Consider the following 144,179-nt stretch of genomic DNA (forward strand, 5'->3'; position numbering starts at 1 on the left):
TACCAGGGGATGATTGGAAGCTACAACTTTTATCATATTTCTGTAATGGTGAGAGATGTATCTGTGTTGAAGCATTCATCTGAAGTTTAACTGGGGGTTAAAGCAAAACAGTTTCTACAGCTAGGCCTTGTAAGGAAGCCAGTTTAGAAATGTTACTGCAGATATCATGAAGAGACAGCAAATTATCAACAATTTTATACAGTGCTTTTTTTGTAGAAAAAATGGTGCCGGAATTCACGCACGTCATACAACCCACCTTGTCTACCCTACAAGATTTACCTTTGTAGTTGAAAAAAAAAACCCTTCCGTTTTTAATATATCTAAAAGACTAGGATTTTGTTCAAGGTAAGTTAATACTATTAATGCTACCATGCACAAATCCACTGAAAAAAGGTGCCAGAACTCCATTCCAGTGCATTCTATGACAAAAAAAGCCCTGATTTTATATGGTTTTACAGATAAAGAGGGAAAGAAGAATTAATAGAAATTTGCCCTGTTACAAATTAACTTGATCCAGTCCTGGTTTATTATTCACCTTGGTTTAGGAGGAAGAGTCATTTGGACCCATTTGCACACCAATTCATATTTTTTCTTTATTTTTTAATCACAGGTTCCTCACACATACCTACTGTATAATATATTTTGTGTACATATTTGTAAAGAAAGTCTCATTCTGTCTGAAAAAAAATGTGAGCAATCTTTCTTTTTTCAGAGGAATAAGATATACTATCTTTGTTTTTGAAGAATTACTTAGATCCTTTGGATCAGAAATTTTATTCTTGAAATTGGAAACATGGACCTGTTAACTGACTTATGATACTACTAAGGACAAGAACAATATTAGTGTCATTGTTTACATGTTTCCTTTACTGATTAGATTAGGAGGAAGACTCTACTTCTTCCATTATTAAGATTAAAGGAAATTTTCTACTGATGATGCATATCAAGTTCCCATGAGCTTAATGAGGAAAACTCTGTCTGTCTGTCTGTCTGTCTGTCTGTCTGTCTATCTGTCTCTATGTAATGTAATATACTGTATAACAAATGGTTTTTCATGCTCTATATCTTTTCAATACAAATTCAGGAATGAAGTGTTCTGATAAATGTATTTTAATTTATAATACTCTTGACAAAAGACACTATCTGAAATGTGTTAGCCACAGGAAATATATTTTAGATATTTAGAGCTAGACTCCTGCTTTGTCTAAATAAGATGCACCTATTTTCCTCTTTCCTCTAAAACACATTATTAGCTGAGTAATGTCCCAGAAGAATGAGATGGAATTTACAATTGCCATTGTTTTCTGGCACTAGGTATATTTTCAGGTTACTTGTTCTTTTCCTTTTGTAGATATTCTGCATTAGATTAGACACATGATTGGCCTAGAATCAGCAACACACTTCATTGTGATTCTTTCATGGAACCATCTGCATTTTTCAAGAGAAAGAACAATATAAAAATAAAGTAAGAATGATTATTGATCCTTGATTTCTAATCCCTGGATTAACACATTTATTTTCCTTATCATGCCTTATCACCTTGTTTACTTAATTGCAGGTATTCATTAAAACTGTGCATGAAGTGTTCACATTAAAAATAAATGCATACAGAAGCAAATATATTAGTGAATACAATATACAAAATTATGTGTTCATTCATTAATATGTTAAATATAAGGGTTCTCTTGCATGTTTTTGTGTAAATCTCCTATCATATATCAACAATTTCCCCCCCCAAAAAATCATATTTTCATGCATTCAGCTTTATATGGTTTCATGCATTCAATTATAATTTTAAGAATATTAAAAATCATTTCAAGATCTATTGAAAGTAATTTTAACTTTACGATAATTAATTGTAAAATGTAAATATATTTCAATCAGAAAAAATAGTAACATGGTAAGTTAACCATTTCTGGATTTACATAACACACTAAACAATAAATTAGGGCTAGTAATCCTTATTACTAGTACAAAAATATATAGAATACTATAGTTATGACTAGGAACAAAAATGTATAGAATACTAGTTTCGTTGGCCTCTAATAGTCAAATGGAGTTTTGCATCCCATATCTAGTAGCCATACATTATGCTCATTGAACAGTATTAGTCCATTTACCAAGCAAAACTAGAAAAATACTAACAAAGCTGAATGGGTTATCCAGGGGTAGGCAACCTTGGCTCTTTTATGACTCGTGGACTTCGACTCCCAGAATTCCTGAGCTGGCTGGCTCAGGAATTCTGGGAGTTAAAGTCCACGAGTCATAAAAGAGCCAAGGTTGCCTATCCCTGGGTTATACCATGCACATACTATTTCTTTATCTCATGTCTCCATAGCCAAAAATCATAAAATTGAATTGATTATTGCTCTGCTCTCCTCTCTGTCACATATCATTAACCCTGTGAGGTAGTCCAGAGAAGTACAAGCAGGAGTACTAGTTCTATCTTTATCATAAGGTTACATTAAGAGAATCTTGCAAAGTATTTCTCCTTGCCTTTCTTTTTACTTTCCAGAGAAGTAGAAAGGGTCCCTCCTGAAATTCTTCTCATGCCCCCTGTCTCCTGTGGACTGTGATGCATTTTACAGGCTGGTTATCCAGTCTTCAGCTCTCCCTCCTGCTCCCAAGGTCATTTCCACACAACACTACAGACACATAAATTTGGGGGAATGAATCACAACCCAAGCAGAGTTCCACTGTTTGCTAATTCCTACAAAGCAAACTGCTACTGACATTTCTATGATACTGTTTTTGCTTTGTAATTTGTATCTGCTATGCTTTTGATGCTCTAATGATACTTTTATAACTATTTAGAGCCTTAAGATGAATAAATTTTCTGAATAAATGCTTATTACACATAGTTTGCTAAAAAAAAACCTGTGAATTTAACGACTTAGTGCCTCAGATGACCAGCAGAGGGAGATAAAACAGCAGTTGTAGAAACTGAGTTTGTTTCTTAATACATCTGGAGATGTATTGAGTTAAAATATTTCTTTTTTCTTGCCTCTTTGGGTTTTGAAAAGAAAGTTATGCTTTGGTTGCCATATATAGTAAAAAGATCTCTCCTTCTGACTGAAGGTTCTCACCACCCAGAGGCAGTGAGGAAATATAACTGAAAACATAAAGTCAAGAATCTGACAAATTAGAAATGAAATGGCTGGGATTTGGTTTTGAGAAAAGAAATTAAGAATGTTACTGCAACCCTGATTCTCCTTTCAAATCTGCTCAAGTAAATCTAAAACAAACACTACTGTTAATAGAGACATTCCAGATTTAATCCTGTATTTTGCCTAACCACAAAGTATGACTTTGTATAAATATTATCTATAACTACACTATGTAATGTCTTTGAATGATGCTGATAGATAGATAGATAGATAGATAGATAGATAGACAGACAGACAGACAGACAGACAGACAGACAGACAGACAGACAGATAGATAGATAGACAGACAGACAGACAGACAGACAGACAGACAGACAGACAGGCAGGCAGGCAGGCAGGCAGGCAGGCAGGATGACAGACAGACAGACAAATATAGATACACACACACACATATATAAAAATATCTAGATTTTATATATATATATATATATATATATATATATATATATATATATATATATATATATATATATATATATATATATATATATATATATATATATATATATATTATAATACATATATATGTATTATATAATACATATACATGTATTATATAATACATATACATGTATTATATAATACATATACATGTATTATATAATACATATACATGTATTATATAATACATATACATGTATTATATAATACATATACATGTATTATATAATACATATACATGTATTATATAATACATATACATGTATTATATAATACATATACATGTATTATATAATACATATACATGTATTATTGGTTGACTGGATTTGTTAAGGCCACCCAACTGCAAAAAGACTGTAGATAGTATGCAGTAAGTTCAATATATAGATAAAAAAAGTTTGCGTTTTATAACTGGGAGTTGCAGGCAAAAAGATCACAAAAAGTTGCTTACCTCTCTCAGTAAGAGTGCTTCATTTTTATAATCACAATATTTTCCTACAGATTTTTATGTTATGAAAAGAAAAGAAAAACCCAACTTTCCTAGGTTGTTCCACTGATTAATTGTTCTAACTGTCAGGAAATTTCTCCTTAGTTCTAGGTTGCTTCTCTCTTTAGTTAGATTCCATCCATTGCTTCTTGTCTTGCCTTCAGGTGTTTTGGAGAATAGCTTGATTCTTTTTTTCTTTGTGGCAACCCCTGAGATATTAAAACACTGCTATCATGTCACCCCTCATCCTTCTCTTCATTAAACTAGACACACCCAATTCCAGCAACCGTTTCTTATATGTTTTAGCCTCCAGTCCCCTAATCATCTTTGTTGCTCTTCTCTGTACTCTTTCTAGAGTCTTTTTTACATTGTGGTGACCAAAACTGGACACAGTATTCCAAGTGTGGCCTTACCGGCATTGTAAAGTGGTATTAACACTTCATGTGATCGTGATTCTATCCTTCTGTTAATGCAGCCTAACACTGTGTTGGCTTTTTTGGCAGCTGCAGCACACTCTGGCTCATATTTAAGTGATTGTTCACTAGGACCCTGAGATCCTTCTCACAGTTACTACTATTGAGCAAGGTACCACCTATACTATACCTGTGCATTTGGTTTTTCTTGCCTAAATGTAGAACCTTACTTTTTTCACCACTGAATTTCATTACATTAAGGTAAAGGTAAATGTTCGCCCACACATGCGTGCTAGTCATTTCCGACTCTAGGGGCCAGTGCTCATCTCCGTTTCAAAGGCGAAGAGCCAGCGCTTGTCCGAGGACATCTCTGTGGTCATGTGGCCGGCATGACTAGACGCCAAAGGCGCACGGAATGCTGTTACCTTCCCACCGTAGTGGTCCCTATTTTTCTACTTGCATTTTTATGTGCTTTCGAACTGCTAGGTTGGCAGAAGCTGGGACAAGTAACAGGCGCCCACTCTGTTACGCGGCACTCGGGATTCGACCTGCCAAACTGCCGACCTTCTGATCAACAAGCTCAGCGTCCTAACCCACTGAGCCACTGTGTCCCTACTTCATTACATTAGATAGCACTTAATCCTTCTGTATCTTAAGCCTATCTTCTGGAGTGTTGGCTATTCCTGCCAGCTTGGTGTCATCTGCAAATTTGATGAGTTCCCCTTATCTGAATCATTGACGAAGATGTTGAAGAGCACTGGGCCCAGAACACAGCCCTGGGGAACCCCACTACACATTTCTCTCCATGTAGATGAAGTTCCATTGAGCACCACACACTAAGTATGGACGGTCAGCCAGCTATGAATCCATCTGGTGGTAATGCTGTCTAACCCACATTTTTCTGTCTTATCAAGTAGTAGGTTGTGGTCTACTTTATCAAATGCCTTACTGAAGTCCAAGTAAGTTATATCCACAGCATTCCTCTGGTCCACTAATTTTGTCACTTCATCAAAGAATGTAATAAGATTTGTCTGGCATGATTTGTTTTTGACAAACCCATGTTGGCTTTTGTTAAAGACTTTGTTTGCCTCTTGGTGTTCACTGATTTGTTGTTTGATTATCTTTTCCAGAATCTTCCCAAGTATGGAGGTCAGGCTGATAGGTCTGTAGTTTCCTTGATCCATTTTTTCTCTCCTTTTTTGAAGATGGGAACTACATCAGCTCTTTTCCAGTCCTCTGGTAGTTTCCCAGTGCTCCAGGATCTTTGAAAAATATAGTTCAGTGGTTCTGAGATTACATCTACCAGTTCCTTGGGGTGTAATCCATCTGGTCCTGGTGATTTGAACTCGTCTAGGCTGGACAGGTCCTCACTTACCATTTTCTTGCTTAACTTAACTTGTGTTTCTAATCTGTTTTTTTTTACGGTACTGTTTTTGATAGGTTGGACTGGTTTTTTTTTCCCTTTGTGTAAAGACAGATGCAAAAAACAACTTAAATAGTTCTGCTTTCTCTCTGTTGCTTGTCACCTTCTTGCCACTTTCTCTCACTAATGGATCAATCATTTCCTTAACTTTTTTCTTGTTTTTTACATGTTAAAAGAAGCTCTTTTTTATTTTTGACTTTGTTGCAAGCCTTAGTTCATTTTGAGCCTTAGCTTTCCTCACTTCGTCTTTGCAGGCTCAGACTATTTGCTGATATTCTGCCTTAGTTATGTGCTCCTCTTTCCACTTTTTATACTTGTCCTTTTTGACTTTCAATTTATCAGAGAGTTCTTTATACTGCCATGTTGGTTTCTTTTGAGAGCTGTTATTTTTCTTCTTTGTTGGTATTGTGCTAGACTGGGATTTTATAATCTCACTTTTCAAAATTTCCCAAGCTTCTTGAGTTGTTTTTCCCTTGAGGATTCTCATCCATGGAATCCTTCCCAGCTCTCTCTAAGTTTATTGAAATTAGCTTTGTTAAAGTCCTAGACTCTAGTTTTAATTGTGTTCTATTGCTTGTGCTTGCATAATGTTGAATTCCAACATTGCATGATCCCTCCAAGGTTCCTGTGGCTTCATTACCTTCTATCATTTCATCTCTGTTACTGAGAATTAGTTCCAATATGGCTGATTCCCTAGTTCCCTTCTCTACTTTTTGGCAGACAAAGTTGTCTTCTAGGTTTGTCAGGAATCTGTTTGATCTTCCACTTCGTGCAGAATTTGTCTCCCAATTGATATCAGGGTAATTAAAGTCCCCCATTACTATTGTGAAGGGCTTCCTACATACTTTAGTTAGCTGATTAGCAAAAAGTTCATCTACTTCCTCTGTTTGGTTGGATGGCCTATAGTATATACCTATGGCAGTGTCATTTTCCCCCCTTTTATATTGACCCAAATGCACCCAAGACAGTTTTTATCAGTTTTTGTAGAGATGTAGTTATTTCTTAAATAGAGAGCAACTCCACCTCCTCTTTTATTTGGTCTGTTTCTTTTAAATAATTTAAATTTCCACTTGAGTGGAGAACAAACTCACAAATCACAGTTACTTCTTTTCATTTGGATTATTAATGGTGATTAGTTGGAAACCAGTAGAAATTTTAAGACATCATCATAAATGTTATTTTTTAGGGACAAACTGGGCCAGCAGCTTGTCTTGCTGAAACATGTATCTTGGAATACATTTTCAATAATAATGAATATTATTTAGAACACAAAACAGTTGCTGTTATGCTCAGTTTTTCCACAGGCACCTAAGTATACATCATATTAAGATCACCTGCATTCCGAAATAATATGAAAAGTCATACATACTAAACGTACCATCAATACAGCATTCACAGATGTTGCTTCAACAGAGCAGCTTTTTCCAATGGAGGAATTAGTTGCCTGGCCATGAAAAATTTCCATGCAACAGATGTGGCTGTAAAGGACATTTTGCAGCTACACAAAGCATTTCTGAGCTACAAATAAACATACATTTGTTCAAAACTCCACCTGCAAAGAAAACATAAGAGGTAGAGTAGTTTGAAAAGCAAAAACTGAAGTAACTGTATTTAGCAGATTCCTCTTTAAGGCATGTCCCCATAGAAGCTTTCTTGCAATAATAATTCAAAATACTCGATATGCTTATTAACTGAAATGTGACACCTCACATAGATCAGGAGAATTTCAGCTAGAACAGTGGCAAAGTTTACTAAGAGAATAAATAGTTTCATAGTTACATTATAATCTTGTATATATTCTGTCATCATGCTTTTTTCATGTACTTACTAAATGTTCACAGCCAGATGTATACAATGATATAAATCAAACAAACAGAGAGAGGATGTAATACTCTTGTGTTTAAAGCAACTTTCAGAGGTGGTGTTTTTTTTTAAAAAAAAACACCCACTCTGGTCAAACACTTTTTGCATAAGACCACTATGTAAAATGTTCATATTTCAATATTTCAGGAAGAAAGCATTTATTTGTGGGGTAGTCAAAATAACTTATATCAGTACGTCTCTTTTGAAAGATAAATGTCATTGTAGAATAGGATTACATATGGTGGACTCTTCCAGTATCTGTCTGAAATGCCCTCATGATACAAGTCCCATTCCTTTTGGGGGTGTCTGTCACTGCATACACACATCAAAGTGGGAGATTGTACTATGTTGCTTTCATTATTCTGATCAAAGTAATATGATCCTGTTTCCAATACGAACCCACAAAGAATAGGATTAATTATTTGGCTGCAAACCTAAATATGGTTTCTTCTATTATTATTTTGTACATAATAGAATTTACTATTAACCTATCTATAATTGTCTAAAAATAGGTAAGCAGATTTGTTACATAGGTATATGTTATATATGTTTTCAGATTGTTGGTTTTATGATCCTAGCATTCTTATCTCTCAAAAACATATGGGAAATGATGAGAGGTGGCACAGTGGTTAGAATACAATATTGCAGGCTAATTCTGCTGACCACTAAGAGTTTGATCCTGACCAACTCAAGGTTGACTCAGCCTTCCATCCTTCTGAGGTTGGTAAAATGAGGACCCAGATTGTTGGGGGCAATATGCTGACTCTGTAAATAACTTAGATAATGCTTTATGAAGTGGTATATAAGTCTAAGTGCTATTGCTATGTATATGGCATTTAATTTTGTTGTGTCTCTGAAAACAGAATTTTCAGTGTTTTGTCATACTTTGACCCCCATCTGGAAATTGCCACGTGATTATTTGTAGACTTTGTGGAGATTCTGAAACATACAAATAATTTCTTTCAATGGTGTTAAATCACCAGCATACACCTCTTGGTTTTATTTATCTCTCTAGCCATTTTTAAAATACATATTTAAATGTAAGATATCAGGTTTTGAGATTTTTTTACCTGGTTAAAATTGCCAAATTCTATTTGAATTTAGGTTATTGGATAAATAGTATAAATTATAATATGTTGCATGCTAGGATAGCATTTTACTTGAAAAATTTATTTACCTAAATGCAATAAAATTATGTTTTTGAAATAATTTACTAAAAGTAAATTGTACCATGTTGTTCCTGAAAATTGCACTTGGCAACCATATCAATAACCACAAATTCACAATGACCATAGCTATTTTTCTGCTTTCAGCAGGCTTGCCAGATCTTCGAAGTACAGTAGGTTAAGTGATTTCTTAACCTTCTATTTAATACAATAAACTTTGTCAGATGTTATTATCCTTTTTTCTGTGAGCACTACACAAAGTGTAAAAATTTGCATAAAATACATCTTGACATAGTGAACACCTTACTAGGAGAGAAATAGAAATTTAAGGAGGCAGTTGCCAAGATACCTTTTATTTGATTTAGATAAAGCATTATTGAAATAAAATAAAATAAAATTATTGAAATAAAATAAAATAAAATAAAATAAAATAAAATAAACCGCTCCGAGTCCCTCGGGAGAAGGGCGGTTTATAAAAACAAATAAATAAATAAATAAAATAAATAAATAAAATGTCACTAAATTTCAGCGCAAAATTGTTATTTGCACAAACAATATAAAATGAAGGCAATGGTGGTCAATTTTTCCTTGCAGCTGGATGTCTATTGCTGTACCTTTTAAATATAAAGCTCAACTGGCTTAATTCCAGTTTAGTAAGCTTGATACTCAGAAATATAAGTTTAACATTCAACAAGGTTAAAGAAATAACCAGCCAAGGTAGCCACAGCTTGTCACAGTTAAACTGTAGTAAACTGATATAAATATTTAGTAGACCTATGGAGATAAATAACATAATCCACTCATGCTGCTTCTGAAATCAGAGAGATAGCAAAACAAAAAAGCACTCTGGAAACATAAACCCCATTAAGTACTTTGGAAACAAACACATCTTTGAAAAGTGATTACAATGTTATTGCTCCTAACAACTTCATAGGGTTCATGGTTCATTTACACATGTCTTTTGTTTGTTTGATCCAAGTTGTGGTTTTGTAACACAATCCATCAGAAATAATGAATTGGTGACTGTTTGTATCCAGATGACCAGGCTGAGCCTGGAGGGAGGGGTCAAATGCATCATCAGTTATGATACCTGCACATCCACAAAAGATCTAAGTCCAGCCCACCTTGAATTCTTTTCTTTTCTATTCTTAACTCTGCTAATTTTCCTTGACCATTAGTAGTTCAGATTCTTGTAGAGAGCTTAAGCTTGCAAGAGGCTCGCGGCTCACCCAGCACTGGTGAGAGGCTTGCAGCTCGGCTAGCACCAGCGTAAGAACACACAGGGAGTGAGCATGTGCACATGCCAGCCACTCACAAGCTAACCACTGGCCAACCACTCACATGGCCTAGTGGCCAAGAGGCCACGGCCCGGTAGTGGGCCACAGCCCATAGGTTGGGGACCTCTATATGGAGGTTATTCAGCTTGGTAATGATACTTGTAAAAAAATGTTTTAGATGGTTCCAGAGCAGTCTGGACAGTCTTGTTTTGCTAAAAAAAATAGGCTTAAAAATATCTAGAAGCCAGGGCATTTAGGGATTTTAAAATGAAAACCAACACTTTGAAGATTACTGGCAATCACTGCCAGCTGAATATAGATTCATCTCTGCTGTAATTTTTAAAGATATTCTTATGTAAATGGCCCCTTCAAATGTTATGATTCTATATTTAAATTAACACTTTATTTATTATTGTTTATATGAAATGTTTTTTTTTCATTACTTACGTACATGAACTTGCATATATTCACTTGCACAGCTAGTCATCAAAAGAAATCTCTTCATAAAAGTGTTGACACATATAGAGCTGAATTGGTGCACTGATGGTTCACTAATTTGAAGAATAATTGCTCCTATTTCCTATTAATTAGCTCAAATTCTCACTCGAATCAAAAAAATATCACAAATTATAGAGGATTTTATTTATTTTATTAATCTGATTTATATGGTCATCCATCTCAGAAAATGAGACTCTGGATGCATGCAAAAATCAGTAAAGCAAATATATAAAAACAATCTTTATAAAAATATAAAAAGTTAAAATAAAATGTACAAATTACCCAGAGAGAATAAAAAAAAATCAACTACAATGGAGCTATCGAAGAACCTCTTCAGTTCCCTGAGATTATCAGATCTGGTGACATAATCAGGTCTTAAAGGATTACCAGAATGATAACAACAATAGAGCTAACCTGATTTTAGTATAGGAGACCATCCCTTAGGGAGGGCACCATAGCAGAGAAGGCCTGCCTCCTGGGGCCCACCAAATGTAGGTCCATGATAGATGGTATCCACAATCTATCTTCTCTTCAGATCTAATGGGATGGCCTGGTGTAATCATTAGAAAGGGTTACCATTCAGAATCAATATGCAAAGATTATCTCTGACATACACTGGAGTTCAGAATAACAGAGAAGCAAGAATTCATTCATGAAAGAGATATATGGCTTTCCCAGCATAAATCTAAATCATAGGTAGGCAACTCAACAGATCATAAGCAAATCTCATAAGACTTATTTCTGATGTCCTCAAAGTATTCTGGATCACATTACAAAAATTTAATTGCAGAACCATTGATTTCAGCGATACAATTTTTGTTATAAATAAAAGACAAAATAGTACTCAATTTACTTATTTTATCCTTAAAGTACTCAACTTTCTAAAATTAAAAGGTTACTTATTTCAGTGATACATTTACCTACTAAGCTCCCCAAACCCCTTAATACTTCCCAAAGTCTTTTGGAGAAGGTTCTAAAAAGATACAAACACGTTGCCCATCTATACTACATGTATTTGTATACTAATACTATTCTTTCTAACTTAAAAATAGAAAAGTCAGAGTTAGGGGGAATAGGCATTGGTAATTCGTTGACTGGAAATAGAATTGAAAGAAATAGGAATTCAGCAGTATATAACTGCTAAGAAAGCATAATAATTAGTAAAACCTGGGAGTTTCCAGAGCTTGGGACTAAAAAGAAACAGAACAAAGGTTGAAGCTAGAAAGAGAGTCTTGAGGAACCCATAAATTTTACTATATCTCAACTGTGTCTTCTAAAGAATCAGCTGACTTGAAAATCCATAAGACTTCTTGAATATAATACATTCTATGCTTTTCTGAACATGCACTTAAAATGTAATCCAAGTGCTTGGTTCAGACACAACTCATTTCATATCTGGACCTCTAAACACAGCAGTTAAACTGGTGGAAACTAGTTATTATTAAACCCTTATTATTTAATTAGTTCCTTAGAACAGTGTTTCTCAACCTTGGCAACTTTATGATGGGTGGACTTCAACTCCCCAAATTCTGGGAGTTGAAGTCCACCTATCTTGCAGTTGCTAAGGTTGAAAAACACTGCCTTAGATAATTGACATCAGAAAGGAATTCATTTCACTATTTTTATTTTTGAAGAATGCCTGTTGGGAATCTGGAATAAAGTCTATGATCAGTTTTCAACATGTCAATTTACCAGGTCTAGTGGGATAGGAGAGTTTGGTATGTAGTCATAGGAGATATCAGTGGGCACATTAATAGCCATAAAGATATGAATAACATAGTACAAAAATGTGTAAACATCAAGTTGCTTATCCTGATCTAATCCATGTCACTGTGCAGTTACGAGAGTAATATAGAGGAAAAGGACATTCCTAAAACCATGGAGACAATGAAATATAAAAAAGTTATTTTCTACATAAAGTAACATGTTAATCAGAGCACTTATTCAACTATTGTAGCATGAGTTTCCATTTATATCAGAGCAGCCAATATGACAATCTAAGATTGAATGGCCTGAAAGTGAGCAAGCAACAGGTTTTCCATTACACAGGTCAATGGATAAGACTCCAACTCACAATGAAGATTTTCATTACTGCAACTGAATGAAAAGGAAGAACCATGATACCATCCATGAAGTCAAGAATTGTATGTGATGTATTAAATCTTATCCAAGGTTATCCAAAGAGACAAGGAAAGCTGGAAGGAACATAACAGTAATGAAAGAGAGCACTTAAGAATGCACTTAGCTAACTTTGAAAAGGGTCTGGTTTATGCTGTCCACATTAAGAGGAGAAAGCAAATGAATGGGGTCATGTAGCTACCTTGAAAAATGAGAAAACCCAGTTTGGATTTTTGTTTGTACTTTTTCTATTAGTCATTTACAAATACTGACAAGGACATCATGTCACAAGAACAAAAGTTGGCAAAAAGAACAATCTCCTAACACTAGAATGGGAGAAAAGTTCCCATTATAATATTGAAAAATATGCTCACTGTCTTCCTTGGACTGATAGCTCTATCCAAGAACAGCTGTTTTTGAGTTTATGTACAGTGCACAATGGTTGAAATGTTGCCTGAAGCCTTCAGCTGTTACACACAAATAATGAATAAACCACAATTGCCCCTGAAATAAAAGTGCTTTGCAAGAATATACTGTATTGTATCTGCTTTACTCTTAGGCATTAAAAATAGATTTGCAACATGCTAAGTGTTGGATGAGGAGTAGAAAAACACTACTTTACAGGTCCAAATCATTATTGAACCAATAGATTAATAAATTTTGGTGAGTAGCCTAAAGCAACTCATTTGCTCTCAGCCTGATTTGCTTGCCTGATTTGCTTGGATGGAGGAACAGGAGGAGGATGTGTATATTTATGATCCAAAACATATCATATATGGGAGAAAATATAAATATATGTAGCCTTATTATACTTAATATTACTTAATAATATTACTGTTCATTATTAGTTGACATACACTAGTTCCTCTCTCAATTTTTAGTTCCATCTACTCTAACAGTGATCATAAATAGGAAGAATTGTTTATATTATTATTTTTTCAAAGTGGAGATTCAAGGAACTAAATCCACAACCTTTTTCATTCAAAGCATTTCTATCTCGATAAAACTGCACAGATCTACTTTTTAAATTTTTTAAAGTATTTATCTGTGATTTATCCATCAAATTCAAGAAAAAGGAATTTGAATATTTGAATGCACATTTTCAAAAGTATAATTAAATTAAAATACATCCCATATTGGGAAAGCCTAAGATAACTGACCTGCATACATATTTAGGCAGTTCATGTAACATTAGCTGCTAATTGGTAACTTAAGGATGCCTAATCAATCTTTGTATGGCTAATTGGATTGGATTGAATTGGGTTGGATTAATTACAAAGATTGTCCACTAATAGCAGAGGGGGGTCTTCAAACTTGGCCCTTTTATGACTTGTAAACTTCAACTCCTAGAATTCTTCAGCCAGGCATGCTGGCTGAGGAATTCTGGGAGTTGAAGTCCACAAATCATAAAAGGGCCAAGTTTGAAGACCCATGATTAATAGTCTTCAAAGGACTTCTCTCTGTCTCTGTCTCTGTCTCTGTCTCTGTCTCTGTCTCTGTCTCTCTCTCTGTCTCTGTCTCTCTCTCTCTCTCTCTCTCTCTCTCTGTGTGTGTGTGTGTGTGTGTGTGTGTGTGTGTCCCTCCCACTCTGTCTCTTTTTTTTAAAGGAGAAAATAATCCAGATACTACTTATTGCCATTTTTTACTCTATTTTTCATAAAGCAGTGCCACGGGGTATACAATGAAACAAACTAATAATCAGAAATTATGAAAGTTAAAATCATATAGAAAAATGATTTTTTTTCAACAAATACCACTGACAAACTTTAATTAACTAGTATGATTCACTGTCAAATTTTGGCAAGTTACTATGTCTACAGTAGATGATAATGAAAATTTTAAACGATGCTATTTTATACCTTTTATATTATTGTTGCTTTTTAAAATAAGCATAAACCAGAAGAGAACCATACATTTTGTTTTCAAGAGCATGGCTGTAAACATCCATTTGTTTTATTAGTTTCTATAAGAATCATAATTATCCCTCAGTAGGCTGACAGCTGGCAACTAAAAGTTTCAGCTTGATTTGAAATGGCTGAAAGATAAATTTTGAACTAAAATAATCCCAGCTGTGTAATGGACATGCTGACAAAACCTTTAACTGTAATGTTGTTCTTCACCACAGCAAACAGTCTTTGCAATTATAGGTCAGGGAGAAGAGCTATATTTCATGTGATTAAAGCTTGTTTACCTTGCTTTCCATTAAAAACAAATAAGGAACAAATAAGGGTGCCATTAAAAAAAACAACCATACATATAAATAGTTTCACTTGGGGATTTCTCAATTTGTTGTTAAATCAATGCTGTGACAATGGCATTACAGCATGGACAGATACTGTATGTATAGAGAAAAATGATAATCACTGGAAAGTATAGCAGGGTTACAAAAGTTATCAAGAGCTATAAGAGCCATTCTGTTCCCAAAAGACAATATCCTCTAGGCCAGTGCTGGCTGCTGGCTGGGGAATTCTGGGAGTAGCTCATCTTAATGTCATCAAGGTTGGGAAACATGGCTTTGGCAGTGAATTATATTATCTTTTTCTTGCCATAAAAATATGGTCTCTTACTTAACCAATTTCTGTAGCTCTCTACCATTCTCTGCCATAAGCTGAGTGGAATTCTTTCTCCTTGTGGAAAGCTGAAATAATTAGTACAAAGGCAGAACACCAAATGCCAACATATATGAACAGTAACTTACCAGAAATAGTACTAAAAGCTAGTGAATTTTTTCTGTTATTTAAACAGAAAAAAGCTCCACCACAATTTTACTTTCTCACACAAAGGACAATGACAATAGATTAAATAACTTTTTTCCCAGAAAACCCAAATTGTGTTGCCTCAGATATCTGCCTCATTCAATCTAATAATAGGATCACTCCAAGAAATTTCACATTTTTTCAACTAGTTTGATAAAAAAACAACTGGCTTTAGAAATGCTTTCAAAGCAGAAAATAAATTATGATGGATGAAGAGTGGTATTATTTATTTATGAGGTGGCAAAGTGGTGTGCATGTGTATGCCCTTTTTTCATTGTGCAATCATCTGCCTTGTAGGTAATTGAAGCACCTTAGTTTCAGGTGCTAAAATTAAATCACAGAGAACCACATTGTAAGGATATTCCTTCTATTGTGCTTTTTCATTAGAAGTGCTGCTGACACTGCTAAATGGGAGTCCTTCCTTTGAAAAATTGTTGAACGTATTCCTCTTCCCATAGAGAAACTTGGGGAAATATCCTTGGCCACAAATTTTAGGAGACAATTTAGGAAAACAACAAACAAACCTATATTACATAAAGAATATGAAACCATATTTTGACAGTGATTCAAACATTTCCATAATTCTAAGCACACCCATAAAATAACCCTAGTTTTGTTATTTTTTGTTTTGTAATCTGAAACCATTTTTTTTTAAAAAAATACAACAATTTATCAAACAGAAATAACAGTAACCATGTAAGGAAAACCTGAAACAATTAATAGTGTAAAGCAGGGGTGTCAAACTGCCAGCCCGCAGGCCGGACGTGTCATCTGGAAGCTGCACCCACCCCATTGCCAGCAATGGCAAAACAGTCCCACTATGTCTTGCAACATCATGTGATGTCACTAGTTTGACATGTCTGGTGTAAAGGAAGGACCAAGTGACTTCCATGCATGACTGTTAGTAGAAATATGGCAACATTTTTTTGAAATACTGAGGTTTGATCTCATAGGAGGAAAATGATCCAATGCTTCAAAATAGTCCTCTGCAAAAATGCAGGTCCATCATAAAGGGACCATTAGTTATATTTAGTTATTATATTTATATTTATATACCGCCCTATTCCCTGAGGACTCAGGGCAGTTTACAGGGAATTAAAAATCCAAAATACAAAAATTAAGAACCAAATTAAAAAATATTAAATTAACCCTGTAGTCAGTTAAAAAGAACCCCAAATTAAAAATTCCTCCTCAGTCTGGGCCCGAGAGCTCGAAGAGCCAGGTCTTCAGGCCCCGGAGGAATGATCGAAGGTCGGGGGCAGTTCTCAGCTCCACCGGCAGCTGGTTCCAGAGGGCAGGCGCTCCCACCGAGAAGGCCCTATCCCTGGGTGTCACCCGCCGGCAGTCTCTTACCGGCGGGACCCTGAGCAGACCCTCCCTGTGGGAGCGCACTGGGCGAAGGGCATTTGATGCCGGCAGCAGGTGTTCCCTCAGATATCCCGGACCCAGGCCATGTAGGGCTTTATAGGTGATAACCAGCACCTTGAATTTCACCCGGAGGGCAACCGGAAGCCAATGCAGCTCACGGAGTAGAGGTGTTACATGGGAGTATCGGGAAACCCCCATTACAACTCGCGCGGCTGCATTCTGCACCAGTTGAAGCCTCCGAGTGGTCTTCAGGGGCAGCCCCATGTAGAGAGCGTTACAGTAGTCCAAACGGGAGGTCACAAGCGCATGAGTAACTGTGCGTAGGGCGTCTCGGTCCAGATAGGGACACAACTGGCGCACCAGGCGAACCTGGGCAAAAGCCCCCCTGGTCACGGCTCCTATATGGTCTTCGAAATTGAGCCGTGAATCCAGGAGGACGCCCAAGTTGCGAGCCCTATCGACGGGGGGTAACACCTCACCCCCCCATCATTAAGGATGGAATAACTTGGTTAACCCGAGATGCCGATATGCACAGCCACTCAGTCTTGGCGGGATTGAGACGAAGCCTGTTTCTCCCCATCCAGACCTGAACCGCCTCCAGGCACCGGGACATCACGGAGAGGGCATCACTGGGTTGGTTCGGGGTGGAAAGAAAAAGTTGGGTATCATCAGCGTACTGATGATACCCCACCCCAAAACCACGAATGATCTCGCCCAGCGGCTTCATATAGATGTTGAACAGGAGAGGCGAGAGAACCGACCCCTGAGGGACTCCACAAATGAGAGACCTCGGGGCGGATCTCTGCCCTCCTGTCAACACCGACTGCGAGCGGCCCTGGAGGTAGGAGGAGAACCACCGTAAAACGGTGCCTCCCACTCCCAGCCCCCTGAGACGCCGCAGTAAGATACCATGGTCGATGGTATCGAACGCCGCTGAGAGATCTAATAGGACCAGGACAGAGGAGCAACCCCTGTCCCTAGCCCTCCAGAGATCATTCACCAGCGCGACCAATGCCGTCTCCGTGCTGTGTCCGGGCCTGAAGCCCGATTGGTACGGGTCCAGATAATCAGTTTCCTCCAGGAACATAGGGAGCTGATGCGCCACCACACTCTCAACAACCTTCACCAGAAAGCGAAGGTTGGAGACTGGACGGTAGTTGTTTAAAACAGCCGGGTCCAAAGCAGGCTTCTTGAGAAGGGATCTCACCACCGCCTCCTTCAAGGCGGCAGGAAAGACACCCTCCTTCAAGGAAGCAGTTATTACTGCATGGAACCAGCCTCGTGTTCCTTCCCGAGCCGCATAAGCTAGCCAGGAGGGGCACGGATCCAACAAACAGGTGGTGGTGCTCAGTCTCCCCATGATCCTGTCCACATCATCAGGGGAAACAGGGTCGAACTCATTCCAGATAACGTGCTCAAGACCGCCTGATTCCTCCACATTAGACTCTGCCCAGTCAGAGTCCAAGCCGGTCCGGATCCGAGCGATTTTGTCCGCCAGATGATGACTAAACTCCTCGGCTCGTCCCTGCAAGGGATCCTCTCTCACCTCCTGATTAAGGAGGGAGCGAGTCACCCTAAACAGGGCGGCCGGGCGATTATCTGCGGACGCGACAAGGGCGGCAAAGTAGTTAGACCTCGCCGTCCTTATCGCCGCAAGATAAGACCTTATAAAGGTTCTTAACTGCAATCGGTCGGATTCGGATCGGCTGGATCTCCAACCGCTCTCTAGACCTCGTCTCCGCCGCTTCATCTCCCGGAGCTCCACAGAGAACCATGGGGCCCAACGGGATCTGCGTCGGGTCAGAGGTCGCATGGGTACAACGCAGTCGAGTGCCCTGGTGGCTGCCGTTTCCCAGGCCTCCACCAGGGCATCGACTGGGCTATGGGTAAGGGTGATAGGTATAGGTCCAAGCGCCCTCTGGAACCGATCTGGGTCCATTAGGCGCCTGGGGCAGAACCACCTGGTCGGCTCCGCCGCCCAGCGGCGGGGGATGGCATGACAGAAAACTAGCCTCAGGAGGTAATGGTCTGACCATGACAGAGGGGTGATGGACGGAGAACTCCCTCCCAGATCATCCAACCACTGTCCAGACAGAAACACCAGGTCAAGAGTGTGACCCCCCTCATGAGTCGGGCCCTCAATAACCTGGGTCAGGCCCATGGCTGTCATGGAAGCCATGAACTCCCGAGCTAACTCCGACGACCCTCCCAGTGATGGCAGGTTGAAGTCACCCAGGACTACGAGCCTGGGGAACTCCACCGCCAACCCTGAGAGGGTGTCGAGCAGCTCGGGCAGGGCTGTTGCCACACAGCTGGGCGCCAGGTATGTAAGCAACAAGCCCAACTGAACCCGAGGACCACACCTCAAGAGGAGGGTCTCACTCCCGGCCATCTGGACAATGGTGGCCTCCCGGGGACACAATGTCTCCCGAATAACCACTGCCACCCCACCACCCCTGCCCTGAGCCCGTGGCTGGTGCAGCACCCGGAAACCCGGCGGGCATAACTCGGTGAGAGGCACCCCTCCCTCCGAGCCCAGCCAAGTTTCCGTGATGCATGCTAGATCCGCACATTCCTCCTCAATCCGATCACGGATGAGGGGAGCTTTATTAACTACGGATCTAGCGTTAAAATAGACCAACCTGAGCTCAGGGGCCTGATCACCCTCATCCCCGGGTAAGAGGGTGCTAACCGGAGGGTCGGAGCGCGCCACCGCTCGAAGATAGCGGGGGCGCGATCCCAGATGTTGATATGACCCTCCTCGCAAACACCTGCTGCCATACCCTATCGCCGTGGGGATTAGACCAAATGGGCAATAATAGGAATGTGTTCCACCTTCAGAGTGTCTCTAGTTTAGGAAGAAAAAAACAGACAGGTAAAGATAAACAGTCAAATGATACAAATTCTTATGAATAAAAAGAAGAGGAAAAACCTATGGCATCCAACAACTTCTGACTTGTATTTGGTTCAAGTTGGACATTTATTATTTGAATTAATAATGTGGATTGTGACAAACCCACCTTTTGTCCAACTGAAATAATCACACGTTGGCCTTATCTAGCCCAACATAAATCCATATCCAGCAAACATACCCTTCTCCATTAAAAAAGAAAAAAATAATAATCTATGTTGATGTCTGCAGCTACTTATTAAATAGGAGGAGGAGGAGGAGAGAAGGAGAAAGAAGAGAATATAGTTCTTAAATCAATATAAGGGAAGCCATGAAGACCACATAATTAGCTTGTTCTAGCTAGCATGTCAAAGGCCCACTGGTCATTTCTAGATAGGCAAAACTACATGCATCAAGTCAACCTCTGCCCATCCTTTTCTGTCTCTCATCAAAGATAATGTTTTCTTTCTGGTATGAATTCAGGCAATGGTTTCCGGTTCACTTGCTGCATTTTATTTGATTATAGGTAAAAGTCTGACAAAATTATCAGAAAAAAATGTTTAGTTTAAAAGACATGCATTGTATTAAATTATATAAGTACTATTTGGAACTTAACATGTTCTGAACAAAGTCAGGGAGGGTGCTTTAGGAATAGCAAAAGTAATACGGTAATCCTTAGGAAATATTATAACTCCAGTTATAAAGGACTGGATTTTAGAGATGTGTGATCTAGCAATGTTTGAAAAAAATTTCTGTCAATCAGAAAATGTCACATCTTCCTCTTTGGAAAAATTATTGGACACGTTTAGTGAATATTGAAAGCTTAATTTCCTCCTCTGAATATTTGTAAAATCAAGTGAAGTTGGAATATGTTTGTAATTTCAAACATTTGTATTTTTCTATGCGTTTATTGTGTTGCTACTTTCTTTTTTTTTTGAGTGGTAAAAAAACTACTGTTTTATGTATATTTGTTTGAAAATGACATGTCTTTTCTAGTAATTCTCTCCTAAAATGACCACCAAGCACTATAGCAATCACGAATATTCCTAATGGGTTGGTCCTGAAGTCCATTCATTGGATATGGAACAAGGAAACAAGGATAGGAGAACAGCATGGATAAAAAAAATCTTCCCCATTTCAGCGAATATACCAAGTAGCTATATGTGTCTTTATATTTTTAATTCAAATATTAGCTTGCTCTTCTTCCATTGAAGCTGATTTATTTGAAATGTTATTACTTGAAACACCCTAATCTTTTTTGTAATAATTCAAATACTAGAGATTACAGTTTTGGAAAGCAGCCCAGCTGCAATCCTATTTATGGATTAAAGGATTTGAACAGCCTTGCAAGCTAGATCTCCAATAGCAAGGATAATATAAATCCAGTTCCATAAAAATGCTTTAGTCTGGAATAATAACCCCACTAAAGGGCAATTGTTGGAGAATACTGGACAAGAGTGTTTTTGTTATTATTATTATTATGTGGGATAGGGAAATCATAAATCCCCAAAATGCCCATTCAGAGCTCTTGTTGGGGTCCTTTTCAGCTTCCTTTGACTGTTTTATCATTTATCTGGAAGGCTGTCAAGGCAACTAATTATAGAATCCTTTAGAGAAAATCTAAACATTCCCTTATATGCCTTTTCTTTTAAAATAATTCTTCTATCTACAGGAATCTGAGTTATCACGAGGGGAAAACCCCCCACATCCCATTAAACAGCATATATTTCTGAACTTTTGCCACAACAATGCAATAAAACATTATCAACAGGAACATCCACTCTTCCAATTTCCCCATATTGCAATTAAGCTTTTTAAAATTCTTTGTTGGTCTTAGAGAAAGTGCTTGAAAACAGCATTAAAAAAAGTTTTCTCTGCCCCAACATCATGAGTTAAGCTCAGGGCTTTTTTCCTCATAGAACGCCCAGAATGGAGTTCCGGCACCTTTTTTGGATGGGACCTTGTAGAGTAGGCAAGGCAGGTTTTATGACATGTATGAGTTCCGGCACCTTTTTCTTTTACAAAAAAAGCACTGGTTAAGCCTAAAGTAAAATTCTTATCATGATGATCATAACTTTCCCTGACAGGGAGAACATATGTATTGTAGCCTTAAATTCTTATTTTAATTGACTTACCCACCAAATCATTTTGCCTTCTTGGTTTATTGCTAAATGCTGGTTTTATTATCTATAACCATCAGTCCTTGGGCTTTGCTTCTGTTAGCCACTCCTCTCTTCTCTAAAATAATAGTCCAAAATAATAGTTCTTACAATTATTTAATCTTTCTGCTTTGCTTGAATAATATTACATAGAATTTGAAAAATAGGTTGATTTTAAAAAATGAAATGTGAAACTTTTTTCTAGTTCAAAACAGATTCTCTTTTATTATTCAAACCATTCCAGAAATGTCTCAGGTTTCATGCAGGTGTTTCCAACCTTTAAGGGGATTTGGTGGGGTGAAGGAAGATGGTAAGAATGCTCAGAATACCTGTTTTAACATTTCAAGCTTGAAATATTTCAAAACCAAAACCACTCCAAAACAGTATTTTTCAAATACAATATACCTCTTTGGGGGAGTATATTTGCATTTCAGACATGGACCTTTATTTGGTAGCCAATTTTGCAGCCAAGGAATTACTCTAAATTGGCATAATTGCAATGTAGTATTACTATATATCTTCCTGTTTAAAGTATGAATGTGGGTTTTAGTGGATCTTTCCCTCCACTAATATTGTGCATTTGTTTTCTGTTATTGTGGCTGCCCCCAGACTTTTCTTGTGAGTCCAAATAGGCTGTTATTATCACAATAAAATGCTTTGGATAGACTTCTGTGCCATTTGTGTAATTATATGTTATGATATCAAAATTTAATTTTAACATACCCACATAATGTGATGTGCGATCCTGATCTATCAGGTATTATAGTTTTGACCCACTCTGAAATATGAACTCAGTAGTTATAATTTAGCATAGCGGGTAAACCAGGTAATCGTCATTCAGTCAATCATGGCTTTAAAAAATCCTGGCATGTGTGACCCACAGTCAAATGCAAGTAATCTAAATTAACCTAATTATGTCATTTGCAATGTACACTTTTACAAATAATCCTGCCCATGGAAGAATTTTGAAAACTATTTATGTTTGGCGCCTGTGCTCCCATTGCTTCATTCTGTACATTTTGCCTCACTCTTTTGCTTTGAATTTTGAATTCAAGAAAGTCTACTCTGAAATTCATACAACACTGTGACTTATAGCTGGAATGCTCTTTGTTCCTTTTCTCTTTAGTATTTTAAATGCACCCAAACACACTGCAGACAAAATGATTCATTCAATGCTTCCTAAATGTTTCTGTAATAATTCATGCAGTCTTTTGATGCAGCCATGTTCTGGCTGACAGCCCAAATGTTCAATGAAATCTCAGATGGAGCTTTGATGGAGATTTGTATGACTTGGGATGCTTTTGCAAATAAACAGAACCAGCATGGCATCCCTGCCTACATACATATACAACATTTTAACCCATGGACAGAGAGAAAGAGAAAAAAAAATCCCTAATTTTATCTCTGCTTTCAGAATGTAGAAGAATCTTCCAGTTTAGCAAAACTGGATTTTTAGTGTAGGGTATTTTCTGCCTGTCTAGCTAGGGCAAATGGTGAAAGGATGGGTAGAGTCAATCTTTCTAAAGATTCAGACAGCACTTACAAAAAACAAAATAGGGGACTCTCTAATCACACTGCCATGCAATACTACAAAAGGCAATATATTTTTTTTTCCAAATGTCTCCTTTCCACATTGGAAGAATGATGGATAGAAGATCAAACACTATTCCTATGCAAAAGGAAAATGTATTCCACTCAGTCCCTCAGTTGATTCTCCAAGGTTTCATTCCAGACGTTTCCTTTTGCTGGAGGTCAAACTACATAGGTTTCATCCTCACATATTACAAGAACACAGAGTGCATCTGAGGCATTTTGTACAAGGTCCCTGTATGACTGATGTGCATTAAGTATTTTTTTTTAAAAAACAAACTCTATAGATCTAAACGAGGGATGCGGTGGCTCAGTGGGTTAGGACACTGAGCTTGTTGATCAGAAGGTTGGCAGTTTGGTGGGTCGAATCCCGAGTGCCGCGTAACAGAGTGAGTGTCTGTTACTTGTCCCAGCTTCTGCCAACCTAGCAGTTCGAAAGCACGTAAAATGCAAGTAGAAAAATAGGGACCACTATGGTGGGAAGGTAACAGCGTTCCGTGCGCCTTTGACATCTAGTCATGCTGGCCACATGACCATGGAGACATCCTTGGACAAGCACTGGCTCTTCGGCTTTGAAATGGAGATGAGCATCAGCCCCTAGAAATGGAAACGACTAGCACACATGTGCAGGGCAACCTTTACCTTTACCTTTATAGATCTAAACACATAATTTTACTACCTTTATGCTGACTTTATATTCTATACTTCTAGAGAAAATCTTAAAGTGACTACAAATCAAATATATTCCATATACAACATATAACATGCCAACCAAGCCAGCTTACTTTTTATGTGCATGTTCATGTCATGAGATCTGAATGCAGAGGAATTCTTTGTGTTTGGAGGATCATTTCTTCTCATGGGGGAAATAATGAATTTAGGCAGAGGTTTTTTTGTTTGATTTTTTTACTATCATATGCTTATATTCACACTTTTTATTCTTCAGATGACAGGAAATTGGGCTGTCAGCATTCAGCAACAATGTTCAAGAACTGCAAGAGCAACAAAAGAGCCACATGGGAATCACAAACTCCCCACTCTGCCTTAGATCATCAAGAAAGCCCTTCACAACATTTGATTATTACATCTCTGTCCTTTTTTTTAAAGTGTTTTTATTCTAAACCACCGAGAGTCACTTAGGTGAAATGGGCAGTGTAGAAAAGTTATAAATAAATACATAAATCTTTTCACCAAGTACTCAAAGTGGTATCATTTCCTTCTTTCAATTCTCTTTGCAATAACTGTGAATAAGTCTGGGTTAAAAGATTCTGAATGGCCAAAATTCATCCAGCAATTTTTATGATTGTCAAAAAAAAACCCAACCCTTGAGTCTCAGTATATCTGATGCTAATTCAGCATCTTAACAACTTCACTATGTTAGTATGCCTTTGACTCTGAAGTATGTATACGAAGCAGGATAGTGAGATTCTTTCTAGACTCGTTTAGTTGGTGCTTATCTTAATTACTTCTCAGAACCTTTCTTTTCCTAAGGCAGGGGTTCTCCATCTTTTCTTCACAATGGACCCCCTGTCAATGCTGCTAACATCGAATGTTATTGCTTGACAAGAGATTTAGTTTAAGGTTGGGAGGGGGGACAAGTAGGATTGCACCTTTCAAGGCCATCTCTAACTAGAGAAGATAAGACCTTGGTGGGTTTTCTAACAGAAGGGAAACTGATTCTTTAAATTAATTGGAGGATATGATTAATGACAAAATTAGAAAGGTGGAAAATTGTGTTTTAATATATTGTGCAAGGGGCGGAGATTTCAGATTCCAGCTTCCTTCGAGCAAACATTTGCTGGTGTATTAGGGTAATAAAGGACTTTTAAGGTAAACAATGCCTCAGAGTCACTTGAAAAGCACATACGTCGGAAACTTGACACCCCCTTTAAATATCTTTTGTGGCCATGGACCATGGCCACAGACCCCCCAAGACTTAACTCAAGATTTAAATCATAACATTTTTCTTAAGCCTTAGCAGTCCCCCTGTGATGACATTGCAGCCCCCAGGGGTTCATCGACCACAGATGAGAACCACTGTCCTAAGATATTAGTAAGAAGTTAATATGAAACTTACCTGCTATTGTGGCTGATTCAGTATCAGGCTCTTTGAGAAATCCAGGACTGGGCTATATTCTTGCCAGCAAGGTAGAGATGAAGAAGAGGCAGTGAATGGTTTCCTTTTCCTGGCCATTATTTACAAATGTCTTGAAGGGCAATAAAACAATTCTCTAAACTGCAACAAATTTATCCTTTTTCAGTTGGACATAGAAAATCAGTAGAGCATGTCCTCCTTTTTTGCTCTTGGTATAAAATTATGAGGAAATGCTTTATCCATTACTTGTTTAAAGACTTTTCTGGAAGGACATGCAGTTTTTGTACAATATTTTACTTCAAATATTATCACTTGTGTTTCTCTTAATATGGTTAAGTGTTTGAAATCAGTTTTACAACTTAAACTTAAGGTAATATGACAAAATTTTACATTAATGATAACACACTCCAAAATATTGACCTAGTTACTATACATATAAACTTTAATTGTACTTTTATAAGTTCTTTTTGAACACAGTATGACTATCTTAGTTTCCTATTTTTTTTCCTGATAAAAATAAATAGGAAAAACTGCTTTAAAAAGTCAAATTTTCAACAACTTTATGAATTACCAAGATTTGGTACAATACACATTTCTGGTGATGAGACATTTCATAAAAGTGGAGTTCCCACAACTCCCCTCCCACTTTATCTAAAGGGAAGTTGAAACCCCAGAATACCTTTTGCAGTTGCACCTTGCAGGAAGAAAATATATTTCAAATAATGGATCTTGCAGATAATCAGACCCCAAGCCATGCAGGATCAAGGATTATTAGCAACACTTGAAGTTCTACCTGAAAATCAACTGGCAAGTAGTATTACTATCATAATGCTAGTACCAATATATTACAAATTTGGACTAATCTCATTTGTTCAGTATAATTAAAAAGCTATAAAGGACCCCTCCCTTTCAGCTCTTTTCTTTCCTTCAACCCTAATGCCCTTTCCTATTTTGCATCTTCCTTCAGCAGCTAATCCCAAACAACAGGTTGATACAAGCTAACTGCAACAAGCAACATACTTATATGGGCAGAGAGATTTGGTAGAAAATGATATTAGAAATATGGAGAAACAAGGTGAAGAATCAGTGAGAGGAATTAGTCATAATCCCATCCAGGTCCACATACTCTCCAGGCACTGTGAAAGAACATCCACAGTATCCCTCACTTCACCTGGGACAAAGATGTATAATTGAATGTCATCAGCCTAATGATGATACCTCATTGCATAATGATGGATGATCTCACCCAGTGGTATCACGAACATGTTGAAGTGGAGAAAACACTGAGCCCTGGGTCACCTCACAAAGTAGGACTCTGACAGTAGGGCTATAAACTGGATCTCTCATTTCCAATCAACACTCATTGGTATCAGATTGGCAGGAAGAAAGTGAGCCAGCACAGAACTGTGCAACCCACCCGTGACTCCCCAAGTCACCCCCAAAAGGATACCATGGTCAATGGTCTATAGTACTAAAAACCACTGAGAGGGGAAGAAGAGCAACAAAGGTCATTCGTGGGTGACTTCCAAAGGTCATTCATGAATGACTTCTTGAATATATAGGAAAGACATCAAATTATCTGGACCTGTTTCATTTCTTGGCAAACTGGGATTAAAAAAGAAAGATGGTAGACCCTTGATGACATTAACCTTAGTATGACTTTCACTACAACAGATTTTTTAAACATGACTGTATGATAGCAAAAATGAAAAATGGATAAAACAGCAACATCCAAATTGTCCGGCAAAGAACATTAAAATATACTGGTAGTGTATAAAATGTTTTCTTCTAACTTAAAACTTTCAAAATAACTTATTACTTTTCCATTTGCTTTTTTGGAATAATAGACATGGCAGAATGACCAATGAACTTGGAGGGTAGTATAAATTTGGTCAGTCAGATTTCTGATTTACTAGTTGACAAATGTGGTTCTTCTTAGAAACTGTCCCCTCGTTACTGGATGTTTAATCTCTTCTGGGGCAAGAATTGATTGTATGAGAATTACACAACTGTCTATTAAAAAAAACAGTAAACATTATGGCCAATACTTGTGTTGAGTAGTGCTTATTCACTCCACTATCTAGAGACTTAAATATGTCCCATTAGTATTAAACTGAAAAGCATGTAAATAGGAATGTTCAGCCTTCAGCCTATATTCAGAGTATGAGAGCTGACTTGCAGTTGTGTTAGCAGGTTCAATGCAGAAGTGTATCTTTCCACTGAGAAAAGAACAAAGGTAAGACTTGTAATTGACCATATTAAAAAAGAGCTGGGAAAATAGATGTAGGCCAATGCAATATTAGACTTATCACCCTTAAATGGCTGGGATGAAATTTGTTAGTTAGCAATTCATGTCAGTGTCAGAAAATTCATGATGGTACTCAACTGTCCTCCAAGTTCTTCAAATAGGCAAGTAAACTTGCATATTGTATATTGCCTGTAATGATCTGAGTGACAACAGAAACGCTATCAAATCTGCAAAGTGCTTTGTGAAGATATGAATTGCACAACCTTCTTCAATTTTCTGGACTGAAATAAATTTGCATTGATGGAATGATTAGAACAAAGTTTTGTCAAACTGAAGTACCACTTTGAAACTTTGCATAGTTCTAATAGTTTAAAATCTGCATTAGACCTTTTTAATGTTTTCCACTTTCTTTGCTTTCTGTGGCATCTTGACTAATAGAATGAGTTCTGGAGAACTCAAACGCTTGCATACTAATTCATATGAGCTTATAAAAAGCACACCAACAGAATTATATGCAATGCCTCATTTTGACCCTAACATGCAAACTGATATTAAAACCAATTTTATTACCTTAAACGTATTGCTACAATTTTGTCATCAATATGCCAAAAAGCGGTCAGCAATAGCATCAGATCTGGCTTTACTATTAATAGTCTTTGTTTCTGTTTTCCCAAATAATTATTTATCCATTATTTCCCTGTGTTGTCACTGCTATATATGTGGCTAGATCAGGTCTGAGTCATAAACACCTCAATATGTTTGTTTTTGAATTTACTTGCTATGGGCTTGAAATAATAACTTCAGATTAAAGCAAAGCATCCAGAGGGATAAATTTAATTTTGAGATTGAGATGGTGATGGTGGGAGGAGATAACATTTAACTGAATACCTGAATATACTTACCAGCTTCCTATTCAATAGTGATCCAAACAATAAGAAATTATAGTACACAATGATAGGCATTTTTAATAGTTCTTAGAATATAAATGTTCAGCACATCTGTAAATTTAAGAAAGCCATGCACGTGGAACTTTGGAGAATGCAATTTACATGTAAACTCCCTCATCCTAGGCAGTCTTAGAACTGTTGCATGCAGAAAACTACCTGTAAGTCTGTGAGCAACCTTTTATAACCCACTGTCAACTCTACAACAAACCTGAATGAAGCCATTTGGCTCATTTTTGGTTGTCACCAGAATGGGGGGAGGGTGTTGGAATTTTGGGGCTAGCCTAAACAATTTTCTGTCCCATGGGAATCAAGGTCATTTCTATTTGTTAGATTGGGGGGCTGAGCCTAAGGTTAGAAAGCCCCTCAAATTATTCTATTGGGAAACATAGTTAATAGCATAATACTGGGCTGGGAAGTTTAACTTTGTAATACTGTAATTTTTTGGAGGGAATTTTAGACTTGGTTTCACTTTTGAATGTACCAATACTTTGTAGCCAATAAACATGTTCTTAAAGGAAAACTCAAGCCTTGGAGTTCTGTTTTAGTTGGTCTCATCTATTGGAACCATGACACCCTAATTGTCTTTCTACATGAATTACTTCTCTCTAAATACAGTTATAGGCACCATTGGGTTTTAAGAAAGTCCTATGCAAAGTGCCTTGAGTGCCTTCTGCCCCTACCTGTCTGCTTCTTTCCTTTTTCTTCTTTTTCTTTCAGAATTACTCTCCATTACTTCCTCCTTTTCCTTATCATTACACTCATGTTCTTCCTGGTGTATGTTATGTGGATCCTCTCCCATACCTTGCCAATATCACTTTCTTCTCCTCCTTGGTTTTTCAAAATAAAGTACTGTAAGCTTGATAGTTCTTGTATGTCATTTGAAATTTGCTTAATGTAACAATGAACCTTTGAAACAAATAGTGTCTTTGGAGCACAAAGCCAACAAAAACTCTAGTATAGCAAACATATCTATACTTAAGGTGCATCTCTGCCCTCATTTTCTCAACTTTAGAGGGTAAGAAAATACACATGATCGGATCTGAACAGATGTCCATTATAGCACTTCCTAGAGGTGCAAGCAACAGAAACAGTTAACTGCATCTGTAGCATGTTGTTTCTGTTAACAAGTGTGTGTCCATGTCTGCATGCGTATCTGAATACATGTGTGCAGTGGGTGGGTGGGTGTATAGATGGGTTCCTATACAGGGAATATAGATATGGTGGAAACTCACCTTGAACACAGTTACAAATGACCAGATAAAATATTTAAAGACCAGTACTGAGGTCATCACAGATTAGATCTAAGGCAGTGATTTACCGGTCTGAAAATTTGAACCAATCTTCTTAGAAATTTAAATGAAAGGAATATTTTTTAAGTCTCAGCTGTTTAGCAAGTTCAGACTAGCCATCAGAAAAAGATAAATGTTGACTGCTTATTTGTATGTCTGAGCAAAATAAAAAGTTGGCATGTCCTGTCACTTGAATATTTGAAGTGAGTGGTGTTCCAGAGAGACTCTGCCTTGGCAGATTGGAAATCAAAAAGTCATTCTTTGCAGTGCCTACTAAAGAATTGGAGGTGGATCTTGATAATTACAATGTGACATACATAACAAACAAAACAAAAAAGGAAGGGAAGATAAAGGATAAGAGCTTTAATGTCCTTGCTATAAAAAAACCAGTGATAAATAAAGCATATTATAATTCAGAGTCACAGAGTTGTTTGTCTGACGGTAAAATAATGGCCAGTGGATGAGTTGTTCAGGCGCATATCAGAAAATCTGTGTTAGAAGACAGTGTTCAAAGGCTCCCTGTACCATGCAGTATGGTCTGTGTAAATTAAAAAGAACTGAGTGTTGCCTGAAGAGATGGGAAGAAGCGATAAATACCCTGTTTAACTTTTTCAGAATAAGATGTTGGTTCTACATGAAAATGTGCTATTTTCTAAGATAGTCAAAACTAAATTATGCAAGTTTAGTGTAGAATTAATTATGAATTGTTATACTTCTGCATCAAATAGTTACCTCTTTTTTAAAAAGAGAGCATCATGTAGATTGTGCATACATGTTAGTTTCATATACTACTTTTCAAATGTACCCTGCAAGGGGGGGGGGAATAATGTAACTGCTCAGAATTAGGATTTCCTTGAGTCCATGAATGTCACCAGCCACAACCAATAGCTGTCTCATCTGTGAGGATTTGCTAATCTTGGTTTCTCTTTTAAGAAGATGGTTTAGATTTCTGTACAATTTAGTCCAAGAAATTCTTCCTAAGAAATATTTTTTCCTGACACATTTGAAGAAACCTTATTTGTGAGGGAGGGTATACTGCAGGTCCCTTCCCTTGAATGTGGCCATCAGATGAGATGTGCCTTTTCTATAACTTCCCCATCCTTTGGAACAGCTTCTCCTCTGAGATTCAAACGACCTTCCAGAGGGCTGAGACAGCCTGGCTTTTCACCCAGCTTTGGGCTAAGATAGAGGTGATCCCAACAAATTTTAACAGTTTATGTACTGTGTGGCACTGTGGGTCAGATACATGGTGTCATCATAGGGTTCAGTCTGTTTTAATTATTCGGCTTTCATTGAATATTATTGTGAGTCATCCAAGATTATCTTCTATAAGATAAGCAGTCATGTAAATTTCTAAACCATGGCTGTACTTATATCTTCTTTCAGCTTCCCTTTATTTTACAGACCTGCAAAGGTTGTAAATGCAAGGATTGGTCATAAAATTATTTTTTTCATTAACATTGTAACTGCCAATAGTTGCTAAATGAAGCAGTCACTAAAAGAGGACAACCTATAAACTAGAGTTTGGTGGATGGCAAAAGCTTCTTTTCCAGTCTTATTCTTAAAATACTGTACATATTCTGTATTCATGATGGATTCTTTTCACACAGACTTTCAACATGGCAGTAGTTTCTGAATTGGCCAGTGGCTATAGTTGGAATATTCAAAAAGAACTAGGCAAATATGTCCTAGTTATTTTAGAAGGAGGAGGAGACTCCTTGGCCATTGACAAAAGAAGATACTGTAAGCATAAACATGTTTCATGTGATTTCCCCACCACCACACACAGTTTTTTTTGTTGCCCTTGAATTGTAAAGATAGAAGAGAAACCTATGCACAACAGCTAGAAACAAAGAAAGCCTACTTTATACAAGTATCCAAGGCAAGATGTCAACTCTCACAGTGATGAAATTATCCTGCTGATTTCTCTGGTCTAAAAATATTACATCTGTTCACAGCTAACATTTCTTTACACATAAATTCTTTTTAAAAAGTGAACAAAATGGCACAAACAGTGCAGCTATTCTGAAGACAATTTCAGCCTACATCAGCATTTCAAATACTACAAACTATAGTTTTGTTGTATAATGAAAATGAGGAGTAATAAGGGCAGGATTTATCTGCCTGCATGTTGCTTGATGCAGTATCAAAGAAATCTCTCCTTATGCTCCCACATAAAATACACTTCTGTTTGACATTTGTGGCAGTTCTTGTTCTCAGTTCATTAGACCCTAGAGAACTGGAAGTTTGTGAAGGTCAGGGGGTGGTTCATAACAACAGGTTCATAAGGACGTTCCCTGGCAAAGGGAATGTGATAATGTAATGTGTGAAGTTCCTCAAAGATTTGACTGGCAGACAAGGCTGTAAACCCACTTGGAATGGCTGTGAAGAAAAGAACCATTTTCAAGAACACCAGTCCTTTTCCCTCTTGTAAGCACCAGGGGACTTAGAAATTCTATCTGCAAAGCTTCTGTGAAACTGTCAGTGACAATAGACAAAGCCAGCATCTGATGACTGAAACTTTATCATTTGGACCCTTTCATTGCTTAACCCCCAATGCTCAATTATTAGAATTATGCCAGCTGAGTAGTAGGAATTGGAGCAAAAGAAATGAGAAGACTTCTTCCAACAAACTTTGAACAAGGAACAGGTGGGAGTGAGATTCTCAGCTGCCTGCACAGCTGGTCTAACACAAATCCGTTTCTTGCCAATTTAAGGATAACTGCTCCATGTTTTGGTGAAGCCTCAGTATGAAAGAGGTAAAAGAGGAAAAAGGATGAATTTTCCAGTACTTACACTGAACACAACTTCTTACAGGTTACCACTTCTGCAAAACTAATATCACATATATTCCATTGTCTTTTGCACTAGACACAAATGGCTATTTGAATTTTTTCATCAAATTTTTGTTCAGTGAAATTGAGTTGATGTTTGTCTCCAGCAATTTCTTAAAGGCAAGACTTTCACTTTTTCACTATTGGAAAAGCTAACATGGTTCCCCCATGATTACATTCCTTTTCTCAAGATTTATTGGAAGAAATAGAGGCAAAGGAAATTTAAGCTACTGGAGAAATTATTGTCCCCCCCCAAAAAAAGAATATTCATATATGTACCTTGGCCACCTCATAACTAAGTCAATACGTGAAAAACACATTTATGAATTTTTTTCTGAAATTCTTTTTCTCCTTTGAAAGATATTCTAAAGAAAATTTTCAAGGTAGAAGAATTTCTCTGCCTAGTCCTTGCTTTGTTAGATCAGATTAAAAATTAGACTGGAATATATGAAAACTCTGTTAATCAAACTAAGGACATATTGAAGGCACCATCTAATTTATCATAAACCATAATATCTATTGGAAACTAATAACCAAAGAACAAAGGATAATATTATCCTCATATTAGTGTTCTATAGTGATCAATATTTAGACCTAGTCCTATTCATCTTAGTGATTGGATACAGCTGTGTGTACAGAGGGGGGAGGGGGACAATTTATGCATTCCTGTATTAAATAATTTCAGGTATGGCTTCACTACCTCTTGTGAAAGAGAATTTCATACTGATTTATGCAAATGAGACTCTGTCAAAATCTCCCATCTTTTTTTTTATTGAAAAGTTTTACAGTACATTTTATTTTTAACAAAACAAAACCCCTCCCAACCCCCTCCCCCCTCCCCAACCCTTAAAATCTCCCATCTTGATTTGATGACTGCAGCTTGTAGTCACTACTCGTTATTTCAAATACCCATTTCATTTTCCATTTTTTTTCTGAACCTTTTCCATTCCAACACTGCGATAGTTTGGGGTCTTTTAAAAACACTCCCTTATTGCAATAAGACTTATTGTAAGAAGTTTTTTCTCCTCTCCTTCCTAAGGAATTTGGTTTAATTAGATCTTATCTTTACCTATACAAATAATTATCTAATGCAGACATGTCAAACACAAGGCCCGGGGGCCGGATCCGGCCCGCGAAGTGGTTTCATGTGGCCCACGAAGCCATCCTGGAAACAGTGAGGGAACAGCCCTCACTGCCTTGGCCCTGGCCCAGAGACCCTCCTTCTGCCAGAGACCCTCAGATCTGTCCCACTCCTGCCCAGGTCCCCATAGGCACCCTTGATGCGAACGATGTAGAGCTGGCCATGCCCACTCAGTAAGCCATACACACTCTAGCCACGCCCACCCAGTAGGCCACACCCACCTGGCCCCCTGAGGGCAACCGCAATGCTGATGCGGCCCTCAATGAAATTGAGTTTGACACCCCTGATCTAATGGAAGATGACTAACCTTTTTATTCTACCAGATAAAAAGAACAAGGTGTCTTAAAAGGAGACAGAAAATTGGTCAGAATCTGATACAGATACACAGACAGACACAGACTGCTTTACTAAATATGTTTCTGCCCATCAAATCTGGACAGCTAGACAGTATCTGGTGAAAAAGATATCAGCCTTAAAATCACTTTCAAGTCAATTTTACTATCAGCAGAGAGGAGTGTGTCCTGTTATTCCTTGTGTGGCATGAATAATACTAATCATAGCAGTGTCTTCCCTTGGTGGAGCACCTGGCTGATCTCAAAAAGCTAAGCATATTCAGAACGGAAATCTTTTCAGTGACCCTGATATAGAGCCACTGCACACTGTGGCCTGGTTTCTTTCTTTGAAGTTTCCTTTTCCAATCGGCAATTTTGTTTAAGGGGCAATTCAAACAATTCAACTGAGTTGCCCCTGAAATGAATTGTTCTGTAGAAGTCAAAATTCCCAGCCAGCCTAGATTATAAGAGAGCTTTGTTCTTATAAGAGAGGATTGTTCTTATATTTTTATAGGAGGTGAGCCCAGCTACGGCCAGACAGTAAGAGTAGGTGGGAAGAATCTTTGAGCCCTTCTAACCCTAATTAATTAATTAATCCAACTATTTATTTATTTATTAAAACAAATTGTCACCCCCTACCTTAAACCATGACTTCTCTCTTTAAATTATTTCATAGATAATAATAATAATAATAATAATAATAATAATAATAATAATAATAATAATAATAATAATAATAATAATAATAACAAGAAGAAGAAGAAGAAGAAGAAGAAGAAGAAGAAGAAGAAGAAGAAGAAGAAGAAGAAGAAGAAGAAGAAGAAGAAGAAGAAGAAGAAGAAGAAGAAGAAGAAGAAGAAGAAGAAGAAGAAGAAGAAGAAGAAGTTGAAGTTGGAAGGGACCCTGGAGGTCATCTAGTCCAACTCCCTGCTTAGGCAGGAAACCCTATACCATTTCAGGCAAATGGCTGGCCAGTCTCTTCTTAAAAACTTCCAGTGTTGGAGCATTCACCACTTCTGGAGGCAGGTTGTTCCAATGGTTAATTGTTCTAACTGTCAGGAAGTTTCTCCTTAGTTCTAGGTTGCTTCTCTCCTTCATTAGATAGATAGTTTTAAAAAAACACTATCAGCCTAGAAACTCATTGGTTGACTCAGGACCAGTCACTCTCTTAGCTTAACATTTTTTATTGAGTTAGTACTATAGGGTGAAATGAAAAGAATTCCTGGGGTAAAAAAGGATGTAAACAGGTTACTCAAAAAAAATATATTTAAAAATAAATGGAACACAACATCCAAACAAATAAGTAAATGGTTAGGGACTGCCATGGTCCTAAATAGTTGAGTGACATCTGGAAAAAATATCAATTACTGTGTGCAGTACAACCATCCATGGGACTTATTAAGGTGATGTAAAGAAATGCCTGCAGCTAAAAGCAAATAGAATACTTTTGCTGAGTTTGAGAAAGGGAATAAAAATTATACTTCTAGATTACATGAACCCTACAAAGATTGCACTTGGAGCTAAAAGACAATTATGCTGATTATACATCTTCCAGCCATTAAATACAAATTTGTTTAGTTCATAAAATTATAGCTGAGAATTGTCTATTTAATTTATTGCTAGAATATTATAAATCTATATCTTTTTAATGAGGATTTAATTGTACATCTAAATGACCAATGTAGTTTTATTATTTATTAAGCAGAAGTTATTTTTCAAAGTTTTTAAACTTTTAGTAAAGGAATACTGCTATTAATATAATATGATAAATGCTTTTTCAAATTAAAATTAAATGAAGTAGAAAAAACACAATTGTTTTCAAAAGGTACTACAGTTTTAGTGGACATGTTTCAAAGCTATAGCTAATACTTTAAATACTGGCATAGCAGTAAAAACAAAAAGTATCTGTAGATATTTTAATTCTTTTGATATTTTAAGTAGAAAATTGAGATTAACTTTGAAACATGCAGCCAATGGTTTTGGATAAGTTACTGTTTGTTGGCCACATTGATCTCAATCCCTGCTAATGCTAAACTGCTGATGGCTTATTTGTACAGTATATGTGAATTTAGCTAGTGTGGCTTATTCAACAAAGTTCAGAGATGTGTATTCCCTGTTAATTATTCTCTGTTTAACTGAAGTTTTGTAGTATTGAAACAAGGAAAGGAATAGAATGGCATGGCATGGCATGGCATGGCATGGCATGGCAAGGCAAGGCAAGGCAAGGCAAGGCAAGGAAAGGAAAGGAAAGGAAAGGAAAGGAAAGGAAAGGAAAGGAAAGGAAAGGAAAGGAAAGGAAAGGAAAGGAAAGGAAAGGAAAGGAAAGGAAAGGAGATATTTTTATTTCAAAAAGAAAATTTATGATAATTTTTGGTTTGCAAATAAGGAACATATCTATTTAGCAGTTCATCCAAGGTTTAAATGTTAATTTTTGTGTTAATAGAAACCCAGGTTTCAGATGGGTAACCTAGTCAGTTCATAGGTAAAACCATAGTCCCAAAATGTTTTCCATGTTTCATCATGACACAGTAGCTGCTATGAGTAGCAAAAAAACATTTCCAACTTTTTTTAATGTGGCATGTTCACAAAATTGAAAAGGTTGTTGAAAATCATGGTGTTCATATTTTGTGGGATTTTCACAAAGGTACTGATTGCCATCTAGAATATAACATCAGATATAACAAAAATTGAAAAAAAACCAATATATGGGAACCACAGGGAAAAAGAATTGGAAAAAAATTACAAAATCTAATGACTGAGATTAGAGATTATGAGAATATCCCTGCAATCCTCCAGTTATTGATGTATTAAGCAGAATAAAAGGTTAATACATATTTTTAAAAGAACTAAATGTTTTGGCTCTTATATCATTTGTGGATTTCCAAAATCTACCTCATTGGGTACACGGCCTATTTGATCATCTTAACTGAATAATTGCTAGTTTCTTGGCTGGAACTCAATTTTTCAACGGACACAAGTCAAAAGATGTGATTAGTTTTGTTTGCTTTTTATATTATATTTCATTGACAGAAGAAAACAAAAACAACTTTGTACATGGATCACTGTATCACAGATACAAGTAATAGATAGTGGATATAATGTTTGAGAGCCCCTCTCCAGTTTAACGCTGTCCAAATGAAATTGGTGATCATAGTATAAATCCAAGCCAGGGCATCTTGGGGTGGATGAGACGCTAGCTGGGTGTCATTGGTCCAGGAGTCCCCATTCCTATGAATATAGGGAAAGTCTGAATTGCAATGTGAAAAAGGACACAAACATGATAAAATGTGATTATTCTTCATACAGATACTTTGTGCTTCTTCATAACTTTACACATTTTGAAAATACAAAGTGTATTTTACTATCATTCAACTTTTTATCTCCTTATTTCTTACTGACTTTTCTGGAATAATTTGTGACTTGCAGTAGCATTTTGTTTTTCCTGTACAGTTTTATTTTATCTGCATAGTAACTGAAAATCCTTTTTGCACATAATCATAAAACAATAAGCCATGTGTTGTTAATAATAATCCCCTGTTACAAAGAAAACTTTTTTCAGCATAAGTTGTTTAAGCATCATATATCAAGAAAAGTCACATGGGTTTGTGTGTGCTCAGGCAATGCCTTTCATTGAATCTTACATATAAGCAGCTGTTCCCAGAGATCGTTTACTAAATGTTCCCCAGCATTAGTCAAGGGACAGTGAAAAATATGCATTGGGCTTCAAAAACAAAACATTAAGCAGGGACAAAAATATCCTTCAACTCACAATATTCAGAAAAATACAGATTTGCAACAAAATGATCTCATCTCGGAAGGTTCCTATCAAAAAAATTAATTCCAAACTATAAGAGTTTACAAATAGAAACAAAGCAGCAAAGATAATTCAGGAATCAAGGAAACACACTTCGTAAGTTATTTGGTAGAAATGTTTGGTAATTTATTTATTTATTTTTTAAAAATGAAATAGAGCAAAAAAGAAGTCTCAGGTTGCTTTTAAAGGTAATATAATTCCCTAAAGTTATTTTTTTTTCCTTTGAGTTTGGCTGTAACATATTTATTAGCAATGTATAGTGCTTCTAATTCAATCCTGAAACATACTCCAGAACATCCAGAGACATGAACATAACACTTGCCTGCAATTCTTTCAAGCAGATGCATCTTTTCCCAAAGGTCTTTTTGCAGATACTGTGAATCCTGAAAAAATATATATACTTTTTTCTTGAAAGAGTGGCAGGGAAGTGTCATCTTTGCACCTCTACATATTCCTTTTTGGAATCAAGAAAAAAGCATTCCACAGTTCTACTAATCAGTTGCTTTTTTATTTGTGCATCTAAAGACCTTTCTTTTAATTGCAGTCAACACCGCCAGATTCTCAAGTGTGCATTTGGATACATAAAGAAAGAATAGAAGGAAAACAGTGGCAATCTGCATTCAGTATTTTTAGCCTTGTTAATATGTTCTTATGTCTATTTCTTTCTTTTTCTCCTTTCCACTACTAAGACTCATTTTATTTTTTCCTAAATGGAAATAAGTCAAAATAACACTTGATTTTTTAAAATTAACAAATAAAGGGAGGGTGCAGCTATGGTGTGTTTCTCATTCCAGCTGTCCTATAAAGACTTGTAGATAACAGAATTACAGAGTTGGAAGGGATCTTGGAGATTTTTTAATCCAACCCCCTGCTCAAGCAGGAGACGCTATACCATTTCAGACAAATAATAAGCTTCATCTCTCTTGTGATGAAAAGGATGGGGGGAAGATTTAAGATGAAGATTACTTGATCAAAAGAAAGGTGGAAAGCATAGTCGTATGTTTTTTTTCCCCTCTTTTCTCTCTTTTTTTTCTTATTTCAGAATAACAGAACAGATATCTGAAATGAACACAGCCTTTGACAAAGTTGGCCTGTTCACATTTGCAATCTCTTCCCATATTTCATCTTATGATTGCTTCTAAATGTGGGTGCCATACCTTTAATAGCAGTCACTTCCCTTTCTTTTTCCCAGTTGATTTATCATCAGGGCTGATGACATTGTTTAGGGAACTCAAAAACTTGGGCACTTTAAGTAGGCTAATTAAGGTAGTATCTAAGTACTGAATTGAAAAACAAAATCAGTTGCACAAGCATCTGTGACGTTGCACATTGAGGCCACTGACACTTTGCCAACCCCTCCCTCAGCATAAACTAGTGATAGCAAATAATTATTACCATCCAAAGCATCAGGATGTTCTATGTCCCTTCAAGAAAATACTTCAAGAAAAAAAATCTTCCTGCATTTCTTTCCTCATTCAGAGAAGCAGTTTTTTTAATCACACAGAGCAATCCAAAAGGATGAAGTAAATAAAAGCCATAAGAAGAACCAACTAAATCCTAACACTTAGCCAGAAAGGTGTCCATAGGCAAAGCAATCTTTTTCTTTGTCCTTCAGCCAAATTCACCCTTGAAATGTTCAATTTTTGCTGGCCTTTCCTTGTTTATTTCTATGTTGCTTCCTACTCAGCTTCCAACACTGTAGATGAAACATAGAATGACCTTACAATCTCAGCTATATGGGAAAAAAATCTGTGCATATTTATTTAGGAATAAAGCCATTTATTTTTGCACTAATTCTCAAAAAAGCTTATGTAGTATTGCTGCTTTCAGTTTCAGAGTACTCTCCAGATGGATTCAGCTGTAGAACCTAGGGCAGTATATAAGTGCTATTGCTATTGCTATGTTTTGATGTATTTTGAATATTAGCAATTGCAATAACAATAGCATTTACACTTATATACTGCCCCATAGCACTTTACAGCACACTCTGGGTGGTTGACAGTGTAGAAGAATTATTTGCATATTGCCAGTGGTGGGATTCAACTGGTTCACACCACTTCAGCAGAACCAGTAGGTAATTTTTTGTTGCCCAGGCCCAAAATGGACTTCTGGGAGTGGCATCCACACAGAGAACCAGTTGTTCACATATTTGAGTCCCAACACTGCATATTGCCCACAACAATCTGGATCCTCATTTTAATGACTTTGAAGGATGGAAAGCTCAATTATTTTTGAGCCCCCTCAGGATGAAACTTGAGGCTGTGGACAGAGTTTTTGTCTGTAATCCTGCACTTTAACCACTGCACCACTAGGGCTCATTAGGTTTCATTGCTATGACAAGGGTCTCTGGGGTTGGTGGTATATTCTATTGTAGATAAATAAACAAATATTTTTTTTATTTATTTTTTATTTTAATTCCATTTATATCCCGCCCTTCTCCGAAGACTCAGGGCAGCTTACAAGCTTAGCAGTAGCCTTCATTCTATGTATATGCCTGCTTATTAGGGCTTTCACACACACACCCCAAGCGGCATTATTACAAAGTCAGCTTAATTGCCCCCAACAATCTGGGTCCTCATTTTACCTACCTTGGAAGGATGGAAGGCTGAGTCAACCTTGAGCCTGGTGGGATGCGAACCTGCACTAATTGCAGGCAGCTGGTGTTACTTTAAGGAGGCATTAGCCCACTGCTCCACCAAATCCAGATGTTGCATAATTATATATGTAAACATGAGAAATAAATAAAAGATACATAGCAAATTATAGCATTGGACTCACTAAAAGTTGATAAGCAAAGAAAAAGAAAACATTGGGCCACTATACATGTTTCCTTACTCTCCTTAAGTAAAATAATTCTTCTTACTTTTATGAGAAGTTCATCCTGAAAGCATAAAGCAGTTGTATTAGGTTAGCAAGATTGAGTTGTTTAAAATTTCAGGGATGTCCGCCAAAAAAATAATAATAGGAAGTTGTATGGAAAGAAATGTGCTGACAGCAGTAATGTTTTGGTAATAATTCATGTGTTGTAGATGATGCTCTGGAAAGCAGCCCAGCTGGCTAATGCAGATTGGTGATGCTCTTTTGCTGATGGCTGTACAATTGATTGACATTTCTGCTCCATCATGAAATAAGCTTGCAAATTAAATGGAAAGAAATAAAAAGGGAGGGAGAGCTAAAATGAGACTTGGAGTCTGAGTATTTTATACTACATAAAGTTTGGACGGCTGAATTTTTCTCATAAGAAACAAGCTTGATTTTTCAGCTCATATTGTTTTCAACTGGGCAAATATATGCATTTATCTTCGGCCTGTTCCTCTCCATTTCTTCTTCTCCCCATTCTTTCTCTTTTAGGTACCGCTGTCATTGTATAAATATGCAACTATTGGACTTTACCAGGGCCTATGTCATTCTGATTTTTTAAACACTATGCTTGTAAATAATAAAATTTCAGCTGGGATTCACAAGCTAAAGGTAACAAGTTCCTAAAACTTTTTGTGGGACAAAAATACCACATTCTGCTTGCATAAAATAAGGCCTTCCAGACAACAAAGAGGTTTTAAAATATTGGCAGTGTATCACTACTTGATGAATGATGGCATTGACAATAACTTAATGCCTTACTTTTCACCTAAGATATGAGTAAGCTGCAACTATTTTAGTTTATTTTGTGTTCGATCATGTGCTTTTATTATTTAACAAAACTAAGTAAAACATAATAGGAAGTAATATACATATTGTAACTAATAGGATCAATTTCAAAGTAAAGATTGGAATAACATTGTTAGCTGCATCTATGCCACATCCTATGGTAAGTCTCAATGGGTTAGGCAAGTTGTGAGAATTCAGCAATCAAGCAGGCCATTGTATTAATTCATAATATCATTGTTATTTGGGATCTGCATGCTAAATAAATACAAAAAATATATTTGACCAATTCATCTTTAGGCTTGAATATGTTTTATGAATTTAGCAACTGAATTTGATAAAACAGCAGTAGTTTCTCAACTTGGATGCATCAAATAACCACATCTGCATTGATTTAGGCTAGCCCTTGCAAACCACAAAATAACTACACAAATCCATAAATCAGTGCCAGCTAATCCATTGCAGAACAGGAAAATTGTAAAGTACAACAAGTATTAAATTATGGTGTATAGCATTGATGCACTGAATTTTTTGCAGTGCAGTACCTTCTTGCAAACATTGTTCCCAAATGTTCACTATAACGATAAAGCCTGAGTATGGATTATGAAAAAATCCCTGTGTAGAATATGGTTATTTACCCAAGCCTGGAAACCAGAGTTATTGTTTACTGTCCTGTGAGTTCTGTTTTGTATACTGTTAGTTGCCAGTCATGTACCATTATAGTGCCAAATCACAATGAAATCAATGCTTCCTCATTGTCAGACAAAAATGATATACATAAGCATTCAGGGTTTCTCTAGAATTATATGTTATTACAATTAACTTTTATTGCTAGTTCAACCACTGAAAGTGGCATCACAATAAGCTGTATATATGGATGAATTAGTCAGGATTTCTGTCTTATTTATAAGTGTTACTCTAATAAACATCTAGTTAAATCAAAACTCAATCTTCAAAAGCTATTGCCAAAGTGCTATCCAACACTTGGCATTTTCTTTCCTTCATGGATGAAGACAATTTACTCAGTTAGCTTACTATACTCTCTAATATGTTTATAACTGCTTTTTGTTCTAGTTGCTATAGTAGCATAACGAGATTGAGAGGCACTTTGGTCTAGCAGTTAAGCCACCAAGCTAGAAACCAGGAAACTCTAATTTCTAGTTTTACCTTAGTCATGAAAGCTGGCTGGATGACTTTGGGCTAGTTATCCTTTCTCAATCCAACTCACCTCAAAGGCTATGAGGAAAATAGGAGTATTATGATAGGTGTTTTTCTTTTTTTAGTGTTTAAAATAAAAAGGAGAGAATGTAATAATGTTCCATGAACAAAGGGAGTAGGGATATACATAATATTCTGGATTGCCTTTGAAGCTGAAGAAAAATAATAATAGCTAGTCATAAATAAGGATTACTCTAGTCTTATGTTGCTTATACTAGCTGAAAGTTAATTGATGGTCTAAATTCAAAGTGCTTGCTTTGACTTAAAAGGTTTTCATAACGTGAAACCTTGTTATCTAATAAGTAAACATCACCTCACACTGATTTATGTATAGGCCCTAAGCAACCTTCTCTATTCTGGGTGCCTTCCAGACGTATGGATTTATTTTTCAGAATTCCCAGCCAATTTCACCATTGATGAGAATTCTGGGAGTTGGATCACATATCTGAATTACCTAGGTTCAGGAAGTATCCCCAAATATCATCTTCAATGTGCTTTTCTCAAGACCCAACAGAAACACTGTACTGTACATGCTTAATATTTAACTATTCCTGTTCTATAATCAAGGTATCTTAACTCTAAACTCTTTTAAGAACAAGAAGTCTAAACTGAGTTCTTAGATAACAATTCATCAGGAATTCAGCCCAATCCTCTCATTGTACAGTTCATCTATTAATCTGTCCTACTATCCTTATGTTGCAAGACAGAAATTACAAATCTTTTTTTTCCCCTGGGGTTAGAGACGGAGTTGTGTTCCTGGACACACACACACACACACAGACAGACAGACACACAGACAGACACACACACACACTATGGCATTCATGGTGGAATGAACCTGGCCTTTGGTGCTTCTATCTGCCCTATCTGTATGCTAATTAATATTGCACACATTTAAAAAGAGGCAGGGCTTTCAATGATGTTTGCCATCATGATGTTTTTGACCTCCACAGGTACCTCAAAGTTAAAACATATGCAGATAGCAATCAAATGTGAAAGTTCAATTGCATTCTAAATCAATTCTAGGCATCCTTTTTATCATGATTAAGAACACAACAGCTAGAAGTTCAAAAGCTAGCAGAAGCCTTTTAAAAAATTACTTATTCTTTCTTTCTAGCTCCTTCTGCTAGATAACTTACCTTAGATAGTTGAGGGTGCTTTTTAAAAATAAAATAAAAGGGGGTGCAAGTGATTGAGAAATAATGAAATGCTAAAATCCTGTGTTAGCCTTCTGCTAGCTAAGAAAATCTACCTAACAAATTGAAAGAAAAATAATTTTAAGAGGATTCTGCTAGCTTTTGAATCAGCAATCTCTAACATACTAGCAAAACTCTTTATATTGTACTATTTTAAGACTAACAATAAAAGCAAAATATTAGAAGAACTTAGATAAGCATAACTGTTGCAACTTCCTCGGCAAAATAGCCAATTTACAGCTATGTTTAGCTAGTAAAGAGGTAAAGCATCCAGCGAAGAGACAAGAACACTCAAGGAGATATAAGATGAAAACTCCAATAGGAAAACATGCCTTTAGGTCAAATTTGCAACGGTAAGAAAATAAATTTAAAACCAACATTGCCTGTTTCTACCCTCAAAAACTGACCAATTTTGGTGGCGAAACAATTAGCAGTGCACATTAGCCCAGTGTCAACTAAATAAACTTTCCCAAAATTAAATTAAGACTATTCTATTTTCCCAAGATCTTAAATTCTTAAAACTGTTTACATTGCAATTCCTTTAATATTTATGGTTTGATGTGCATTTGTTTCCTGACCTTAATGCTATATCTTTTTTTTTTGTATTTTATTTGACTGGCTAGAGTCACTCTACTCCTGATTTTATTTTATTTTTATTTTTTTAAAAAAGTCTGTATTATTATTGCAATAATTGTATTAATATAGTTTAAATTATTATAATAAATGTTTTTTTAAATACATAATGATTAATGAGTAACATACAATAGAATATTCTTGACATAACAGCAGATTATTCACTTTAAACAGACCTTTTTTTTTCAAATTCAGTGCCGTGTGTTAGATAGAAAGCTTTGGTCATAGGGTACTACAAGCCATGTAGCAAGCAAATATGTCCAAAAACATTCCTATCATTTTAAAATGTTGCATTAAAACCTCTTGGTGGCAATGATGGAAAGGCAAGAGGGAAAGCAAACAGATGAACAGAATGAATGAATAAATGAATGAATAGATAAATATATAAATGCATACATATAGGATGCAACATGGCTTCTGCAGAGAATTATAACAAAAGCCTTTTTCTGCAGTACGTTAGTTCTGAATTCATAAATAAAAATTCCAGGTTTATGCATTTTTACTGAAAAGCATTGTTCCCCAACTGTCCTCTCCAAATTAACATTTTAGAAAATGCATTTGATCCAACGACAGCATCTCCATCAAGCTGAAACATTTCTAGAAAATGGCAAGATGGTCCTGCTAGACCAGCTACTAGTTTTTGATTCTCTTTATAAAATATATAATTGGCTGCACACTGTACATTCATTTCACTTTTTTATAAGAACTCAGCTGGTATAATAATTTTGATTTTTAAGACATCTAACAATACAATTATGGTTTGATCTGGTTTTTAAAATGATACTAATCACTTAGCAAAACTGAAATATAGTATTTTAAAAGCAAAGTGGTACAGATTCCTTTTTTCCCCAGCTGTGTTGAAACAGAGTGGAACAGAGTAATTAATATGAAAGTTATATATTTTTAACGATGGAATAGTCCAAAATGTAGGATTGGTTATATGGGACTGATGGCAATTATCTTTAATTTCATGTAATATTATTAATCTGAATCTTTTGTATGCAATGTTTCTGAATTCAATGGCATCCTATTGAAAGAATTAATAATTCAGACTGTGATTATTTGAATGGAAAGCCTTAGAGCAGGTTGCTCTCTTTTTTTTTCAAACCACAGTTTGTGTTTTTGAAAAATTGTGCATAGATGAGTTGTTTTACTTAATGATGTTATCCTATTCAGTTGAGTACAGTTCTTGGAGATTTTGGGGACTCCACATTTTTGGTGTCTGCTTTGATAGTGTCCAGACACTGTGATCTTTGTTTTACTTAAATACATTCAGTAACATAAATGTGCAGTGATTTTTTTTGTTGTTGTATACTATGTTTTGTCCATTATGGTACTTTGAAAGGTTTTTCTAAATACAAATGACGGAACTTGCATTCACAGCAAGTTCACAGAATCACTGAATTTGGTGGCTCTCTTAATGCTATAATAAAAGACTTATTGATTATTTTTTACACAATGCTAATTAACAATGGGTGAAAATCTACCAGCAAAAGAAAGCATCATTAATTTTTGCATGTCACACTGCTTCAGTAATTCCGTTCCTTTAATGAAATTGCTGAACAGCTATATGCAGGGCTTTTTTTCTCATAGAACGCTCAGAACGGAGTTCCAGCACGTTTTTTGGATGGAACCTTGTAGCATAGGCAAGGTGGGTTGTATGACATGTGTGAGTTCTGGCACCTTTTTCTTTTACAAAAAAAGCACTGGCTATATGGAGAATGTTCTTTTTCAAAAATATTTAAGATATTTCTGCCTTATTCACTCTCATATCTATCTATCTATCTATCTATCTATCTATCTATCTATCTATCTATCTATCTATCTATCTATCTATCTAATTTAGATGCTGCTTTTCTTATAATTAGAGGTGACACTGAGAGGCTTACAAGATAATAAAGTATATGGAAGTAAAAGCAATTTATAAATATAAAAAACAAGATTACAAGAGAATAAAACAAACTGAAAAACCCCACAGGTTTAAAGCAGATAAGTGGTGGCAGCTTTTTTGTTATTACATTATCCAGCTCCAGGCAACCGTTTGTCCTTCAGGCCCCATGCCAACCAGATAGCCAGGTTTTAAAGAATTTCCTGAAGGCCAGAAGGGTAGGGGCGAACTTCACCTTCTGCAGCAAGATGTTCCAAAGGAGGCAAGCCATGGCAGAAAAGACTGTTCTTCTGGGCCCCACCAGCTGCCTCTTTTGCCACAAAAGTGGAGTAGAACAAGCCCATAGGAGCAAGATGGTTCCTCATATATCTTGGACTTACATCATAAAGCAGGGGTGTCAAACTGCTGGCCCAAGGGCCAGACGCATCATCTGTAAGCCGCATCCAACCCCATTGCGAGCTTGACATGTCTGTCATAAAGGTTTTAAAGATAATGATCAACACCTTGAATTGGACTCAGAAGAAACCAGTAGCCAGTACAGCTTGTGCAACAGCGGTATTACATGTGCCTCGAAAACTGAATGTACTGCTACATTTTGGATCAATCATAGTTTATGAAAAGTTTTCAAGGCTAGTCCCATGTAGAGGGCATTGCAATAATCCACGCAGGATATTACCAAGGTATGAGTAACTGAGCTCAGAACCTCACAATCCAGAAAAGGACCCAGTTGGTATACACAGCAAAGTTGTGCAAAGGATTTCCTAACCATGACTTCCACCTCCTGTTTGAAGAAGAGTCACAAATATAGGGGAACTCCCAATTGCACTCCAGGTTTATTTGGAATAGTGCCACCCCATCCAGAACTAAAGATAATAAACTTCCAGAGGTTCCACATATGCACAGCCACTCTGTCTTACTCTGTCAATTAAAGCCTGTTGTCCCCTCCTGCCCGAAAAGGCAGCGACAGCATCACCTGGATCTTCAGGGATGGATATACATTATAAAGCTGAGTATCACTAGCATATTGATGATATCTGATCCCATGGTGTTGGAAGATCCTACCCAGCAGTTTCATGTAGATGTTGTAAAGCAGTGGAGAGAATATGGAACCTTGCAATACCCCACAAAGGAGTGCCTCTCACTTCTATCAACACTGATTAGATGCAATAAATTGTTTTATTCTGTACCCAAGCAATACTTAGTATTACCCTTTATGAATTCAAAACAACAGGAGTGTAGATGTAGACAGCAGTGACTATTTTATTTTTATTTACTTATTTAGAAAGTTTATATGTCCCCCTAACTTACAGTGATTCCAGGTGGCTTACAGAAATAAAATCCCAGTATAAACCCAATAAACTTCCAGCCTACTGGCAATAAGAATCAAACCAACTACTTGATGGGCTCTACATCACCCTGGGCTCCCCATTGGCAATTTGATTTTGTATTTTTTTACTATAACAAGAATTTTAAGGAAAGATTTGTTTGGAATTTCACTTTTAGAGCTAAATTAAATTTCATATACTTGATGTACTATATGAACCTCTAGACATTTTGTCCTTTGCCAAAGTCACAACAATATCATTAATGTTTTACTACCACCTAGATGTATGTTATAGATTTCTGAGGATGTCTTTACAATTTTTCTGTCATAGAGATTTAAATAAAAGCCACATGAAAATCTATCCCTGTATGATTTACTTATTACCCACAAATTGGGGATTACCTGTGTGGATTTAATAAAACCCTTTGCAATTACTTTTCAAACAGCAGCTGAAGTCCATGGTTTTCATTCATGTAAGCTCACTTGTATTTTATTGTTTTCAGCTTTTTTAAATAACTACTACAGTACAAAATATCCTAAAGAGACATACAATTGAGCTTCAACATTTAACTGAAATTCTGGCACCAGTCCAGACGTCTGACATATCTTTCTTTGTTTCTCATTTTGAAAAAGGATTATCCCAAGTTGCTGCTGGAAGGAGCAATAGCAGGGTCAGTATATTGGACAGAAAGCTGAATGAAATTCCAATCTGCCAAAAATGTAGCATAAAGAGAGAGGAAAGCAAAATTCCTAAGTGTGGCATTGTGAACATTTAGAACAACAACAATGAAAAGATAAAGTCTTGAAACAAAACCAACTCATTCCAGAAGATTCTAAACTAGGTTTTGTAATCCTCTTTGATTTATTATATTAAGCTACCTAGCATAATGGGGAGACAGAATAGCACATATATTGTTGGGGGAAAAAAGAAGGGGAGCCAAGATAACCCTCATAGATGAAAAGAAGGGTGCATAGCAGCTTGTTTAGCAGAAAAGTGAGACAACCTATTTCTTATAATACCAGAATGCTCAGTAGTTTTATTATTGCAATTACAGAAGGAATAACTCAAATCAAAACCTCATGTTTCAAAACCACACTATTACTAGCAATAAAACCTCTGTTAGGTCATAGATGTCCACAATCATACAAATGCCAAAAGCATATAGTCTGTATAAATATTTCCAGAGGTTGACTCAATAATTTAAAGTACATGATAGAAGCCAAGTAGTTCAGCTATCTGAGGAGACATAGCAAGAAGCTATTATCAGCTTCCAGAACATTACATTTGATAGTAAGAGGGTATATGGACACATACATTATTCACAATAAAACTAGTACCATTAGCATGCAACTTCCAATCAGCATTAGACAGAGGACTGCCTTAATTCACTTAGCCACTGTTAAAGTAAGAGTTAAATGATCTGTATGTTCTAGTACAGGGGTGGGCAATTAATGTTCCTAAGGGTTACCACATGAAAAACTGGGACTGTTGTGGAGGGCCGAACCAACAGGCTGAACTTAATTCTGCTGCTGGTGTGGAGGGAGTGTGGAGCCATACTTCACCTTGTCTTAGTCCAGCCTAATGTTGTTCTGTCACAGGTGCTGAACACTTCTTTCTCTTGCCAAAAACACACTTGGCTTATTCTCCCACTCCTGCTGCAGGCTTATGTACATTTTATTTTATTTATTTATTTCCAAGTGACCTCACACAGGCTGGACAGGAACTGCCAAAGGGCTAGATATGGCTGAGGTCTGTTCTAGTAACTTATCAATTTCTTCCAAAAACTGAACAGAATTTAGGTCAAAACATCTTGTGACAGTCACGTTATGAATTTGTAGATGGAATATATTACAAGTTCTTAAATGAGAGCTTATAAACAAATGACCATGTTTTAACAGAAGCACCACTTATATGACAAATAGACCATGGGATTAGTATGGTTCCCATGTGCTAATATCCCTGGAGCTAATACAGTAGCCCTCTTCAGCCACATATAAGAGTTTGTCATAATCTGTCATAATCACTATAAAGGAGGATTGGTTTATAAGGCATCATACAAAAAGTGAAGCAAGCAGCTGCATCTGGTATCCAATATCAACTAATCCTTTTATGCCCATTGAAAGAACAGATTTTTCCAGCAGTAGATGGAAAGTACAAATGATATGAATTCTTGTTGGGTCCAGGCACTTCCCTTGTTTGGAAAGTAGATGTTCAATGAATTTTATCTTAAGATGATTCATCAATATTTTTTTGCAAATCTTCCCAATATCAGGAACACTCATGTACAGAGAGAAAAAAGTATGAGCCAAGTCACGGATAGAAAAATTACACATTTTCCCCAGGAGGTCAGGCAAAACAACATGTGGACTAGCAAACACAGGTTTTTGTTTATTCACCACTGCACTTACTTCCCATGCATCATGCATCAGCCTGTATTTAGGAGAAATATTGCATTAAATAGAAGTACAGCAATATTCTTTAAAAAATTCTGTAAATGGGCACGCTAGGGGGAAGGAAGCATTTTAGGATGAATTATTGATCAAGCTTTCAATTAAAAAACTATGACAGTTTCCGGCTGAGCCAAATAAAATTGCATCATCAGGTAGTAAATATGGCATTAGAAAATTATTAAGAGGATCTGGATGAACAATTTTCTTGAAGTCATTCCAAATCTACTCAGATTTTTCCCCCCAAAATAGTGACATTATCCCATTAATTCTCAATTCTTAATTATTCTTTTTTAAATTTCATTTGTATTATAAGAGATATTTAATAGCATAATTGTAAAAAGGAAAAAAAAATATTTACATTTAAATTACATATTGTGTAAAACTAAACAAGAATTTTCAAAAAAATACATTAGTATTGTTATATACAAAATAATCTTAAATGTTATTGGAATCATATCAATAATCAATTGGTAAAGTAGCCATTATTGCAAGAATTATAAATCTGAAAAGATTAACTGAAAAGATTGGTGTTTACTATGACAAACAGACAAGACTTAGTATTCTAAAATTTTGGATGTAGTATGTATGTATGTATGTATTTATTTGTTAGTTAATTAATTAGTTAGTTAGTTAGTTAGTAAATTTATATTCTGCCCATCTTCCCAGTAAAGTGATTCTCAGCAACTATAGTACAAATCTATGTGCAAAATTATAATCTGCAAATAGTTTTTAAGTTAAATTTTGTTTCATTTTTTTTAAAAAAAATAAGAATTTTTTTTGTCCCAGCTTCTGCCAACCTAGCAGTTCGAAAGCACATAAAAATTGCAAGTAGAAAAATAGGGTCCACTACGGTGGGAAGGTAACAGCATTCCATGCACCTTTGGCGTCTAGTCATGTCGGCCACATGACCACGGAGACGTCCTCGGACAAATGCTGGCTCTTTGGCTTTGAAACAGAGATGAGCATCGGCCCCTAGAGTCGGAAACCACTAGCATGCATGTGCGGGGGAATCTTTACTTTTATATACTCACAACTCTGCCATTCTTCTAGTTAAGGGATCATTTGCAATTTACAGTAAGACAGCTTAACAGTATCATATATAAAGCCAACTTTGTATACTTTGTAGAGATGTCCTTTATTATTTTCCAGTCTGATCTATAATTCATTGATATGCTGCCTTTCTTCTTCTCCTTACCATTTTTTCTTATAAGAGAAAGAAAGCATAATTCCTGGTGAATTCACCTCCATGAAAATTCCATGAAAATAATTTGGAAGTGGTTTCTCATTATTTTTCCCCCTAGATTATTTTACAACCATGAGACTTCCTAATGGTATGCCATCCAGGAATTACTCAGGCTTAACCTTGCTTTTCAAGATCAGCCTTTTGACAGTCAGCTAAGTTCAGCCTAAAATTCTTTGTCAAAACAGAGAACTCAAATGATTACAATGGTGAGAAGCATAAAGATTGCAAAAGATAGAAAGGTTTTCTATTCCTGTATTCCCTTACATATTGATATCACCTATTCTAGACTGGCCCTGTAGAAACGCAGAGTATTCTTTTCTAGGATTCAATTGCCAGTCCAAATGTCTATCCAAGTTAAATGGAGGTTGAACAATGCTGGGAGCAAAACAACTTAGACAAGAGTGGTTGATGCAACAGAAGAATACAATTAAGACAAGCGGATAACTGTGAATTAGATGTCGAAACCTTGTTGATAACCAAGTCAGAGAAGAAAGACTTGTAATTATCTATCACCAAGAGCAATTATGAGGCACTATACTGAAGCTTAGTATCTTGGTAGCCTGAAAGCCTAGTTGTCATATTTATAAGGACAACTTTAGAAGTATTAATTGCATATGCTCTATAAGTATCTCATGTTTTCTCTCACAAAGTTGTGGAGATGGAATATTGGATTAGAGAAAATAATCAATAAAGTGCACTTAATTTATACAATCAGAGAGATAAGAGAAAGATAAATTATATTATAACTCCCTGTGGATACTATTTGAAGGAGGAAAAAGCACTTCAAATCAGTCAAATTGAACCAGTATTGGCTGGTATTGAATTCAATGTACTTGATGAATAAATTGGTGAGATAATTCATCTTTGGAAAAAGAAACTTTGTGCAAAATAAAGCACAGTCATGGGAGAAAAATCTACCCAATCCCCATATGACAAGAATATCTGAAGCATAGGACTCCATGAGTTGGTCAGTGATATTGTCAGGGAAAGATTCTATGACAGGATTTCAGGATACCAAAGAGTAGGAAGGCTTCCAAATATATTATTGTAGTTTGAAAAAAGTAAAATTATTAGAACTGAAAGCAGAAAGCTGTACTTTGTTTTCTTTAATATATGGTTTTGTTTCTGATGGGCTGAATGTACATCTGATGATACTGGAATATGACTTAGTGTGTAGGGGCAAATTTCCTGATCTTTTTGTATGTTTGGGATTGGGGTAACTATAGATATTTATAAGGCAGGAACTTAAACCATGCATTACCCCCTTAATTTTGCTACAATAGCAGAAATGTTATGTTGATATCAAGCAGTACTGTAAGGTTTTCAGAATGGATGCTGATGGACTATATGTAGCCTGCAGGTTAAGGGTTGATCTCTCCTAATATAGGGAGACAGAGGCCATAACAAGTCCATTATTTAAATAAGCCTGAAGAAAGACTAGAATAAGATAGAATAAAACTCTACTCTTTGGCCTAAGTATGATTTTCTTGAGGAGTTTGGTGAGGAGTTTGCACATCTGCTAAGGTCAAGTGAGCAAATAAGAGCCAAAAATTAAAATAGTGACAAGAAAACGTTAGTAAAGGAAATTAAATAGCTTTCAAATATTTTTGGAAATGCCAAGACAAGCAAAGAAAAGAAGAAAATAATTTGAAATCAGACCAAAATGTTAGTCTGTCTGTCTTTCTGTCTCTCTTTCTGTCTCTCTTTATATCTTTAGTTGTGGTAAAAAAGGCAATTTATTTTCACTTTTACTTCATATAAAAATAATATTATCTTTAAAATTATATAATTGAAATACTTAAAATCTGAGACATCATTAATATACCACTAGAATTTTTATTGGTTAACTGCTAGATCAGGATTGTGAGATCCAGAATATTAATAAAGTTTCAACCACCTAGTAGTATTCTTGTTTTTTTTTCTATTTACATTTATTTATTTTAGGACATTACTAATTTCAAGACAAAAGGTTTTTCACTTAAATTTTCATTGTAAAAAATAAAGAATAAAATGTAAAAGTATAATATAAAAATCAGCAATGCATATATTATTGTAATATCTAATAAAAATTCTACTTTTATCAATTTTAACAGAATTACTGCTTCTAAAGTCTATAAAATAAAACTGCTTACTACTAAAAGTCTCAGTTGTAGTTCTTTTCTCTCCAATGTGAATAAATGCAATCAGCTTCATCATCTCTGCAACTTTGCATAATTTAATAAACCATTACATTAGGCTTAGAGCCTTAGATTAAATAATTTTTTGCCCAAAAATATCTGGGGAAATATAACTTATGTCTTCTTCCAATTCTTCATTCTGGTGCTTTCATTTATACAAGTACCAAACTTATTTTAACAATTTCATTCTAAATGTAATTATGATAATAGGATCAATATTGCAGAATTCTTGGATAATGTGGGCAAAGCTATTCAAAATCATGTTTCAAATATACCTTATTTCCAAGAAATCTCACAAAGAGGCATGATGATAGTTCAAAATTCAAGAGTCTAAGAATAATAGCTGTTACTGCTGCTGTGTCATGCAGAGCCAGAAAGTTCTTCCACTGCTGATAATTCTTTTTTTTTTATGAAGAAACTCAACAAGTGGAAACAAATGCAGGTTTATAACTTCTATTATTCCTTTTCTGAACTAAAAGGTCTACTAATGTGCACATTCATATACCTATGTATATAATCTATCAGAATGATATATACAATCCATTTTTCTTTAAACTCTAGGGAGATAAGGTGTTACATTATATCTTGCCTCTGCATATGAGATTTTAAATTACACTATCCTCCTCCACCCCACTTTGGGGGGAAATCCTCTATTTGTGCACTATTTTCACTGTCTCTTGGTCGTCAACACAACTTAAAACCTTATGAATATGTCTTGCCATATTTAGATGACTAGTTAATGTATAAGATCCAGAAAAATTCAGGTGGAATACCCAAATAGAACATTTGAGAATGTTCTCAGTGAGGCCTACTGAGAACTACAGTTTCTATACATTTTTATATCTTAAAAAATATGTCAGCAGTTCCAACTTGGCCCTTTCCTCATGCTGCTTCATATTTTTCACGCAAAATGTCACTGCCTCACCATATAGAAACTATCTGTTTTTACTGGAGCTATAACTTGGATCTTCATCATTCTGAAGCTTTCCCACCCACTGTGGTTAAATCACCATGTTATTTCTTGTTTTCAGATCCATAGGCAATTGTAGGTAGAAGCATATTCTTTGCTTCTCAAAGTAGTTTCTTCATTTTAAATAGCTCAATGGCAAATGCTGCTTCCCTATATAATGAAATGTAGGAATGAAATTAGTGTTCCCAAGGGAGCACCTTTGGACCTCCATGTGCCATGAAATTGTTAGTATTTCCTGCAGTCTCAGGTTTCCATAGTGATTTGGCTATGCCATGATGTCAGCCATTTTGTGAATAGATAAGCTCTCCCATATAGCACAGTGTCCACAACATATTCTCAGTACTGTGCTTTCAAATCAAAACTTTTATCAACACTTGCTAATTTGAATTAGTAGCCAATTGTACTTGGTACTCTAGCTCAAGAATATATGCTTTGGGAGATTCCTTTTTCTTAGCTTCATAATTAATAGTAAAAAACCTAAGTTAACCCCAAATTGTATTTTGTAGTTACTTGTGAACACTCAATAACAGAGTAATTGCTTTACCTTCTCTGTCAGTCTTCCTAGAAGAAACCAAACAATTTTGAGACTCTTAAAATTATATAAAAAGGAATATTCTGCAAATAATCCAATCACCCTATATTCCAGTTTCAGTTTCTCAGCAACAGAAAGAACAAGATGGCTAAATCAATTGTTTAAGACTTCTTTTCCATTATATAACAACCATTCTTCACATTGGTTTATTTAAGGACAAAATAACCTAAGCATTTCTTAAAATGCTAATACATTTATTAAGTGTAACTGGAATCCTTGAAGAACACAATACTGAGGAGCCTCGTGTTTATTAATCACAGCAGGTGGCAATATCTTGCCAATCTTCAATGATCTTGAAAAGCTAACTAGGGTAAGACCTGATTTGTATAAGAATTACCACAAACTTCAAAGCTGTAAGGAAGTAAAAAAAAATAAAAATCCTAGAAGCAGACAGTGGCAAAGTATTTCCCCATTGTTGCTGAGAAAAATAACATGGATGTTTCCCTAGGGTCACAAGGAATCAAGTTTGACTTTAAGAAGTTTAATTGTGTTCATTAAAGCTATCCTTTATGCTGTAAAGATTCATTAAAATATTATGCACACAATATGAGCAAATAGCCATGGCCACACAGAAATTTACAAATAAGCAGTTTTGTACAGTGTTTTCCTTCTCTGTGGCATATTTGTAAGCATTTCATAAAATGAGCTGTTGCTACATTGTTAACCATGCCACAACTATATTTTGATGATGTCAAGATTCACTTATTTCAAAACAATAGTTTGTACAATGTAAAATCCAAAGAAATGAAGTCAAGCAGGAAACTAGACAAAGAATTTCATATAAGAGAAGGCATTCGAGTGTGCCAAGTATTCACTTATTTATACCCATTTATTATTATGGAAATAAATTTGCTGTAGCACACATGAGACTTCTGGTTTGGAAAAGATTTTCAGACAAAGCAATGCAATATGTTGAACATTCAAATACTTTTTAAAGTTTCTTCTTTGTTTTATGAATATCTCTCTCTCTCTCTCTCTCTCTCTCTCTCTCTCTCTCTCTCTCTCTCTCTCTCTCTCTCTCTCTCTCTCTCTCTCTCTCTCTCTCTCTCTCTCTCTCTCTCCAAACATGCACCACTTCTGAAAACTTAAAAAGCAAGCAAATAAACTATATAAAAATAAATTAAAGCAGCATTTTAATATTTTTGCAAGCTATTTCAAAGCTAAATTAATGTGCATTAATTGCTTACTGAAATGCTGAAAAAGTAGAAACTCTGAAAAAATAGCAGAATGTGAGAATAAGACAAAATTTTGACTTTCCAGCATCTTCCATAGATAGGCTTTATACTGTTAAACTGGCCTATACAATAAAGCTTAACACCTAGGCAATGTAATGTGAAAACAGCCAATTCCATAAATAGCCATGTCCAGAATTATTTAAAATTTAGCTGAGACCGAAAACTAATTAGTGCAGATCTTCCAATATATGGCATTCATGATACTCTGTAATAGCACCCTAGAGGCATGTTATTTATTTTATTTGTTATGAATGCTTTTATGTTTCTTCAATCATTTTAATTGAATCAAAGCAGCAAAATACAAAACACAACTATAACAAATAAGTAGTTACATTAAAATATACAATATATTTACATAATAATTCAAATCATAAAAATTCAGTTACATCATCACAAAAGCAACACTGAATATTTTTTAAAAAAATAATATCTAGAATGAGGGTGCAAATCTTGTATCTGGATGGAAAACATTCCATAAGATAGGAATTGGTACAAAAAATGCTTGCTTCTGAATTCCCTCTTGCTGTGTTTTGCAGAGCTGTGCCAGAAGGGTTCCTTGTGAATCTGTACTCTCAGAAAGCATTGACTTGGGCATGCAAATTCTAACTGCAACAAGAAATATCCTAGATGACAATGTACAACTTTAAAGGTTATAACAGCACCTTCAATTCCATCTTGAAATCATCTACCCCCAATGCAGCTACTGCAGTTACATGAAAGTATTGGCTTGTTCCTAGTATGTGGAGCTCTGCATTTTGTGCTACTTGCGGTTATCAGTTACTTTTAAAGGAAATTCCTTATGTAGCATAGTATACTGCTCAAAAAAATAAAGGGAACAGAAAATAAGACATCCTACTATTAAATACAGTACATTGTGTTGTTTAAGTGTTCCCTTTATTTTATTTTTTTTGAGCAGTATATAATAGTTGCCTGTAGAGTGACAAGTTCATGAATTGCCAGTGCCTTCAGCTCCAGTTTGGTGGCACAGTGGCTCAAAGGTTAACAATTGTCATCTGGAAAGCTGGCAGCCCACATTTGAGACTCAAGAACCATGCAATAGGATGAGTAACTGTCTCACCCCAGCTCCTACCAACCTAGCAGTTTGAAAACCTGGAACTGAGAGTAGATATATAGGTACTAGTCTGATGGGAAGTTAACAGCACTCAGTGATGGATTCATAGCTGGCTGACCGGCCATACTTAGCATGTGGTCCTCAATGGAACTTCATCTACATGAAAGGAAGTGTGTAGTTGGGTGCCCCAGGGCTCTTCAACATCTTCATCAGTGATTTGGATGAGGGAATAGATGGGGATCTCATCAAATTTGCAGATGACATCAAGCTGGCAGGAGATAGGCTTAAGATACAGAAGGATCTTGACAGAATTGAACATTGGATGCTAGCTAATAAAATGAAATGCAATGGTGAAAAAAGTAAGATTCTACATTTGGCAAGAAAAAAAACAAATGCATGGGTACAGTATAGGTGGTACCTTGCTCAATAGTAGTAACTGTGAGACGGTAGCAGGTGCTTATCTGTTTGAATTCTAAAGTCCCAGAGCAATTTAACTTTATCATTTTCTATGACTTTCTCTTTTTTATGGTCTCATCGGTTCTTGCTTGCAGGCAAATGATATTTCTTGCACATCTTCCAATGCTCTATTGTTGCTACTTTGTCATGCCACTGCTTATAGTCAGTCTGTGCGATCTTCTTGCAGCAGCTTACCAGGTGGTCCACTGTTTCTTCAGCTTCTTTGCATAGGCAGCACTTATTGTCTGTTGTTATCTTCTCAATTTTGACTTTGTATGCACTTGTCCTTAAGGCTTGATCTTGTGCAGCCAGAATTATTATTGTTATTGTTATTATTAAGACTCTTGTTAATTTCTAAATGTATAGCCATTCTGTCTTCTAAGGTTAAGTCTAGACCTGACTTGACAATGGGCCTCCTACAGCACTATCTTCATAAAGATGTACAGTTGGGTATCATCTAGATTGATGATTTAAAAAAACTTCAAATGATTCTGCAGTTATGGTTTGCTATCTTTCCAGGTAGCAAACATCTTTTCTGCTTTTTAATAAGCCAAGTCAATAGGATTTCACTTTGATTCCACCATTTACACTCTGTTCTTTTAAAATTCAATTTAAATGTTATAGTCTCTGCATTTTACAAGGCTCAAGAGATTCTCTAACAACTTTCAATCTCCCTCTCCCCCTTCCAAAAATAAGGTCTGATTCACTGTTACTACTTAGCTAAAATATATTCTCTTCCTCCAGTGGTATTTTGCAAGGATTAACACTTCTGAATATTTTTCTAGGACAACTCTATGTACAGCATGCTACAATAATCAAAGGATAATGTTAGGAAAATGGGGAATGAGTAAAAAAGGGAGCACTAAAAATAGATGTACAAGTTATATTCTTCATTACTTGTATTTGTAGATCCAGAGCTAGAACAGGATTATGAAGTGCACTGAAGCCACAGACTAGAGATTTTAGTGAAAACTGAATTGCACCTTCATACTGGGAGATCTAAGGTGAACTGAATATGGATATTGGAATGCCAACAAATGCAGAAACATTTACTGAATTTCATTTCCATCACTAAGATGTTGTTTAAGTTGAGAAGAATTTCTTTGATTAGTAAAATGTGTGTTCTAAAATTTTGGCCAAGAACCTTTTAAAGAATAAATGACATTTTGCAGGTTCCCATTCCATTTCTTCTCTTCTCTGGCTGTGATTCCCTAAATATAGCTTACTTCCCTCTGGGTTGGCAGATGTTAAGTCAAATTTGATTCAGTCCTAAATTTCACAAGATAACATACCAGGCTTATTTTTCTCTGTCATCCTACCATTGTGACAGTAAAAGGAATAATGGCACTATCAATAAAAAGGCAGAGTAAGCAAGTGGGGTGATCCAATATGTTTCCACAGGAGTTTATTACAATAAGTATTTTTTGGGACAAAAGTGGCCCCAAATCTCCCAATTTCTGATGAGATTTGTTATGATAGTTTTTCACCAAAATATGTCAATGATGTTTATCAGTCAAACTGTGCATAAATCTGTCTTTCTTTTTTCTAAAACAACCCTTGCAACCAACATTCCAGCAAAGTGTTCATAGGCAATTCAGATGCTGTGAAAGTTAAATAAAGCAGTGAATTTCAATCTGTGCAGAATAAAAAGTGCAGATTTACTGCTGAGTGGGCAATCCCAAAATCTCCTTCCACCTGTTCATCCTAAATCTGTGCCTTGAAGCAAACTCCATGCTCAGGAGCTCAAAGTGGGTGTAGCAGATAGACAAACAGCCCAGTCAGAAAGAGCATGCTTATATCTTATATCCTTATATAAGCTATTTCAATAGGACAGAGCAGCAAGCATCTGTCTGAGTATTATGCATTTGGATGGTTATCTGTTTGCCTGAACCCACTAACTTTTAAAACATGTTATTTTTCAATATGTAATTCAAATTGCCTTTTTCTTTTCTTTTTTGATTCACATAAACACAGGAGTATATAACCGGCATCTTTGTTGCTGACAAAAATCACTTTTGGAGCAGCATTTGGCTGATCACTCATTTTGCTTCATTTTTGTCCCTTGTTACAGCTTTATTATTTTCTTTTGTATATTCAGTGCATATATGTTTCCTTCTCCTAGAATGCATGGAAAGTCAGTTTTTCAATTAATACTGAAATTCTCAGATTTATCATACAGGCATTCACTCAGCTATATCTCGGTCTCGTTTCCCTTATTTATTCAACATTTATGTTTTAGATTACTCCGGGGTGTATGCCTTGTGAATACTAAGCTGGTATACATGATAACAATATTCTAATAAAATAATATCAAAAATTAAAAATGTTAAATGTAAATGAATCATGAGTAAGTATTCAACAGCCCCAATTGACATTGATTCCAAAGTCTCTCTCCCTTGGTACTGCATAAATAAGCAGCTCAACTGATGTCTGCAGAGAGCAGGCAGACTGCCACAGCTGAAGATAATCCTTCAAATAACATAGGCCTTTCTGGCAGGCCTTAAAATTCAAAAAACAGTACATTAAATATATTTATTTATCTGTCAGGTGTCTATACATACAAACTCCAAAATGATTTTGGACAGCTGCACAAGGTTAAAAGAGACAACAACATTATGCACAGAAACTCCTAACATTACATAAGAACTCAGCAATCATCTGAGGAAACAACATAATATATATCCACATCAGCTGCCCTTCTCCTCTCAACTATTATCCAAAACAGCCTGAACTAAGGCCAGGGAGATGGGAACAGAGATGAGATCTATATATACACTAGCTTTTTATCTTGAAGATAGGGGTGTATATATGTCTGGGGAATGCTATTTCAAAGAAAACATACAGCAACTTAGAAGACCTATTTCCTGGCTCCTGCTAATATCATTGTTTAATTGGTGGACCCAAACAAGAGTGGACGGATAACTTGGCCTCATGATATCCAAGGCTGTAGGTGATAATCAGCATCTTGTATTGCACTTGGAAGTCAAATAGCAGAAAGTGCAGTTTGTGTAGTTCTTGTCGCTAACTTTGCCTTCAAGGATGCTAAAGGTTCCTGAACATACCTCTGACAAGGCAGCACTGTCATCCTCAGCAGCCAGTTTTCAGTTCCTGATCTACTGCTTCAGCCATCACCAAATTGTGAATGAAAAAGGACATATTGAAAACAGGTCTGGCATTAACCATCATTATATTGTGACCAATAGCCTGCCAATGGTAAATCTGGTCACCAAAATGGGATAATCAGGTTAAAAAAAGGGAATCTTCTGCTGTAATGATACCTCCACCTCTGACATTATATTCCTCAGGCAATCACTTTTGGAATATGGTTATCAAAATTCTCATCCTGGTTAGGATAACTTGCTCTAAACAATAAGTATCACTCTGAGTTATTAGAAAAAGCAGGAAGTCCCTATTATCATGACACCTTTTCAAGAGCTTTGTGGAGCTGAAACTAATAGATATTGCTTATCTTAGATAGTTCCCATACTTTGAAACAATCTCCTGGCCTCCTCTTTTCTGGATTTCTGGAAAATGTTCAGTACTGTGTGGTTCCAGAGGACCTTTTCTTAAAGTTTACACCTGATGCCATTTTGTGTTCTTGTTGGGTTTCTGATGATTTTATGTTTTTATGGTATGTGTGTGATCTGGTTCTTATTATTTTTTGAATTGGTTTTAACCTACAGTAATTATGGATATTTTAATTTTGGTTCTACATATACTGTAAGCTGCCCAGAGTTCTTTTTATTGCAGTAGGGAAGATAAAACCATAACCATTGATTTTCTCCCAACCTGGCCACAGACACCTTTCCTAGCAGATAAGCCACTGAGTACTCCAGTTAGGGTTTCTCAGGGCTCAGTCACCATGTTATTCAACATGTATGTATGTATGTATGTATGTATGTATGTATGTGCACAGATGTATAGTATAGATGTTTGAACTTCCACAAATAAAGAAATACAAGATTTCTAATTCCAGAAAATTCATGGCTGCCAATATCCATTTATTAAAAATCTACTAATAGTGTGTAAGAGAAAAAGATGGATACAGCCATTTGGAAAGTCAGAATGACTTCCTTAAATCATAAACTGTTTTGTTCTATTTTACATCTCTTAAGTCAGGATACTTTGCCAATAAAAAGAACCACATTTTGCCTCTGTTTGTTAATGTAAGTTAGCTATAAAAGACACTTTAATAATGGCCCTATTAATCTCTTTGTTCATCATAAAAATGTAAGACTTTCCAAGCCCCAAGTGGAATAAATAAACCTGGCATTCATACATTATGCAATTACATTTATAAGATGACCTCTGTGCATTTTATTAAGAGAATATCAACTTCAGGAATGTCTTAAAACAATTTCTTCAGAGTGGACAATTAATACATAGTTTGAATTAATCCAGTTGAAATTCTATTAAAAGCAGCTACTTAGACATGCTAGTGAAATTGTCACCTGCATTTCCTACTATTTTTTACTCCAGTGCTTCGGTTTACAATGACAAGATGATCTCATCTCAAGATAATCCAAACTTTTGGATGATATGCATAACACAATTCTTTCATATGCCTACATTACACACATATGATTTACACAGATGTTCCATATAGAGAAAGGATATGCTAGGAAGGTGTCAGGATGGGGTATGTTAAAGGAAGCACTGTCATTGTTTTTGTGCAATAAGACATCTTAAATGCTTAAAGTATTGTTATTGAAAAATTCTGGAAAAGAAATATAATATTTATTGATTTGTATTTTTATTTATTAAATTTTCATGCTGCCCATCTTACTGTTAAGTGACTCCTGGTGGCTTAAAACCTTATAAAGTAATATAAAACAACTAGAATATTAAAACATTAAAATATGAAACATTGTTATAAAAAGATAGATTAAAAAGAATCAATAGATAAATGGGAATAGAGATAGGTTGTTTTTGTTTTGTTTTTAGTCTACTAACCACCTCCAGAATGGGATGCCCCCATTGGGGCCCCAAACCAATTGTCACACCCTTTTGGAAGACAAAGAGGCTAAGGATGGATCTTACCTTGAAGAGCATGATCTTCCAAAGGACTATAATATGTTTTCCAGTGACTAAGCTACCTAAATAAATTTCTGTACATCATGGCAATAAATACACAATCTTTTCTGATTTTCCTTTGTAGGACCCACACTATTCCATTTATATTAGTGACAGCTAGTTTGGAGGATCAATAATGCAGGTGGATTTGAATAAATTCATGCTTTAGTTCAATAATATTATCAGATGTCCTGTCCTTGATGTCTTATACTTGTGTAACCTCTATCCTTATAATAGTTCAGGATTCTTAGTAAAGGTGCATTTTTAAACAGATCTAACATTATAAAGTTACAATAAAATTAAGAACTACGGTAAAAGGTAAAAATGATACTTGAAAGGTATACAATCTATTTAAGTGATAATAAAGTAATGGTAAAAAACAATGTATAGCAGATTATGAATAAAATATAATTATCTGGATATTCAGAGGTAAATTAAGTACATCCAAAAAGGTTTATGGAAGTGACACTTTTATAAAATTAAAAAAGAATTTAAATACTGTTCCTGGGAAAGGGGATACCTATCATAGAATAGGATTTGGGACAAATGAATATTGTAATAGCAATCATATATATTTCTTTATTTGCCCCATTATCTTGCTATTATTTCCAAGGATTGTAATTGGGGTGACTAGCCTTTTGATCTTTGAATTTAATGCTTCTTCCATCTCTTCCTTAAGGAATTTTTTTCTGTTTATTTTTTTCCAAACAAAACCTTTTTAAAGAGGCATTTTAAATTGTGTTTAGGGATGTGGCACTGCTGAAAACACTATATGTACATAAATATACAACCCTAATTATACTAGTATAAGACTTTACACTAAGGTGGACCATATCCCTGTTAAAGACCACAACTATTGTATGTACAAGAATGTCCTGGTAGGATTAGAGCATTTATTTAAAACATACTTGAACATTGGGTGCTATCTAACAAAATGAAATTCAATGATGAAAAAAGTAAGGTTCTACATTTAGGCATGAAAAACCAAATGCACAGGTATAGTATAGGTGGTACCTTGCACAATAGTAGTAACTGTGAGAGGGATCTTGGAGTCCTAGTGGACAATCACTTAAATATTAGCCAGAGGTGTGCTGCAGCTGCCAAACACAGTACTAGGCTGCATTAAGAGAGGAATAGAATCAAGATTATGCGAAAAATTAATACCACTTTACAATGCCTTGGTAAAGCCACACTTGGAATACTCTATCTCGTTTTGGTCACTATGATATAAAAAAGATGTTGAGACTCTAGAAAGAGTATAGAGAAAAGCAACAAAGATGATCAGGGAACTGGAGGCTAAAACATAAAAGGAATGGTTGCTGGAATTGGGTATGTCTAGTTTAATGAAGAGAAGGATGAGGGGTGACATGATAGCAGTGTTCCAATATCTCAGGAGCTGCCAAAAAGAAGAGGGAGTCAAGCTATTCTCCAAAGCACCTGAAGGCAGGATAAGAAGCAATGGATGGAAACTAATCAAAGAGAGAAGCAAACTAGAACTAAGGAAAAATTTCTTGACAGTTAGAATAATTAAAAAGTGGAACAACCTGACTCTAGATGCTGTAAATGCTCCAACACTGAAGGTTTTTAAGAAGAGACTCAACAGCCATTTGTCTGAAATGCTATAGGCTTTACTGCCTGAGCAGGGGTTTGTAGTAGATGATCTGGGAGTAGATGACCTGGGAAAAGCTACAATACTGTGAGTTAAGGAGAAGGTGTGTGGAGGAGCAAAGTAGCTAAGCCCTTGCTGATTGGACCCTCTTTGCTTTTAAACTGCCAGAGGCAGTTTAATGTGGTCCTCAATGGAACTGAATCTACATGGAAGGAAGTGTGTAGTGGAGTACCCCAGGGCTCTGTTCTGGGCCCAGTGCTCTTCAACATCTTCATCAATGATTTGGATGAGGGGATAGATGGGGAACTCATCAAATTTGCAGATGACACCAAGCTGGCAAGAATAGCTAATACTCCAGAAGATAGGCTTAAGATACAGGAGGATCTGGACAGACTCGAACACTGGATGCTATCTAACAAAATGAAATTCAATGGTGAAAAAAGTAAGGTTCTACATTTCAGCAGGAAAAATCAAATGCACAGGTATAGTATAGGTGGTACCTTGCTCAATAGTAGTAACTGTTAGAATAAGCATATGGCTTGGTTCTGAATATTTAAGTTGCAAGAAAAGTCTCAAAGGGAGGGACAAAAAAATGTTGCTATGATGACCACAACAGTGCAATAGAAGTTCTGCTTCCTTTCTATGTATCTTACACGTGGTACTCATAAAATCAGGTGGAACGCCAGTTGCATCATTGCAAGCATCATTCTGACTTTCTTGACAATGTCCTGCAGATACCCTGCTCAAAAGCTTGTCTTTTCTTTCTCTCTTCTCAAACTTCGTGTAGCTAACATTGTTTTACATATATGCCACATGTTATGTTCTTCATAAAAATATGCATATTGTGAATAGGCTAGCTTTTGTCAGAAATCTACACTGTAATATTTTCCACTGAGAAAGCTCATCCTCCAAATTGCTGTGAAGTTCTGTAATTTTTACTTATCCTCAAATTATATAAACAACTTGAACATCTAGGGTCAAGGTTCTTACAGTAGAAAGTAAATATATAATAGAAGAATTGTTTCAGAATATGCTTGTTAGCCTGAAGGACATGTCTGTAAATATGAAATGAGATGAGGCAAGGATAAACAATGAGAAAACTATTTGACCACAATTAATCCTAGTTTTAGTTTTTGTCACTGTTGATAGTTATCATTATAGTCATGTGGATGTAATCCATGAAATTTTCCACATAGTTTCTAGCCAAAACAGGGAAAAAATAAAAATTTAAAAAATATTTAGGGGCAGGTAATTTGAATTAGTAGAAACAAAGGGATTAATTTTTTTTTTATTTTTTTTACTGAGCATGCCCAAGATGGCGGACGTGCTCGGCTAAGCTCCGTTTGGAGCTCCAGCAATGTGGCGACCCTGGGAGCCTCACAGGAACATTTTTTTTCTGTGAAGGACTTGGATGGGGGACAAGGACGAGGTGAGCCTCTGTACTGCTGACTTTTGGCCCCGCGAGCCCTGAACTCTCCGAGGTTTTTCCATCTGAGCCCGGAAGAGTTTTTAGAGGCCTTAGAGGACGCGGAGGAGCTGAGCAGCGCTCCGTGCTGCATGATCAGCTGTTCGTCAGACCAGCTGTTTGTCGGGAGGCTTGCGAACTTGGCGAACTCTAATGGAGGCTGCCGGAGTGCCTGGAAGACCCAGATATTCTGCGGAGCTCTACTCTACGCGGCGCCGACCAGCTGACTGTTGGGGCCGGGAGTTTTTTGAGAGTTTTGAGAGCTTGATTAAGAACTTGTTGGAGCCGGGCGGAGGATTTTGGAGGCCTGTGTTACGCCGACCAGCTGACTGTCGGCCCTGATGGAGTTTGCGGATCCTGAAGGCGTTCTCGAAGCCTGTGGAGCCCGGGACAACTTTTAAGAGCTTGGCGGTGTTCCGGAGCGCTCTTCAGCTGCTTGGGGGAGCCGCGTGTTGACTGATTAACTATGAATCGCGGCTGGGAGCAGCGTTGGCGTGGAAATGTTGAAGTGGTCGAGATATTGCCTGGTTGGTGTTTGAGATGGCTGGCGACGGAGAGAGTGGATTACCGCGGCCTTTCTGATAAATTCTGAATGCCTAAGGCAGCTCAACGAAGCCAAATGGAGGCCTCCGGAGGCTCTGGAAGAACGCGGAAGAACTCGGTAGAGCCTTGCTTTGTACAACACCGACTGGCTGGCTGTTGGAGCTGCGGGAACCCAGTGAATCCTAGAGTAGAGTGGTGGAGGTCTTGGAAGATCTTGGGAGACCCGCACCCCGCGCCCCGCCAACCTGCTGATTCTAGCTGCGGCTATGCTGTTATGGGAGTCTGGTGGAGTCTTGCAGAGCCCGGAATAACTCGACGGAGCTGGTGACCTTGAGGAGAACTTTCCAGTTGCTCAGGAGCCGGATGCTGGTTGATTTACGACTGCTATTATGAACTACGGCTTGGAGCAGCGTCAGCGTTTTAAGCTGGAGTGGTGGAGACGGCCCTGGTTAGCGTCTGGGACGGTTGGCGGTGAGGGAGTTGGAGTGCCGCGACCGTCTTGGCATGGTGACTATGGCTGGGTGGAGTATGGACTTTTTTGCCTGGACATCTGGAGGCATGGACTATTATAGCTCACTGGACCATATCCTTGAGCCCCACTCCGTGACTTTATGGGTTTTTACCCTAATCCATCTCGCTGACTGGTTTTCCCCTATTGTCCTCCCTTTTTCCTTTTCCCCTTGGGTTGTGGAAGGTGCCGGGTGTATAACCACTGTGAGAGAGTGGTTAAGAGTTAAGAGTTCCCATCTGTTCCGTCTTAGAGGTGAGAGCTCTAGGCGGTATCTCTCTCCCCGGCTGTATATCTCAGGCTGCTCCCCGGTTCTGACCATTGTGAGAGAACGGGGATTGTCCCGGGGTTACCCAGCTCTAGTGGCAGAAGAGCTGGGTTTGCAGTCTGGATATTCTCCTTCCATTTTAAGATCCTCCCATTTTATTTATTTTGATCTGGGTCCGTTTTTTGCTGTTTTACCCAATTATTACCATGGTTTTGAGGTACTCCAGCACGGTTTTACTCGCCCTCAGGGGTGCCCCCCCATCCTGGGTGCGACCCGCCTTACCTTTTAATTCGCCTCTTGATGACGGGCCCGATTGTTGGGACCCTGAGAGATGGCCGGGCAGAAACAGGGGCCTAAGATATAAATTTAATAAGAGGCCCCTGATTACTTTTTTAGCTAAATTTTTTGTAGGGTTAGGGAGGGGGGAGGGTTGTGGTTGGTTGTAGAGGGGGGATAATCCGCCAACTGCTGTTCAGGCCAGGCCCAGGATAGATCGCGTTGAGGGGGAGCCGGGATCGGTCATCTCCGGAGCTCTGGAGCGGGTCGTGGGATTGTCAATTCCCACGACGATAGGGAATGGCAGCAGGTGTAAGATCAGAGGGCCGTATCGACCTCCGGGAGGGCCTCTCCGCTATCTACAAGCGGTGAGGCCGACCCTCTGTCTTCGACCAAAGGGTCTGGGAGCGGGGATGTGCAGCCACCTGAGCTCCGGCTGGTGTACCTGAATGCCAGGTCCGTTGCTAATAAGGCTCCCCTCGTCCGGGATCTTGTCGAGGGTGAGCATGCGGACCTGGCCTGCATCACGGAAACCTGGTTGGGCCCAGAGGGTGGTATCCCCCTGGTTGATCTTTGCCCACCAGGCTTCCGGGTGCTACACCGGCCTCGGACTCAGGGTAGGGGTGGGGGAGTGGCTGTGGTTATGAGGGAGACCTTATGTCCGCAGGAGGCCACCGTTCCTCAGATAGTCGGGTGTGAATCTCTCCTATTGAGGTTTGGTCCCAGGGCGCAGTTGGGCTTGCTGCTCGTGTACCTTTCGCCTAGTCGCGTAGCAGCAGCCCTGCCTGAGCTTCTCGATATCCTCTCAGGGCTGGTGATTGAGTTTCCCAAACTTATGGTTTTGGGAGACTTCAATCTACCATCCCTGGGAGGAGCATCTGAGTTAGCTCGGGAGTTCATGGCTTCCATGACGGCCATGGACCTGACGCAGGTAATTCATGGACCGACTCATGAGGGAGGCCACACCCTTGACTTGGTTTTCTTATCTGGTCGGTGGTTAGATGATCTTGGTGGGGGCTCCCCAATTGTTATGCCCCTGTCATGGACCGATCATCATCTCCTGCGGCTGGTCTTCCGTTTTGCCACCCCCCACCGTGGGGTTGTTGAGCCAACTAGATGGTTCTGCCCCAGGCGCTTAATGGACCCTGAGATGTTTCAGGCAGCGCTGGGGTCCCCACCTGCCTCCTCAGCTCACAGCTCGGCAGATGCCTTAGTGGAAGCCTGGGAAAGGACGGCCACGGAGGCACTTGACCGAGTTGTACCCTTGCGGCCCCTGACCCGGCGCAGATCCCAATGGGCTCCATGGTTCTCCGCGGAGCTCCGGGAGATGAAGCGTCGGAGACGGGGCCTAGAGAGCGTTTGGAGATCCAGCCGATCTGAATCCGACCGATTGCGACTAAGAACCCATATTAGGTCTTATCTCGCAGCGATGAGGGTAGCGAGATCTAACTACTTCGCTGCCCTCATCGCGTCCGCAGATAATCGCCCGGCCGCCCTGTTTAGGGTGACCCGCTCCCTCCTTAATCAGGAGGTGAGTGGGGAACCCTTGCAGGGGCGTGCCGAGGAATTTAGTCAACATCTGTTGGACAAAATCGCTCGGATTCGGATGGTTTGGACTCCGACTGGGCAGTATCGGACGATCAGGACACGAGCGGTCTTGTCAATGTCACCTGGGAGGAGTTCGATCCTGTGACTCCGGAGGAAGTGGACAGGATCATGGGGAGGCTGAGCTCCACCACATGTTTATTGGACCCGTGCCCTTCCTGGCTGGTTTATGCAGCCCGGGAGGGGACACGAGGCTGGTTCCAGGCGGTTATATCTGCCTCTCTGAGTGAGGGTAGTTTTCCCGCCGCCTTGAAAGAGGCGGTGGTGAGACCTCTCCTCAAGAAGCCTGCCTTGGACCCGGCTGTTTTGAATAACTTTCGTCCGGTCTCCAACCTTCGCTTTCTTGCGAAGGTTGTTGAGAGTGTGGTGGCGCATCAGCTCCCTCTGGTCCTGGATGAAGCGGATTATCTAGACCCGTACCAATCGGGCTTCAGGCCTGGGTACAACACGGAGACGGCATTGGTCGCGCTGGTGAATGATCTCTGGAGGGCCCGGGACAGGGGATATTCCTCTGTTCTAGTCCTATTAGACCTCTCAGCGGCTTTCGATACCATCGACCATGGTATCCTGCTGCGGCGTCTCAGGGGATTGGGAGTGGGAGGCACGGTTCTTCAGTGGTTCTCCTCCTATCTCCTGGGACGCTCGCAGTCGGTGTTGGCAGGGGGGCAGAGGTCGACCGCGAGGCCTCTCGCTTGTGGAGTTCCTCAGGGGTCGGTCCTCTCGCCTCTCCTGTTCAACATCTACATGAAACCGCTGGGTGAGATCATTCGTGGTTTTGGAGTTGGGTATCATCAGTATGCTGATGATACCCAACTTTTCATTTCGACCCCAAACCACCCCAGTGATGCCCTCGACGTGATGTCCTGGTGCCTGGAGGCGGTCCGGGTCTGGATGGGGAGGAACAGGCTTCGACTCAACCCGGACAAGACTGAGTGGCTGTGCGTACCGGCATCTCGGGATATTCAGGATATCCCACCCCTCATTATGGGGGGTGAGTCATTATCTCCTGTAGATAGGGCTCGCAACTTGGGAGTCCTCCTAGATTCACAACTCTCCTTAGAAGACCATATTGTAGCTGTGACTAGGGGGGCCTTTGCCCAGGTTCGCCTGGTGCGCCAGTTGCGGCCCTATCTAGACCTGGATGCCTTGCGTACGGTCACTCATGCGCTCGTGACCTCTCGTCTTGATTACTGCAACGCTCTCTACATGGGGCTACCCTTGAAGACCACTTGGAGGCTCCAACTGGTACAGAATGCAGCCGCGAGAGTTGTACTGGGAGTCTCCCGATACTCCCATGTCACACCTTTACTCCGCGAGCTGCATTGGTTACCGGTTGTCTTCCGGGTGAGGTTCAAGGTGTTGGTAATGACCTACAAAGCCCTTCATGGCATGGGTCCAGAATACCTTGGGGAGCACCTGCAGCCGGCGTCAACTTTCCTCCGCCCAGTACGCTCCCACAGAGAGGGCCTCCTCAGGGTGCCATCGGTCAAAGAATGCCGACTGGTGGCCCCCAGGGGGAGAGCGTTCTCTGTGGGTGCACCGGATTTATGGAACCATCTTCCGGTTGAGCTCCGGATGGCGCCCGATCTCCGCTCCTTCCGGCGCGATCTTAAAACTTACCTCTTTAAACAAGCTGGCCTGGCCTGATGGGACGGGGTGGGAAATGACTTTAATTTTAAATTTGTATTAATTTATGGGCATTGTTTAATCATGTTTTAATAATTTTAATTTTTGTATCTAGTTTTTATGTATTGCCCTGTTCACCGCCCTGAGTCCCTAGGGAGAAGGGCGGTATACAAATTAAATTAATAAATAAAATAATAAATAATAATAATAAAAATTGGTTAGAAATGCAGTGGGCATTTCTAGTATGCTTCAGCCATGGTTCTTCAAGCTACAAAATTTAAATGAACTACTGGAATGTGTTCCTTCCTATAAAAGCAGTAGCCATGGGAATTATCTGAATTTAAGTATATTAGAATACATCTATTTTTAGAAATTACAAAAAATTGTGATAGGTTTGCATCTGGTTCTTAGTCAATACCTTATTGACAATCTATCCTTCTTTCCTTTCTTCTCTTCTTTTACACATTGTGGATGTGTAATAAACATCATAAAACCAACTGATATAGAAATATAACAACAACAACAACAACAACAATAATTGTTGTTGTTGTTAGCTGTGAAGTCATGTCCGACTCATCGCGACCCTATGGACAACGTTCCTCCAGGCCTTCCTGTCCTCTACCATTTTCTGGAGTCCATTTAAGCTCATGCCTACTGCTTCAGTGACTCCATCCAGCCACCTCATTCTCTGTCATCCCCTATTGCCCTCAATCTTTCCCAGCATTAGGCTCTTCTCCAGTGAGTCCTTCCTTCTCATTAGGTGGCCAAAGTATTTGAGTTTTAGCTTCAGGATCTGGCCTTCTAAAGAGCAGTCAGGGTTGATCTCCTCTAGGACTGACCGGTTTGATTGCCTTGCAGTCAAACTGTCTTCTCCAGCACCATAGTTCAAAGGCTTCAATTATTTGGCGCTCAGCCTTTTTTATGGTCTAGCTTTCACAGCCATACATTGCAACTGGAAAGATCATAGCCTTGACTATACACACTTTTGTTGACAGGATGATGTCTCTGCTTTTTAGTGTGCTGTCTAGATTTGCCATTGCTTTCCTCCTGAGGAGCAAGCGTCTTTTAATTTCTTGGCTACAGTCCCCATCTGTGGTGATCTTGGAGCCCAGGAAAATAAAATCTGTCACTACCTCCATTTCTTCCCCATCTATTTGCCAGGAATTGAGAGGGCCGGATGCCATGATCTTGGTTTTCTTAATGTTAAGTTTCAACCCAACTTTTGCACTCTCCTTCTTCACCTGCAACAAGAGGCTCTTTAGTTCTTCTTCACTTTCTGCCATTAGAGTGGTATCATCTGCATATCTTAGGTTGTTGATATTTCTTACGGCAATCTTAATTCCAACTTTTGATTTCTCTAACCCTGACTTTCTCATGATGTGCTCTGCATATAAGTTAAATAGGCAGGGCGACAATATACAGGCTTGCCGGACTACTTTCCCAATTTTGAACCAATCAGTGGTTCCGTGTCCAGTTCTCACTGTTGCTTCTTGGCCCACATATAGGTTTCTCAAGAGACAAATAAGTTGGTCTGGTATGCCCATCTTTTTAAGAACTCGCCACAGTTTGTTATGATCCACACAATCAAAGGCTTTAGCATAGTCAATGAAGCAGAAGTAGATGTTTTTCTGGAACTCTCTAGCTTTCTGCATGATCCAATGTATGTTTGATCTCTAGTTCCTCTGCCTCTTCGAAATCCTGCCTGTACTTCTGGTAGTTCTTGGTCCACATACTGCTGGAGTCTAGCTTGTAGGATTTTAAGCATAACTTTACTAGCATGAGAAATGAGTGCAATGGTGCGGTAGTTTGAACATTCTTTGGCACTGCCTTTCTTTGGAATTGGAATGTAAACTGATCTTTTCCAATCCTGTGGCCACTGTTGAGTTTTCCAAATTTGCTGACAAATTGAGTGTAGCACTTTTACTGCATCGTCTTTTAAGATTTTGAATAGCTCAGCTGGAATACTGTCACCTCCACTAGCTTTATTGTTGCTCAGCTTTCCTAAGGCCCACTTCACTTCACATTCTAGGATGTCTGGCTCGAGGTCAGTGACCACCTCATTGTGATTATCAGGGACATTAAGCTCATTCTTCTATAGTTCTTCTGTGTAATTTTGCCACCTCTTCTTAATCTCTTCTGCCTCTGTTAGGTCCCTGCCATTTTGGTCCTTTATCATGCCCATTTTTGCATGAAACGTTCCCTTCATCTCTCCAATTTTCTTGAAAAGGTCTCTGGTCCTCCCTATTCTATTGTTTTCTTCTATTTCTTTGCACTGTTTATTTAAGAAGGCATTCTTATCTCTTCTAGCTATTCTCTGGAATTCTGCATTCAATTGGGTGTATCTTTCTTTTTCTCCCTTGCCTTTTGATTCCCTTCTTTCCTCAGCTATTTGCAAAGCTTCCTCAGACAGCCATTTTGCTTTCTTGCATTTCTTTTTCTTTGGGATGGTTTTAGTTGCTGCCTCTTGTACAATGTTGCGAACCTCCGTCCATAGTTCTTCAGGCACTCTGTCTATCAGACCTAATCCTTAAATCTATTTATCACCTCTACTGTATATTCATCAGGGATATGATTTAGTTCATACCTGAGTGGCCTAGTGCTTTTCCCTATTTTCTTAGTTTAAGCCTAAACTTGCAACAAGAAGCTCATGGTCTGAGCCACAGTCAGCTCCTGGTCTTGTTTTTACTGACTGTATAGAGCTTCTCCATCTTTGGCTGCAGAGCATATAGTCAATCTGATTTCTGTGTTGACCATGTGATGTCCATGTGTAGAGCCGTCTCTTGGGTTGTTGGAAAAGAGTGTTTGCTATGACCTTCGTATTCTCTTGACAAAATTCTATCAGCTTGTGCCCTGCTTCATTTTGTACTCCAAGGCCAAACTTGCCTGTTATTCTGGTTATCTTTTGGCTTCCTACTTTAGCATTCCAATCCCCCATGATGATGAGGACATCATTTTTTGGTGTTAGTTGTATAAATGCTGTAGGGCTTCATAGAACCGATCAATTTCATCCTCTTCAGCACTGGTGGTTGGGGCATAGACTTGGACTCCTGTAATATTGAATGGTTTGCCTTGGATTCAAAATGAGATCATTCTGTCATTTTGAGGATTGTATCCCAGTATTGCTTTTCCTACTCTTTTATTGACTATGAAGGCTACTCCATTTCTTCTGAGGGATTCTTGCCTGCAGTAGTATACCTGATGGTCATCTGAATTAAATTCACCCATTCCTGTCCATTTTAGTTCGCTGATACCTAAGATGTTGATGTTCAGTCTTGTCATCTCTTGTTTGACCACGTCCCGCTTGCCTTGATTCATGGATCTTACATTCCAGGTTCCCACGGAGAAAAAATCTTTACAGCATCGGACTTTCCTTTCACCACCAGACACATCCACAGCTGAGCGTCCTTTCGGCTTTGGCCCAGTCACTTCATTCTTTCTGGCGCTACTAGTACTAGCCCTCTGCTCTTCCCCAGTAGCATATTGGACGCCTTCCGACCTGAGGGGCTCATCTTCCAGTGTCATATCGTTTTGCCTTTTGGTACTGTCCATAGGGTTTTCATGGCAAAGATACTGGAGTGGGTTGCCATTTCCTTCTCCAGTGGATCACGTTTTGTCAGAACTCTCTGCTATGACCTGTCCATCTTAGGTGGCCCTGCATGGCATAGCTCATAGCTTCATTGAATTATGCAAGCCCCTTTGCCACGACAAAGCAGTAATCCATGAAGGGGACAACAACAATAATAATAATAATGGAAGGGACTTTGGAAGTCATCTAGTCCAACCCCCTGCTCAGGCAGTAAACCCTATACCATTTCACACTGTCCAGTCTCTTCTTAAAAACTTCCAGTGTTGGAGCCTTCAGCACTTTTGGAGGCAGGTTGTTCCACTCATCTAGGGTGGACAGGTCCTCACTTACCTTTTTCTTGCATATCTTAACTTGTGTTTCTGTTCTGTTTTTTATGGCACTGTTTTTGATAGATTGGACTGTTTTTTCCATTTGTGTAAAGACAGATGCAAAAAAACAACTTAAATAGTTCTGCTTTCTCCCTGTAGCTTGTCACCTTCTTGCCACTTTCCCCCACTAATGGATCAATCATTTCCTTAACTTTTTTCTTTTTTTATATATGTTGAAAGAAGCTCTTTTTTTGTTATTTTTGACTTTGGGTGCAAGCCTTAGTTCATTTTGAGTCTTAGCTTTCCTCACTTCATCTTTGCAGGCTCAGACTATTTGCTGATATTTTGCTTTAGTTATGTGCCCCTCTTTCCACTTTTTATACTTGTCCTTTTTATCTTTCAGTCTTAATCACTAGAATGAATCAATCAATTTCTAAAAATTATTGCCAATGCAACGAGTTTTGTATTCTTTTTTTCATATTTGGTTGCAATGTGATAAAGAGATGCATCCATTTGGACACAAGGAAATGACCTCAGCTTCATAACTACTTTTCTCTATGAAGCCATATCTACAAACCACAATTAGTATTAGACACTTAGGTGATTATTTTTAGAAAGCCCTGGAGATATCAACACAGACATAGTCACCTACTTCTATCTTTAAGTACAAATTAGAATATGCTAATGAAAAATCTGAATATTTCTATTTCCCCCATGATTATAACAGGGAAATGAAAAAAAAACACAATTTAAAATAAATTAAATAAGTAAGTGAGTAAGTTAATCACAGGGATGCTAGGCCATTCATCTTAGTCTGTCAATTTTCCCAAATGGGTGCTAAAGATTTATTCATTTGGTATTTTTATTTATTTATTTATTTATTTAAAAAGCTGCCTTTACCTATTAGTTCTTTGCAGATCTCTACTATTTTCTTTTTTTATCATTTTCCTATCTTCTCATGGACTTTAAACTCTTTCTTTTTTGATCAAGAATTTTAGATATTCCTTCTAATTCCTATATTAAGGGGGCTATGAGTTCTCTCAGTTAAACATAATTATTAGACTGATGATTTGATGATATTTGTTCATCTGTTAATTATTTGTAATGCACAACTTTTCACTGTACTTCTATCAATAAAAATAATTTGGTAATATTTTAGACTGGATAAACAACATCAGGAAATATTCTTGTCTAGATTTTGTGAATCTTAATTATTAATCTGAGCAGAGGATTTCCATTAATCCGGAAGCAATTATATAATAATTAGCTTTTTGTGGATCTTGCTAAGGCATAATAAAATTTATTTCTGAACTAAGCAGGACAGCCCAAAAGAAAATGAATATTTTTACTAATACTTTTTTCTTCTTTTTCAATTTGCCTACCTTTAAAGTAAATTATAATACAAGTTTTGTGTTTTTTTTAAAAAAAACAACTCATGCATATTTTATGACCTGGACAATAATGATGCATTGATGTTTATTTTGGAAATAAGTAGAAATGAGTGGATGGCAATATGTCACTATGTTTCTTCTCCAGCACACCGACAATGAATGTGTGGGAGAAACCAACTGTCTTTTAAAAAAAACAAAAAACTTTACATCAACTCTTCTTTTCCATTTAATATTTGACAGCTATGCTAGGATTCTTCTCGAAGGATCTCTGTTTTTAAGTCAGTATTCACAAATAGAATTTTCTTCAAATATGTTGTGATTGCACTCTCACAAGTCCCAGTCATTATGGCCTTCTGGATGTTTCCTCTATTTGTTTGTTTGTTTGTTTAATTCATATGTTGCCCATGTCTTGGGAACTTGAAATCCCAATACATCTTCAAATTTTGAAACTAATAATCTAATAATAATGATAGATTTCTTATGGATTTCTCTTTTGGAATAAGTAATTAAGATTAATTCAGTGATTTATAATCTACGAGCAAATGAACTGCCATTTCTATTGAGGAATATATGCAGGAATATATTATTACTTCCATTTTTATGTGAGAGTCACTTTGGCATAGTGGTTAAAGAACTGAGCTAAAAACTGAAAAACTATATGAGTTCCAGTCCTGCCTCAGGCATGAATACAGCTGGGTGACTCTAAGACAGAGTCTCACCCTTAGGAAGCAGGCAACATCAAACCACTTTTGAAAAATATTGTGCAAGAACACTATATGGACTTATTCATATACTGTACTTGCCAGGATCCAAGACTGATCCTAAAACTCATATATCTCATATAGAAATGCATATCTAATACTATATGACCTAACAATTCAGTGAAGATCATAGAACTGTGTTCCATCTGCCATCCAAAATAAGTAAAAGAAATATGATAACCATTCAGCAATTTTACAATTTGTATTAAATAAAAAGACACTTGACTTAGGCCAAATTTTTAGCAACATTACTAATCCAGAGAATTAGTTGGAAAAGCTTTAGAAACTAAAATTGTAAATTATCCAAATAAAGCAAGAGGTTATTTTTCAATTACACAAATAAATCTGTATAAGTAAACCATCTCATTAGAAAGTATTTTGATTCATATGCAGTAAATAGCATTATTTTGTCTCCTTCCCTATTTCCTCCCCCATTTTCTATTTCTCTTACAATAAACAAAAGTCTGTACTAAGATCATCTTTGAAATACTCTGAAATTGAAGCTTCACTAGGCAATGCAAAATCATGAAAACCTCAAAGCATTTTCACTAGAATTGTGCAAAGTACTTAAAAATAAACTTGCATCCCTGCTACTTAAAGTTCAGTGAGAAGGTAGGGAAACAAATCAATTGTCTGGTTCTGTATATGAACATGCACATTTTGTTGTGTTAAAAATGGATACAAATCAGATATACTGTGTTATGTACTGGGCTTTTTGAGGGAATACCATGTGGGTTGCTGGAGCAGCTAACGGCTCTCCAGCAACCCAGACTACAAGTCTCCTGTGATGCAATTGGCTATCTCCAGGTGGCAATGGTTGATTCAAACCTATTGGCTGCCACCTAGGGGCTAGACTATATATTGCGGCTAGCTGCAACCATTTCCCCAGTACAGTCATTGCACGAAATAAACGATGAGTTATCCTGTACTCCGTTCTGCGTCTTCATTCCTGCACCAAAGAACCCGCTATTTAACAGTGGTGATGAGGATGGGATCCTGCTTCACCGAATAAAGAGCTGAAGTCTACAAGGGAAAGGCAGCACACACCGGAAGGAAGAGGCATTTCCCCCCCCCCCAAGGTTGGCTAGCAAGCTACGCTAGCGACCTCATGCTCAGTGGACTCATTCCCTGAGCCTGAAGCAGGATCTGGAAGAATGCAGGGACCAGCAAGAAAGAATGCCGAAGGTTGGCAAACTGCGAGAATTCAATGTGAAACACCCAGAGGAATGGCCATCATATTTATTGCAAGTAGAAAATTACCTCAGAGCCAATCAGATCGCAGATGAAGGACTGAAGGCTGCAACACTACTCTGCGTGTGTGGTCCCAGCAACCTTTGATTTAGCCGAGAACCTTTTCGCGCCGACACCAATCAAAGTGGTCTCCTACGCAGATCTCAAAAAGAAGCTAACCAGGCACTTCCAGCCCAAGATGTCTGAAATGGCTTGGCAGTTCACGTTCAACCAAAGAGTGCAGTTTCCCGGGGAGTCAGCTTCAGAGTTCATAGCGGGCCTAAGGCAGGCCGCACACCTATGCAAATTTTCAAATTTAGAAGAGCGACTACGAGACCGGCTCATCTGCGGCCTATGGGACAGAATGCTTCAGCAAAGACTATTTTCTAGGCCAGATTTAATGTTTTCTGAAGCACAAGATGAGGTGATGGCTGACGAAGCTGCCGGGGGTGCCGTTCAAACAGTACAGCCCGCCAAATCAACAAAGTTCAAAGAAACGGTCCACCTTGAGGACACCAAACACACCAAAGAATCTTCTGAGGAAGAAGAGCCTGAAATCAACCGACTCCAAAAGCAACCCAATGCGCAACACCGCAACAGCCAGCAGCGAGAGGACAGTTACAAGGCAGTTCTCTTACTGAGATGTAAGGGGTGTGGCGGCAATCATTTTTGTGCAAATTGCAGATTTTGTTCAGCCATGTGTAGAGCTTGCAGAAGGACAGGCCACATTGCGGTGGTTTGCAGAGCCCGCCAGAGAGACCGGCCACCCAAACACCAGTCGGAAGAACCTACTAGGAGAGTTACTGGGGCCCAGGGTCCAGTTAGTGTGGGATTTTTCAGAAGCCATAGAAGCGTATGCTGCACTGGGTCTCAATGCCCCCTCAAACCCAAACTTAAGGTCATGGTAGAGCTACAAGGAGTTCCATGTAAGATGGAATTGGACTCTGGCTCTGCAGTCTCAATCATTTCTCAAGACACTTTTAACTTCGTGTGTAGGCGCAGTAACAATTGGACCAAACTAAGACCCTCAGATATAATCCTAATGGATTTTCAAAATGCTCACGTTAAAGTTAAGGGAGAAGCCACCTTGTTGGTAAAGTTTAAAGGGTTTTTGGGGCACCTGGATGCAATAGTAGTAGGGGGCCAAAGAACGAGTCTTATTGGACTCGATTGGTTTGATGCCTTAGGTATTCAGATTACTAGCATAAACCGGACACAAACTGCAGACCTCACATCAGTATGTGAGGAATACACTGATGTTTTTGATTCAACACTTGGAACATACACAGGCCCGCCTATCTCATTTAAGCTAGATCCCAACGTAGTTCCAATCAGGGTTAAGCCTCGTAGGGTCCCCTTTGCCTTAAAACATAAAATTGATTCTGAAATTGATAAGCTCGTAGAACAGGGCTTGTTAGAGCCTGTTGATGGTGGAGAGTGGAAAACTCCTATAGTCACTCCACTTAAAGCCAACAGGGAAATTTGCATTTGTGCTGACTATAAATGCACTCTAAATAAAGCCCTGAAGCAAGGGGGTACTATTTTTGCTAAACTTGATTTAGCACAGGCCTATCAGCAATTGCCGGTTGATGAGGCCACAGCCGTGGCTCAAATGATCGTGACTCACAGGCGGGCTTTCAAAGTTAAATGCTTACAGTTTGGAGTCAGTGTTTCACCGGGTATTTTTCAGGGAATCATGGAGCATACACTCAAGGGTATTCAGGGCATCTGCCTTTATTTTGATGATGTTCTTATTGCAGGGGAATCCCCAGAAGTGTTGGACAGTAGGCTTAGGGCTGTTTTGCAGAGGTTTTGCAAAGCAGGCCTCAAGTGTAGTATTGGCGGCCGCCTAGGGACTAGACTATATATTGATGCTAGTTGCAGCCATTTCCCCAGTACAGTCATTGCATGAAATAAACGATGAGTTACCCTGTACTCCGTTCCGCGTCTTCATTCCTGAGCCAAAGAGCCCACTATTTAACATACTGTAAATTTGTCTCTATTGATGGCAAGATTATATTGTTTGGAGGTTGCTGACTACCCTACCTGTCACAATGGATTTTCTTTTAAATGGTGCTGGATAAAGTTTATGGTTGGATAAAATAACACTAATGGCTAAAATGTCTCATTTTTATGTGGAGTAAACTACAAGATCTGTATAGATAACTGACTTAGCAGGAAACTATCATGGGTGGGTAATACATGAAGTGCAAGAAGCATGAAGATCTCTATCATAGTAATAGCAACCAGCACAGGAGCAAACCCTGACTGTTTTTCCTGTTGGCTGTTTTCATATGACTAAATTTGAGAAAACATTTTTTTCAGCAGAAGAGAGAAAGACAAGGTCCTTCCTTCCAGCAAGACTGCCAAAGGTTTATTCACCAATTTCCCCCATTGGATACAAGCTCAACAATTTAATTTGCTTGATCTGATTCATCTAAAATTTGATGGAAAGATTTCAGGAATCTGAATGAGCTATTATACATGTACAATAAAAATCCACATTTAATTTTCTACATACATTAAAATCATATGTTTGTCTCCAGTTAAGTCTAATTTGAATATATCTGACATTTTGAAGCTGAGATTAGGAAAATAAGATATTTGCTACATATATAAGAAGCTTTAAATAATTCAGCTTTCCACAAGCAAGGTATCTTCAAGTGTACATTCAGGTTCCCAAATTCTCAGCAAACAGCATGCTGCATAGGAATTTGGGAAATGAAATTCATGCATCTAGAGTATATTGAGATTAAAGAAAGTTGACAAACCCATTATTTGTTTCCTTGTTGTGTAAATATGTTAGTGTATATATTAGCACGGTTTCATCTATTGTTATTATCACCATTATAAATTTCATCTTTGGTTCCATCCAACCACAGGTTAATTCTGGATACCTCACAATATAGAAACAATAGAAATACAACAAAATAAATATAAATTCAATAAAGGAAATAAACAAAAGACAAATCCAAACAAATTTTTCAGAACGCATGTAACATATAACAAAGGAGTTTTACCCATGCTATCTCAAGGCCATGAGAACAAACAGGTCTTTAAGGCCTTCTGAAATGCTCTCGGGGGGAAACTCATTCCAGAGGGCAGGTATCACTTTAGAGAAGACGAACTTCTTGGGTCATGAAATAAGGCACTATTCAATTCAGGACACCCAGGGCAGATCGACTCTGTCAGATTTTACTGCTTGGCGGAACCACGGGAGATAGGTGGGTCCCTGAGACAGTCAGACCCCATACCATGGAGGGCTTTATAGGTGATAACCAGCATCTTGAATTGCACATGGAAGCAACCAGTGACAACTGTGGAAGAATCTTGGCACCCAGTGCAGGTTGCAAAGCAGAGGTGTTATATGGGGATGCTGAGGCCAGTCCCTGACTGCTATGTTATGGACTGAGTTCTCGGTGATTTGCAAGGGCAGTCCGATGCAGCAGAAGATCTAAATTTATTTCTTTTAGGGCAGCAACTCTAAAGCCTTTTTATACATTATTGTAAGAACTTCTAAATTTTTATAGTGTACATAAAAATTGATGCATGATCTATACTTCACTGTTTCTACAGTTTTTCAGTGCCAGTGATATTGTTCACTAATTACAGATTATTCAATCATACAGACTTTATATCTTTCTGAATAGGAACACTAAGAACAGCTGAAGCCTACACTGGATGTGATGCTGGCAGAATCTGCTTGCTGCCTTGCTGTTCAACAAGAAGTGAAGGGGTGGTTTTCTAGAATGATTAGATATGCATATTTACCACTGCAATAGCTGAACAGTATTGGTTGGTGATTTCTACTGATATAACACATGGATCTACATAGTAAAGGCAGCAAAGTTACCTGCAGCAAAGTCACCTCCTTACCCTACCCTCATCAAAGCTAGTCTGGATTTATCACTCTGGACTGGGCTTGTAGCTCTTGCTATTGCCTGCCCATCTTTGCAGGACTTCTCTGTTTACCTGAGGCACCATACCACAGCAGCTACTTTGTGGAACACTTGGAATGAGAAACACAGCATGTGGAGGAGTCCTCTTAGCCCCACGCTGAGTCACCATCAGAGCTAGACCCATACATACTCTAACCATCACTATTGCATTTTAAAAAGGGAAACACAACTTCATACCTAGCTGTGAGCTGACAAGTGCTCATCCTGCCCATGATAGTTCCATGATGCCATCTGCAATTTTTTTAAAATATTAATAAATGAATAATGTGCACAATTTTGGAACACAGAATTTGAGTATCCTATATACTAAAATCATTGAACTTGGACTTGTTTCTTAGTATTTAAAAACCAAGTGATCAGCAACAGAAAATCTTCAGGTCTATTGGAATTCAGTTTTTTTAAAAAAACTGAATGTATAAAGACTAAATCATTTATTATTATTATTATTGAACATCGCAGAGTCAGCCATATGTTCAGACTGGATTTGGCATTTTTGTCTACCTATCGAGTGCTTACCAAGGACCTGGGATAGGCAAATGTGGATGTTTGATGGTATTACAGATATTGTCGCAGGATGGAAGCTGTTCCTAGTAAGGCTGCCTTTTGCAATTGACTAATGGTGAATTTGTCAATGCATACTATTTATTATTATTATTATTATTATTATTATTATTATTATTATTATTATTATTATTATTATTATTATTATTATTATTATTATTATTATTATTATTTAGACCAATATATCATTAGTGTGTGTGTGTGTGTGTGTGTGTGTGTGTGTGTAAGAGAGAGGAAGAGACACTTAATAAATAGATAATTCATTAAATGAGATAATTTTCTGATGAGCCCTTAAATTCTGCATGTAAAATACTAGAAATGATGCTTTGGTGTGCATTTATTAGGAAATAAACATGATAAAGATATGAAAGCCAGTTTAGTGTCGTGGTTAGAGCACCTGGCTATAAACCAGGAGACTGAGTTCTAGTCCAGCCTTAGGCACAAAGCCAGTGACTGATCTTGGGCCAATCACTACTTCTCAACCCTCAGAAGGGGATGGCAAAGCACTTCAGTAAAACTTTGTCAAGAAAATTGCAGGGACTTCCACGCATTCACCATAAATCAAACCTGACTTGAACACACACACACACACACACACACAAACACATACACCACAACCATACTTTTTTTAGAAAAAGATAAGGATAAAATTACGTAGGTCATTCAATTGTCCTTGAGGTTTCTGATATCCTAGACGTGAACCTTTTTACCGGATCAAAGAATAAGCCTCTGGTACCCTTACTCATGCCAATTATACAGTTAGGCTCTTCCATTAGAAAGTTTAATTAGTATCTTAATATAAGGCAACTTGGCGCGGGTAGCAGCCTGCGCGACGATTTTTTGGGCCGCGCTCGGCGGTGATGGCGATGGCGGCGGCGGCCCGGGTTTGGCGGCGACGGTGACGACGATATGCTCCGGACGCTCGGGAATTCACCAGCTGGCTTTAGGGCCATTTTTGTCTGTACCGGCGTTCCTGAGACTGTTGCCCCGTCTGCGGGGGCCGGCTGCTGACTCTGGTGCCTTTGGGCTTTTGATCTTTTCGCCGGCGGCGGGACTTCCATGTGGCCCCAAGCCGCCTTGGCCCGCTTTGGTGGTGGTGTCGCCCTCGGGCCGTTTTGTCGGTGGAGAGGGCGACTATTATTACTTACCTTGGCGACGATGGTTGACCTATACCCTTGCTTCAGGCCGCCTCTTATGGCGACGGCGTCTTCGGACCGCTTGGGTGGCGAAGAGGACGACCGGGAGTTATCTTACTGGAGCAAGGACGACATGGGGCTCCTGCATCGTGTATCATCTTTGGACTGCTCTTGCAGTGACGCCGGTGATTCAGACTATTTTTATTCTGGCCTGCCTACCCTCCTTGCCTTGGACACACTTTTTACCATCTGCCTGCCTATCCTCTCCCCTCTCCCTTTGGACTTTCGACATACCTGGGTATCGGCCACGGTGGGAGAGTGGCTGGACCTCTCCATTTGCAACCTCATAGAGGTGGGAGCTCTATGGGGTTTGCCTACCCAGAGGATACCTGGTCCACCCCCAGGAATGGAGTCTCTACCCGTTGTGAGAGAACGGGCTGCGGCCTGTCTTGGGGGCCACCCAACTGAGTGGCAGTGAAGTTGGGTGGGGATCCAGACTTCTGTCATGTTCAATCCTCCCATGGACAACTCAGGGATGCCTATCCTGGACTGTTTGGACTTTTTTATACTTATGCGGCAATATACGAGCACGCGTTTGTACGCCCTCAGGGGTGCCCCCCTCTCCTGGGTGCGACCTGCCTCCTTAAACGTTGATAACCTTGATGACGGGTCCGAGTTTTTGGTCTCTGAGAGATGGCTGGGCAGGGGCAGGGGCTGTTCATGTAAATCTAGAAAGCCTCTGATTATTTTTTTATCCAAATTTTTTATAGGGCTAGGGAGCGGGGTTGGAGATACCGGTTGTTTGGCTATGGGGGGTGGCCGATCTACCATGGTTCAGACCAGCCTTGGGTCTGATAGCACGGGGGGAGAACGGGGTGGCGTTGTCGCCGGGGCTCATGAGCGGGTCGTGGGATTATCAATTCCCACGACGGGGAATGGCAGCAGGCGGATAGACAGGGGGCCGTATCGCTACCGGGAGGGCCGTCCCCGCTATTTGCAAGCGGTGAGGCGCTCCGACCCTCTGCTTCTTCCCCGAGATCCCGGGAGCGAGGATGTGCAGCCTCCTGAGCTCCGGCTGGTGTACCTGAATGCCAGGTCCGTGGTTAATAAAGCTCCCCTCGTTAGGGATTTAGTTGAGGGTGAGCATGCGGACCTGGCTTGCATCACGGAGACTTGGTTGGGCCCAGAGGGTGGGGTCCCTTTGGTTGACCTCTGCCCACCAGGCTTCCGGGTGCTACACCAGCCACGAGCTCATGGTAGGGGTGGGGGAGTGGCAGTTACTATTAGGGAGACCTTATGTCCGCAGGAGGCCACCGTTTCTCAGATAGTCGGGTGTGAGTCTCTCTTTATGAGATTTGGTCCTGGGGCGCAGTTGGGCTTGCTGCTGGTGTACATTTCGCCTAGTCACACAGTGGCAGCCCTGCCCGAGCTGCTCGATATCCTCTCGGGCTTGGTGGTTGAGTTTCCCAAACTTATAGTTTTGGGAGACTTCAATCTACCATCCCTGGGAGGTTCATCGGAGCTAGCTCGGGAGTTCATGGCTTCCATGGCGGCCATGGACCTGACGCAAGTAATTTCAGAGCCAACTCATGAGGGAAGCCACACCCTTGACCTGATTTTTTTATCTAGATGGTGGTTGGATGATCTAGGTGGGGGCTCTCCATTTATTATGCCCCTGTCATGGACCGATCATCATCTCCTGCGGCTGGTCTTCCGTTTTGCCACCCCCCCGCCGTGGGGGCACGGAGCCAATTAGATGGTACCGCCCCAGACGCTTAATGGATCCTGATAGATTCCAAGCGGCGCTGGGGTCCCCACCTGCCTCCACTGCTCACAGCTCGGCGGATGCCTTAGTGGAAGCCTGGGAAAGGGCAGCCACTGAGGCACTTGACCGGGTTGTACCCTTGCGGCCCCTGACCCGGCGCAGATCCCAGCGAGCTCCATGGTTTTCCGCGGAGCTCCGGGAGATGAAGCGTCGGAAACGGGGCCTAGAGAGCTGCTGGAGGTCTAGCCGATCCGAACCCGACCGGTTGCGGTTAAGAACCTACATTAGATCTTATCTCGCAGCGATGAGGGTGGCGAGGTGCAATTACTTCTCCACCCTCATCGCGTCCGCAGATAATCGCCCGGCCGCCTTGTTTAGGGTGACTCGCTCACTTCTTAATCAGGAGGTGAGGGAGGATCCCTTGCAGGGTCGTGCTGAGGAATTTAGCCAACATCTGTCGGATAAAATCGCTCGGATTCGGACCGGTTTGGACTCCAGCTGGGCAGAGTCAGGCGATCAGGACACGGGCGGTCTTGTCAATGTTACCTGGGAAGAGTTTGATTCTGTGACCCCGATGAAGTGGACAGGATTATGGGGAGGCTGAGCTCCTCCCGTGCCCTTCCTGGCTGGTTTATGCAGCTAGGGAGAGGACACGAGGCTGGCTCCAGGCGGTTATATCTGCTTCTTTGAGTGAGGGTTATTTCCCCACCGTCTTGAAGGAGGCGGTGGTGAGACCTCTCCTCAAGAAGCCTGCCTTGGACCCAGCTGTTTTGAACAACTTTCGTCCAGTCTCCAACCTTCGCTTTCTTGCGAAGGTTGTCGAGAGTGTGGTGGCGCATCAGCTCCCTCTGGTCCTGGATGAAGCGGATTATCTGGACCCCTACCAATCGGGTTTCAGGCCCGGGTACAGCACGGAGACGGCATTGGTCGCTCTGGTGAATGATCTCTGGAGGGCTCGGGATAGGGGATATTCCTCTGTCCTAGTCCTATTAGACCACTCGGCGGCTTTCGATACCATCGACCATGGTATCCTGCTGCGGCGTCTCAGGGGATTGGGAGTGGGAGGCACAGTTCTTCAGTGGTTCTCCTCCTATCTCCTGGGACGCTCGCAGTCGGTGTTGGCAGGGGGGCAGAGATTGGCCCCTAGGTCTCTCGTTTGTGGAGTTCCTCAGGGGTCGGTTCTCTCGCCTCTCCTGTTCAACATCTACATGAAACCGCTGGGTGAGATCATTCGTGGTTTTGGAGTTGGGTATCATCAATATGCTGATGATACCCAACTTTTCTTTTCGACCCCAAACCACCCCAGTGATGCCCTCGCTGTGATGTCCCGTTGCCTGGAGGCGGTTCGGGTCTGGATGGGGAGGAACAGACTTCAACTCAACCCTGACAAGACTGAGTGGCTGTACATTCCGGCATCCCGGGACATTCAAAATGTTCCATCTCTTTCTATGGGGGGTGAGCTCTTACCCCCCGTGGATAGGGCTCGCAACTTGGGAGTCCTCCTAGATTCACGGCTTACCTTGGAAGATCATATAGTGGCCGTGACTAGGGGGGCTTTCGCCCAGGTTCGCCTGGTGCGCCAGTTGCGGCCCTATCTGAACCGGGATGCCCTGTGTACGGTCACTCATGCGCTCGTGACCTCTCGCCTTGACTACTGTAATGCTCTCTACATGGGGCTTCCCTTGAAGACCACTCGGAGGCTCCAACTGGTACAGAATGCGGCCGCGAGAGTTGTCTTGGGAGTTTCCCGGTACTCCCATGTTACACCTTTGCTCCGCGAGCTGCATTGGTTACCAGTTGTCTTTCGGGTGAGGTTCAAGGTTTTGGTTACGATCTTTAAGTCCCTACATGGCATGGGTCCGGGATATCTCAGGGACCACCTGCTGCCGGCATCAACTCCCCTCCGCCCTGTGCGTTCCCACAGAGAGGGCCTCCTCAGGGTGCCGCCAGTCAAGGAATGCCGACTGGTGGCCCCCAGGGGGAGGGCCTTCTCTGTGGGCGCTCCGGCATTATGGAACCAACTGCTGGTAGAGCTCCGGACGGCATCAGACCTCCGAACTTTCCGTCGTGGCCTGAAGACCCACCTATTTGAAATGGCTGGTCTGGCCTGACGGGGGATTATGGGTTTTAATTTTTTGTTTTAGATTTGTATTACTGTTTTAACTGGGCATGGGTTTAATCTTTTTTAATTTTTGTATTGTCTTTTTTATATATGCCCTGTGAACCGCCCTGAGTCCCTACCAAGGAGAAGGGCGGTATACAAATCAAATAAAACTTAAACTTAAACTTAAACTTAAATATGTATCTGTAACATGTATAACATGTTAGTATGCATCTAAATGCACTGGATTAAACCGAGTGTACAGCAAAGTCTGTTTTGAAATAAAACATTTCAAGAAGCAAATGGCATGCTTAAGCAATAACATCTTTCATAGTTCTTTCCACCATTTCTTTTTCAATTGGACAGTGCATGTCCTGTCTGTATCCCCCTAACTCCTAGATCAGGGACTGAACATGAAAATGAGAGTGATATAGAGAACTGGTGGGTTGGATCACTTGGAGACGGCTTGTGACCACAACCTATGATAGAGATCATACGGAAATGGTCCCATTTTTCTAAAGAATTAATATACCTTCAAATGAAATAAATACAATTAAAGATATGTATGGGTAATACAGTATTATAGACACTGTAACAAAACCTGATGAAAAAGATGCTGGCACCACAGATGCTAACCCATGACATTCTATAGCACAGCAAATTGGCATATGTCCCTGAGTTAAGCATTGCTTAATAGTTTGCTTGATAGATAATTTACTCCAGAGTAATAATTTGCTGCTGGCAAACAGATCTATGTATATGGCCAGACAGGCTTTTAATGAGCACTCTGATGTGCTGATTCAGTGCAGATACTTCCCAAGAGCAACAAGACCACTGTTTAATTGGCTTAATTATTTACTTGATAGTTTATTCCTAAAAACACCCCATATGTCAATAAAAATTATGAGATATGGCCTACAGCAAAAAGAAAACAACATAGTGTGCAACTTTTTTTTAACTAATACTGTTAAGCAGAACAAAAGAAGTACACTGATGGCCTTTGAATTTTGAATATGCTGGCATTAATTTCAGGATGAGATTGCTGGAAGAAGAGGAAGAAAGATTTTTGAAAATGCAAGCTTGCTCTCCAGGGTGCCTTGGTTGATGAGAATTCTATCCACAAAGAAAATCAACTTTGGAAATCATTTAAGAAAAATCTTTTTTCAAGGTTGCCTGCCAGATGATTGATCTGGTCCATGTCAAGTATCACATCATTGCATTCTGTAATACATTTGCTTATTCTATCTGTCTTGGGATGATAAATATTATTAAAAAAAACTTGCAAGCCAAAATGCATTATTTTTCACTAAAGCAAGGAGGCATAGAGGGCACACTTTGCCCCCATGCTATGTGTTTTGCGAAGCAGAAAAGCAATTCAGTCAGACTAAAGGCTGCAGACAAAGCACTAGATTCTTAGCAATAAATGCAAATGATCTGAATTCATTTCCTTGCTAAAAGAAAGACAGAGGGAGGGAGGGAGGAAAGGAGAGAGAAAAAATAAAGCTAAAGAAGTTGCAGATCAAGGATTTCAACTTTAAACTGACATAAATTATCCTAAAAGAAAACATGCAACTACATTGCGGTAAGTGGAAGAAAAAAAAATGCTGAAACAATCTGTGCTAATGAAAAGACCTTGTACTAGGTTTGAAGTACCACTCTCAATACTCTCTCTCTCTCTCTCTCTCTCTCTCTCTCTCTCCCTCCCTCCCTCCCTCCCTCCCTCCCTCCCTCCCTCCCTCTCTCTCTCTCTCTCTCTCTCTCTCTCTCTCTCTCTCTCTTCCCCGCTCCATACAAATAATATCAGGCTTTGGCTGCAATCATTATTTTCAAAACAGTTTGTAAATATTTGGGTGTCATTGGTTCAAGAAGATAAATCATCCCCCTTGAACATCAAATAGTTCTTTTGTTAGTTCCTTTATTAGGTAACAAATCATTGCATTGTGAAACACATTCAGATTCCTTTTAGTAAGATGTGACATTTTTCTTAGCCTCTTATTTCTTTTAAAGAAAAGTGAAGTGGTTCACACTTGATTATTAATCATGATGAAATAAAAAAACAATAATGTAGATTTCTTTCATTTTCATAATGAAGACTACACAGAAGTTTGTAGTGGAAAGATAAGTGTATTTTCCTAGAAAACAATTAGAGGGTATTTTTTGTATATAAGATAAACTGAGAGCCTCTCTAGCACAGCAAAAAAACATTTCACTGAGGTTTTTTTCCCCCTTTCTCACACCCCCCCCCCTGAAGTCAGACACTGTTGTTACCCTTGGTAAACTTGTATTACTGTCTAACTCTTGTAACAGTGACTTCACTTTGCTCTCCCCTGTTCACCATTTTTATATTAGCACACTATGATCTGTAAGGAATTCCATCACCATGATGAAGACACTATGAGAGCAGGGTCTATAAACACGGTCTTGGAATCATGTTGACATCATATTCCAGCTCAGTCAGGGGTTCCTTGGGTGGATCTGATTTGAAAATAAGTTAGAAAGATGTAGGAAAGGCTCAGAATTTCTTTCAGTTCATTTTTTTAAAATGTAACTTTATTAAGGTTCCACCTATTTCTTCATTAATGGAAATATTTGAATATAGGAGAACAGAAAATTAGCAGAACTTCACTTCAGGAAGATTCTTGGCCTGCTTAGATGGTAAAGGCCTGAGTTTGAATCCCCATAATTTAGTTATGCTTATCTCTTTGTTTAACAGGTCTATAGCAAAGAGGTACAATGTAATCCCTGTTGTGCTTGGGACGTGAAATTTGGTTTCTGTGGACATATGATAATTTTGTTTCATATAATTTTGCTAAAACACCCCCAGATTTTGTTTGTTTGATTGATTTTTTATCCTGCTTTTATTACAAGTAACTCAAGGCATACATAATACTACTTTCTCCCTCTATTTTCCCCACAACAAACTTGTGATGTGGGATGGGCTGAGAGAATGTGACCAGCCCAAAGTCACCCAGTTGGCTTTCATGGCTAAAACTCACAGTCTTCCGCTATCTAGCCAGACATCCTAACCATTAGACCTAATTGGCTTTTTATATTTACCTCTTTACTTTCTTTATTTTACCCTTTACCCTTACTTTTTTTTACTTTACATTTCTTCATAGGTATATGAAGACATGTTTAAATAAAATGTTTCTTTAAATGAAATGTTTCTTTAACCATATTGATAGATCCATCCATGCTTCCTTTCAGGTAACTTTGGTGGAAATTTGATGTGAAAAAGGCAAGGCCATTTAACATAAAATCCTTGCTTCAGAACATCATAAGATCCACTCAAGCTGCAACAATTACATAAATCTCTGCTTCTTATTTTTCCATAGAAATACTCAAGTATCTTATAGATACTTCATTGCTACATAAAGTCTGTATTTCAAGGTATTTTGAACTCAGAGGTTGGATTGTAAGAAAATTATCACATATATAATATTTTTGTTTTTAAGAACACCATCAAATTTAGCCTTACACAACTTCTTGACTGAATAATAGCACTCTGGATGCCTTGATACCATAATAATGGACAGCTACCTCTAGTCTGCTCTACAGTATATGTTTAAATCATTTACACATTTTGGGATTCTAGAAATTGATCTCCAATAATTTCCTGTACTGAAATTGTTCACCAACTTTAAAGTTCAAGTATTGGCAGACAATTCTATGGTTTTCATTACTGTCAATCTATATTTTTTTTCTTTTCCTACTTCAGATAACATCAGGAGACATGAAAAAAAACAATAACAAGAAAAATATAATTAAAAGCAGTCCCTCCTTATAATCAGGGCTGTTAAAGTTAGCTCATTAGGTGCTGAAGGCACTTAACATTTTTCGAACAAAATGTTCTTGTTTAAACTTTCCCTTTAACTAAACACAAGAAAGGTCAGGAAATGGAACTTGGCAAAGACTCCTAGATTTTGCTCATAGGATTTTAGTCATGAGGAAGAGTAACCATTTCACTTTGATCCAGCTTTTGTTTATACTGTTGCCTGAAATAGATGGCTGGCCTACTTAGCTATATGTCCAACAGGACATATTGCTTGAAGAGCACTTGGTATATACTGTCATGTTGGATAACAAAGCAGTTAATACTTGTTTCACATTATGTGCTTATTTCATCTTTCACTAATGTATATGCTAGACATTTTGTCACTAATAGACCATAGTAATAACCACCTTCCCCCCAAAAAATATCACATTCAAAATTGGAATTGTGAGACATACTTTAAAAAACATAGAACTAGAAATGTGGGACATAGACTAAACATCCATAGCATCAAATAAGGGTAAATCTGTTAAAACTACCAGCATTCTGAATAGAGAAGAAAGTAAGGCAGCATACAGGCCAAGTAAATAAATTCATAAACATTACATTGAATAAATTAAGCTGCCTTTATTGCAGCTTTCCCATTTATCATAGCATTTAGCATAATTATATTCAATTTAACTTCTAGGAAGGGAGTGCTGTGTTTGTTGTAACTTAGACTAGTAGATAATTTTACAAGAGCAAAGAAATGGTTGTGGTACCACTGGAAAACACTAGTTTTTGCAAGGCATAACAACTAAACCTCCGGGCAGATATAGCAAGATAAGAAAAAGCTAGTTAAAAACAGATGCTTACCTTACACAAACAAGAGTGTTTTCCACTCCCTATTTGATTTATTGAAAACAATGGAACTTTTTCTTTGACTCCCAGGTTTCTTCCCCTAAACATATGGAAATTATTGGCCTAGTTCTTCATTCTCTCCCTTCCTTTTTCCAGATCTTCAAAACACATCTTTATTTTTGGTGAATTTATTGCTTTTGACTATATGGTTTCTTTCCTAATGTCTTCCATTTTGTTGAAATATTGTGGTTCCAGTTAGCCTGAATCTTGCTCCAAAATATCATACTAATCTCTATCAAACACTCATGATGAATCTGCTGTGCATTTACACTAAGTTCACATCTTCATTGCAAAAGTTTATGTTATGATCTTAACTCCCTTTTTTAGACAACCATTATATTTGATACGTCCAGTGCTTCCTAATTAGAAATACAGTCTGTTCAATAGTTTCGCTAACGACTAATTCTGGAGCAAATATACTATACCTATATATGGATGTAGTTCTGATTTTGTGAGGATGTGAGTTTGTGTGCTATGAGTGTCTCCTGCTGTAAAGGAGAAAAAAAGATCTTATGTAGGCCTGAGCAATGTTCATGTTTTGACACAACTGATTATCAGTAAGTACTTTTCTCATAACTGAGATTGTGAAACAGATAAAACTCCTCATACTGGGGGAAAAAAACCCTACGCTCTCATCCTAATTGACTCTGTTTTGAATGGTTTTATGCATTAAGCTGTTACCTATAATCCTTTAAGCTGGGGAGAGGAACTGGAAGTGGTCCAGAAGGTGGATCAAGTCTTTAATCTGCTTTAGTAAAATTGGGTGATGTCAGGAGGCAAATTTAAGAGAGAAAGGATACCTCCTCCACTTAGGTTTATCAGATTTGGGCTGGAAAACTACGGGCAACCATCAGATGGCAGCAAAAAGATTCAAACATTCTCTTTGCTCCCATTTTTGTCACCTGTGTTTTGTAGCCCAAATGTGGAGGAAATAGGAGAATTGTGGGATGAATCAGAGGGCCATTTTACTAGGTTTTTTTCCTGGAAATAATAATTTCTCTAGCACACTTATTTTCTGACAGGAAAAGGCTGCAGTACACAAACAAACAAGAAAATATTAGATGACCAACCATGAGAGGAAGATTGTTGAGGATATGAAAATGTCTGGGTTAAATCTGAAACCTTCTGCATATAAATTATATGTTCTTCTACTGGACCGTAGACTTTGAGAGTTTGCATAACCAGGCAGAGCATGTTTATTAACTCTGTCTATCTGCTCAAGCACAGATTCTAGATAGCTAACAAAAGATAAGATCTACACTGAAATAATTATTAAACTACTGAATTCTGGGCAAAAATGATACATCTTTACAGATTTCTTAAACATGGATATAAAGTGGAAGCTAAATGTTCTCCCAGATGAATGTTTTCCCACAAACTAAGAGAGTGTCTCCCATATGGCAAAGAGATGGATTTCTGATGGGAAGATCCTATCTTTCAAATAATAACAATTGAACAAGTTAGATACAAAGATGATGCCTGAGACAGCAGAATATCAGTTGCCTAGAGCTTCCAAAGTTAATACCAATAGCTTTTTTGCCAATAAATAATTAACAAACCATGCAGAACCTTCAACATAGACATCACATCATTTCTACTTCTTGCACCAAATGCAGCTTCTGGTCACTTTTCAATAGTATCCATATGTAGAGCCCATTGCAACTGTTAAAATTGTGATCTAATCAAGACATGGACAACTGTTGTCAAATCCAATTATCTCAGAAAACTTTGGACTTCCACAGAAACAATGGTGGACTGAATGGCCACAGTGGAAAGTCAAGCCAGACAAGGGATCAGCTCCTTGGACCTTCTCTCTGGATCAGGAGACTGGGATCACCTTCAAGTTTGCTCCATATTGGCTTCCTGAAAAAAATATGTCAGATATATCACAAAATAGCAATCTAAAACAGGTGAGGGGGAAAAAAATCATCCTGTCTATATCTCAGTTTAGCACCTTCATTTCAACACTCGGTTCACTGATTTAATTTCTTAACTACCTTAGGAAATTGTTTGATATTGATTTGTTTGGTTGTTGTAATCCTTCAGAAGAGCAAGTTTATTATGCCAGGAGAATATTCTTCTATCCTGGATGAAAGTAGTTTCATGTACGTTTAAGAATTAAAGGGAAAACAAATGGTTTTTGGAAAACAGCCAAAGGGGGACTAGAATATTGATTTTGGAAAGTTAAAGGGCCAGATGGATGTTTAAAATTTTATAGAAGTATAAATGAAGATTTTGAAATTAACTCTAAGAAATCCTCCTGTGGGGAAATTTTAATGATTTGAATATGATAATAGAGGACTTTGAATGTTTTCTAGAGGGAATAAAAACTAAGGATTATAATTAAAGAAAAAGAATCCCATTATTCAGAAATTACTTTTAAGATTGTCTGCTACTATAATGGATTTTAAAAAGGCTAAAGAGGAGCAGATTTTACTGGACAAAATAGAAATTAAGGCTGATTTGAATGTGGATTTGAAAATGGATTTTTTGAAAAATGCAAAATTGCAAGAATAATATGGAAAAAGATGTCATAATGGATTTACAAATGACAACGGCTTATGTCTTAATAATTAAAGGAGATCTACAAATAATAATTCAGAAAAGTGACCTGGGAAGCTTTTTTTTTTTATCTTGGATTTACAGTAGGGATTTGTTAATCCCAAAAGGAACAAAGGGAAAATGATAAGAAATCAATCTTGATGGGACAGTATTTGAAGAGAATAAAGATCAAGCTTTAAGAATATGAAGTGGTCTGGTTTAATCAGGGTTAAAATACATATGTTACGGTTTCTGATAGGTATTAATGGTTCAAGACTGAATGGTAAGATTTTAAAGGCATTTAAAAATGGGAAAAGATTTATTTTGCTTTTGTTACCTTCTGAGGAGGCTCCATGGTATCTGAAGCAGAACATCCTGATTCAGCCACAGTTTTGTTCCATACAGTATAAACCTTGTAAACTCTCAAGCTTCCTCCTTCCGTTATATATTCAAGATAGACAGTGTTTAATATTCATAATGCTATGTATATGTAGGGGTGTAGGTCTATACATATGTTGTATATAATATGTATATGTTGTGTGTGTGTGTGTGTTGGATGCTCCTAGACTGGAGCAAAATGCAGAACAGACTGCTTTATATTTGGTAGATTGGGTGCTCCGCCCAACACATAGATATATATCCTCCCTGGCCTCTACTGACAGGAGTGAGGGGGAGCCTGTGGCCTAAAGGTTAATACAGCTGCCTAATATGCAAGCTGCCCAGGTTTGAATCCCACAGGGGTAAGACTAGCTGATGAGAGCTAAAGAGCTTGAAATAGCTATACTAGTCTTCCTTTAACTCTTTGCCAGTCACAAAATTTTGAATGTTGTATATAGTATGTTTAGGTATGTGTCATGTATGTGTTCAGTTTGAAAACAGGCAACTAAATTTCATTTTCTATGTATGTCATTGTGCCCACAGTAAAAATGACAATAAAGGTTATTTTATCTTATCTTTATTTCTCAGAGAAGTGATCAATTGTAATACATAATGAATTTGTTTGATGAAGTTTATAACATATATGTTACTATTTCTGGTAGTTCTTAATGGATATTTGCTGATTGGGACTGAGTGATGAATTTTTACAATCTGTTTATAAAGAGGTAATGAGATATGGGAAGGAGAGGATTTTTTTTCTTTTTCAATTAACTACTTTATAGAAGTGCTAAACTTATTAAAGTTGCTTATAGTTTTCGGGAATGAGGAGAAAGTCAATGTGTGTGTGTGTGTGTGTGTGTGTGAGAGAGAGAGAGTGTGTGTATTTGCACTTTATATTTTTCTTAGTTAGTGTTGGTCCTTATCTTTATATTCATAAACTTTAAAAAATATTTTATGAAAAGGAAATTAAATTGTGCAAATCACTGTATGATTAAGAAAATTCTTTTTATACTTTATTATGGATGGGCTTAATTCAGTGCATTGTCTTTTATCCATATCATTATTGAATCAAGAGTTTACCTCTGATTGCTTCCATGGAATTGGATAGTAAAAATTGGATAGTAGAAAACATTGAATATACTCACTATATTTTATTTTTCAGTACTAGATTTATATCCTGCCTTATATTTTGTCTCTTATTTTCCCCACAACAACAACCCCATATGTGTTGGACTGGGATGAGAGACAATGAATGGGGTAAAGATATCCAGCTGTTTTCATGACTGACGAAGGCCTAGAACTACTGTCACCTGGTTCCAAGTCCCGCACCTTAACCACTAGTACAAAGTGGCTCTCTTTTGATATTGATAGCATAAACACCAACGTTTTCAATGCTTTCCACAATGATTTCATATAAATACTGAAAAGACAGAAATAGAGCAGTGTGGTGGCCTAGTGGTGAAGATGCTTGCCTCCCACTGGGAAGGTTGAGAGTTCAATCATAAGTAGTGGCAGAAGTTTCTCTCCTAGGGAAAGGATTGGATCCACTTGAAAATTAATACTTTCAAGGCCAAGCTCCACCGAAGAGTCTAGGAGACAACCACTGAACACTAGTGATCAGTCCAGGGCAAATAGCAGGAATATTTTCTCCCCATCCATTTTTACTTGTATTTATGTGGTTTTTTTGCCAGTATGATATCCTGATAAAATTGATATTACTCTAGTTAATCAGAATCATTTAGATTCCTCTGGAGACATCATCAAGAAAAGATGTCAGCATCTTCACACTTTGATCTGAAAAAGTTATCACTGGGGTGCAGAGAACAAGGAAACCATAATCCCCACTTACCAAATTGAATAAGTTTAATTAAATTATATTAAAAAAAATAATGCAAATCAAACTTTTGCTTTCTGTGATTGATTCCCAGATGTCAATCTCATTATTATCCCACTGAAACATAAGATGTAATTTCATAATTAGCCTACAGACTTTTATATAATAGCACAATGTCAGTCTGTCTGTATATATATATGTGTGTGCTTGTAGGTGTGTGTATATACTATGTGTAGCTGTGTATGTATATGTTAGTTGAATGTCAGTTCCCTTGACTAAATTGCTTCCAAGTGCACTGTTCTATGTGTGTGTGTCTGTGTGTGTGTCTTAGTACTGTATCTCAGTTGTTGTGCAAAATTTCTCCTTCCTGTATTTCTCTGAAATTATCTGTGCACCTGCTTATCTGGGTAGTTTATTTGCCATGTTAGTTGTTTAAAGTATAAACTCATCACTTTGCCATGGAATGTGTGTTTAGCCTAGAACAGGGCACAATCTATCTAAGTACTATAGGCAAGTCCCCTGTTCACTGGTAACTTCATAGCCCAAACTTCATTTGGGCTGCAAGACAGACCACACACCAGCTTCCAAAGAGGCATTTCCTCATGTAATGGCTGACTGGAATTTCCATCATGTCTTACACTAGCTCCTTATAAACATGGATTTAATACACCTTTGAAAGGGTTCTCATCTTTCAAACAAAAATTTCTTGAGAGTGCCCTAGTCTTTACTACACCCAAGGTCAGTTTAAACAGGAAAGACTGCAGATTCTGCTACATGCCCACTGCTGATTGTATCATAACTGAGTATATTGTAGGTTGTTTTATTTTGGCATCTTCTGCCAACAAGGTGCTTTATTTGGCAATTTTTTTGGCTATGGAAGTGGCATTTGCCTACTCCATTGTAGCTCCATGTTTGAGTACAATGTATTTCTGAATGATCCTAGACTTGAGGACAGAATTGGAATTGATGTCTGCATTGTTATGCCAGATGTTTGCTTTTTGCCCACTCCTATTTTGCCTTCTTGTTGTCAGCAAGTCTATTTTTGAATATATGCTTAGTGTTTTTCAGAAGAACATTAGACCTACATTCAGAAGTAGCCTGCCAGATAGATGTGGGACAGAATACTTGCACCCCTACAACCTTTTGATTTAGGTAACTCAGCATCTAATGTTAAACTGATCCCCTCCAGCACTTGCCCAATTTGACTTCCCTCCATGTTAGGGAGAGTCACTGTTAGCTGTTTTCCCACCAAAAGGCAATGTTTGATGGGAGAGAAAATAAACCCAGAGGAATCCATCTTGTATTCTTAACTTGCTCTTCACTGAAACAGCAAGGCCTACACCAATATTCATCTTCATTATTTGAGAAGACTAGGGATTCAAATTCTTTGCCAGGTTACAAATGGTTAGATACAGTTTTATGTTACTATCTGGCAGTGCCCTTTATCTCCTTAGAATGTTCAGTTACAGGAAGCAGAGCCAGAAACATGCCCTTCCATGCATGTTCATTTATTCAGTCAAAGCAAGTATAATATTTCTGGCAATTTGCAGATCTCTCCAAATGATCACAAATACTATTTCCTCCCAGGGAAAATTGTGATCTTAGCCAGAGTCACTGCAGTAGAGAGGAAAGTTTAAACCTTCCCTTCCTCAGAAATCCCAGTTGGCAACTTAAAAATAGCAGGGAAATAGCAAAATCACTATGAGAAATTACCATTATGAAGAAAATATGTGGGACAGCAGCATTAGCAGCAAAGAAAACAAGATTTCTTGCCTGCAGGGATCACTGGGAAGAAAAAAAAAGACACCCTTGTTTATGTGGAACACCTCAGGCAATATGGTGTTGTATGCATGGAGTAAATGGTTACTGGAGTACCTCTTACTGTTCTGTTTACATTTGTAGATGCTAATGGTTTATAGTCCCAAAAATATCACTCCTGGTATAATATTTTAAAACCAGACTTTGGGGATTAGAGTTTAGTTTAATGTTCATGAAGCACAATTTTCAATTCATTGATATAGAAATATGCATATATGAGACTTTACATATACACTTAAGGAAAGAGATAAAAGGCAGATGAGGAGTCACTAATAGGCTTTGTAGACTGATGTCAAGCCCTCTCCAATTATCAATAAAACAAGATTGGGAAATTGTAGCAGTCAGATGTTGCTCAACTAGCAGTCCAGCTTGCCTGCGAACATCTCTGCACAAAGATATACAGGATTCATCATCCCCTGAACTACAGCATGTCTAAATTTCACTTCATTCTCTTTTCCTAATATACACCATGTCTCTTTATTTGTTTACATCCTAAATTACTTTCCATTGGGCAGCTAGAAAGATGACTGAACATCTCAATGCACGTTACTGTTGATGGGGTCTTGAATGACTGCATTTGTTCTGGGTAACAGAAAGAACTGCAGCAGTTTTAATGAATATCTTCTTCAAGGTATCCCTTTCAGTAAGCCGTTATGTGTACAAATTATATGGACATCTTTCTACTCATCTATAAAATAATAGATACCATCTTTTCTTCAGGATCTGACTGAGCTTTTTTCAGAAATAGAGCTATGGAAACCACAAATTGGTCACTGCCAACGAAAATTCAAAATCGGTTTTGACAGGGGGTGGGGTAGGGTGGTGGGGAAGAATCAAATGTTTAGTTTAAATAAAGACCACTTATATCCCCAAAAATGATTTTAAAATGCAGTTTCAGTTTCATGACTGTTTTCCTCAGTGATTTCCAAGGTAAAAGAGTGAAAAAAACAGCTGTCTGTCAAAGACTCCATAGGGACCATTTTGACCACATTGCTATTACTGTTTTTGAAACCTGCAAAAAAGGGCTGCATTTAATTAGTGTTCAGGTGAAATAAAAATGTTAAAATGTATGCAGTGGCTGAATTTTCCAGCCTTTGCCGTACAACTAATCTCCCAACATGCAAGGGCCCCTTGCTGAGTGTTCAGCAACATAAAAATGCTAGTGGTAATTTCTCTTATACATTCCACCATAAAGCTAAAACTCCCTAGGTACCTTTATCATACAATAACCCAATACATCAATTAAACTTGACAGACCTTTCTTCAATAATTACTAAGGCACACAAAAAATCTCTTTCAGTGATCATTTCTTTGTTCCTCCCAGCACACTTTTGCATGTCAGAGATATATATACGTATATCAGCTTGGCAAAGAGGAAATAATTACTATTATTCAGTCAGATAACCTAGAATGGTTGTTTTGATGTCTTATATCTCAGCTGCCCATGCATGGCTAATCTAAAGGCATATGTCTAGGAATAGCGTTGTCAGATTGCATCATAATTCAAAAATGCTTCTGCAATACAAATCCATATCCTTAAAGTATTGTACCTAGTCTAACTGCACATTTTCCTAATACAGCATTGTGCTTTCATATTGCTTCTGTTTGTTAAAAATAAAAAACCCTCCAGATGGATTGTGCCCTCTATTACATCTGCATAATAAGAGGTAAATAAAGACATAGGTTCTCAGTCAGGGTTTTAAAGTCATGTCAATCATAATGTTTAATGTCAATCATAATGTTTAAGATCCACCAAATATTCTATAAAATGATAAGCAAACAGGCCATTTACCCTGCTGTACAACCAGTTTTGAATTTTTTTAGGAAAAAAACATAACTTTGTTTTAAAGCAGTGACTCCCAACCTTTTCTATACCCCGCACCCCTAGAATGCTTCTGGTATATTCTTGCATCCCTTACAAAAGTTTGAAATAATGGCAATGAATTATGCATATACATTATAATTTTGAAAATCCAAGTTTTCCCACCCCCCTGCAATATCCTCTCACACCCACAGGGGGTGCGAACACTCCTGGTTGGGAATCCCTGTTTTAAAGCATGGGTATTGTGATTTGCCTTTACTTCCTTATAACCTTACCAGAATAAGCCAATTATTATATAGGAGCCAGGTTTATGTCATTTACAGTAGTATATTCAATTGAAAAACAAAACAGTACAGATTACAAAAATAAGCATATCCCAAATAATAATAATAATAATAATAATAATAATAATAATAATAATAATAATAATAATAATAATAATAATAATAATAATAATAAACCTTTATTGTCAAAGTACAACATGTGTACAACATTACTACAAAGCCTATGTTGTAGGTATTACAAAGTCCATGTTGGGTGGCCTTCAGCTTACATGAGGGTGACGTTACATAATAATAATAATAAATAATAAACCTTTATTGTCAAAGTACAACATGTGTACATTGAGATTAGCTGAGCCTCCCCCCCTGCTCTCTCCCCCAACACACAGTGACAACAAACCCTCCATCCCACCACGCTATGTGAACCAACTACACCACACACCGGCCTCCCAAGTCAATTCTGCATAAGATTATGTCCCATTTAAAAGCCTAACAGCCGACTGATAAAAGCTATTTTTCAGCCTGTTGGTACGGCTGCCTTTATTCCTATATCTCCTACCCAATGGTAGGAGAGTAAAGAGATACCGTCCAGGGTGTGAGTCATCCCTGAGAATCTTCCTCATTCTTCCAAGGCAACGAGCCCTGGCGATGTCATCCAGTGGTGTCAGGGAACAGCCCGCAATGTCTTGTGCTGTGCTCACTACCCTCTGTAATACTTTCCTGTCCACGGCTGTCAGACCAGCATACCAAACCACAATACCATACGAGAGGACGCTCTCTATAGTAGACCGGTAAAAGAGGGTCATTAGCTGTTGTTCTACCCTGTTCTTCCGCAAGGCCCTAAGAAAGTGAAGCCTCTGTTGGGCCTTTCTAGCCACCTGAGTTGTGTTAACTTTCCAGGTCAGATCTTCACAGAGGTAGACTCCCAGAAATTTAAAGGAGGAAACTCTCTCTACACAGTTCTTTTAGGATCTATCAAATCTATCTTATAAACATTATTTGCAATGAAAATAATATATGTGTACTATTTATAACATAATAACAGAGTTGGAAGAGACCTTGGAGGTCTTCTAGTCCAACCCCTTGCTCAAGCAGGAAACCCTATACCATTTCAGGCAAATGGCTGTCCAATCTCCTCTTAAAATCCTCCATTGATGGATTAACCATAACTTCTGGACACAAGTTATTCCACTGATTAATTGTTCTAATTGTCAGGAAATTTTTCCTTAGTTCTGGGTTGATTCTCTCCTTGATTAGTTTTCTTAAAGAATCACAAAAGTTTCACAAGCAAAAAAAGGACTTACAAAATAAAAATAATCAAGTACTAAAAAGCAATATATAAAACCCTGCACATACACAATCCATGTCAACATCCACAGCCTATGTGACAACGCACACCTTGAAGTGAATTACTGGTGACACCTAAAATACAAGGAATTCAGTAGTGAGGGTACCTCTATTGAGAAAGTCCTCACAAAGGCAGCTTGCTTCTTGGTATTTGTTGGCATCAAGGAAACTCATAAAGGTGTCTACAGGAGGAGTGGGATGTGAGGTTAAAAAAAGAAAGGAGTCAAGGTTATGGTTGCAACAGTGTGATTGAAGTCCTTGAGAGATTTCAAAGGCTGGACTCATTCACACTGGCAAAGGGTTTCAAACAAATTCTTAGTTCATATCCCTTGTCTTCTCAGATTTTGATTTTGACACAGCATATGAGTAGCTTTTTGGAGTTTTGACCTAAAACACAGTATATAAGTCACAAGAAAGAGAGTTATTTTTCACATTTTATTCAGCAGACAAAGCAACCTAAGCTTTTAGTTTCAATTCCAGGAAGCACTCTTTGTTCCCTGCTGTCTCATCTACTTTACTGATAAGGTGTGGAAAACAGTTGTAAAACCAAAATACATAGTAAAATCAACACAGGCTGTACTGACACATGGTTATTTAGCATTTCTAATCTCAGAATTTCTTTACGAAGCATCTCCTCATAATAAGTTCTACGTTGCAATAAGTTTAGTGTAGATAATCGACTAAATATGCATATGGTTACTCCTATATTCCATCCATCCTTTGGATAGGATATAGAGATAAATAGAAGCAATTTCCCTAGATGACCTTTTTCCTCTCTCAAGCTGACAATTTTTTTTTCACTCATGGAAGGATAGGATAGGATAGGATAGGATAGGATAGGATAGGATAGGGTAGGGTAGGGTAGGGTAGGGTAGGGTAGGGTAGGGTAGGGTAGGATGATAGGATAGTGATGGGGGGGACCTTTAACTATTCTGACATCAACTGGCAAACAAAGTTGGAGATCAAACAGGTTACTTACCAGAGTCTAGCGGACAACTTTATCATCCAAAAAGATAGAGGAGAAAGTAGAGGGTCAGCTATACTAGATATAATTCTTAATAACAGAGATAAAATGATAGAAAGAATTGAAGTAGCAGGAACTTTGGGGGAGTATGACCATGTCATATTGGAATTCAATATAATACAGACACAAGCAATAGAACAAAATCAAACTAGTGTCTTAGACTTTTAAAAAACTGATTTTTAGAAGGCAGCAGAGACTGCTTTTGTCACTGTCCATCTCATAGATGTGGATCTTACACGGATTATATGAGTAGAGAGAAACAGACACTTAACAAAAGCCACAATCATCTTGATTCCAGATCTTAGTGATATCATAGTTGTCCTTTACTTTTTTAAATAAATGCTAGAGGATTCATATAAAAAGTAAGGGGGCCAAGTCCCCTCTTCCTCTCTCTCTTTCCCCTATAATTTAACAATTATTGCTATATGGGGAAACCTACATGTGTACATAATGCTACATATGAATTATGCAAATGTGCATTATAAAATCATAAGTGAACTTTCTTGTTAAACTTCAAAAAAGCTTATGGATTTGCTCTGGGATATAGTTTGCTAAAAGGAAAAATATCTATTATTCCCAACAATTCCATTTTCTGGAATAAGGGATGTTTCTTTAAAATAAATGATAACTGGCAATTCTGGTACATATGCATGTCCACACCTGCACTTCTATATATTCTGACAGGACTAGTTCCCAGCTGAATGCATAAGCTGACAGTTAAATAATTATTAAATTGTAAAAAGAATAGAATAAGTCAGTTTGTCTGTTTCAACTCAAGAGCTATGGGAAAGTGTCTTTGTTAATTAATCAATAATTGAATCTAGGACTCTAATGGCTCATTCTGATCAGATACAGTCCATTGGGCAAATGTTCAGTAAATGATGACATACTAGAAACCTTTATAGGTTCTCTGTTCATCCAGTCACATAAATTTAACTCAGTTGATTTTCTTTAGATTGGATTTCATAAGAAGCTACAAACGTTAATTACATATTTACAGTGCCCTAAATCTGAACTACAATAAAAAGTAGATTCTCTGTGAATTAGAAAATCAACCTCAGAAATCTGGTCATCATTAATGATGGTTCTTTATTGACTTCTTCTGTGAAGAGACACACTTCTAGTTTTTTTGCAAGATAGAAGTGGGGCAGATATGCTGTGAATAGAAGAGAACAGACTAGACTAGACTAGACTAGACTAGACTAGACTAGACTAGACTAGACTAGACTAGACTAGACTAGAATAGACTAGAATAGAATAGAATAGAATAGAATAGAATAGAATAGAATAGAATAGAATAGAATAGAATAGAATAGAATAGAATAGAATAGAATAGAATAGAATAGAATAGAATAGAATAGAATAGAATAGAATAGAATAGAATTTGGAAGTAACCTTGGAGATCTTTTAGTCCAACCCCCTGCTTGAGCAGGACACCTTATAGCAGTGGTGGCGAACCTATGGCACGGGTGCCAGAGGCGGCACTCAGAGCTCTCTCTGTGGGCACCCGCGCCATGCCCCTGACCTCTTCAACCAGCTGCCTAATTCTCCAAGGTCCCACATGGCTGAATGCATCCCGGCATGGCTGGTTTCCCTCCCCCCATCCCGTCCCTCCTGGCCTCGCATGCTCCCCTTTTCCTGGGCACAACCCACTGCATCACCTCCTCAGCTGTTGGTCGACCATCCATCTCGGAGGCAGCTTCTTTGAACTGCTGGTGACAGGCTGCGGAGCCCCAGAGTGCACCTGTCAAGGGGCCAGCAGGCTGTGGCTACTGATGGACACAGTTGGCCCCTATGCGCTCGCTGTCGTCTGTGTGCAAGGGCCGATGGTGTCAGGCAGCAACTGCCCCAGCCCTCGCCTTGCCCCATGGCAATGGCACCCTCACCTTGCCTCGCCTCACCCCACAGGATGTCTCCTGCCTACCCCCCACCTGCCAGAGACCCCCTGGAGCTCCCCCAACCCTGCTCACCCCCACAGGTGTCCCTCCCCATGAGCAACATTGAGGTACCACACCCACCTTGACCACACCCACCCATTCTTCCATGACCACCACAGCCACACCCATCCAGTGGGCCATGCCCACCTGGCACCCAGTAATAAATAAGTGGATTTTGGGTTGCAGTTTGGGCACTCGGTCTCTAAAAGGTTTACCACCACTGCCTTATACCATTTCAGACAAATGACTGTCTCAGTGTCTTTATGGAAGCCTTCTGAAGGCAAATTATTCCATTGCTTTCACCTTAATGCTCCTTAGTGCTTAGTTCTCACCTTGATTATTTTCCATCCATTGTTTCTTGTCTTGTCTTTTGGTGCTTTGGAAAATAGTTGGATCCTCTCATCTTTGTAGGAGCCCTTCAAATATTGCAACACCACTATCATGTTTGCCTTAATCCTTCTTTTCACTAGACTAGATATGCCCAACTCCTATAACTGTTTTTGTATAAATATAACAGAAGTGTAATATCCAGATCACATAATTAGTCCCATTCCATTCTGTATTAGCTATGGCTCATATTGTAGTACAATGTGCAGATCTGGTCTGGATACCATATTTTACAAAGAACAGTGAAAATGTATCCACAGAAGAGTGATCAGAATAATGAAGGGGTAGAAACCAAGTCTTATGAGGAATGGTTACAAGAGCTGTTTAGCCTAGAAAAAATGATTAAAGAAAAAAGGATACATAATATTTCAGACAGATATTCAAAAATGGAACAGAAGACTAGAACCAAAAGGTAGGATTGGTTGTTGAGGAAAAAGATTACAGCTAAGCATCAGAAAAACTCCCTATTTGCAAAAGCTAGTTGATAATAGAAAGGTACCTCTATTTAAGTAGAAGAGAGGTAGAAATGATATACACAGAACAGCAGGATGTTGGATTTGAAAGTTTTCAACTTTTAATCATTTGGGAATCTTTGGCCTTGTTTGTTTCCCTGTTGTATCATATATTTTGTTTGTTTATTTAGAGAAAAAATATCTTTTTTCATACACCACATTGGATATATAGTTAAAAGACATTGGGCCAGAAAGTTTATTTAATGAGAGAGCTGATTCAATTCCTTTCTTAGGAATACCTTAGGGGAAAGAACTATCAGCACCTGACATGTTGCAGCAAAAATACGCAGTCATGGTGCATCTATGTATAAACTTATATCTTTGGGGGAAAGTCTTTAAATTCAATAAAGTATTATATTTATTTAAGGATTGTATGTGTTATTTTATTGTATCCAAGGGATGTAAACATTTAAAATGATTTACCATCAAAATTAAAGGTCAATTTTAAAATCAGCCAAAGGAAACAGCTTGATAACGAAGTTGTACTTTAACCTATTATTTATACAGGTAGTCCTCAACTTACACTCACAATTGGGACTGTCTCTGAGTGATGTAGTTGTTAAAAGAGTTGTGCCTAATTTTAGGATCCTTTTTGCAATGATCATTAAGAAAATCATGCAGACATTAAGAGAATCTAGCTTCCCTCTTTGACTTTGCCTATTGGAAGCCTCTGGGAAAGTCAGAAATGGTGATCATAGACGCCAGATTGCTGCAACCAATAGAAATACATGCCAGTTGCCAAGTTTGCCCCAATACTGATCATGTGACTGTTGGGACAGCCCAAGTAACCCAATCCATTTAGCTATTTATTTAGTCTGAGTCCAACTGTATTTATGTATTCATAAATTATTTGTTAGATGTATTAAAATATTGCTTGTTATTTAGCACATAGAACTAATGAAGAAATAGTTGGATTGGGCTGGCATCAACATTCATGGAGTTGTACTGCTTTGTTAGGCAGAGAGGACAATACTTTGAGTTAAACCACCTGCCTTATAGCTCAGAAGTGCTTGCTCGCTTGGGCAATTATTATGACCCTAGTACCAAGTTGCTCAGGAAGGTGTTTTTCCCCCCTCATTTGGAATGTGATTGATACGACAGAGATCTCAACCTACTCTATAAGCTTTAGTTGAACTAAGTTACTATGCCCACTGAAATGTATACATGGTGTTACTCTTAATGATTGGTTTATAATGATGTATGTTCCCATGATTGATTCATGGCAATGTATGTTTTTTTTAAATTGTATAAAAGAGGATCCACTCCAAGTTAAGGTGTGCCCGTTTGGAATTTGCTTCCAGGTAACCCTTTTTATTCACTTCTCACCTATCTGGTATGGTTCACTGGTCTTGCATGAAGGAACCCAGGGTTTTTAGCCACATGTCCATTGTGATACTATGCTACTTGTAACTGAACTACTAGTCATGGGTCACTTTTTTCAGCACCTTTTTTCAACATCAAAAGGTTGTTAAACCTTTTGGTCACAAGTCAAAGACTATCTCTGTTTTATTTATGAATGAATGAACCTTTATTTTCAAAGTACAACCATGTATACATTGAGATTGGCTGAACCTCCCTTAGTGCCCCCACCATCACAACTCACAGCGACAACAAACCCACCATGTTGTTACACCATGTGAGCTAATTGCACAATACACCAGCCTCGCAAGTCAATCATACATAAAATTATAAATTATTTCCGGTTCAAGAGCCTGACAGCCCATGGATAAAAGCTGTTCTTCAGCCTGTTGGTACAGCTGGCTATACTCCTGTATCTCCTACCCGATGGTAGGAGAGTAAAGAGATACCGACCAGGGTGTGAGTCGTCCCTGAGAATTTTCCTCACTCTTCCAAAGCAGCGAGCGCTGGCGATGTCATCCAGTGGTGTCAGGGGACAGCCCACAATGTTTTGTGCTGTGCTCACTACCCTCTGTAATACTTTCCTATCTGCGGCTGTAAGGCCAGCATACCAAACCACAATACAGTACGAAAGGACGCTCTCTATAATAGACCAGTAAAAGAAGGTCATTAGCCGTTGTTCTACCTGTTCTACTGCAAGACCCTGAGGAAGTGGTCAATGTTGATGACAACCAACTCCAACTAAATGTGTCTGGCCAATTGTCTTAAATGGTTTAGCAGACCTCATATCAATAAGAGACTTGGATTAAAGACTTCTGGTAGGCCTTTCTACTATTATGATTTCATTATTTAGTGAGACAATTCAAGCATTCAAAACTGAAGAAATTGTAGCTTGCCAAAAAAAGATTTTAGCCTCCACATCTCCTGCCTTAAGCAGAGGGTTGGGCAAAAGATTTCTGAGGTCCCTTCCACCTCTATGATTCTATGTTTATTTACTGTCCTTTATTTCCTGTCTTTCACTATTCAACATATCAGAACAACAAATGTGACCCTTTCATATTTATCTCATTTTATCCTCCTAACAGTGTGGGAGACAGATTAGATTAACAGATAGTAACTGGTTATAACTGATTTGCAACCTGTACTATACCTGTTATGGGGTAATCTCAACAATATGCAGATTGTCTCTGTACATTAACATTTGACAATAAGTACCAGCCTTCCAGCTAATGGCAAAGATGTTAACAGGCTTTAAGAAATGTGACAAAACAATTCATCTCCATATTCAACACACCCAGTAGCTTCACTAATGAATCTGCCAAACTAATCATCTGGAAGGAATATTTATTCTCTGCAAATGAATCTGTAGTTAGAGAAGACTCAAAATGTCCTACTTTTCTTATAGTAAGGAAAAGGTTTAAATAAGTTTAATTGATTTTCTAATAAAATCTGCTCTAATCCACATTTTTCCGACAGATAGAAAGTTGGGCTTTCCTATTCTGTCTCCTTTAATTTTGTCATTGCTTACATGGTGACAACTTTTTCCACTTCCCTTTCTAGCAACATCTTTTCTTTTTCCCCAAGATATTGCCCTCATCTCATCAACCTTTGGCCTGTTATCTAAGCCTTATGGAGTCTGTACTGATGTTAAAGTGATATTTTCCCATTAATCCAACAGCATGGGTGAGTGCAAGTCAAGATAGCTGCCATTACTTTGTGACTGAACTGCCTCTCCAACTCAACATGGCAAGATTGCTTATAAAAGCTGAAACTTTAAAACAGGTGGAAGAGGAAAACATGACTGTTTGAGGCTTAGCTGCCATCATCAAATGAAAGGAGGAGTGTTCTTCACAGAGATGGAAGCATCAGGAAATCAAAGAAGGGCAAGCCCAAGCCCGATGTTGGGAAAATGCCAGTGCTTTAACTGCTACCTATTAATAAAGAAGAAAATAACAATTGGAAGAAAATCCCAAAGAGAAAGAGAGAGATGATTAAAGACCAAACAGTCTGTAAGAGTTAAAATGTTATTGTGAACTACTACTAGTAGTATAGTAATAATGGTAATAGGATACTACAAATATAATATATCATAGGAGTACAAGTAACAGTATGGAGTACAGTTTAACAATAGAATATGTATGGAAAACATTGTGTAGTAAAAATAGTAATAGAAATGTTGTTGTTGTTAGCTGCGAAGTCATGTCTGACCCATCGTGACCCTATGGACAATGTTCCTCCAGGCCTTCCTGTCCTCTACCATCTTCTGGAGTCCATTTAAACTCACACCTACTGATTCAGTGATGCCATCCAGCCACCTCATTCTATGTTGTCCCTTTCTTCCCTTGCCCTCAATCTTTCCCAGCATTAAGCTCTTCTCCACTGAATCCTTTCTTCTCATTAGGTGGCCAAAGTATTTGAGTTTCAACTTCAGGATCTAGCCTTCTAAAGAGCAGTCAGGGTTGATCTCCTCTAGGCTGACCAGTTTGATTGCCTTGCAGTCCAGTGGACTCGTGGGAGTCTTTTCCAGCACCATAGTTCAAAGGCCTCAATTCTTTGCTGCTCAGCCTTTCTTATGGTCCAACTTTCACAGCCATACATTGCAACTGGGAAGACCATAGCCTTGACTATACGCACTTTTGTTGACAGGGTGATGTCTCTGCTTTTTAGTGTGCTGTCTAGATTTGCCATGGCTTTCCTCCCCAGGAGCAAGCGTCTTTTAATTTCTTGGCTGCAGTCCCCATCTGTGGTGATCTTGGAGCCCAGGAAAATAAAATCTGTCACTACCTCCATTTCCTGGCTGCAGTCCCCATCTGCGGTGATCTTGGAGCCCAGGAAAATAAAATCTGTCACTACCTCCATTTCTTCCCCATCTATTTGCCAGGAATTGAGAGGGCTGGATGCCATGATCTTGGTTTTCTTAATGTTAAGTTTCAACCCACCTTTTGCACTCTCCTTCTTCACCCGCAACAAGAGGCTCTTTAGTTCTTCTTCACTTTCTGCCATTAGAGTGGTATCATCTGCATATCTTAGGTTGTTGTTATTTCTTCTAGCAATCTTAATTTCAAGTTTTGATTCATCTAGCCCTGCCTTTCTCATGATGTGCTCTGGATATAAGATAAATAGGCAGGGCGACAATATACAGGCTTGCCGGACTCCTTTCCCAATTTTGAACCAATCAGTGGTTCCATGTCCAGTTCTCACTGTTGCTTCTTGACCCGCATATAGGTTTCTCAAGAGACAAATAAGATGGTCTGGTACTCCCATCTCTTTAAGAACTTGCCACAGTTTGTTATGATCCACACAATCAAAGGCTTTAGCATAGTCAATGAAGCAGAAGTAGATGTTTTTCTGGAACTCTCTAGCTTTCTCCATGATCTAGCATATGTTGGCACTTTGATCTCTAGTTCCTCTGCCTCTTCGAAATCATGCCTGTACTTCTGGTAGTTCTCGATCCACATACTGCTGGAGTCTAGCTTGTAGGATTTTAAGCATAACTTTACTAGCATGTGAAATGAGTGCAATGGTGTGATAGTTTGAACATTCTTTGGCAATGCCTTTCTTTGGAATTGGAATGTAAAGTGATATTTTCCAATCCTGTGGCCACTTTTGAGTTTTCCAAATTTGCTGGCAAATTGAGTGTAGCAATTTTACTGCATCGTCTTTTAAGATTTTGAATAGCTCAGCTGGAATACTGTCACCTCCACTAGCTTTGTTGTTGCTCAGCTTTCCTAAGGCCCACTTCACTTCACATTCTAGGATGTCTGGCTCGAGGTCAGTGACCACCTCATCATGATTATCAGGAACGTTAAGCTCGTTCTTGTATAGTTCTTCTGTGTAATTTTGCCACCTCTTCTTAATCTCTCTCCTCTGATAGATCCCTGCCATTTTGGTCCTTTATCATGCCCATTTTTGCATGAAACATTCCCTTCATATCTCCAATGTTCTTAAAGAGATCTCTGGTCCTCCCTATTCTATTGTTTTCTTCTATTTCTTTGCACTGTTCATTTAAGAAGGTTTTCTTATCTCTTCTAGCTATTCTCTGGAATTCTGCATTCAATTTATTTATTTATTTATTTATTTATTTATTTATTTATTTATTTATTTATTTAATTTGTATACCGCCCTTCTCCCAAAGGACTCAGGGCAGTGAACAGGGCAATAAATACCAAAATACCAAAATACAAAAATTAAAAACAGATTAAACCATAGTGCCCAAATACAATAAATAAATTACTTAAAAACAATAATTAAAACCCAAACCCATCAGACCAGGCCGGTTTGTTCAAACAAATAGGTTTTTAGATCACGTCGGAAGGAGCGAAGGTCGGGAGCCATCCGGAGCTCAACCGGTAAACGGTTCCACAGGTCAGGCGCACCCACAGAGAACGCCCTCCCCCTGGGGGCCACCAGTTGGCATTCTCTGACCAGTGGCACCCTGAGGAGGCCCTCTCTGTGGGAGCGCACTGGGCGGAGGGAAGTTGATGCCGGCCGCAGGTGCTCCCTAAGGTGTATCTTTCTTTTTCTCCCTTGCCTTTTGCTTCCCTCCTGTCCTCAACTATTTGCAAAGCTTCTGCAGACAGCCATTTTCCTTTCTTGCATTTGTTTTTCTTTGGGATGGTTTTGGTTACTACCTCTTGTACAATGTTGCGAACCTCCGTCCATAGTTCTTCAGGCACTCTGTCTATCAGATCTAATTCCTTAAATCTATTTGTCACCTCTACTGTATATTCAACAGGGATATGATTTAATTCATACCTGAGTGGCCTAGTGCTTTCCACTACTTTCTTCAGTTTAAGCCTAAACTTGCAAGAAGAAGCTCATGGTCTGAGCCACAGTCAGCTCCTGTTCTTGTTTTTACTGACTGTATAGAATTTCTCTTCTTTGGCTGCAGAACACATAGTCAATCTGATTTCTGTGTTGACCGTTTGGTGATGTCCATGTGTAGAGCCATCTTTTGGGATGTTGGAAAAGAGTGTTTGCTATGACCTTCGTATTCTCTTGAAAAAATTCTGTCAGCCTGTGCACTGCTTCATTTTGTACTCCAAGGCCAAACTTGCCTGTTATTCCAGTTATCTTTTGGCTTCCTACTTTAGCATTCCAATCCCCCATGATGATAAGGACATCATTTTTTGGAGTTAGTTCTATAAGGTGCTGTAGGGCTTCATAGAATCAGTCAATTTCATCCTCTTCAGCACTGGTGGTTGGGGCATAGACTTGGACTACTATGATATTAGATGGTTTGCCTTGGATTCGAACTGAGATCATTCTGTCATTTTGAGGATTGTATCCCAGTATTGCTTTTCTTACTCTTTTATTGACTATGAAGGCTACTCCATTTCTTCTGAGGGATTCTTGCCCACAGTAGTATACCTGATGGTCATCTGAATTAAATTCACCCATTCCTATCCTTTTTAGTTTGCTGATTCCTAAGATGTCAATGTTCAGTCTTGTCATCTCTTGTTTGAACATGTCCAGCTTTCCTTGATTCATGGATCTTACATTCCAGGTTCCTATGGAGAAAAAAATCTTTACAGCATCAGACTTTCTTTTCACCACCAGACATATCCACAGCTGAGTGTCCTTTAAACTTTAGCCCAGTTGCTTCATTCTTTCTGGCACTACTAGTACTAGCCCTCTGCTCTTCCCCAGTAGCATATTGGATACCTTCTGACCTGAGGGGCTCATCTTCCAGCGTCATATCGTTTTGCCTTTTGGTACTGTCCATGGGGTTTTCATGGCAAAGATACTGGAGTGGGTTGACATTTCCTTCTCCAGTGGATCACGTTTTGTCAGAACTCTCTGCTATGACCTGTCCAGCTGGGGTGGCCCTGCACAGCATAGTTCATAGCTTCATTTAATTACACAAGCCCCTACGCCACAACAAGACAGTATTCCATGAAGGGGGTAATAGAAATAGGATAAGGCAATAGACATAGAAAAAAACTCATATCTACTTGTTGTTACGTTTCACTTTTCTATCTTAGATATTTGTTAAAAATAAACCATCTCCCCAATCTTTATTGGAGAATATAAAAATCCTATTGTCTAGGACCCAGTGCTCTTACTAGATCTTTTGAGCTTGAATCAATCAAATTGAGTATAGTTTTAAAACCCTTCCATCATGCAGTTGTGGCCACCATCTTGACTATTTTTATTTCTCTTAATATGTCCTTTCCCATCCAGCCCCATCTACCATTGTTTTCCTAAAAAGCTGGGTAGAAATGTACATAAAATGTAGGGGGGAAAAACTACCTGCCAAGGCTTAAATGGCATTATATAGAAAAAGCATAAAAAGGTTGAAATAATATAATATTTAAACAATAGGACAAATCAGCTTTTCCCATTATCTCTTGAGCAAAAAATAACTGAGTTTGAAAATCAATATTTGTTGCATATTTGAAGAAAAAAACCAAGGTATTTTTATGTATTGATTTTATAATGGGGGCATTATATCTCTTACTAGACTAGTTTTAGCCAACTCAAGCTAAGCAACTTACCCAACTGCTTAATTAAAGGTCCCATGCTTGAGCTGGCTAAAAGTAGTCTAGTAAGCTATATATTGCCCCCATTGCCCATTCTGTCATGCCTTCTCTTACCTCTTGACTCAAAGCCAAACCACATAGTCCTAATGTTGGTATTTGGGTTATGGCTGAAGTGTTCTATGCTTTTAGACCATTCTCAACTATTGTGAGGAAAAGAGACATTTTTTAAAAAATGAAAATTGAGTGAAATTTTCATGGAAATTATGAAAATAACTTCTGTTTATTAGGTAATTAAAATGTTTTTAAGGGTGCCTGCTGGAAGAATGTCAAAAATCTGTAAAATGGTGGATATAGTGTCACAACTGAAACTCCACCTGCCCACTTGCAGATTTGTATTCTTTTCTCCCCAAATGGTGGCCTCTGGGTATTTAACCATCTATCTGTCTAGTACTATGCATCCTCTCTGGCTGTCTTCATTTCAATTAAAATCCAAGAACAGGTCATCCAGGTCATCCTTTTTTTGTCAAATTAGAAAGCTTGTTTGCTCAGGGAGGCTGCAGAATTATTGACAAGTAATACAAAAATAACCAGTAGCAATCTGGGTTACCTTGTATGTAGGTGCAAAATGGTATTAATACAAACAGAATGAATTTTAAAGTATTCTGAGAATAGACATCAATTTCACAAGGGAAGATGTTCAGGTAGTTAGTACACAGATTTTAGAACCATTTATATGGTTTCTATTGATACTAGTGTACAGATAACAAAGTATAGAATAACAAAATATGTACACACATCTCCAGATGTTTGTACATATTCAGTTAAATGTCTACTTCCTTCACAAATGTATTGAAAGACATACTGATGCATTTTTCAAGGAAAATGAGTAGACATAAGGCCTTTTTCTTATTGTTTAGAATATTAAATGGGAATGTAGAAATTAAGTGCTACTTTTTCCTCACATGATATTAAGCAATTCCGAGAGATGTAACTGTAAGGATGTATCAGAGTATTGCTGAAAAGAATTATGAAGGCCAGCAATATCCTATGGATATTCTACAAAACTATTTCTCAGATTGAGAATAAAGTAAATGCAGCCAAGTTGAACATGCAGTTTCCTTGCTATGTTAACTTCATTCCAAATGGGAATGAACTCGGATTGGTTATAATATACATGTCAAAGAGTAACTGGACTAAATCAGCACTAATAATGGGCTCCTGAAGTGTCAATTAGAGAAATATAGCTATTGTTTCTAGGCCATCATTGAATACAAGAATGGAAATAGAACTAGATCAGGCCAAAGGTTGAACCAAGAAGTTCATAAAAAGGGCATGAATTCAACAATACTCTCCCACTGCTGTTTTCTAGCACTGGATATCAAAGGTATGCTATACAGTATATGGTTCAGAAAGTGGTCTATTAGCCACTTAGCCACTCTTTGCTCCATGAATCTACTGTTGTTGTTGTTGTTGTTGTTGTTAATTGCGAAGTCGTGTCCGACCCATCGTGACCCTATGGACAATGTTCCTCCAGGCTTTCCTGTCCTCTACCATCTTCTGGAGTCCATTTAAGCTCACGCCTACTGCTTCAGTGACTCCATCCAGCCACCTCATTCTCTGTCGTCCCCTTCTTCTATTGCCCTCAATCTTTCCCAGCATTAGACTCTTCTCCAGTGAGTCCTTCCTCCTCATTAGGTGGCCAAAGTATTTGAGTTTTAGCTTCAGGATCTGGCCTTCTAAAGAGCAGTCAGGGTTGATCTCCTCTAGGACTGACCGGTTTGATCGCCTTGCAGTCCAAGGGACTCGGAGGAGTCTTCTCCAGCACCACAGTTCAAAGGCCTCAATTCTTTTGCGCTCAGCCTTTCTTATGGTCCAACTTTCACTGCCATACATTGCAACTAGGAAAACCATAGCCTTGACTATATGCACTTTTGTTGACAGGGTGATGTCTCTGCTTTTTAGTGTGCTGTCTAGATTTGCCATGGCTTTCCTCCCGAGGAGCAAGCGTCTTTTAATTTCTTGACTACAGTCCCCATCTGCAGTGATCTTGGAGCCCAGGAAAATAAAAATAAAATAAAATGAATCTACTAGCCTCGTTTAAAACTATCTTACTGGGTGATCATTACCTGTGAATTATATTGATTATGTTTAACAAACTATTCACTTAATCAGTTTTCAATATACCTGTTTCCTTTTAGATGAGGAAACATATGCCACTATTTTCTATGCATTTATATTTCTTCTTCCACACCTCTTTATGTTAAGAAAGCCACAAAAACTATAGGCCTGTTTGGATGGCCATTTTCATTACTTCCTTTTGCAACTTCTCCATGTCTTCTCCATTTCTGCAATATCCTTTCTTAGGTTCAGTGACTATAGCTGACTTTGGTATTCCATGTGTGGTTGCATAATGGATTTACGTAAAGGCATTAGTTATTGTCAGTTTCATTTTCAGCTGCTTCCTTAATGATAGCTAGCATGTAAAAACCTTTCTTACAGCAGTCACACACAAGGTTGACATATTTTTCCTTGGATATCTATTATGACTACGTGCTTCTATTACCAATCAGTCATTGTCATTTGTTGTTGATGTTTGCAATTATTTAAATATTATTTAAATATTTCTTTTGGCAGCCTGTTTTCATTTTGCATACTTCTCCAATATGACAACTGTCCATTTATTCCTACTTTCTGCTTCCTGTTATTCATTCATTCAGGAAAAATTACTATGAATTTCATCAAACTCTATAAGAATAAGAAGAGTGAAAGCAACAATATAATATTTGTTCATTTTCCATGAACCAAGAGCCTTGGACTGCTTTAAGCACAAGCTACTTCAGAGCTCCTGGTTTTTGTATGTCTTTCTATTAACAATAAACTCAGACCTATATTGAAGTGGGCTGTGCTTACAACAGTCCAAGGCTCTTGGTTACAAGTTTTTCAAAACACTGACATGGATCTGAATTGGAATGACTATATTCTGAATTTCTCTCAAATCTAGTAATATGCTGTTTCCCCTGGTTTCAAATAAGCCATTTCAATTATGAATGGAAATAGTGAGGTGAGAGATTAATTTGTAGACCATGCTGGCACTTTAATTATGCAGAGTGAGGTATTCATCCCTGCTTGATAAATTTTAAACGTATTTGTCAAATATGGTCACTGATACTGACACAGTAAAATTGGTCAAGAAATTTTAACTGTGAATAGAAAGGGTACTGCAGAGGGAATGGCCTTGAAGGACATTCAGTATCTTTCATTGGTCTTGTATTCCAACAGAACTTCCCTTCCATTTTTTCCTTAGCATCGTTTTAGTGAAAATCTCTTTCCTCCTCCCTCCCTCCCTCCTTCTCTCTCTCTCTCTCTCTCTCTCTCTCTCTCTCTCTCTCTCTCTCTCTCTCTCTCTCTCTCTCTCTCTCCTCTCTTTAAAATGGCGCCAGATCATCTCAGATTTCATGGTTCAGTTGGGATTCTTTCCATTGTTTCAGAAGACATTCCCAATTTATTTTTGCACAAAAGGGATTCACACATCAAAAGATACAAACAATTAGTACATTGGTATGAGTTACTATCACAGTTAATAAAATGCCAGACAAAAGTATACCATCTGCTGTACTGTTGCTTCACTTTTAATTATGTGGAGAACAAATAATGCAAATTAAGATTCACACTAGCATAAATATCTGGCAAGACATTCACCCTATTCTTACAGTGTGTCAGCTAACAACATTAGGTTACAGCAAAATTCAAATATAATTCTATCATTTTCTGTTTAGTCTCCCTTTCTTCTTAGAACCATTCTTAAGCAGCTTCTGAAGGCAAGTTAAAACACTATATTATCCAAGCCTTCAATTTTTGATATCTCTGCAGGAAGTGTTGGCAATTGTGTTTTTGACAGCAACAAGACATTCTGTAACTCAAAAGTCCTAGGCATTCTGTTCTGCTGTCACTGAATGTAATGAAAACATATTTCAACAGCAGGGAAGGAATCTATATCAATTTTTTTTTATTCCATTTAAATGTCAATGTTTGTACCTTATAAAATGTTCCTACAAGGTTTCTGGTTCTGACCATCCCTTCTGGCCATTTAATTTAATTTGCACTTGGGATATTGGATGCAGTTCTGACAAAACAGTATTTGATGATTGTCAAAGTAGAAATTCTGGGCTGGTATTATTTTTTGCATCTTATATATAAACTTCCTTAACAACTAATCAGATAAAGAACAAGTACATTTCCAGAGCTGCAAATGTGATTTATAGTTGATGACCCTGGATTAAGGGAGAAGTACTACAATTTAATGAAGACTGGGTCTTTTTGTGCAATGTAAATCCTGAATTTCTGTTTCCCTCTTGGCTTACAAAAAGTGAACAATAATTGTAATATAGCAAAATTACACTTCTTAGGAAAATAGACAAGTATTTATGCTGTGAAACATGAGGCATTGTGTCTTGAATTCAGCAGGACACCCTCATTTAGCCACTGTATATTTAAAGTAATCAATGGTGACATATCTTAAATGTTTGAATGTGGTGTTCTGAAAATAGAAAATATTCTATAAAAATAATAAAGATAACTTAGTACTTATGATTGCCAAGTTCACAAATATCATTCCAGTTCTTTTTCACAACTTGTCTTGATGTAGCCATAAGTGGTTCTTTCTGCTAAGAAGTTGTTTATCTTTTATCAAGAATTATATTCGTATTCAACTGTGACCACAAAGTGGTGTTGAAATGGCTCCCATTAAGTATTTCCAGTACATCTTTATCTCAGCTGGAATAACAATTCTGTTAACATAAAGTATTAGTTCCTGTGATAGTGTAAGTCATCCTGTCTTCAAAGAATGGGTGAAATATGCTAGGCATGCTGCCTGCTTTTAATGGCTAGCCATTTTGTATAAGGCTCAACATTGCCTGAAGGTCTGGGTGCAGAATACTAAAAAAAAACAACACAGTCATAAATAGGCTTTGAAGCATACAGTATTTTTATTAGGTTACTACCTCTTCTAAAAGTTAAACTGAATCTAAATCAGAGAATTTTAATTGGTGTTTGAGAAAGGATACACTACAGGAACTATGACTGGATGATATTCATCATAAAGGTTATATCTCATCTGAAGTCTCTGGCATCTCACTGGAATTCATCCACTTTCTTTTGCAACTTAGCAGAAAAACAGTGTGTTCTGATTTGTATATAGCATGAAGGATTCCAATCCATAAAGATACTTAGGAGAATTGATCACATGGTACATTGAAGCAAGATACTCTCTTTTTAATTTAGAGATTAATTTGGCCAGGGAGCAATGTTTTTAGATCCATGAATGTTCTACATAGGCCATAGTTATTTTTTATGATCTTTCATTTATTCTATGCCACTAGTATCAGTAATCAGAAAAAATACCAACTAATAGTATAAAATATGCTAAGACTTTGGTGAAGAATTGTTTGATATTCATGAAAATGTCATTTTGTTCATGCCCCCATTGACAACTAATGTCTGTTTTAAACAATTTAAGGATTGGCAAGCACTCTGCCAGCCATAGCATTGAATCAAATTTTCAATATAGATTTTAAAAATAGCTTTAAATTTGGGGAGGGGGGATAATTTGTGCTCAATCCATAGTTGTTCATTTGATGGCAAGTATATATGACCTATTTCCAGCATAGAAACATTTGCTGTCCCTCAATCATGTATCATAGGACTTTAGGCAGTCTCTAGCCATTTTCATCTTCAGTAAGGCCATAAGAAAGGTGCTATTCATCGCTAGTAAATACCCTCTTGGGATTATAGAGAAGCAGATGTTTGTATTTAAAATAACAAGTGTTCACTAGTAAAATATATGAAATCATGCAACTGGAGCTGCCCAAATCTACTGGCAGATTCTTCATTCTCAGGTAGTAAGAATATGCAATCATCTACAAGATTTGGAAGAATATAACTTTCAGTAGTGAGGAAAATATATCTGTTTCACAACTTTAGTCAGCTATTTTCAAACTATATTCAAACTCTATCACAAGATGATAACAAGTCTGGAGGCTAAATTTTGATTAGTATTGTCTAAAAAGAAAGTTTTCTCTTTCTTTTTACCCTTCTCTGCTATTGCCCCCTCAAGAAAAGTAACGTTTTACAATTAGGCAAGAAATACCAAAAACTCCGGTATAGAAAAGATGGTACTTGGCTAAACATCAGTAACTGTGAGTGAGATCTAGGAGTCCTAGTGGACAACCACTTAAGTATGAGCCAGCGGTATGCTGAAGGTGCCAAAAAGGCCAATGCAATCCTAGACTGTATCAACAGAGGAATAGTATCAAGATCAAATGAAGTACTGCTATATACTGCACTGGTGAGAACACAGTTGGAATACTATGTATAATTATGGTCACCCTGATTAAAAAAAAAATATGTATAATTATGGTCACCCTGATTAAAAAAATATTGAGACTCTAGAAAGAGTGCAGAGAAGAACAACAAAGATGTTTAGGTATCTGGAGGCAAAAACATACGATGAACAGTTGCAGGAACTATGTATGTCTACTCTAGCAAAGAGAAGGACTAGGGGTGACAGGATAGCAGTCTTGTAATATTTGAGAGACTGTCACAGAGAAGAGGTGAACAACCTTTTCTCTAAGGCACCTGAGGTCAAGAAAAGAAGTAATGGATGTAAACTTTCTGAAACAAAGAGAGATGCAACTAGAACTAAGGAGAAATTTCCTGACACTGAGATTCATCAATGGAATGAGTTGCTTTTAGAAATGCTCCAGCACTGGAGGTTTTTATAAGAAGAGATTGGATAGCTATTTGTCTGGAATGGCGTAGGGTGTCCTACTTGGACAAGGGGTCAGACTAGAAAACCTCCAAGGTCACCACCAACTCTTTTATTTTGTGTTCTATATTCTGAAAATACAGTTACATGAACCTCATATCAATTTTAGAGTAGCTGCATGGGCCTAGACTTGCCAAGACATTTCCCATCATGTGGTAGAATCATCTGGACATACATAATGAAAAGAAATGCCTATTGGTTTTGTTGTGTAGTGAGTTCTTCGGAGGCAGTAAGCGAGATGAGATGTTTCAAACAGGAACATTTCTTTATTGAGGCAAACAGGAACAGAACTGAATCAGAGGCTTCTGCACAGCTACTTATACAGTTGGCCACTAGGCAGCAGCCAATAGATTTAAAGGAACCCATTCCTGCCCCAAATCATCCAAAGATCTTCTTGGAGACTGCATGTCTGGCTAGTTAGTGACCGTTACACAGACACACCTATTGAGTAACCTTAAGCAGCATTCAAAAGACATGTGAAAACAGTTCAAGTAAAAAACAGTTTTGTCCATCATTAACTATGGGGGGTGAGGTGTTACCCCCCATTGATAGGGCCCACAACTTGGGTGTCCTCCTGGATTCACGGCTCAGTTTGGAAGACCACATAGGAGCCGTGACCAGGGGGGCTTTTGCCCAGGTTCGCCTGGTGCGCCAGTTGTGGCCCTATCTGGACTGAGATGCCCTACGCACAGTCACTCATGCGCTCGTGACCTCCCGGTTAGACTACTGCAACGCTCTCTACATGGGGCTGCCCTTGAGGACCACTCGGAGGCTTCAGCTGGTGCAAAATGCAGCCGCGCGAGTTGTGATGGGAATCTCCCGATACTCCTGTGTAACACCTCTTCTCCACGAGCTGCATTGGCTTCCAGTTGCCCTCCGGGTGAGATTCAAGGTGCTGGTGATGACCTATAAAGCCCTACATGGCATGGGTCCGGATTATCTTAGGGAGCACCTGCTGCCAGCATCAACTTCCCATCGTCCTGTGCGCTCCCATAGAGAGGGCCTCCTTAGGGTGCCGCCGGTTAGGGAGTGCTGGTGGGTGATCCCCAGAGGGAGGGCATTTTCTGTGGGTGCGCCTGCCCTTTGGAATGATTTACCTGTGCAACTCCAGACCGCCCCCGATCTGCGTTCATTTTGCCAGGACCTGAAAACCTGGCTTTTCGATTTATCAGGCCTGGACTGAAGGGGTTTTAGCTTTTTAATATTGTTTTAATTGTTGGGCTTTAATTAATTTAATTCATTTTAATTTTATATTATCTTTTTATATTGTCTTTTATATGCTGCCCTGTAAACCGCCCTGAGTCCTTTGGGAATAGGGCGGTATAGAAAACTAATTAAATAAATAAATAAAATAAATAAATTTGACAGCCAAGGTGGCCTTGCCTTTGATGTCTACTCGGGAATTCTGGAAGTCACTCAGGTTGATGTCGGATGGCCTAAGCTTGGCCCACCTCTTGCTGCGGTTGCACATGAACTGGAAAGTCTCCATGGAAATGATGGATACAGATGAACCAGTGTCCAGTAACATCCTGCAAGGAACGCCTTGTAACTCAACTTGAAGCTGAAGTTTGGGCTTAAGGGAGCGGCAAGCTCCCATACTGCAAACCCTCCACCGGCTGGAGCAAACCCCTACTCTATGCGCCCCTGGGGCCCCAGTACCTCTCCTGATTGGATCATCCAATTGGCAGTCCTTCTGGTGACCTTTACAGACTGATACGATGTGGCCAGTCTTCCTGCAGGCCTGACACGTGGCTGTCCAGAACCAACAGTTCAGTCGTTGGTGGCGGCTGCCACAGCCGAAACACCTAGGGAAAGGAACTGCCTTGTGAAGGGGCTTCAGTTCCTTGTCATGGTGCCATTGGATCTTGTCAACTTCATGTTCAAAGTCGGTGTCTTCTGGAAGTTTGGTGTCCTCGTGGTGGACGGCTTTCTCTTGAGGAGTGTTTTTGGTAGGCTGCAAGGCCTTCATGGCTCCGGTGGCAGCTTCGTCTGCCATGACTTCTTTTAAGGCTTCCTGGAGCAAGAGTCTCTTTTGCAAAAAGTTCCTGTTGCAGCTTTCTGCTCCTTAGTCCACAGATGAGTCAGTCTCGAACCTTTCTTCCAAGTCTGAAAATTGGCACAAGCATGAAGCTTGTCTCAATACCGCAATGAATTCCATGGCCTTCTCTCCAGGTTGTTGCACTCGTTGCTTGAAGGCATGTGTCCATGCAATCACCAGCAGCTTGGGCTGGAAATGGTTGCCGAGCTGTTTCTTTAGGTCCACATAAGTAACGGACTCCAGCTGCGCTGGTGCAACTAAGTTCTCCATGATGTTGAATGTTGCAGGCCCGCAGACAAAAAGGAATGTTACGGCCTTCAGGCCATCTTCAGCGACTTGGTTGGTGCGGAGGTAGTTTTCTACTCTTGAGATGTAGGATGACTATCTCTCTGGGTGAATAACATCAAATTCCTCAGGTTTTCTGACTTTCACCATCTTCAGGAAGTCTTCACAGCTCAAGCAGCTCGTTGCCTCATCCTGTTTCTTCTGTAGGCCCTGAGACTGGTCCACAGGGCAATGTGGTCACTAGCATGGCTTGCTAGGCCGACCGAGGGGGTGGGGAATGTGGTCCCTGCCAGGCGCTTTGCTGGCCTCACCCCCTAGTGACTTTCAGCTCTTCCAAAGAAGCAGGATCCCACCTTCATCGCCAGTGTTGTGTAGTGAGTTTTTTGGAGGCAGTAAGCGAGACGAGAGGTTGCAAACAGGAACATTTCTTTATTGAGGCAAACAGGAACAGAACTGAATCCTACTTATACAGTTGACCACTAGGCGGCGGCCAATAGGTTTAAAGGAAGCCATTCCCACCCCAAATCATCCAATTATCTTCTTGGAGACAGGGAGTCTGGCTAGTCAGTGACCGTTACACAGACACACCAGTTGAGCAACCTTAAGCAGCATTCAAAAGACACGTGAAAACAGTTCAAGTAAAATCCCAGTACATTACAGGTTTCATCATGCTTTTCAATGAACATAGCATGCAAAATTACTCATGTTCTTATATTAATGGCATTCAACAATTTTAACCCACCTTTGGCAAACACTCAAACTCAAGATCTCCTTCTTTCTTTTTCTTGTGCCATCTAGTAGAGAAGTCACAAATTCCCTATTCTTCTATTTACTTTGGTGGCAAAACAATAGTCATCCTTATCTACTACAGCAACAAAAGGCAAAAGTGGTAAAATGTTGCTCTATTGCTCTGTCTCTATGTTTGTGAGAAAAATACACGTATATCTATATTTTTTTCATCCTACATTCAGTTTTGGAGCAATTCTAAATAGAGAATTTCTTCCAATCAGGTTGTCAAATGTGACTGCTAAAAATAAAAAAGTCTAGAGTGGAAAAAAATCTAGCTGTGCTAAGTGACAGAGTCCATAGGAGAGGGTCCAAATCTGTGAAAAGATAGACATGGCATCACAATCCAAACCCCACCTGTTTTGTATATGTGTAGGCTCTGCATGAATGTACAAAATGGGCAGCACTTGGATTGCAATACCACACTAGCCATCTTGTAGATTTTGACTCCACTTGCAGATACCTGTGCTGCTAGGTCTGTAAAGGATTTAGCTTTCTGGTGTATGCCCAAGAATTTCCAAAGCTGAAATATGGTTCAGATTTTTGACACCAATATGAAACCTTAGTAAGACCATACCTGCAATACTGCATCCAGTTTTGATCATCACATTACAAAAAAGATGTTGAGATTTTGAAAAAAGTGCAGAAAAGAGCAACTAAGATGATTAAGAACTTGAAGACTAAAACATATGAAGCACAGTTGCAGGAACTGGCTATGGCCAGTCTATAGAAAAGAAGGACTATGGGGAACATGATAGCAGCATTCCAATATTTGAGAGGCTGCCACAAAGAGGAAGGGGTCAATTTATTTCCCAAAGCACCAGAAGGCAAGACGAGAAACAATGGATGGAAACTAATCAAGGAGAGAAGCAACCTGGAGTTAAGGAGAAACTTCCTAACAGTGAGAACAATTAACCAGTGGAACACCTTCAAAGGTTATGGGTACTTCATCACTGGAGGTTTGTAAGAAGAGACTGGAGACCCACTTGTCTTAAATGGTATAAGCTCTCCTGCTTCAGAAGGAGGTTGAACTAGAACAGGTCTTTTCAACTGGTGGTACACGTACCACTGGTGGTACACGAACACTTGGCTGGTGGTACACGGCATCGCCTTTTTTTCCCCACTTCCCCCCACCTCCTCCTCCCTCCCCCAATTCTCTCCTTCCCAGCTCACTTGCTGCCAGAAAGCATGCTGCTTGGCAGTGGCCTGCAGCAACCCTACAGAGGGCACGCGCAGGCGCAGAGTGAGGCCCCGCCCTCCCCAGGGACTTGTTGTGCAGCAACCGGATTGACTTCTGATGGGCGCTTCTTTGGGGCACACATGGCTGGGAAGGCGCATCAGAGTCCCAGGTACCTGTAAGGCGATTGGCCTGCTACTCCCCCATTTCCTGCCAGCCCCGGGAGAGCCCCATGCGAGCACCTCACTGGCTTCCGAATCCTGCCTTTAGAGCAAGAGCAGCCTTGCCCTGCTTGTCCTTGGCTGCCTCCGCAGGTGCCGCTCTAGCGCAGAGAGGGCGAGGCCAGTCCCCATTCAGCCTACTACCCCCAGGAAAGCCCTGTGCGAGCACCTCACTGGCCACCGAACCCTGCCTTTCGAGCAGGAGCAGCTGTCAAGCCCTGGGCTCAACAATCAAGTGGGGGGGATCCATGCAGCAACCTGGCTACCTGGCCTGCCAGCCACTTGTTGCTCCGCCGATCAGCTGGGAGGCTGAGACTCCATATTTAAGCCGCCGACCAGAGGAGAACACTGCTGATCAGCTGGGAGGCTGGGACTCTGGATCCGATGCTGGCAGTCAGCTGGAAGTCCCGGCGGGTGGCTGACACCACTGAACAGCTGGGAGTGTTGACAACTTCCTCTCGGGACTACCAGTCAGCTGGGAACCCGGGGCTTGACAGCCGCTCCTGCTCCTTAAGCTGCTTGCTAAATGAGCTGGGCAGGAGCCCGGGATCAGCGTTTCTGAGCATGACTTCTGAGCATGACTCAGCTGATCCTGGGCTCCTGCCCAGCTCACTTAGCAAGGAGCCTCCTTTCCACAAGCAAGTGAGCAGGGCAGGAGCCCGAGATCAGCTGAGTCATGCTCAGAAATCACGCTCAGAAATGCTGATCCCGGGCTGCTGCCCAGCTCGTTTAGCTGGTAGGGGAAAAATGACTGGGAGAAGCAGCCGGTTCATAATGTACGTGCCTGAAAACAGGAGGTGAACTGGTGACATCCTCACCCTGCCTGTGTGCGCGTGCAGAAGCTGAAGCACATGCACTCTCCTCTGCCTTTGTGCGTGCACAGGCAGGGCCATGATGTCAGTGGTTTTACTTTGCCCGGCTACTCTGTGTAGATGAGAATGCACTGCTACCTGCCAAAACCAGGCTGGAATCTGGACAGCATACCACAGGACAATGGGAGGGAGGGAGGGAAGGAAGGAAGGAAGGAAGGAAGGAAGGGACAAAGAGGGAGAGAAGGAAGGGTCAATGGGAAAGAGGGAAGGCACCCATCCTAGTCCCACTCCCCTCCACCAGAGACCCACGGATCCCCCCCAAAGGCACCCCACAATCTGAGTGATGACCTGGCCATTGATCACATGACCCCAGGACACTGAATATTATAAGTATGAATCAGTTGCCAAGCATCCAAATGTAAATCACATGACCCTGGGGATGCTGCAACAGTCGTAAGTGTGAAAAATGGTCATAATTCACTTTTCAGTGCCATTATAACTTCGAACAGTCACTAAGGAAATTGTTGTAAGTCGAGGACTACTTGTACTTTATCATTTTTTTTCCTTTTTTTTTTGGTCAAGTTTTTGACACCTTGCTGGGTGACTGGTGGTACTCAGATATTGCCTTATCCTAAAAGTGGTACAATGGGTGAAAAGGTTGAAAAGCCCTGAACTAGAAGACCTCCAAGATCCCTTCCAGCTCTATTCTGATTCTGAACTTACAGGTATTTAGCCTTAACTAGGTCTGTTTACAAGTTATGTTACGTATATACCGTATTATATTCATTGCTTAAACCACTTGTCTATTTTTTCTAATACATTCCTGAGCTAATTTTGGCTCCTCTACTTTCTGTATTCTTCTGTATTCTTAATATGTTAGGAATTGGCTCCTCTTTCTCATATTTAGTTACTACACAGTAGCGGGATAATAGTCATCTATAGTGGAAAAGTAACACACTGCAAAGCAAAAAGAAATATTTATTTCCTTTCAAATAAAAAATACAGGCAGAGCAGACTGAATGAAAAGCAGTTTAAAAATGGGTAGGGGCATAATGAGGGAAAATATAATGTAAAAGCTATTTTTTAACAGTCATTTGCTCGGTATTTATGTATGTACACTTTTACGCTTAATATTTCCATTTTCTGTTGAAGGCAGTAACTGAGTGGAAATAATTTTTAAAGTAATTGCCTGTGATTCTCCTATAGTAGTAATTACAGTTAAATAATTATTAGCTTCCCTGAATATTACTTTGAAGTGCTACCAATGCCTCTGAGCACAGCTTTCTGTTGTAGTTCACGCTGTAAATTTCTTGCATACTAAGGGCCCTATAGGTGGTGCTGTTTTCTCTATTTCCAGATAAACCAGGCATTCTCAGCAGACACATTCTTGGACAATGCAGGAAATACATTACTCCTATGTATAAGACGGAACAGATCATTTAAACAATTTAGAGAAAATATCAGGAGGAAAAACAATGGTATTATTACATCCAAAGGCAAATTGTGGTTGTTAAGTATTGTGGGTAGACTGGTGAGACAGATGACGAGACGTCGAGGTTTCAACTGAGCTTTATTGTGGTTGAACTGAGGAGCCTTCACAACCTGGCTCCTTTAAATACTGTTGCCAACAAACCAATAACCAATCCACATCCTTAAATGGTCCCGCCAGAACGGGCGGTCCAATGAGACGGGAGTTAGGACGCCACCTGTTGTTGCTGGGCGCCTCACAGCTGATCTTCAGCTGGCTGTCATCTTAACTAAGCTTTAATTCATCTTAATATATAACATTCGTAGTTCAGTTTACTCTCTTCAACTTTGCCTAAAATAGTATATTTAGCATTTTTAAAATGTAGATGTCCTTTTTTTCTAAAATAGGTTTTAAACATTATAATGCCACAATTAAACAGTAAGCTGAGGTTTAGTTTATAATCAGTAGAGAATAATATGGATTCATTAACAACAGCAATTCTTTTTTTTTCTTCAAACAGAAACTCAGAAAATGTTTTTGAAAATTTGCATCTGATTTCAAAATTACAGCAAGCCAAATAAACCGTAACAGTGCCTGCTTGAGCAGAAAATATCATAAGTAATGTATCACATATGATAGAGGTAGAGGTTGTCTGAAGGTAACTGAGTGCCACACAGGTAATCTTTAGGTACTCTGTGGTATCTTGTAGTGAATAAATCTACTGGGGAGCCAATGCTATGCTGGTTATTTTGGTGACAAGATAAAAATAAGCATCTGTACTTCCCAAGCTACAATATATTCTCCATTATCTCCTCTGAAGAAGCTCTAAATGCTCTTCTGACACCCTGCTTCCAGATGCGTAGGGACATTGTGGAACATATTCGCTCACAGGTTTGTTTTTTTAAGGTAAGGAAATTGTACATTAGAATGATTCAAAATCCTTGAGAGAAAAATGAGATGTGTTTTGTACTATATGCTAGAGGAGACTAAAATGGATTTTGGCACTTTGTGGTTCAGAGTGCTGCAGGGACCCTAACATTGCCTCAGCACCACACTTGATCTAGACCTAGCATTTATTACCTATAATCCTATATGGGCCACTGTGTATTATGTGAACATAAAAAATGATGCTTCATTAACCTCAGTTTAGGAGTCAGTATGTTGCTTGAATCAGCCCCATTCTCTTAAGTCTGGGAAGGGGAAAAAATGGCAGTCAATGTGAAACGTACATCCAGCAGCATCTCTGTTGAAATCCCCAGTGACAGAGATGATGGATTAAACAGTTTTACTATTTCCAACCCAATGGAATGTTGGAAAGAAATTGATAAAGTGGATCAGGATTCTGGACATATTTAGCATGCTAACTCTGAAAACAGTCTAGAATAGAACCAAATTCTAATCACCTAAGTGTGAATTGGGTGGTTATATAAATCTGTTTCATTTATTGAATAAACAAGGAAATGAATATGTTGTGGGGGAAAAGTTGGAAGAAAGATCATATTCAAGTTTTTTCACAGTTGAGAGCTCATAGAAATAAAACTCAAACATTTCCCAATTTTATTCCAATGGAAAAAAACAATTGGGCACACATTCAGAAACTTGATGACACCTCCACTCTAAATTCCTTCCCTTCCCATTCAAGTGACCTCAACTGAAAAGCCTGATCCATGCATCCACCAGGAGGAACAGGTCCATGGGTGGATGGAAGACTTATTTTTTTGCTATGGAATCTTCTCCTCTCACATAACAGCTATATAAATAGGGAGTTCGTATCTAAAGGTTTAGTTTAGTTTAGTTTAGTTTTATTTGATTTCTATACCGCCCTTCTCCCTAGGGACTCAGGGCGGTTCACAGGGCATATATAAATAACGATACAAAAGTTAAAAGGAAATTAAACCAGTGCCCAGTTAAAAAACAATAATAAAGTACTAAAAAACACCAATTTAAAAACCCATATTCCCCCATCAGGCCAGACCAGCTAATTCAAATAAGTGGGTCTTCAGCCCGCGGCGGAAGGTTCGGAGGTCTGATGCCATCCGGAGCTCAACCGGCAGTTGGTTCCATAATGCCGGAGCGCCCACAGAGAAGGCCCTCCCCCTGGGGGCCACCAGTCGGCATTCCCTGACCGGAAGCACCCTGAGGAGGCCCTCTCTGTGGGCACGTACTGGGCGGAGGGAAGTTGACGCCGGTAATGCTTTTTCCATAACTACTAGCACTGTCTTGAATTATAGGTGATCACTCCAAATTACATAAATTCAGGTGAAAACATGCTTCTTCCCAAACTGTGTCCTGAATGTCAAATAAGCCTGAGAACTGGTTACACAAATTACATATTCATTGCTTTGCATACAAGAAAATACAGTGTATTGAAGACCATGGAAGCTTAACCCATCTGCATCCTGCTCATAACACAAAATGGTTTTACAATCAGCTGTCAAGCTGCTTTCTCAGAAGCCTCTTACTCAGCTGTCCAGTGTACTCAGAAAAGAAGCAATTTGCAATCAGTAAATAATAGACAGGATGCAGACAGTCAAGCAAGAAGAGAAATGATGGTGGTGCTCTAACCCTGCCTTAGATAACTTGCTGTGTAAGGAGCAACTGCATTAGTGTTATATGATGCTTAACCAATGCAGATGTTTCAGTTGGTTTAAAATGGAGTGTACTTCAGCATAAGATGTAGACAACATCTTTAAAATGCCTCTGTTCTGCTGGATACAAATGTCTTTTCTTTGAGAGCTTGCTTTTGGCTCTTTGCTGTTGTTGTTCTTGAAATTCTCACATTTATTAACTTGACTTCTGTCCCATCTATATTTTGTGCAATTCAAGGTAGCATACACAATGCCGCCCCCTTATATTTTCCCCACAACATCCCTGAAAAGTGGATTGGATTAATTAAAAATGATTGGTCCAAAGTCACTAGTCAGCATTCATGCCTAAGGCAAGATTAGAGCTCATTATTTAATAGGCAGCAGAAACCACAATGACATCACTGTGCCAACACCTGTAAGACCATGTAATCATCTAAATACATATTTGTATTAGCAAATCTAATGCAAGAGCATAATTCACATTGTTTGCATGATTATGTAATTTTGCATGTGACTTTCCATTCCCAAGGGAAGGATGCCCATGATGACAAGTCATTCCAAAAGGTAATAACAGGTAAAAATGTGTCCAGATCTAGGAAAGAAGGGCACTGAAAATAGATTATTTCCAGGGCTCAATGATGTCTTGGTTATAAGGGATCTTTCTGTCCACAGGGATCCAAGATATTTCAGCTTGCAGTTTTCCAAGAATTGGAATTCAGAGGCAATCTGATCATAGTAGTAGTGGATAATACACATCATGAATTTGATTGCTCCTCAGAAAGCCATCTAAGTTAATGTACTTCACTACATCATGTAGAAAACAAATTACATAATTTAATTAGCTGCTGTATGAAGCATCCCCATTACCTGTACTCTGAACCTCCTAGCAGTAACTCTGTTCTGCCATCTCATCCATAGATCTAGCCTTTGTCCCAGAATATATGGCAATAAATACTACATGGTTATACATTAGAGAATTATTGAATAAAGTACTAACTGTTAATAAAAATAACAAAGGGAGACTGTTTTCCCTTATTTTAAACAAGAAAGAGCATATTTTCATAGATCTATAGTTCTGTTTAATGAGCATCCTATCTTTTTATAAGTCATTGAAATTTAATCCCAAACACGTCAACAACAGAGCAGTAAAATAATTATTACATATATGTATTATAATATTTCTACATTTCAATTACTATTATCCATAGTTTTGATTTTTTTTAGATAGTATTTATGTCAGTCAATTACCAGGTAAAGCAACACATATATAAACTAATTACAGCAAAGAGAGAAGAGAAAACAAACTGTTTGCATGACCATACATTAACTGAATCGGTCATGTACAGTAGACAATTGTTTACAGATGTTCACAGGAGCTACAGAGACTTTAACTAAATTATGGGTATTATCCATTGTAAATATAATAGAAATACAAACGTATACCATTTCAGTACATACATGGCTTTATAGGCAATAAAAAAAATTCAATCTAAAGAACTATATTTACACCTTTCTATATAAATTAAAGGGGGCACAATGGCTCAGTGGTTAAAGACGCTGAGTTATCTGTTGGTTATAATGAAAGAGAAAATAGTTTTCTATTGCAGTTTTCCTCAGGTTTGGTTGCCTAATAACCTCAGCAGCTCCTGCGCATATGGCTGTTCTTTTGTCATAGTTTGGATTCTTTGTGCTTTTCTAGATGAGAGATTTAATAATGTTAGATGAATCTCTGGAGTTCTGGAAAGCAGTTTTTGTTATTTTGTTTTGTTTCATTGTTTGTGTGTTCAGCAATCCATCTGGAATCATGTTCCTCCAAAACTAGTTATCCTTTGCATAGTGCTAGAATACTTTTGATATTTGCAATAAGGCAACCCCGGAGAATCCTATCTGCTTGAAATTACCATGTTTATTATAAAGCCAGAAACTTATAAATGTTTTCCTCCAGCACATACCAATATGTGATAGAATAGTGATTCTCCACATGAGGAGCAGAAAAGGCCAAAAGGTAAAGAGCAAAGTTTATTCAGCAATGATTGTCGGATCTCTCCCACAGGAGCAGATACCAGCATTCAAATGATTACAGTATTTATAAACTTGTATAGCATACATGTGCACATTTATTATTTGTTTAATATATACTTTGGAACCTTAGATTCAGTTACTGCAGAAAGTGGCTGCTTGGGCAGTTCTTGGAGCTCCTGGGATGGCCCATGTTACACAGCTATTCTGCAAGCTACACTGGTTGGCAGTTTGCTTCCAGGTCCAATTCAAGGTGTTGGTCAGTCATCACCTGTAAAGCCCTACGTGGCATGGGTCCAGCCTATCTGAGCAACTGGTGGACTCTAATGGGTTTACAATTGATGCTGGCAGAAGGGGCATTAATTGACCCCATCAATTAATTTCAGCTGGTGAGGTCCAGATGTAGAGACTTTTCTGTTTTGGTCCCACCTTCTGAAACATCTTTCCCCCACCCCAAGGTCTGATCCATTGCCACTCTTTAGGCCTTCTAAAAGAGTCTGAAGGCATGGTATGCCAAATAGCCTTGGGCCCTCATAGGAGTATAACACACTGGAGGTGACAAATGGAGCAGAGAACACCCCATCTCCTCTCTGCCCACACTTTGCTCCCTCCCTCTGCAGTTGCTGAGTTACTTTTAATTGAATTTTTAAATTATAGATCTTTATTGTTTCAATGTTTTATTCTGTATTGTTTTCAATGTCTAGGGTAGCCTTCAGCAAGATGGGAGGTATACAAGTTTGATAAATAAATGAGCAAGCAAATAAATAAACGAGCGGTCCTTGGTGCTCTCTGAGCTTGCTTATTTTCTTGCAAATGTTTCATTACTCTAATTAGGTAACATCATCAGTGCTAAATAAATAAATAAATAAATAATAAACTTTTGCTTTGTATGCTTAAACTTTACATTTTTTGCACATGCAAGACATTTTTGTTCCCTTTACGCAGTGCTTTTTTTTTGTAAAAGAAAAAGGTGCCGGAACTCACACATGTCATACAACCGCCTTGCCTACCCTACAAGGTTCCATCCAAAAAAGGTGCTGGAACTCCGTTCTGAGCATTCTATGACAAAAAAAAGCCCTGCCTTTATGGTCTTTAAAAATCTTGACTTCCCCTTTCTAGAGAATCTTTTTATGTGAGCTGTCTTTTTTACAAATAATGGAGAAAGGACTTTATTTGTCCATACAAATGTTTCCTACAACATTATTGGCTGCTTCGAAAAGCTACCTATGCAGTGGGATCTGTATCCAGGTAAACATATTGCCTTTCAGCTGATCAAATTGGAGCAAGGGTCGGTCATCAGGTGAGTTTATATTGGATTAATTCAGTCTGAATGGTTGCTGCCATCCTTCATAGTGTAAACATACCCTTTAATTCTGTCTAGAAACAATAAGCAGGTCGTAATCTCAGACAATGTAGCACACTGATAAAGAGACAGGTTGCTTACTCAGCAAGCTGCTCAATTTTTCACTGGCTTTTGCCTCTTTTAGACCTAAAGAAATAATCCCTGCATGAATAAATAATACATAATATTATTTTAATCTTATTTTGAAAAGGCTGTACTACGACATGCATGCTGCCCGAGTCATAGCCATCTGTCCCATTTCAAATGGGGAGGGAGCAAGCAGGCTTTCCCAAATACATTAAGACATATTACTTGTTGTGTCTTTTTTTTAGTTTGGTTTCACAGTTTCAATATGTTTAATTATTTATGTATTCTTTTATCTTTGTTGTAAGCCACCCAGAGTCATGTGTTTGTGAGATGGGTGACTATATAAACTGGACAAAGAAATGAATGAATCAATTGCTGTATTGTACACTTGCTGATTCTCATACATATTTTTATTAAAATAGGAGCAATCTCCATCATCATCATCAGCATCATGGCTTTGGACATAATTTACTGTAGTCCAACAAATAAATAAAACTGTGGGCAGCACACTCATAAAGCAATGACTGCTGTATCCAAACACATATCCAGTAGTAGGATTCAGCCGGTTTGCACCAGTTCACCAGAACTGGTAGCTATTTTTTTGTTGCCCAGGCCCAGAACTGACTTCCGGAAGCAGCATCCACACAGAGAACCAGTTGTTCACATATTTGAATCCACCACTGCACATATCTAATTTTAGAATTGTTTAATTTAAAAAGAGCATAAAACAAGAAAGGAAATTGCAGTTAAACATCCAAAAAACTCTAGTCTTATTGGGATAATTCTTCAGATTTCTGGAGTATCAAATTCTGGATTCTAAGGGCTACTGGGTTAAGCTATAATAGTTATTATTCCTTAACTGAAAGTAGAAGGAGAATAATGAGATCTAAGTGGAACTCTTCATCCTTCATTCCACTCAAGGATTTGGGAGAAAATATAACCTTTCCTTTTTCTCTGGGTATTTGAAAAAGCCAAAAGCAGAATCCTAGATTTATTTGTACTGTTGACCTCCATTGCTAGCTATGTCTCGTTTCATCAATATATGTGTGTCCAGGCATGTGTGAATAATTTGCCATAATCTCCTTACAGATACATTTTGGTCCAGTCAAGATCTCCTTTCAACTGCTGTTGCTCCTACTGCATTTTTCCTCTCATGTAATTCCTTTCCTGCAAAGTATAAGGGCGCTTCCTAACCATCACCCACCCCCCCTTTTTGGTAGCTTGAGAGATATTCACTCAGTAGAATATAAAGGCACATCTGTATGTAAACTATTTAAGAGATTTCAGGACATTTCCTGAAGATTCAACTCATATATTCTGTGATGTTCACCAGGGTGATTTATTTTTTTCTCTTTGCCACATTTCCCTGAGTGTAATCGGTTGGAACTACATATTAAAAATAGGAGACACATTCTCAGAAAGTAAACATGGTGTCTGATTAGAAACCTTCATCATGCTGTATATCTAACCAACCCAATGTTTAGGCTTGGTTTGTTTGTTTTTGCTTTGATATGCCCAGAAGGTATGTCTAAGATACAAAGCTATCACTTTATCCCTGGAGGAGGCAAAGCTCAGGATTTTTTTTCTTTTTGCCTTAAAGTTGTTTTTATTTGTTTGTATAATGGGGGGGGAGTGTTGGCACTTAGAAAGTTTTAAGGGCAAAACAAACCTGAGACATTTAATGCTCTATTCTAACACAATGTACAAAAAAATACAAAATTGCCATTTTGCTATAATAACTGGATGGGAATTGAACCCAGGAGACTTCAGCTGTTGTAAACAGACCCTAGACTATAACTTATTTGACTATTTTAAACTTAGTGTGTTTATATAGAAATTGAATCGTGTCACTGAAGTTGCAATAAGACTATCATTTTATTAAAATGTATGTTTTTCCAATACCCAAAAATGGTTATATCCTAAGAAAAATATTCATTTGACTTTGAAATGGGGTTTAAAACTTCATGTACACCTATTAAATATGATGTATGTGTAATCATACCCTAAATATGTGTATGGTTGTTGTTATGGAGACTTTTTAGAGTCAAGATAGCAGCAGAGAATGCTGATGTTAGCAATGGCCTGCACATATTTACAGTTTGTGGCTAACATATATATATATATATATATATATATATATATATATATATATATATATATATATATATATATATATATATATATATATATATATATATTATTCAAATTGCTAATAAAGAATTTGGGAGGCTGAGATGATCATTTCGAACTTATGTTCTCATCAGTCATACCCTTTATCTGAGATTCGAATGAGCTGTCATAAGTTGACTATATCCTGTGGATAAGCCTTGAGTCAGGCCAAAGCAGGAAAGAAAGAGTTAATTAGCAAGGTGCTTCAAAAAGCCTTGACAAATTCTTAACATATATTATACCATATTCTGCACTGGCAATGAAATATATACACACACACAAACACACAAAAATGAGAGAGTGAGAGCATACACAAACACATAAACATATACAAACATATTGTGTATGTATGCGTACACACACACAAATATTATTTAAAGAAAATAGTATTATAGTGGATGCTTGAAAGGTACATTTGTTAAGTATGCAGTTTTCTTAAAATTGAAAATGTCAGGAAATCATTCTTAAGGGACCTGTCCAGGGAAATAAAGAAGAGCTGCAAGGCAACTGAATTTCAGTTCAGGGAGGCCTCTTTGGCCATTGATTTGATTTGCCTTTTAAGGTTCTTTGTGTAATTCTAAGGCTTTATCCAACCACTCACATAGCTGAAGAGGCTTCCAGCATATATTATGCAGATGCAAATACCTTTTCCATGACTTCCAGAAGCTGACTGGAAGAGTCAGAAGAGGCACAGGGAGAAGTCTATGTAGCCAGAGTGAGCAGAGAATAGCAGAGAGAGTAGCAACCTGCCACTGGCTTATAGAACAGAGGTTGCATTGCCTGGAGGAAAAGTCATAGCATTCCTTTGAACCTTTGCACCACTGGTCAAACGGTGGCTCATTGAGAAAACAAGCAGATATCAAGCCATTTTCAGAACAATTAACTTTGAAACACAAGTTATTTATTTATCCAATCATTTCCCATCACAAGCCGAAGATTACTGGCATGCCGTGCTTCCTTCAAATTATGTTAAAATGCCCATGGTCCAAAACATTTTTAGTTAGATAAAAATGAGAAATAAAGAACAATTAAAATTCCATATTATAGCTTATTTTAAGAAAACCCTCGAGAATGAAACCAATATATCCATATTTATAATTCAAAAAAATTGCCCTCAATAGCTCTGCTCTCAATAATGTCTGTAAAGTAAAAGAGTGGGAGCCGACTGAATATTTCAGGAAGGATATTTTGAAGAACAGGTATTGCAACAGAGAAAACATACTCATAAGCCTCTATATACAGTACCTTCTTCCCAAAGTGAAGAACTATTAACAAATTTTCCCAGGACCTATGTGTTGGTATAAAGCAATGTGAGAATGATCTTAGAAGATTAAGAGAAAAGATGCTGGCTAGGTAACAATCAGATAAAAAGTGGAGGAACCCACAACTGACTAGCAGGCAGAGAAAGAAACTTAGAAAGGATTTGCCCTAAATTATCAGATGGTAAAAACAAAAGGCAAGACACATATATATTCAGAATTGCAACATTCAGTTAATGTAGTCTTCAATAAAGTAGAATTAACTCATCCGGTTGTGTTTCCTGTCTGGTCTACTAACTGTTAAATGGGTGGGGACTGGGTGGATTGAGCAGCCTTGGAGCTACATTAGAATCAAGCAATATATAACCTTAACCTGAACTCTACTCAAAAGCCAATATAGCTTCTAAGCTCTAGTCAATATAGGGATGTATGTACCCACTAATAACTGGACCACTGCATTCTAGATTAATGTAATGAGGGAAGGCATTACAGTGATCCAGAAAAGTGATAATGAAAGCATGAATTATTTCTTGTAAGATTTTCATATTATGCAACTGAAACACCAGCTGGAACTGCAACCCCCACCACCACACCACCACCTTTTCTCCCCAGTTACAGCTTCTCTTTGCCTCTCAAGTTATGAATCCAAGAGTACCCCCAGGTCTTCAGGGTGTGGAGAGCCACAAAGATAGAAAAAACTATGCAACATTCGCTGCAAAAACATGTTTTAAGACCAGAAAGCAGAAAAAAAAACAGGTGCAAGAAACTCAAACTGACTCCACCTTAACTCCTTGGGGTATAGAGAGGGAGGAAAAGGAAAACACAGACTTTTAAGATTTTAATTTAATTTAATTTTAATTCCATTTATATCCCGCCCTTCTCCGAAGACTCAGGGCGGCTTACAAGCTTAGCAGTAGCCTTCATTCTATGTATATGCCTGCTTATTAGGGCTTTCACACACACCCCCAAGCATCATTATTACAAAGTCAGCTTATTGCCTCCAACAATCTGGGTCCTCATTTTACCTACCTTGGAAGGATGGAAGGCTGAGTCACTAATTGCAGGCAGCTGGTGTTACTTAAGGAGGCATTAGCCCACTGCTCCACCAAGGCTCTTAGATAGTGTCACTGTAGCCTACAGTATATCAACAAAATTCCAGTCATGAAGTGACCTGGCCTAGGAACAGAACCAGCACAAAACAATACCTCCAACCCCAAAACGACGACACAGGGACCATCAAGAGGTAATGCAGGGTACTACAATAGAAAATAACTCCATCTTGCTAAGATTTTGTAGCCTCCATATACTGGAATGAGATTTTGATAGAATGTCTTTCAGTTGATAGTCACTGGCATATTGGTGATACTGCACCTTGAACTGATAGATGTACAAATGTACAGAGATATTAATAGATATGAAAAGCAAAGGGAGAGGAGCAAGCCCTGTGGCACTCTACAGAGAAGATGCCACCTGCTTCAACTCTCTCACTATAACTGGAACTACCCGTGAAGGAAAGAGCAGAATCAGCACACAGCAATACCTGGCATAGAAGGATATCATGACTGATGTATTAAAGCCCTACTCTGGTATCTTCCAGCAGAAGAAATGCTCTATATTTTAATCCTGGTTCTTCTCATCATTAAAAAGCCTGCAAGGGGAAAGAAAACAATGAGATCTGATGATCAGAGAAGGAATGTTAAAAATAGTCTTATGTTTCTCATAATTTTGTTCTATTCTATTACTACTAATGTAGTAATAGACAGTAGACAGATAGAAGAACCAAGGAACCTCTTGACACCAACAGAGAGAAGATTCAATCCACAAATCCCATCAATCAAGGGGAAATAACTTTAAAGCCTAATGATTCACATTCCTGGATGCTGTAAGCATCCTGTTCTCCAAAGCACCTGAAGGCAGGACAAGAAGCAGTGGATGGATGGAAACTAATCAAGGAGAGAGCCAACCTAGAAATAAGGAGAAATTTGACAAGAAGAATTAATCAGTGGAACAGTTTGCCTCCAGAAGTTGTGGGTGCTTCATCACTGGTGGTTTTTTAAGAGACTGAACAGGCATTTGCCCAGAATGGTATAGGATCTCTTGCTTGAGCAGGGGCTTGGTCTAGAAGACCTCCTAGATCCCTTCCAACCTATGATTCTATGTTCTATCCATTTTTTCCCCTGCCAATTCTCATTCTGTGTGATGACACAGAATTTGCTTTGTAAATTATTTCATAGGAGGGGAAAGTGGAAAAATTCTCAAAAGTGGAGGTCTCAGCAAGTGACATCTGAACTTAGATCTGCTGATTCATATAAGAATTTGGATGAAAAACCACCAATATATGGCATTCCAGTGTTGAAATTAGGCAGTGAAGTTGAAAAAAAATAATTCTGAAAGAAAGTAATAACCAGAAAAATGAAAACTTATTCTACAATTTATTATTGCCAGGAAAGAGGCATAGGTGTAATCATTAAAAGCTGAGCTCAACTTGAGGGGCCTTTTACCTTTAAGGTAAGGAAAGAAAAATGTTTTGCTCACACAGGAATGATTTTTATCAACAGTTGGCCTGGAAATGAATCTTGGGTGTGTCCAAGAAAAAACATTACACAGGTTTCTTCAGGCCATGATATGCTAAGTTGCTTAAATAGTAAGAATGTTATGTAGCTGCTTATAGACAACATTATACCATCACTTATGTCACAGTCATTCTGACTGTTTTTAGGGAGAGATTTGATATGCACAAGTCATTAACCAAATATAAATTTGTGCCTTTAGTTAAAGACTTTCCTGATTGTTTTTTCCCTAGTATAATAATTTCATAATTGTTAATTCTTGCTCATGATTTTAAAGGCTTTTTATAATATCACTTTTTTCATTTAGAGGAAGTTTAAGATACGCTGCTCAATTATCAATCAAACCTGGTATGGAGGTTAATTCATAGGAGAGCTTTTGCCTGCCTGAATGCTACAGTTATCTGCTGCAACCAGAAGCAACAAAAAGGAAATACAGGTAGTGTTATGACGACAATTGAGCCCCAAATTTATGTTGCTGAGTGAGACATTTGTTAAGTGAATTTTGCCCCATTTTATGACTTTTCTTGCCACAGCGGTTAAGTTAGTAACATGGTTGTTAGGAGAATCTGGCTTCACTGTTGACTTTGCTTTTCAGAAAGTCACAAAAGGTGACCACATAACCCTGGGATACTGCAACCGTCATAAATATGAGTCGGTTAGCAAGCATCTGAATTTTGATCATGTCACCACGGGGGTGCTGCAACAGTCGTAAATGTGAAAAATGGTCATAAGTAGCTTTTGTCAGTAAAGTTGTAACTTCGAACAATCATTAAATGAACTGTTGTAAGTCCAGGACTACCCATTGTACAGTATTTGGTGGTAGTCCCAGTTGTGGAAATGGCTCTCCAAAGAATTTCATTTGTTCTTCCTTCCAGGTCTTTATGGCATGCTGTTAGTATGCTACAATGTAATCCTGCAATCTGTTTCCAAGTGTGTCTCACAGAAGTCAATAAAATTTACTCACAGATTACATTTTTAGATATACCTATTTAGGAGCTTGTTCCATTGAACTTAGTTGAATTTTACTTTTAAATTAGAATGTATTGCTAAAGCTTCCATCTTGGGCCTTCTTTCATTTCTACTCTCTTTTTTTTCTTTTCAAGACATACAGTATAAAAATCTCTACCTATGTTTAAATGCATTAAGCCTTGCTTGATTTTGTGCAGGTTGATCATTATTTATACTTTTCAATCTAAGTGTCATTTTTGTGCCTACCCTATTATAGAGAATCTATCACAAAAAGTTTAGAACCTAAAAAGTTTTCTTGATAAGTATTTATTTATTGAAACCTCCTTCAGTGCACCTTCCAGCTCTGTTGTGTTGTGCCTGAGAAAGTTTTTCTCTTACTTTAGGCAGAAGTTAGAAAGCACTTGTAGGAATGTCTCTGTCTTCTGCACAGAAGTTGTATAATGCTATTGGTAATGAATGACACAGTTGCTTCACTCCCACAGGCTGGTTCAACTTTGGAAAAACTGAAAACAATTTTTTTTTAGAAACTGACCATTTTCTTGCTGTTCACTCCAGTGCTTTAAGCTGCCTTGGAAAATAAAAGCTATGGGTAGAAAAAATCCTTTGTGTGGCCATACTGCATAATTTGTGTATTTCAAAAGTATACATAACATGCTGGTTTCAGTGATTTGTTTGGTTTTAGCTTTATATGTTGTGTAAACTCAAACACTGTAGTTTCTAAAAAAAAATTGCTTATGACTTAGTGTGAAAAGCCAGCCAGTTATGACTTATTCAATTAACCACGATTATACATACTATCACTTAGCATGATGTGTTAACCCAGGCAGTATTCTGCCATGAGGCTTGCTGTAGGAGACCCTGGGCTGAAGCTTTTTCCTTAGCTATAATAAATAATAGGGTGTTGAGATTTATACTGAATGCTTACTAGTCCTTAAATCTCCTCCTAATTGAGCCCAAACCTTCTGGATGAGCATATAATTTCCACTGATTCTGTGCCAGAATTTTGGAAACAGCCTGGTGGGATAATAGCTAGACTGTTTGATTTGAACCCAGGAGACTTGGGCTGTTGTAAGTATAAGATGGGATAACCTCACTGGATATTTCCCTGGCCTTCTTGGCCAGACACTATCCCAGAAACACAATAAATATTCAAACATTAATGTTGCCATTGCTGTAGTAATGATCAGAAGATAAGAGCCTGCAAGAATTCGAGCCTGGAATTTCAGCCTTAACTCTGATTCTTCTCTCCATCAATCCATCACCAGAGGAAAAGATTGGAAAGAATTAGTTGAACACAAGTTTCTGCAGGCAGCATAAAAGCCTGGATTTGCACAGCACCTTTACTTTTTCCTTGGGGAAATAGAGGGGGATGAAAGGGTTAGCCTCCACTGGGTACTCATGTTGCAAAACAGCAGGGCTATCTGACTCTACATGCAATCAAGAGATGGATGCAGCCCAGTTTTGCTGGCTTTCATTTGTTGACTTTCCCTCTCCCTTTGGCTGCTAAATTCAAAGGACCATCTGCAATCAGAAAATCCTTTTGACTGGTAGAGCAGATTGATTAATCACTTTTTAATGTTCTATTGCTTCCCAGCTTCTTTGCCAAAGGATCCCCTAAATCATGTTTGTTTGTCTAACAAAGAGGTTTGTTCTTGCACGCATTTTAATGTTCACATTTTTCTAATCTGTTTTTTTTTAGATTGCCACAAAGATCTCCCATGAGCGATACTTCTAGAGCAGGGCTTTTCAACCAGTGGCACGGGTACTACCTGTGGTACATTGGCACCTGGCAGGTGGTACGCGACCAGCCCAGAAAAGTGGTAGCGGGGGAAGGGAATGAGCTGAACCGGTGGAAGCACCGCACAAGCCTGAGCGAGAGATGGATGGAGCTGCAGGGTTGTCAGGGCTCAGCGAAAGTGCCAGGATCAGTGCTTCTTCTGGGCTGTCAGGGTTCAGCAGAAGCGCCAGGATCAGTGCCAGGATCAGCGCCAGGTTCCAGCTGCAGCTTGGCACTGATCCTGGTACTTCTGAGCTCAGAAGAAGCGCCAATCAGCTGGGATGTTGCAGCATCTCCAGGGTCTTGTGATTTACATTCAGATGCTTGGCAACTAATTCATATTTATGACGGTCACAGTGTCCCAGGGTCATGTGAAGTGACCAAAACCTGCTGCAACCACCCAGCAGAGGGGGAGAATAAAAACCAAACACACACACACACACACACCCCTGCTGCCAATCCTCAACAGAAATGCTCACAACAATGAAAACCTCGGACAGAAAGAAGAGCACCGCCGGGCAGGCAAACATGTGTCTTGCTTGGCTGTGGCTTGGGGGGCACTTTTTTCAGTACCTTTGTAACTTTGAACAGTCACTAAGCAAACTGTTGTAAGTCAAGGACTACCTGTACTTCATCACTTTTTTTTTTGTTATCAAGTTTTTGACACCTTGCTAGGTGACTAGTGGTACTCAGATGTTGCCATATCCTAAAAGTCGTACAATGGGTAAAAAGGTTGAAAAGCCCTGTTCTAGAGCTGTTAGACACTATTTTTCCCCCAGTGCTTTTCTAACTTATCATACTGCTGACTTCTTTGATTCCTTGTCTTCCTCCCAGACACCCGCTCACCTTATCCGCTGAATTGTCAGAGAGATCAAGTGAAAATTGCTGTTTTCTGCTTTTGAGAGTGAAAGAGAGGTTGCTACATTGTCCCCGCCTCTCTTCCCGGGCTCAGAGGTCTGCGCACCTCAATCTCAAAAAAATCTCCTCGCAGTAACTTGTAGGCAGGTAGGATGGTAGGATATGACAAATTGTCAAGGCTATGCCCAACAACCTCCCCTATTAGAAACTTCAACCCTTCCATTAAATAATTGCAACTCTCGCCGGAGACTTTAATTGGAACAGGCAACAAGCAGGAAGGAAGCTGGAAAAAGCAGGCAGAAACTCCTGCGGGTATCCTTAGAAGGCGGCGATCCCACGCTCGCTCGCTT

This window comes from Vipera berus (assembly GCF_964194415.1).
Source record: "Vipera berus genome assembly, chromosome: 3".
NCBI lineage: Eukaryota > Metazoa > Chordata > Lepidosauria > Squamata > Viperidae > Vipera > Vipera berus.